At 39.9% G+C, this 134000-nt stretch overlaps 3 protein-coding genes across 3 annotated transcripts; all 3 read left to right on the top strand.

The window, feature by feature from the left end:
- Positions 1-27867: 27867 nt before the first annotated feature.
- On the top strand, positions 27868-88242 carry RGS17 (regulator of G protein signaling 17; the record flags this gene model as incomplete). The annotated part of the gene is made up of 5 exons (XM_083348125.1): positions 27868-27979; positions 59484-59627; positions 80932-81021; positions 86480-86714; positions 88054-88242. Exons 2-5 carry the CDS (start codon positions 59509-59511, stop codon positions 88240-88242), a joined length of 633 nt encoding a protein of 210 aa, XP_083204251.1. The 5' UTR covers positions 27868-27979; positions 59484-59508.
- A 10981-nt stretch (positions 88243-99223) lies between these two features.
- MTRF1L (mitochondrial translation release factor 1 like) lies at positions 99224-112905 on the top strand (the record flags this gene model as incomplete). Its single annotated transcript, XM_083352697.1, has 7 exons — positions 99224-99518; positions 100650-100729; positions 101282-101465; positions 104868-105031; positions 105254-105371; positions 106321-106457; positions 109223-112905. 7 exons carry the CDS (start codon positions 99224-99226, stop codon positions 109436-109438), a joined length of 1194 nt encoding a protein of 397 aa, XP_083208823.1. The 3' UTR covers positions 109439-112905.
- FBXO5 (F-box protein 5) lies at positions 109312-121896 on the top strand. Its single transcript, XM_083352710.1, has 5 exons — positions 109312-109461; positions 117494-118149; positions 118901-118991; positions 119491-119676; positions 121034-121896. The coding sequence occupies exons 2-5, from the start codon at positions 117527-117529 to the stop codon at positions 121283-121285; spliced, it is 1152 nt and encodes a 383-aa protein (XP_083208836.1). The 5' UTR covers positions 109312-109461; positions 117494-117526; the 3' UTR covers positions 121286-121896.
- Positions 121897-134000: the final 12104 nt, after the last annotated feature.

Raw genomic sequence — 134000 nt, 5'->3', positions numbered from 1 at the left:
AACACCAAGTTGTGGGGAATAGCCAACCCTTTAGAAGATAGACTCAAGATACAAAACTTGACAAACTGCGGTTTTGCACGCGCGGTGCTTTTGGATGTACAGGGAGAGCCTCCCTCCCTGCTGTCTGATTCTTCTTCATTGGAGGGTCGAAAGTCACCCTGGAGGGCGACCACTGCAAGGAGACCCTCTCTGTGATCATGGAAGGCGGCAGCCCTCCGCTTGAATCCGGAGCAGCTCCTTTTGGCCCGAAGAAGAGACCGACTATCAACATGGCCGATCACTAAGCTGCTCCTTGCCGAAAGCACCAACTAGCACAACGAAGCAATCTGGAGGACCTGGGTGAGACCTTTCCTTTTCTATCCCTCTAACTGCTTGCCTGTGGGACTTTTTAAAAAATTCTCTCTTCCCTTTTTTTGAGAAAACGGCTTCTCTATACCTGGGGGAGCAACATTTTAAGCCTTAAAGCGTTAAAGAAGAAAAAAAACCCAGCTGATTAAACAAAAAAATTAAATAATCTCATTCATACTTACTAAAAAGCTCCTATTTCTGTGGGGATCTACCACCCTATTTTTTGTTTAAGATGTGAACTAAAGAAAAAAGAATGGACTATTTATATAAAAGCTTTATATTAATTTGGGAGGGGGGGAAAGAACTTTACAACTTATTCTATATGCTACTGATGACATCCTGTGGCTAAACTTGGTTGCAAGTAAACCTTTTGCTTATTTTGAGAGCAGAGAGCTGTCCTTGAAATTATCTTTAAAGACAAGTGTGGGAACACCTGGCATGGAAAACAACTTTTAGAAACATTGAAGGTGGAAAATTACTGACTCTTATTAAAATAGCCTCCATGGAAGACTTAGCTGTAAACACTAATGAAATGGATGATTATATCCCACCACTTAATTACAAATTGATTTTGGATACAATTTTGGCTATAACTGAACAAATTAAAGCCAAATTGCATGATTAACCTGACAACTTAAAGCCACCAAACCAAACTTTAACCTTAAATGATGAACTGCCAACCCAAAAACAAGCAGAAGTGGAAATCAATACTAAAATAGGAGACTTCAAAGAGCAACAAACACAGCCTACAGAGAACTTTGAAGTCCAAACTCCAACTTTAACTACAAAACTTACAACTCAAAAAACAATACCCAAAGAAAGCAACATTAAGAGTGAAGATATCAAAGGCCTCCAAATACAGTATGTTGAGGATTCACCCAATCAAATGATAACATTAGCTACTACTTACTACCTAACCCAGATGGAAATGGAACAAGATAAAGACCAGACTGAATTAGTGACAACCATATTAAAGTAAACATCAAAAACTGAGCTATTAAAGCAATACTTCAGTTATTATAAAGGGGACATTAGCTTGACAAAACTGTCATTTGGATGGTCTCCGTGGATTCAAATAAGAGGTGGAGGAAGAAAGGGAGGCACATTGGAGAACTTAAAAGCTCTAAGATGGAAACCTGATTGGCACAAAAAGAAGGTGAGAGTTAGATTTAAAGACCTAGATTTGTCTCTTTTTTGGGGATATATATATATATATGGGACGCGGTGGCTCAGTGGGTTAGGACGCTGAGCTTGTCAATAAGAAGGTCGGGAGTTTGGCAGGTCAAATCCCAAGTGCCGTGTAACAGAGTGAGCACCTGTTACTCGTCCCAGTTTCTGCCAGCCTAGCAGTTCGAAAGCACGTAAAAATGCAAGTAGAAAAATAGGGACCACTACGGTGGGAAGGTAACAGTGTTCCGTGCACCTTTGGCATCTAGTCATGCTGGCCACATGACCACGGAGACGTCCTCGGACAAGCGCTGGCTCTTCGGCTTTGAAACGGAGATGAGCACTGGCCCCTAGAGTCGTAAACGACTAGCACACATGTGCGGGGGAACCTTTACTTTATATATATATATATATATATATATATATATATATATATATATATATATATATATATATATATATATGTGTGTGTGTGTGTGTGTGTGTGTGTTTTCTGAGGTTTTTCGCGGGTGTTCGTATGTGGATCTTTATTCGGGTTTTTCCCCGCGTAGAACTAAAGGTGTAGGGGCGACGTTTCGACGGAATCCCATCCGTCATCATCAGGCTGGAGGCTTCTGCTTCCTTCTTCTGCCACATGCTTCTCCCAGAAGAAGGAAGCAGAAGCCTCCAGCCTGATGATGACGGATGGGATTCCGTCGAAACGTCGCCCCTACACCTTTAGTTCTACGCGGGGAAAAACCCGAATAACCAAAGATATATATATATATATATATATATATATATATATATATATATATATATATATATATATATGTATATATATATATATATATATATATATATATATATATATATATATATATACTGATTCTATATTTAGGTTTTAGATTTTTAATGGAAAACATAATTAAGCTTTTAGAATAAAACTTTGAATTATACAATAGAATTTAGAATTTTATAATAGAAGATAGTGTTTTATTAAGTGTTGAATGGTTAAGATAAAAATTTTTTTTAATAAATTGGTGATGTGTTAAGATGAAAATTAGATTTTACTGTTAAATCATAAGAATGATATGTAATGAACAACATAAGTTTTGTAGATAAGAGAATTATTCTTTACTGAAATAAGGAATTGTAGGTTACCATTATAGGCTACTTTAGAGTATTTTTATTGCAATTAGGTAAAACTTAAAAACAGGATTTTGATATGTATTAGTCTAACTATATTGAAAACTTTAATTGACTAGCTAATAACTAGAACTGTATTAACTTAATTACTTTGACTATGTGAAAACTAAGGGAATCAGAGAGGGAATTTTTACTGATGCAAGCTGAACTATCTACAAACAAGTTGTTATTTGCTACTTTGGACTACCCAACCACCATATTACTTCACAAATACATGTATATAACCCAACCCCTACCCTTAACCTTTCCTCTACCCTATTCCAAGTCCCCTTTTCCCTACCTTCTTTGTTAACCCTATAAAATCAATAAAAAAAATTCCCCCCCAAAAAAAACTTGACAAACTTGGCCCTATCCAACAAAATGAAATTCAGTGTAAGAAAAGTAAATCAGCTTTTACACTTAGTCAGAAAAAAAAGCAAAAGCACAGGTATAGAATAGGTGGTAAGATGTGTGGACTTCAACTCACAGAATTCCCCAGCCATCATGCAATTATACAATTTTAGGATCTTAAGACACATCTTAAATTTACCAAGGTTGAGAAATCTAGTCTAAGGGGTTGTAAGAATGTCTCTATGTAATAAGTTTCTGCTTTACAATCCTGGGCTTAGAAAATTAAAAAAAATGGTCTGGGGTACATTGCTTGTGTATTTTGCAGCATCGGTCCATTTTGCTGCTTGCTAAGAGTCCCTCCCCCCACCCCCCAAAATTGCCTGGAAGGTACTTTGGCCCCATCACCCTGTTGCAGATTTGAGTTCAGTAGTAGCCTTTATCCCCTGAGCACATGCAAAGGATTGAAAAAGTACTGAGCAACTAGTAGAATATCCCATTCAAAAAAGTCAAGTAAATATAGCTTTTATTTCAAATACCATGAAATGTCTGCTAGCATTCAATGAAAGCTGCATTAAGCCCATTCTTGCATTGGGGTCAATTACATTATAACATTATGTCCTTAATTGGGCATTCTACTACTTGGGTATTATGGGCCCTCTGCATAGCCCTGACAAGGGTTGCTGCTGAATTTAAATCTGCAACATACAGATTTAGAGTTTATTTAACTGAAGTAAAAAAAAATACTCCATTTAAACAGAAAGGCAACAGACTGATCAAGTGACTTACATGCCTTTGATCCAGCTGCTCCCTATTGATGGGCAGTTTCAAGTTCCTATTTTATTTTCTCATGGTTCTTTATCTTCAGTCTGGGTGTGAACCTTTCAAGTTGAAAAATGGCCTTTTATACAGAAATCCTCTTCAGGCCTCCAGCCAACCAGGAAGCCTTATACAGGAGTATGCCATCCCATTTTTCTTCTTCAGTTCTATGGCTGCAAAACATGTTCAGTCTTCACTGGGTGGTCTCTTGAAATTTTATAACCTTCGCTTTGGCTTTTTAAAGATAGCTCTTATACTGCTGGGAGTTCCCTTCCCCCCCCCCCCCAATGTCTAGCACAGGGGTCGGAAACCTTAAACACTCAAAGAGCCACTTGGACCCGTTTCCCAGAGAAAAGAAAACACTGGGAGCCAGAAAACTTGCGTGCGCATGCATGCACACACACAAGGGGGGCAGCTTGATTGAAGAGTTTAATTAAAAAGAAATAGAGGTTGCTGCGCATGAGTTCTCTCTCTCTCTCTCTCTCTCCCTCTCTCTCTGCCTCTCTCCGTTCTTCTGCTCACCTGGCAAGCTGGCTTCACACTGTTCTCCGACAAACTGACACACATTCTTATTGGGCTGGCTCCAGAGCCGTGGGTTGCCAACCCGTGGTCTAGCATTTTATTTATAAATGTGCTAGTTTGACCCTCTAAAGCATTTAATGAGAAAACCATTTAACCAAGAGTGACCTTCCTTCCCATTAACAGAGGGCTTTGAAAACTAGCTTTTTTAGGGGGGGTTACCTGTTCACTTTTTCTTTTAAGTGAATAGATGGTGGGCTGACTTGATAGATTGACAAATGATTTCCACATTGGAGACATCTTATTTTTTTAGTAAATATGGACTGAAAAATAATGACTAGTTGTAGACCTGTTATGCAAGGGAAGGGGGAACGTATCAGTTATTTGAGATAAAATTTTCTTTCAATCAGGGAGGACATTTTATGTTGATTGTTAATGTTAATGGTATATTTGTTATTTGTTTTACACACATTTTTATTAAAGTTTTTGTTTGGTTGTTTTGTTTGTAGTTGATGTCTCCTTTTTTTCCTTTTTATTCTGTATTTTAACCTGGAGATAAATAAAAACATTGTTGCAGGTTCCAATCTAGGACAGTCACCAGGACTAGAGGTTTAGTCTTCTGAGATTTTGGACTCATGCTGGAACCCAACCTCAGGGAACTTCTCTCTACTGAAATGTGTGCTTTGGGTTATTCTATGCATAGTATTTATGTGGGTGTCTGGTTGGATGTGGTTTTATATTGGTTGATTGGGGTGTTGATGGCTAACTATTAAGTCATTGGCTGTTATTTCCATGTGCTATCAAGTACTCAGCTCCTAAATTCCTGATAAGAAGATTTCAATCATTTCCCTGGCTATCTTTGTACCTGCTCAGCCAGCAATCTTAGTATTTGCTAAATTGAATGTATGTCGTTGTTCATTGGAATGTGAGGCTATTAAAAAAATATTTTTAAAAAGTGAGCCTTCCTTCCTCAAATATTCAGGGCCTATTCTGCCAGCAAATCCCCATAATGTTATTTCTCTCTTTTTTACATTTCTGCCAGATTCATCCACATTTCTTTTTCCCCTACTTGCATGTTGCTTTTTTGACTCATTTGCAGCAATCATTGAGGTTCATAAAGGTTTCTTTGTAGGTAAAATGCCCACACACGCATAACTATTTAACATTCAGAATATTTCAGATAAATAAAATTTAGAGAAAAATGGTAACTGGCCTATTTGGTCCATTGGCCCTACCAACTTTAATTAATATAAAATATTTTAATTGATTGTAATATTACATATAAAAAGTAGACTTCTAGATGGATTTCATAATTTTTTATTGAAAAGTTTTTTCAATACATTTTATCTTTAACAAAACAACCCCTCCCCACCCACCCACCCCCCTTCCCAACCCAACCCAACCCTCCCCTCCTCCCTTCCCCCCTCCCTGACTTCCCAGAGCTAAATACAAGGTATAAAAGTAGAAACAAACATAAACTACCATATGCTAACAACAATGAACTATTAGGTCTATCGCACTTTAGCTCTTATAAAATGACTACAAGCAATATAAATATCACATCAATACTTATTCAAATGCTAAATGAAATTTTTTAGTCCCATATTTACTCTGAATGTAATCAATCCATTTTTTCCACTCCACAATATATCGTTGTTGCGAATGGTCTTTCAAATACGCCGAGATCTTTGCCATTTCCGCCAGGTTAGAAAATTTTAAAGTCCATTCTTCTATAGTCGGCAGTTCTTCCTTCTTCCAGTATTGCCCTATTAAAAGTCTTGCTGCCGTAATTAAGTTCAACATCAACTTAGTGTCCACAACAGTAGTATCAGTAATAATACCCAGTAAAAACAATTGCGGACAAAACTTTATCCTTTTCTTAAATATCTTCTGCATATTCCACCAGATTTTAATCCAAAATGCTTTAACCTTTTTACAGGTCCACCATATATGAAAATACATTGCATCTTCACCACCACACCTCCAACATTTAGGCTGGTAGTTCGGATACATGCTTGCTAACTTTTTAGGATCTAAATGCCACCTATAAAACATTTTATAAAAATTCTCTCTTAAATTTTGGGCTTGCGTAAATTTTACATTTCTCACCCAGATCTTTTCCCAAGTATCCATTTTATCATACAATCTTTAACAAGTTCTGTTTCTGAATCAATTTCTATCAATGCAAGATATATCCGTTTGATATGTGCTTGACCCTGATTTCTAATTTGCTTTACCAAATTTTCATCAGTCATTGAAAAACCAATTTTCTGATCTTCTTTCCACCTGGCCTGTAGTTGCCCATACTGAAACCAGGTTTGAACAATCTTTTCTCCTCGTAAAAAGTTATACGGCTTCAAACGCCATACATTCCTCTCCAAACTTAAAATTTCCTTATATGTAGTCACATCATGTTTAAACCCAACATTTATATTCTATTGCGTGTTTCGGTATTGCCCATAAAGGTATCTTATAGTTTAACTTATATCTATACTTTTTCCAAATTCGCAACAGAGCATGTCTTAAAATATGCACCTTAATTTCATAAATTTTTGATTATCTTGATTGCCTTCTCTAGTTTAGCTTCTTATTTATATGACCTGTATTTGATTATATATTTAAGGGGCCATCCAAGCCCAATGACTCTTTATAAATATAAAAAATAGAATACTTTCTGACAACATGAAACATTAAAACTCTAAGATTAAATCTGGGTGAAAAAGGTACAGTTGGGATCCCTCTTAACTTGTAATAAGCAGGACAGCCTCTTCCAAACGGTCTGAGCATGAAGCCAGAGGAGATCCTCAGTTTAGAAAATTCTCCATAATGAATCAAGTAAGATCATTTCTTCAGTTAGAACTGAAGAAGCTTCTTGGATAAGTGAAACATTTTCAAAGAAAAAAAGAAACACTTTTGGGACAACTGTGACCTGGATGATTGAGAATCTCCATAGACCCAAGATCATGATTTCTGTATTCCCCACACTATAGGGAATAGCATGCTATTTGGAATAGAAATAAGAGAGTTCAGACATAGCAAAATAATAATTTCCGCAGCCCAAATTTCATTGGAACTGGATCCCCTCCCCATCAAATTATTCTTGAGGGACTGTGGCCCTTGATAAATAAATAGTTGCATATCCCTGATTTATTTCTGATTTCTTTCATGAATGTTAATATTTATGAAGAAAGAAGATAATTCCTATTTTTGAGCTAAGTGCCTGAAAATGGGCAGGCCCTTGAGAATCCTCAATATTCTCAGCGTGGCAGAGCCCCAAAGCCATAAATCATAAATTCACTGTTAGTTTCTATCAACATCATGGTTTGACATGTTTTTGAAGGCTGGATGCAATCCAACTAGGAGCTAAATCAGCTTCTTGTTTCTCTTTATATATAGCTTTTCTTAGTGTATCAGGGTATGAGCTCATTGCTTTCATCTTAATCTTTACTATTGACCCATGCTTGATTTCTACCAAGTGTAGCAAGTTTCAGTTTTGGTCACAGTATTACAAAAATCAAAATCTACAATCACTACATAATAACCTACAATTGGTCTCAGAAGGACATTTAAGTTCAAGTGAAATCATTTTTTAAAAAAAGAAACAGAAGATAAAAAAAATATTGTTTATTAGCTCACAAAATATCCATTGATCCATATATCCATGAATACACCATTGAAGAATTGTCATTAGAGATCTTCCAAATTAGGCAAGAAAAAAGACAGGCTTTCAGGTTTTATATAGGCTTTTTTTAACCTATTCTTTAAGCAAGTTCACTAACACAAGGAAGAATTGGAGCAATAACTTTCCAGGTTGGGCTGGCCTCAAGAACTCAAGGCTATAGATTAAACTGGGAGTTTAACTAAAACTCTCTTGGCTTACATATAAGGTATTAGGATCTTTTGTACATTAAGTCGACCCTCCTATTCATTCTCCCCATCCCCAAGGCTGTTATCCATTTGACAGCTGCCCACCAAGAGTTCTTCTTTTCCAATCCTGCTACTTCATCTCTTTTACAGAGAATTGCAGTAGATTTAGACTGGGAAAGCCTGTGTTCTACCAACAAGAATATTTTGCCTACAATGTAAAGTGACATCTAATCTAGTCATAAGCATGATTAACACCTAACGTCTCTTGGGCATAATTTGCAGTGCAACATTTGTTTAAGTGGTCTATCCAACATGTAAATTTTTGGAGCGTACGAGTACTGCCCTGAGTCTTAACAGACTTAACAGATAAATGGAGGCTATAATTCATAGTGATTGTTCACCACCAATGCATAGTTACAAGGTTTGCATAAAAAGGAAGACTATATACCATTATTTTTCCTAGAGCTGTAAATTAGTTGGCCAAATACTATGGTCTTATGGCTACTTAAACATAATCAGCCCATCAGACTTCTGAAAAACATCTCATAGGACTGAAAAGTCAATGTTCCAATGTTAAGGGTTCTAAGAGTGAGATTTAAGTTATCTTAAATAAGTATGGTGTTTTTTTTTAAAAAGCAAAATAAAAACAACTGTCAAATTAAAAAAACACTGTAGCTCAAGGTAGAACTGTGCGGTCTTTCATACTTACTGTGTTTGGTTGTTTTTAAGCAAATATTTTATTACCCAGCTAGGTAATATCATAGTGATATTACTACACTGTTATAATTACACTAATGATGTTACCTAGTTGGGTAATGAAATGTCTGATGCAGGTTACTGGAATTCCCTCAGTTCATCCCAGTTATACTGTACACTTAAGGAGGCATCAGATGAGCAACAGTTTCTTAGCCTCTTTTCTGCAATATGTCTGCAAATCCAGCTGCATCACCAGTCTGTCACTGCATAATCCTTCTTGCCTGCCTGCCTGCCAGATTCAATGAGAGAAGATGAATAGCTTAATTTACTATTATGAAGTGCATTTTTTGGAATGCAATTTCACTATAAATCATTTCTTGATAGATCAGATCCTGCTATTGCATGGTAGGTTTTGTTAGATATGTTGCCCAACTCAAAAGAATTTTGGACAAAAAGTATACATGCTTATGAAGATTTGAATTTGGTGATTGTTAATTCATAGCTACATTATTGGTCAATATGACACCCAGGGATAGGGCCTTCTCAGTGGGTGCGCCTGCCCTTTGGAACCAGCTGCCAGTGGAGCTGAGGACTGCCCCCGACCTCCGTTCATTCCGCCGGGACCTGAAGACCTGGCTCTTCGAGCTCTCTGGCCCAGGCTGAGAACTAATCTTAATTTTAACTGGGGTTTTATTTATGCAGGGACAAATATATTTTTTTTTAAATTTGTTTTTAACTTTTGTATCTTATTTTTTTTAATCACCCTGTAAACCACCCTGAGTCCTTCAGGAAAGGGCGGTATATAAATGTAATAAAATAAATAAATAAATAAATAAATAAATAAATAAATAAATAAATAAATAAATAAATATCTTGCATTATATTATACTCCTTTTTTATTAAATTAGTTGGGGTCTTCTGTTTTTGTTTTTGTATTGTAGTTGCCATGGCATTCTGACTAAGACAATAAAAAAATCTATTCTGGTAACTGAACTACAATCTGTTGAATCTGTGCTTTGGTATGAGACAGGAAATGTAATTTTATTATTTGTAGACTGACGCTTCAAAAATTAAAATGGATTTTCCATTGGAAATACCATTTTTTGGATTTTCAGAACAAACTTTGCATAATTAACTGTCTGCCACCCTACCTCATGACAGATTGTAGTTTTCTTTTAGATTGTTGGGGAGGGGGTGTTCCCCAATAATCCAAGGGAGATTTAATAAACAAGTAGGAGACTTGTCAAAATGAGTACAGATCCTTCTGTTTTCCTGCTTTTATGCACAACCCTTTGAAAATGTTTTTTGATGCTTTTCCCTACAATTGGTATGATCTTACACCAGTACTCTTAGGGAACTTCCATTGTCTAAATAAATTTGGACTGAATCATTTCTTAGCAAAATAAGGCTTACAGTAGTCTCTCTTCATGAGATCTTGCCTCTGTAAAACCAACTAGAGGTAAATGAGGATTGCTCTGTTTTTATAGTGGAATTGAAGGAACTTTTCCAAGCCTTATACACACACTATGCATTTGGGCCTAATTGGGGGGGGGGGAGTGGGGTAGTTCTCATAATTCTGCATTTTCTCACACAAGTGCCAAAAACAATATATAGGTACTCTTCAACCTATGTCCATTGGCTCAACAATTGTTCAAAGTTACGGCAGTGCTGACAAAAGTGACTTACAATCAGTCTTTGCACTTACAACCACTGCAGTGTCCCCACGGTCAAGTGAGCAAAATTCAGGTTCTTGGAAACCGGCATGTAGTTAAAACAGTTGCTGCACACCAAAATCACTTGATCCCCCTTTGCAACCTTCCCAGGGGGCTTCTGATAAGCAAAGTCAATGGAAGAAGCCAGATTGGCTAAACTACTGCATGATTTGCTTAATGACCATGATGACTGTGGCAAAAAAGACTGTAAAATTGAGAGTAACTCATTTCACAAAGACATTAACAAGTTCCATTCCCAATTGTGGTCGTAAGTCAAGGATTACCTGCAGATTACTTGGACTCTTTCCTTTCCATTCCCCTCTCCTCCTGTGTTTACAGAAACAGTATGAACACCTTAAACTTCTAGGCAGGGCCTGGAAACATTGCATTAGCTCAAATGCATCTGAATTCAAGAATCCCACCCCTGCATTTCAAGGTATTTATTACCCTTATTTGGCTATTCATGGCTTTTTGCATTTGTTACTCTTCAATGGCTATTGCCAGACATAATTTATTGTAAAATTGTTTCCTGTACTTTGGAATTCTTCACAAATGAGATGTGGGTAAATCATTTTATGTATAACCATACACTGTGTAGGCTGGATACTTACTTTCCTACAGACAGTGCACGCAACTTTTGATTTTGGTGTTATTGTCTGAATTTATCCTAGTTTAAATTTGAATCATAATGGAAAATTATTTTTAAATTCATTATCACAAAAAAGGTAATTCCTTCTGAACTCCCTTTGTCATGGGAATTCCACAAAGAACTGTGCTTTCAATTAATTTCTTTTTGTTTTTATTTATTAATAGAGTTGGATGAAATTTGGAAGCCACGTTAAGAGAATAAAGCTGAAGATCGTCTGAAATGTAAATATGCAGCTGGGTAATAGCCTTTAAGTGTGGATGAAACAATTAACTTTTGGAACAGAACAATTTGCATGTTTGCTGTTTTTTACGGCTATTCTGTCACATTTCTGGCGAATTGGTACTGGGAATTTTGCGTAACGCAACTTTTTATGGTTTGGAGATGAATAAAACTATTTATCTGAAAATAGCCAGTATTGCAGATGTGTCTTATGATCAAAAAATGTTCCAAATAACAGAAACAGATACGTAAGCTTTTTTGCTATGTGCCAGTGAACTTGGTTTGGGCTGAGAAGGATGGCACAAAAAAATTAAATTTTCCCACTTTCAAACTGTAATTATATGAACTGCTAGTTAAAGGCGGCTAGCAAGCTGTTTCAAAGACAGTCACAGCAAAAAAAAAAACATACTGGAATTTAAATTGGAAAGCTATTACAAAGGAAAAAAAATCCCAAGCAGGGTTGTCCACAAACATAAGTTTCATTTATGTCCATTTTTTTAGTTTGGTGAGAGAAAGGAGATAACGTCAAACCTTGTAGCAAGCACCCAAAAAAATATTAAGACACTTAACTAAACATGGACCTTTTCATGAGAATGAAGATAAAGGAAGACTGGCAAACAAAGACAATCTGATGCAAACTTTTGCAAACTGAAACTTTCAAAGCCTAATTTCCCGCTTGCCCAATGTTCAGAACTCAGCATGGGAGTACCACTGAGTATCTCTAAAAAGAACAACTTCAAATTATTGTCTGTCCTTAGTATGAACTATAAATATTCCAGAGTATTCATCAAATTGGTTCATGCATGTGCCAATTACCCGTAGCCTGGGGCCATTCTGCAAGGAAGGGAACTATTTGAAATGAACAACCAGGTAAAGTCACTGAACTTTTCTCCTATCAGTAATTTAATCATGGAAACCACTGTTTTTCCAGCTGTTTTTCTTCTAGATGAGCTGCATCCCCAATAGCTGTATTTGAGGACTACAGGTCAAGAAGTTCAAGATCTGCCTAACTCTCTATTTGTGCCACCTTCTGAATTTCTTAAAGACACCAAATTTTGACTTGTTTGGGGCTGATCATGCATTTTCAAGTTTGCAGCATCCTATTGTATCATCCCACTTAAAACAGGACTTTGTAGTAGTTATTTTATTTATACACAAGCTCAAAGCAGGGTGCATTTAGCATGCTTGCATTCTATTCTTCCCTACAACACAACTCTGTGAAGTATGCTAGGTTGTAAAAGAGCAACAGGGAGCTTCCATGGCTGTGAATGGATTAGAACCTGGGTCTTTCGGGTGTTGGGCCAACTCAACACTAGCTCTAGGACACTGTTTCTCAATCTTGGCAAGTTTAAGATGTGTGAATGTCAATTCCAAGAATTCTTCAGCCAGCATGGAGAGAGACAGAAGGTTGAAATACCAACACTGCATTTCCAAGTGTCTAGGACCTAGACCATTCATAAGCTGATTTTTTTAATTTGTTGGAAGACTTGAAAATTAAACTTAATATTGAACTGCTTTGTGTAGTAAACCTTACTAAAAATATTTTCAAAGATCCCACTAATATTAACTCACAATTTCTTTGTGATACAACACATAGGAAACCTGAAGCAGAATTCAAAGCAGCCTAAATGTAACCAATGGTACGGGATGCTGGGAGATGTGATTCTGCAACATGGAGCTGTCTAGATATCAGTGGTATCCATAGGATCTTGCTGCATTTGGCAGCCATCAGCTTTATCCCTTTAGTGCAGGCTGGTGGGTGATGTTGTGATATACATAGAAAAGGGCATTGTTAGCATCATGGCACTGCTGTGCTGTTTTCACTAGTCTGACACACATGAACACACATCTGCACTGGATGCTATTGCTAGAGATATACCTTGAAAAAGGTAATGGTGTGACACCATTCAGTACCATATGCAGTACAATATTTTTTTGCATGTCTTTCTATTCAAACTGCAAACAAAACTATTTCCATTTACTTTAAGTATTTGTGTTGTCTTTAACTTTTTGTTTGATTGATGTTTTTCAGGATTTCATGTTTTTGAATTGCTGCAACTTGAAGTAGGAACAGGTAAAGAATATGTTTATATTTAGTTAGTTTAGTCACCTGCAAGTAGAAAAGTAGGGAACACTACGGTGGGAAGGTAACAGTGTTCCGTGTGCCTTTGGCATCTAGTCATGCCGGCCACATGACCACGGAGACGTCCTCGGACAAGCGCTGACTCTTTGGCTTTGAAACGGAGATGAGCACCGGCCCCTAGAGTCGGAAACGACTAGCACGCATGTGCGGGGGAACATTTATATATATATATATATATATATATATATATATATATATATATATATATATATATGTGTGTGTGTGTGTGTGTGTGTGTGTGTGTGTGTGTGTGTATGTTAAATGCTTGTTAACTATTTAGATTATCTTGCTAGGCCCCAAACATGGGACAAATCTTTATTTCCTGTTTCAGCATAACCGAAGGCCATCGACAGGCAGTAGTCACAACAGTGACAGCTCATATTTGTGCAATCTAAAAAATTTACACACACACACACACACACATATATATATATATATATATATACTTTTTAAAAATTATTTGTAAGCTACCTAGAGTTATTGAATAGTCAAGCGCTCATGAAATTTGAATCAATAAAATAAATTAGTCTGCACTAACTACACTTACCTGGTAAGTGTAGTGCTGTGCAAATATTAGGGAAACCAGTAACAGCACTGAAGACAAGGGAAGGCATCGCTAGAGAAGGTGTGGATTTCAACAAAATGTGCAAGTGCTAATATCTACATTTATAAATGCAGGTGTAGGAATAATGACTGTAATTTAAAGAGAAACACAACATGTCATAGCACTGTGATGGTGGGGCTGGCTGGAGAAGCTCAATCTGCTTCTATCCAAGATGGGCAGCTTGTAAAGCAGGAATGGAAGAGATTCCATTCTCATGGTTCATTATCCTTAAACTGGCTTTGATTAAACAGTCCTTTCATTCATAAATGGCAACTGACAGACTGCATGTTTCCAACCTCCTTTTCTTTCAGTCCACGGATCTTATTTCATTCTGCACTTTAAAAAAAATGCAGTTAAACTTCACCAAAAACAGATGAAGCAAGCAAGCAAGCAAACTCACAGAGTGGCTGAACAGTCTTCTGAAATCTTCAGATAAGAAATTCACTTCAGTAAAGTAGGACATCTGAATGCCTTACTAACAATGGAAAAAAGGCTTCCTCCTGCATTTTCTGACCATTTATGATCATTTCTTCAGAATAACTGAACTCATTCCAAACGGAGTAGAACTGTGCAGTAGCCCTCTGCCAGTCAGCCCAACTCAATTTAAACTGGAGATTCAAGATTCAATTTTAGTTTATAATTCCAGGTTAAAGACAAATGGGTTTAGATCAAGCTGTTTCAAAATTTGGTTTAAAAATATACTTGTCAATAGGTTATAACATAAAAAACATCAAAAGGTCTTAAGCTAGGCCTTTTTTTTAAGCAGGGTGGTAAGAAGACAGGAGGATATTAGATTTTTTAGATAATATTAACTGTGCCAAATTTCAGCTGGATGCCTTCAAGACTTTTACTGTAATACATGTTTGAAATATTTCCATCCTTTAGGCAGTTATAGTATGGACACTTCTGAGCAAAGGATTCCCAGTATCTGCCAAATTGTCTAAAGTCAAGGACCTATGAAGGAGTTGGCTAAACCAATGAAAATAAAACCCCAAATTTTTAGAAGCTTACTTGTGCAGCCCGCTGAAAAATTAGCCAGTGCAATTTCTTCTTAGAAAGAAAAATATAATGAAGATAGCCTCACATTCTGAAACAGAAACATTTTCTTTTTAAAAACATGCTGGACAAAAACCATTCCATAACTTTAACAGGTTTGATAATTCTCCCTCTAAAAATATTTTGCATTAGTAACTAGGGATTCCTTCTTCCGTAGTTCTCACACCTTTGCTTCCTTTCCTGTTTGACAGCAACAACAAACATTTGGGGCTAATTCATTCATTCATTGATGAGGGTTCCATACCATCATCCAAACAAACTAAACATCTATCTTGCTAATCAATACTTTTTTGTTTTGAAGCAGAGACAATAACATGCATGCAATTGTCCACCAAAGGAATTATTTCACAAATCCTGAGTTAATCTCCTCACCCATGACATTCCCAGCAGTGAACTTTCATGGGCAAGACCACTTTCCCCAGTTAATTAACTTTGAAGATTGGGAGATGGTTTGATGAAGTCTAAACCAAATGGTGTGGTCTAGAATAAAGGTAAAAATGACAAGGTATCTGTTCCAAATGTTAGCCTTTGCGAGAGGGAGCAGGAGAACAGTCTGTTCATGATGGCATGTAAATGCTCTGACTTACATCTTTGTACAAGAACTCAGAATGCTAATAATAATAGTGAAGTTTGTACGAAGACACGACTGCGTGCATTATTTTGGCATCGTCTCAGGTTGCTGCAGACACTGCTGAACTGGAGTGGGATTACTTGCACTGAGAAGATGCAAAACAATCCAAATAAGAACATATAAACATAAAAAGAAACACAGCAACAGGATATAACAAAGAAAGGATGGCACTCATTCTGTTTCCAGGTTTATCCTGGGATACCACAGGAGTTGAGGTTTACTTTCAAAAATACCAGCTGCTTCACCAGTTCAGCTGATGGGCATGTGTCAGCCCTTGGGGTAGTCCAGACAAGAAGCACCAACAGTGATTAGTAACACATTTGTTGTAAGACATCAGTAACAGTCTCACAAGTCTGAAATACCTCTTACTTTTACCCTCCCAAAAACTATGGTGGGTCCCTTTTGAGATGTTTTCTCCATCCCTACCCCTCTTTCAGACTCAGATTTTGTTTATCAGAACATTGCCCAGGTTGACTCTTTCTCCTGTCCTTCAGTGTCATTCCCATCTGCCATTACAGCATGATAGGTGTTTCTGGGCAGTTCCCTCAGCAGATTTAGTACTTTAAGGGAGTTTTCAAGGGGCTTTTGTACTTCTTCTACTAAGTAGGTAGCATGAGACTCTTGGCATTATTCACCTTCCTTGGTTGCATACATTGAACCCCACCAAGGATTACAACCCCTTCTACCTTCAGTAAGGACTCTGGGAAATGAGGTTGTCACCTGCTACTACTAAAGATTTCTACTGTCTTTGGCTGCTACTACCAGTAGGAATCTGCTGAGGACTTGTTATTAGGACTAGATCTGGTAAAAACTGACCCTACCCTTCCACCAACTCTGTATATTCCAGGCTGACCTGATCTGCTCATCCTTCTATTGCCATACAGTACTGTTGCTCCTTATATATTAAATTAACTTATTCCATATGTTAGTCAAACCTTAAATCCATTCTCAGATACAGTCACTTAAATAGAGACAGATCCTGTACAGTATATAGCAGATTTGACTTTTGCTGGGGTGGAGTGGGAAAGAGCTAAAGGAAAGACAAATTGGAAGGAAGGAACAGAAAGAACCGTGATTAGAGTGATATAAGCAAAACCTGGGGATTAGGTCAGAGTGAGATGGGATTTTAATAAGATGTAGATTTGGAAAAAGATACGATCGCACATAAGACAAACCAAGCTGGTAAAAGCTACAGAGAATTATAGTTCTCCTCTGCCCCTTCCGCCACCATCCCAGGCAGCCTGGCTAAGGAATCCTGGGAGTTAAAGTCCACAAGTCATACAAGGGCCAAGTTTGAAGACCCCTCATGTAGGGAAATGAAATCCTAGTAGGTAGAGTGAGGAAAAAATAAAGGAGAAGAGAGTCAAACCAAGGGGGGGGAATCTGATAGGCAGGACCTCAATAAAATGATAAAGCTTATTGGTGAGCTACTCAGGTGAATGATGGAATGCATATTACATCGCTGTTAGCCTTCTCTGTCTGGATACTAGAGCTTCAACACAATATCTTGTCTATCAAAATCTAGCAAGAAGCAGCAGGACAGCCCTGAATCCCCAAAGCACTTCTGAGACACCGGATTGAATTTGTTGCTTTGAATCAGCACTTGCTTTAATTCGGAAAACTAGTTTGAAAGGATAGGTTCATTTAAGCTTTATTAATCCAGATTAATCATATAAGGTTAGCATAGTCCATGTAGGCAGGAAGGAAAAGACGATATGGAGACCTCCTTCATGAGTATTTGAACGTTAAAGAGATGAATTGGGTAACTCATAATCTTGTTCACTTACCATCTTATTTCCAAAGGGAGCATCTTTGTTTATGGTTGAAAGCCAAAGTCATTATACAAATACACATAACAGAATACTATTAAAACTGAGTATTTTATGTAACAGCTCTGATTAAAAAAAATATCTAATCCTGGCACTAGAGCCCACTCTTCCTTATGATAGTTACCACCAAGCAAAAATTAGAAACCTTCTGAGATATTTCAAGAGAGCCACGTGCTTACAAGAAACAAACTTTTTCCTCATTCTGCTAACCCAGTCAGCCAGTCAAAGACTTCCAAATTAGTGTGTCAAAACTACTAATGGAACAATAGGTAAAGGTAAAGGTTCCCCCGCACATGAGTGCTAGTCGTTTCCAACTCTAGGGGCCAGTGCTCATCTCCGTTTCAAAGCTGAAGAGCCAGCGCTTGTCCGAGGACATCTCCGTGGTCATGTGGCCAGCATGACTAGACGCCAAAGGCACACGGAATGCTGTTACCTTCCCACCGTAGTGGTCCCTATTTTTCTACTTGCATTTTTACATGCTTTCGAACCGCTAGGTTGGCAGAAGCTGGGACGAGTAACAGATGCTCACTCTGTTACGCGGCACTTGGGATTCAACCCACCAAACTGCCGACCTTCTGATCGACAAGCTCAGCGTCTTAACCCACTGAGCCACCACGTCCCTAATGGAACAATACCATGAGCCATATGGAAAGAATTCTACTGATCCGTTTAGAATAAGAATGCTTCCTTGCCCAGATGCGGCTTCATTTTGTTTTGACCATATGAAAGACCAGAGCTACAGTGGGACATCCTAAAGTTCACATTGTACTGGAAAGATCAACTTACTGATCAACTTATTTGTGGCTACAAATTTCCTCTCACAGAGTTTGTCTGGATCAACACATCCTGATCTTCTTACCACCTTGGTTTAATTGTTGGTGATTATTGCTGCCACCAACTACCTTTCAGATGGTCCTTCCACTAACAGAGATAGGGCTCCCCTACCTTGTCCTGCCCTTTGGACAAATGAAAGACTATATGAAAGGAATTAAATGAATGGAGATACACAAAATGTCAGCTGAAAATTCCATTATTCCTCCACCGCAATCCGCTTCTCAAATAACCACCAGATGGCATGCGCACACACACACACACACACACACACACACACAGAGAGAGAGAGAGAGAGAGAGAGAGAGAGAGAGAGAGATAAAGAGAGAGAGAGAGAGACCCCCTGCTGGACCTGACAATCGCTCGCTAAAGGATTATTTTTTGTGTGCAAAAAACCAATCTTGAAATATAAAATATATGAAATTTGATATGCAGAAGCAAATGCGGTATTTTTTGGAAGACCACAATATGATGCTGGCCCTCTATAATTAATGATCTAGGCAGGATCTCTGCTTCCAAATTAAATTCTAGAGCACAAGAATTTAATAAAAAACACAATAAAATATCTTTGCCATATCCAAACATTAGTCAGAATATTTTTACCTGTGCAGAGAAAAAAAAACAAAAGAAGGGACAGTAAGATATATTGTAACTAGCACGTGCGCACAAAGAAAGATTACAATTTTCACTGTCCTGGCTAAACATGATTACTTATTTCTTCCTAAAAACCCTTTCTTCTTGTTCTTCTGGATCCTCTTAGGCTTCTTGAGGAAACTCCAGCCATCAGTCACTCACTTTCCCATTTCAGGTACAGCAACGTGCTACTCCATTTCTCTTCAAGTTCTTAAAAGAACACTTTTTTTTAATCCAGGAGAGGGAGTTAGAACGGCATCTAACTAGGCCTACATGCCAGCACCATCTCTCCTGCTTATGATGATGATAACTTTATTGTCACTTTGAATGTATACTAATCGGCATACATCAAAATGAAATTTCGTTGCATACAGCTCTCAAAGGGTCACCACCTCCGATATATACTCCTTGTTCGGGGCCCGTTCAAATTTCACATTGTCCATTTTAGTCTCTAGGGAGTGAACGACGGCAAACAGGACAGATGGAAATGGGGCTCCATGTGGATTAGCCCTCAAATTCACTTGTATTCTGACAACCTCGCCTTCTTTCCTTTTTCTAATCCTGGGACAAGGGACAAATTTCCTTCTTAAATGTGGATTGCAGTTAAAATGCTGGCGGCTGGCCAGCCATCCCATCAATAAAAGTAGGGGTTGCAGCATGTGCATATACTATACTTGCATTACATGTGGTTATTGAACCCACATATAGGTAACAAATTGGTCTTTCTCAAATTTGGCTACTTTAAGATGTAAGCACTTCATTCCCAAAGAGTTGAAGTCCACACGTCTTAGAGTAGCCAAGTTTAAGAAATACTAATTTAAAGAAAGGTGTTTCATTTATTGCCATCTAAGCCTTTCAAATTTAACAGAAATATTTTTTATATTTATATCTTGTTCTTTCTTTTGGCACTCTAGGTGACATGCATGATCTCTGCTAATTTTCTCCATATTGTTCTATGAGGGAATTTAGATGGAGAGAAAGTATCTTCTTGAGCAAAGTTATCCAGTGATGAAGGTGAACTTAGATTTTTTATGTCAAGGTCCAAAACTACAACCACTACTTGATGCTGGTTGTGTATATTAAATACATATTTCCAATTAATTTCAAAGATATGTGAACATTGATGAATGATGTCCTTGCATACAATTAGTTTTCTGCAGCAACTGCATTTGAAAAAATAAGACTAACTTCCAGGGAACAAATGGAAAACTGAATAAGGCTCTGCTAAATTAATGCAGCAGTTTCCAGTGGGTTTAGAGTACTGGAAGATGAGGAGACAGCCATTTTGCTCAAACCATATTTGGCACCTTTGAAGGCCACTGGGTTCATATACTTGTGATTAAAAATGTTGGTCTAGAAAGTTTACAAATGGACTATGAATCCAGATAAATTTGAAATGAGATTTTGGAATTAACTATAAAGAATCCTCCCCATGGGAAAATACTTTTTTTTTAAAATTCTTAATAAGACTTTAAAAATTGAACACTAGAAGGAACTAGAAAGACTCAAAGATTACAATTAAAGAAGAAAATATTCAGTCTTAACTTACAAACACAGAATGAAGGATATGTTTAAACAATGGACCCAGAAGTTAATTTTAAGAATGTCTGCCTCTATAGATATACCATGTTTAAAAGATATTAAGGAAGAGGAACAAGTTTTGCCTGATAAAATTTAGTCTGATTTGAAGGTGGATTTAAAAATAACAGGCTACAAGAATGACATAGAAAAAGATTTTTTACTGGACATACAAAGGAAATTAACTGATGTTTTAATAATTAAAAAGGATATATAAATAACAAGAAAAGAAAATAACCCAGATAATTTTCCTATATTGAATTTACCAAAGCTTACTTATTTAAAACTTTGAAGAATTTTATGAGATGGGATCAAAACAAATGAAAAGAAATCCAATTCTAGAAAATTATAAGATCAAAATTGGAAGAAGTGAAAAGAAAGAATATAAAGTTGGTTTAGTTGATCAAGAATAGATACGTTGTTATCTCTGGTAATCCTTAATGGACTTTTGTTGATGTCAGGACTAATGATGAGGCCTTAAGGATTTGTTTATAAATAAGAGATGGGACATGGGAAAAAAAACATTTATTGTATTTTAAGAGAAGATGCTAAGTTACTAAAATAGTTTCTATTTATTGTGATATTCTTTATATATTTCTTTTTTTCCTTTACTATATTTTTAGTTTTTCTTTCGTTTTTTCTATTATTTTCCTTTTTATCTTTTCTGCACCATTTATTTTTTCTTTGTATTAATTTTTATTGTAGAAATTGCAATTTTTAATAATATTATTACAAAAACAACTCGCCAACATACGATATCTTGGAGGAAATTCCCATTTCAGATTATTAACATTACTTTTTATTCCATCCTTCCTATGAAGATCTCATAGGAATATCTTTAATCAATAAAACTGAATGGATGAGCCCGGATTTGAACTCAAGAGGGAACTAATTTCTTATGTTAACGTTAATAGTTATATTACAGGACTCCGAATTAGTAATCTTCTTAAAATTATTCTACATGAAAAACATTGTAACAAAGTGTTTTTTTTCTGTTTTTTTTTTAAATCTTGAGTCTCAGACGCATTTTAAGGCACATTAGTCAACTGATCTTTGCCCCATTTGAAATGCTCTAAGTAAGTATGATGAAGCTGATGGAGAGTTAAATATTAGAAGGAAAAAGGAAAGCTGGAGAAGCAACTTCAGAAAACAGGACAACAGAATCCAATTACCTTCACTGTTTTGTCCTTCCACTCTGAGAATCAACGATTTGTTTACAGCCATCTTGGATTGCTAAGAAACTGATCCAATCTTTTTTCCAAATGATGTTGTTATTTATAACTCAGAAAATAAGAGGGTAAGCCTGGAAGATTGAATGCTCATTTTGCCACTTAGCAGACTCATCACGTTCTCCTCTTTGGTTCTTTTTTTTTTATTAAAGAGTTTTACAAAAACAAGATTTTACAATATATCCCCAAATCCCCCCCACCCCAAACCCGCCCACTTTCCCCCCCCCACTTCCCAGAGCTAAATACAGGATTATAGTTATAATAATCATATTCTAAATAAAAATTATGCATAATATACAATTAACCAAATTCATAATGTGCTTTAACTCCCCTTTAACATAACTACCTACAAAGTACCAATAACAATATCCCACTAAAATCTACTCATAAGCTAAATGGAACTTTTTAGTCCCATATTTGTTCTGAATATAACCTATCCATCTCCTCCAAACTGAAATATATCTTTCCTGTGAATGATCTTTCAAGTAAGCAGAAATCTTAGACATTTCTGCAAGATTCGAAACTTTAAACACCCATTCTTCTATAGTAGGCAAACTATCCTTCTTCCAATATTGTCCCACCAGTAACTGTGCTGCTGTTATCATATTCAACATCAAATTCCTTCTCCTCTTTGGTTCTGAAATGCCAGTAAACATTCGTTATTCCTTCTTGCTGCATATAGGTCTTTGTGCCACGAATACAACAGCAGGTAAGCACATGACTGATGTATCAGCAGAAATCTCAAGAGTTTATCATGATTCTATGAGATTTTATTTATTTACTTATTCACTGACTTATCGTGTTTCAAGACTGCCCATTTTCCTCAAAAAGAGAGCTCTTCAGTTCCATAAGAATCCTGCTTAGTGGAAGGCACTACATTTGAACCAGTCATAACAAAAGAGCAGTCTGATATTATTAGGGGGAAAAAACCTCTATGATGTTCCTCATATAATAAAGCAACAATATCCAGCCTAGATCTTCCTGATAAAACCACACTACAATCCCCCTCTTATCCAACTACTGTGGTCAACAATGTCTGAGGAAAGGCAATGCTGACCCAAAAATATCATGATGTGTAATCCAAATCTGGAGGGCAACAAGGTTGTTTTTTTCTTAAAGGGGGGAAAAAACATATGTGAACCTAAAAAGCGATATCTTGATCATCATCATCATCATCAACATAAAAGAATCCCATTAGATCAGCTTGCTCACTTTAGGAACTGTGGCTAAACCCATTTGCTGCCTTGTTGTTGTTGTTGTTATGAATTACCAGAAAGAAAGATGAGTGGCTCTTCCTACAGCATCACCAAAGACAACCCTACCCACACTCCCCTGGAGCCACTTTGTAAACGGGTGCTGCAGTTGGGAAGGTTCAGGGCTGGCAGGAATCTCCCCACCAAAATGGTACCTACTTATCTACTCACATAAAACATGCTTTCCAATTGTTAGGTGGACAGACACTGACGTGAATGACAGGAGCTCACCCAGTCACCCAGTGCTAGGACTCAAACTGCTGGACCAGAGACCTTCTCCAGCATTATTAAGCCACTGAGCCACCATGGCTCTTGCTGCTGGCTTAATTAACTGGATTGACATTTGTGCCCCTCCCTCCCTGCCAGCAGGCTATGGGGACCAAAAATTGTGTCCTAGTTACATCACTGCCAATTTTGCAATGAACCCATGTCCCCCTTTCCCCCTCCCCTTTTTCTTGGTTGGGGAATAACTATTGCCAACATTATTCATCTTCAACCATATTGTCTGAGGCTCTGGCTCTAACACCGGAAGGGCTATGCTGGTGATGGTAAACCTTTTAGACACCGAGTGCCCAAACTGCAAACCAAAACTCACTTATTTATCACCAGGTGCCAGGTGGGAAGTGGTCCACTGGTTGAGCATGACTGTGGTGGTCATGGCAGACTGGGTGGGTGTGGCCAAAGTGGGCGTGGTCACCTCGATGTTGCTCGTGGGGAGGGATGCCTGTGGGGGCCAGGCAGGGTTGGGGGAGATCCAGGAGGTCTCTGGCAGGTGGGGTAGTTGGCCAGAGGCTCATCCTGCGGGGTGAGGCAGGGTGGGTATGCCAATTGCTGCGGGGCAAGGCAAGGCGAGGTAGGGGCCAGGGCAGCTACTGCCTGACACCATCAGCCCACACACACAGAGGCCAGTGAGTGCATAGGGGCCGATGGTGTCCGTCAGCAGCCACGGCCTGCCGATTCCTCAACTGGCACACTCTGGACAGCTAGCCGACAGCTGAGGAGGCAATGCAGTGGGTCGTGCCTGGGAAAAGGAGAGCATGTGAGGCCAGGAGGGACGGGACGGGGGGGGAAACCAGCTGTGCCGGGATGCATCCGGCCACATGGGACCTCGGGCAGCTGGTTGAAGAAGGATGGTTGCCATCTCCGGGACATGACACGCGTGCCCATAAAGAGGGGTCTGAGTGCCACTTCTGGCACGTGTGCCATAGGTTCTCCACCACTGCATAGTGGCTATGCATTATCCATTCCTTAACCTGGTCAATATAGGAGGACCACTTGTGCCTAAAATCTGTTTTTGAAAGACTATTGGCAGGATGTCCCCTGATATTTCTGGCCATTTCTGTCAACTAAGAAAAGAAGCAGGCATGATACTGAATTAACTATCAATCCTCCTGACCCCACCTCACAGGCAATCAGCAATGTTCATTCATAGAAAACTTCAGTCTAGGCTTTCAATCTATTCTTCTGTCATGTTGTGTGATGTGCATCAGTTGTCCACACTATGGCCATAGCAGCCTCAGGACTTTGCTGAGGGCAAGAGAAATTAATGGTTTGCTTCTTTTTCTCTTTACAGAAGTTAGATAAGATATTTGCCCCAAATGCCAAGCAATATGGATCCAGTGGAGGCTAAGAATGTATTCCTTCTTGCAAAATGAGACTGCAGGAGTCTGGGATGGGGTTCAAATATTATATTAAACCATTTTAGTTTAGAACTAGTGACCACTATATCAGCACAATGGTTTATAAGCTATAGTTAATATAAGCCAATGGTAATCAAACCATAATTAGCCTAAGTTAATCTTGTCTAGGAAAAAGTAAATGTGCCAACAGAAGGCCAAGCTTCAAGACAAACACAAACAGAATTCTAAAGCCTTCCTTAGTCCCTTTACTTAGCCTGCACACACTCATTGTATTGAGTATTAAATGACATGTGATTATGAAAATGTTATGGTTACAGTTACAGACACATGTAACTAGTTGCTTGACTATGTCACTTTGTGCTTGCAAATAAAGCATCAGAGGGTGTGTTAAATTCATTCCCACACTCAGGTATTTCTAATGTTAAAGCTAATTCACTTGTAAGAACAGTAGATAATTTGAAAGTTCATTCGGTTTCCTGTGCTCATGATAGCCTGGGTCAAAAGGATAATAAAGTTAATTACCTTGGAAACAAAAAATTAAGTCAGTTTTTGGAGAAGTATTCTTAATCTTAATGTGCTACATAATTCTTCCAGAATGTAAGACCACACTACTATTAATATTACATGATTGTTGCGTTCAGAAGTTGTAGGTGCTTCATCACTGGAGATTTTTAAGAAAAGACGGACAGCCATCTGTCTGAAATGGTATAGAGTAGGGCTGTCAAACTTGCAACATGGCAAAGCTTGTTGTGGATCTGTTCTAGGCGGACAGGTATTAGGACAGTCAAGAGCCATTTGCTGTGCTAGTTTATTCTCTCCAAATCTCCCTGGATGGATACCTCTGATTCTAAACAAAACAAAACAAAACAAATCACAACCTACTACTTGATAAGATAGAAAAATGTGGGCTAGATAGCATCACCACCAGATGGATTCGTAGCTGGCTGACAGGCCGTACTCAGCGTGTGGTCCTCAATGGAACTGCATCTACATGAAAGGAAGTGTGTAGTGGGGTGCCCCAGGGCTCTGTTCTGGGCCCAGTGCTCTTCAACATCTTCATCAACGATTTGGATGAGGGGATAGATGGGGAACTCATCAAATTTTCAGACGACACCAAGCTGGCAGGAATAGCCAATACTCCAGAAGACAGGCTTAAAATACAGGAGGATCTGGACAGACTCGAACACTGGGCGCTATCTAACAAAATGAAATTCAATGGTGAAAAAAGTAAGGTTCTACATTTAGGCAGGAAAAATCAAATGCACAGGTATAGTATAGGTGGTACCTTGCTCAATAGTAGTAACTGTGAGAGGGATCTTGGAGTCCTAGTAGACAATCACTTCAATATGAGACAGCAGTGTGCTGCAGCTGCCAAAAAAGCCAACACAGTGCTAGGCTGCATTAACAGAGGAATAGAATCAAGATCAAGTGAAGTACTAATACCACTATACAATGCTTTGGTAAGGCTACACCTGGAATACTGCATCCAGTTTTGGTCACCACGATGTAAAAAAGATGTTGAGAGTCTAGAAAGGGTACAGAGAAGAGCAACAAAGATGATTGGGTGACTGGAAGCTAAAACATAGGGAACGGTTGCTGGAATTGGGTATGTGTAGTTTAAGGAAGAGAAGGGTGAGGGGTGACATGATAGCAGTGTTCCAATATCTCAGGGGCTGCCACAAAGAGGAGGGAGTCAAGCTATTCTCCAAAGCACCTGAAGGCAGGACAAGAAGCAATGGATGGAAACTAATCAAAGAGAAGCAACCTAGAACTAAGGAGAAACTTCCTGACAGTTAGAGCAATTAATCAGTGCAACAACTTGCCTCCAAAAGTGGTGAATGCTCCAACACTGGAAGTTTTTAAGAAGAGACTGGACAGCCATTTGCCTGAAATGGTATAGGTCAGGGGTAGGCAACCTCGGCTCTTTTATGACTCATGGACTTCAACTCCCAGAATTCCTGAGCCAGCATGGCTGGCTCAGGAATTCTGGGAGTTGAAGTCCATGAGTCATAAAAGAGCCAAGGTTGCCTACCCCTGGTATAGGGTTTCCTGCCTGAGCAGGGGGTTGGACTAGATGACCTCCAAGCTCCCTTACAACAACTTCTTCTTCTTCTTCTTCTTCTTCTTCTTTATTATTATTATTATTATTATTATTATTATTATTATTATTATTATTATTATTATTATTATTATTATTATTAAACAAAAAACCACCCGACTGTCGCAAGCATTCGATTAGATCGCGCTCTAATAGTTTTAAATATATATATATATATGTTCGTTTTAATGTTTATTCTGTTAGTGTGGGGCGGCATCACGCTCAGGTTCCCTGCCTCTCCGCTGTCCGACATAAAGTACGGTGGAAACCCTATTCGCTTCTGTGGCAGCGCTGGGTTCCCTTCCAGAGCATCTATCTCCCTGCCGAAGCCGCAGCTCGTCACCCGCCGCTCACCTGTACGCCAGAGCCCGCATCCCACTAAAACACGTGGCCAAGGCGCCCCGCCACGCAGAGGCTTGCTCGAGAGAGCCGCCGCCGGAGATCTTCCCGCTCCTTCCCCCCACCTCTCCTCCCCGCGGATCCTAAGGGCCGGCCGCTCTCTTCGCCCAATCCTGGCTGGGTCGCTCCCGCTTGCCCTCGCCCCCCCTCCCGCTCCCCCTCCTCCTCGGAATCTCCGGGGGGGGGAAGAAGAAGCCGAGGGGGGGGGGCGGAATGAGTCACGCTTGAACGAAGCAGGGAAACTCCAGCTCCTCCGCCGAGGCCAGCGCTATTAAAAAGCGCATGCGCGCCCGGAGCCTCTGCTCCCCACCCTCCCTTCCTCGCTTGCCCCTCTCCCTCCTTTCCTCCCTCCCTCCCTCCCTCCTTCCTTCCCTCCCTCCCTCCTTCCCTCCCTCTCTCTCTTTCTCTCTCTCTCTCTCCGTCTTTCCCTGCCGGCTGGGTGCTGAAGTTGGGCGGATGGCAGCAAACCAGCTCCGCTAGGGACCAGCTGCACCAGCCTTTTCCCCGGGACCGTTCAGTGCCAAGCACACACCACCAGGCGGGGGTGGGTAAGATGGACCGTTTTTTTTTTCCTCTCTGCTTTCAACCCTTCGCCTTGGACAAATCGCTGGCACCAAAATGTCTGCTTTATAGACCGGCGCCTATAGAGATAGACCTCGATCTCGACCAGGCGAACCGGGAGGGAGGCGAAAGGCAGGGAGGAAGGGGTTGCCTGCCTGCCTGTCTGTGCGGAGCGCCGAAGCGAGAAACTGGTGGGGCTGGCGGCGGCCAGAGGTGCGCGTCTGGATTTCTTGGGTGCCTCGGTGTGTGTGTGTGTGTGTGTGTGTGTGTGTGTGTGAGAGAGAGAGAGAGAGAGAGAGAGAGAGGGAGGGAGTGCGCGCGCACGCGCGAGTGTGTTCTCTCTCTCTCTCTCTCTCTCTCTCTCTGTGTGTGTGTGTGTGTGTGTGTATGTCTGTGGTGGGGAAATGTTGTTTCTCTCCAGTGATGCAGAAAGGGGTGGGAGGGAAGGAGACTAGGGAGAGGCTCGGCGTGGTGGCTTCCCTGGACCTGCCCTCCTCACGCTGCCGGCGGGAAGATGCTGAGGGGTTGGAGCGAAGGATTTGAACCTGGCCGAGGCAAGAAGGCAGAAGAGACGGGGAAACGTTGCAGGCGCTTAAAAGAGGACCTTAGGAAAGGAAAGGTTGGGGGAAAGAAAGGTGAGAAGGCAGGGGAGAGGAGGAAGCTTCCGTAGAAGTACAAGCGTCTTTTGGAGATATAAAAAGAGACATTTCCCCCCTTTCTTACCAGGAGATAATACAATGCTGGAACTTGCTTTGCCTTCCCCAGTCTCTTTGGAATATCTATAGAATCCTCTCCTCTCCTCTCCTCTCCTCTCCTCTCCTCTCCTCTCCTCTCCTCTCCTCTCCTCTCCTCTCCCACTTTCTTCCCCCATTCTCCTTTCAACCACTCTCTATAAGGAATTGGCATTCCTTTCGTAAACTATTCCTACAAACATCATAGAATTGATAAGAAGGAAAGGAAAAGAAATGGATTCTAGAGTAGCAGCCTTGATGTAAAGAGGATACCTGCACCCACAGATAACACATACATGCGCGCACACACACTTGTGACTGAGGTGGTGGGGCGCAGAGCTTTTCCTAGTGTCAACCAAAAAATACATTTCCTGCTCTTTCCAGTTCACTGAGTTTCTTCTGCTTGGCTGCGACCTATTTAGCTCCTTCTTCCCAACTGCTCTTCTGAGAATGCATGAAATTGGAGGAAAGACTTGGGTCCACTTAGGGACCCAGAGATATCACTATCACACACACACACCTGGACCTAGTGTGTGTGTGTGTGGGGGGGGGGGAATAGTAGCTTCTATAGAGATAGACAACCAACAGGATGCTTGTTTCTGATTAGACAAGAGCAACAGAAGGGATCTAGCGAGGTTGAGTCAAAATCTGCCACCGCCCTTTCCACCCATTGGAAATGGCATCTGAAATTTCGGCTACTTCACAGATTGTTTTAGCAGATTGTTGCTGACCACCCTGCTGGTATCGAAATGCAAAGAAAGGGAGAAAGGGCCTGATCTTCGATGGGTAGCTTTTGCCTTTCAGAATCTCCATCTTTCCTTCCAAAGTCAGCAAAGTCTGATGAATCAACACACTCTATTCTATTTGTAACTATCTACTCTGCTCCTGTTATTCCTTCTGTAGTTTCAGATTGCTATAATCTGCAGCAGGTTTAGACAGACGGGTGGCTCAAAATATTTTCTTTAAAACTTAACTTTTAGGAAATGGAATCAAAAGCTACTACATGGGCCTTTTGTGTATAGTTTCATTATAATCGGTTGTGTTACAGATCGTTCAAGTGTTGCAGTTATGGTACTATTTTAAATGCATACATTAGGGATCATATTCAGACTAATATGGGTGTGTTTCCCCAAAAAAGTCTTCAATTACAATATATTTGTGCATCACAGAATCTTACTTTCTAATAATGATTCTTGTTATTCTAGTTTTCATAGAGGCACATGGTAGCCCCTAGCAAGTCTCCAACCTGTTCTGAATTTGTTCATTTATTTTAATAGATATTCCTATAAAAACAGAAAGCATTTGAGCCTTCATTCATCATAGATTGGTTATAGTCTGATTTGGTTAATTTAATCTTATCTATGGTATTCATTAATTTGTGGACTTTTACCAGGATGTTTTTTCTTTTGTTTTTTTTCATATGAATCTTTTCTTATTCTTGTGGTAGTTTTGGCACTCAACATGAAGCCCAGCATTGGGTGTTGCAGCACCGTCATCAAGGATGGGTCAGTGTTGATACCCCAGTTTTGGTGTGGCTTTTGGTTTCTACTTTCTGTTTCCATAGCAGTCAGGTTTTTACAGGGTAGGGTTGTTAGCCCTATGCCTAACCCTCCTCCTTTATCTGGGCTTGGGACCAGCAACGGCAGCTTCTGAGTGAGTTACTCGGTCCATCCAGTGGCCACCTCAGGCAGAGTTATTTTCTCTTATTGAGAGTCCTTAGGGATTCAGCAGTCTATAAATGTAAATAATCACCGTAATAATATTCTACCATGTGTTCTGGTAGATAGTTTACTCAGAAATAGTAACTTGGAATTTATTGGGAAATTAATATCAATGTGGTTATTTCATTTCATTTTGTGTTGTCTGAAATTTGCCTTCTTCTTCCTGTCTTCCTTCTCTTGCATATTTATTCAAATGAGCCACACAGAGTTATTTCCAGATGGATGTCCAAAGGATTGCAATTTTAGGTTGGAGTTAGAAAAATAGATTCCTTTGTAATCCTTTTAGGGGAAAAAAAACAGATTAGCTAAGATTAAACATTCATGGAAGGGTTCTCAAACAAATTGTGTTTTATATGAGCGAAAAGTATGAATACATTTCAGTGGGTGGTAGAATTTGATCAGTGTATGATCAGAAATGTTCTATTCATGAGTTCGAGATAGCAAAGCTTCACACAACTGTTCCTCAATTTGGCAGTCTCTTCAGCTTGACTCATTCTCAAGATCTTCCTAGGTTCCACATTTTGTGTTTCTCATCCCTGTGTGATGTGTCACTTTTAACTACTTAGGAAATTTTGTTGAAAGGTAGTAGGTAAAATATTTATTAAAGAAAATGAAGCTATGTGAAGCATATGAATCAGACCTGTTTATGATACACATAGATGACACTCAACAGTGTCAAAAAGGCAAATGTTACATCTGAAACACCAATCAGTTAGATCCCTGACAAAGTTAGGTTTTGCCTAATTGATACTTTAACCCATTCCACTTTTTGCTAAAAGTCGTAGAATCTCCTGAGTTATAATTTCATGAGGTTTACTATAGAAGTGTCATCATTTTCCTTGTAATTCCCATCTCAAAAATGAGAAGTATAGTGGCAGAACATAATGCTTCTTTTAAACATAGACAATGCACAAAGGAAAGCATTAGACATAAAAATATTAGCTTTCTCTGCCTTGCTCAATACATTTGCTCTTAGTTGGAAAAATCCAATACTTTCATTTAATTCCCAATCAGGCCGTTGACTGGGACTCTTAAATTTAAGAGATTATAAGCAAGTAGCTATTGACCCTTTGTACTAATACTCTTCCTAGGATATATTCTACTTTGAGTGTAATCAATAAAGAGAGCTTTTAACTAAGCACTGCTACCTACAAAGGAGACAAATGGACTTATAGACAATTCTTGGTACTGTTCTAGGAATATGAGTGTATTTGAACAAACAGGATACAAGGGGATCCTAGATAGCAATAGCAATAACAGACTTATATTCCACTTCACAGAGCTTTACAGCCTTCTTTAAGCGGTTTACAGAGTCAACATATTGCCTCCAACAGTCTGGGTCCTCATTTTACTGACCTTGGAAGGATGAAAAGCTGAGTCAGTGAGGATTGAACCCCTGGCAGGCAACAGAATTAGCTGGCTATATTGCATTCTAACCACTGTGCCACCATGGTTCCTAGTATAATATCTCCCATACAACAACAGGAAAAAAACATTGATCTTTGGCTTTTCACAGTCATTTTCACGGTCTGCATTTTTGATTGGAGTATTCTAAACCAATAACTCCCAACCTGTATTGTAGAAACTAGAGACAATCCATGAAAATATTGCAAGTGGCCCCTGTAAGGATACAGAGTGTAATTTTATTTTAAAAAACTAAATGGCCAAAATGTCAGAAAATTGCCAAATCTTTTGAGAGGTTGAAGCATTTTGCAAAATTTCAGGTAGGAAAGCTGACATATTTTGAGATCTCATGATATTTCAAGCCTTAAAAAAATAATATGGAGTCTATGGACACTGCTGAGAAGGGTCATTGTGCTATGGTGTCAATAAGCATTATAGTGCAGATTTTTGGGTTATGCCAGAGGTCTTCAAACTTGGCCCTTTTATGACTTGTGGACTTCAACACCTAGAATTCCTCAGCCAGACATACTTGCTGAGGAATTCTGGGAGTTGAAGTCCACAAGTCATAAACGGCCAAGTTTGAAGACCAAGTCACAAGTCCACAAGCACTCCTTCCATTTTTTCCACTTAACGTGTGAGGTAGGTTAGGCTGAAAGAGGATGACCAAGTGGGTTTGTGTAGCTGAGGTGAACTAAACCACAATCCTAATCCTTACCCATGACACTACAATGGTTTTCTTTCACTCCTTCTGTGGGAGGAATTTCTACTGCATAATTATGCTATATAATTACATAATTCTGCTATACAAAAGTGTTCTCCCTAAAAGAGATTAGGAAGGCAGAGCATTAGTGTACTTGAAACATTATGTATAAAATAGAGAAGTTGAAGATGAAATATACATGTGCATGATTTTCTCATAGGATGTCATGTTTTCTCTGAAAAAAAGTGTTCTTATTTTCTGTTGGGGCATTGGCCAGCAGATTCTCAGTCCAGAAACTTCTTTAAACTGGGTGTAGGAAATGTTTTTTTTAAAACTCAACAGGCAAATGGACTATAGGAAATTATTGCAGTTTTTTTTAAACTCAACAGGCAAATGGACTATAGGAAATTATTACAGCCCATTTCTTAAAGGTGCAGTAACAAACATCACATCTGTCTTTTTTCAGTTCTGAAGTGTATCTATTTTTTGACACTATTATCAGTGCAGAGTAGGTAGTTACTAATACTTGACTCTTGGTGAAGCTCAGTCTTTACAGTTGACTCATATCATAGTCTTTACACTTGTTAGGTAATCATATAAACTCATCTTTCCAAGACCATTGCCCACCACAATGGACACATGTAGCAGTTCCTCTTGAGACTTGGATAATAGTGGAGAAAATTGAGTCTCACATCTGATGTTTTCTAAGGATTCTGCTGGACTCTCAGATGTAGCCATAGCAGCAGCCAAATCTCTTCTTGAATAACTTGTTTCTTCCTAGATGAGTTCTATTTGGGATAAATAGGATTCATGATTCATATCTTTGAGATTTACTATCACTGGACACCCTGACTGGGCTGCCTATCTTTTTGTCTTCAAGTGCTGATTATCATCTTGATTATGGCCTCCACCTAGTTCTTTCCCAATTTCACATTACTTTAGTGATGACATGCCCCATGTAACTCACCTCATTGATGATGAACCGTGTTTTGTCTTTGTTGAAACACCCATTGCCAGAGGACTCTCCATCACCTTCTTTAAAAGGTCATCATGCTCTGCTTTGTAGAAGCAGCAGTTATCAAATAGATCATCTTCAATATTTTCAAAACATTCATGGTTCTTTTCTTAGAATATTTCACTGGTTGATTTGATGACAAAAGATAATGTAATTAAACTGTGCTGCCCCAATGGAGAGCTCAGTGTGCACAGCTATGTTCATGTTGCATCTAGGGATATTTATTAATAATAACCTTTCTCATCTGAGATGGTGAAGATGGGGGGTGGGTTTGGCTCCTCTGATATTCTTTTCTGCTGGTATGGGGAACTTTTCTTCTTTGAATGCTTTGTTGCAATCTTTTGGGGCTAGATACATCCAAGAATCACATACTGTTTATCCATGCTAGACACCTTGTCACTCCATACACTTCTATGTTTTTTTCCATGATAGCAAAAGGAATTTTCCTGTATACATTTCTGTATTACATCTGTGGTTGTAATATTTTCCTGGAAAGCAACCAAGTCTTGCACCTGAATTAAATCCTCTTTGTATTCTGGCTTTGGGGTGTCCTATGTGTATCATGTGTATGAGAGCCATGGCAATGTGAATCATGCTGGTTAAGTAGCAGTGGCTGATTGTCAGTAATTGGGAGGAATCTGAGGTCAGTGTCTTTTGACTTCACATGAGATGTCGCAAAGGCAGATAGCAGTGCTTTGATAACCCACCCGTAGTTGCTCAGCAGCCCCCTGTAGCATGATGTTTGCCTTGGAACCAATGAAGTTTTGAGGCTGATCTCCAATTTTGTCTGCATACTATACCTCACTTCACAATGAACAGTTTAGAGAGTTTATATTGTCATTGACCATAACCTGAGTATATTCTTGGTTCAGGTTAAGATCTTTGTACTGCACATTGGGTGAAATGATTTAAACCTTTACACTTCCAGTGCGAAACATTATTAGCTAAGCAAATTCTAGGTTGATGCATTTGTTCACAACGATGTGTGATTTGACTTGTTGCTAGCAGAATATCCTATTCATTTGATAGTTGTCTTAGCAGAAGGATTGACTTTACCCACGTGATAGATAATCCCTTGACATACCTTTCAGCTGAGTCCAAGTTAATGGCATCGGCTCTGCAGATATGCCTGTGAACTTGGGACAATGGCATCCTCAGGTCAGAAGAGAGGGTGACAGACAGGTCAGTCTTAATTAAGACAGCATTGCTCAGTTGTGATGTGAGCATGTCTCTTTTGCTGAAGGCATGTCCAAAATGAGCAGAATTTGCAGTTGATAGTGTGACACTTTCATTGTTTTGAGAAACGCAGCAGGAGCCTGAGGATGGAATTCCCATAATAAAATTTTATAGGAAGGTGGCTCAGCCATTGTTTCTAGTTGAATCTGTATGTTTCCCATAGTATCAAGCTATCTTATGCCTGTTTAGCAGAATCTAGGCTTTGTTGAATGATAGCAGTGATGCATACATTAAGATTCTGGACATTTCTAATGAATCATCCAAGCATCTTGTCTGTGCCACGCAGGCAACATCAATAAGAACAGTGGGAAAAGACATTGCTAAGATTTGCGGTTTCTAATTTTGTTTACACTTTGCCAAAAAGTAAGTTAAGCCTCTTCAGGTTGAACAAATTTCCTGGTACCTTCATGAAGGGACCAAGTAGTTTCCTTGGCAGCAGTACAAAAGTGTTTGCCTTTGGTTATTTTACAACTCTGATGTTCTCCAAAACGGGGGTCCTCAACCTTGGCAACTTTAAGACGTGTGGACTTCAACTCCCAGAATTCTGGGAGTTGAAGTCCACACGTCTTAAAGTTGCCAAGGTTGGAGACCCCTGCCCTAAAGGTAAGCTTTCTCAGCCCAGACAGCATTGGTCGGGTTCTATTACACCAGCACAAACATTTGTGCTAAACGCTGAATTCAACATTTCAGTCTTTTTTTTTTAATAAGAAGAGCATTTTTATCTGTTGCTACTCATTAACATAGGGGAAATCACACAAAGCATCCCAAATAAATACAAAAAGGATGCAGGTTGGAGAAATTTGCTTTTACTGAAATGGCGCCAAAGTTCAAGTTGCAAATGTTTTTTGATATATTATGGAAATCATAAAAGAAAAGTACGTTTTTACATGCAATTGTCTGGTTCCATGGACCTGTCATTGTCCAAATAATGATCAGCAGTATGAAATTGCAGCTGCACCTTCTGTGGAGTGCATTAGCCTCCTTTTTCCACTTTTCTCAATTCCTAGGAGAAAAATAGTGCCCACTTACCTGCCTTTTCTTGTTATGTTTGACTTAAAGCAGGCCTTTCCAGGTTGTGACCTGCCGAGCTAAGGATATTGCACTTAGATTTGGTTTACTTCTTCTTTTTGCTATCTACTTTAGTTAAATGGTAAAATCAGGAGGTTGTCAAGAACGAAAAGCTAGTAACAAGGATGGTTTTTTTTGACCTGAACTTGAAAACCATTAATATTTTCTAGGAAGTGGAACAGAAGCATGTTTCCAAGTCTATATGACAATTAGCAGCTCCTGGTCAGGATACATACTCTTTCTCAGAATCAATGTCAGTGGCTGAAGGACTTAATGAGAAGGATGCTACTGCAGCCATGTCCTGTTTGTAAGTTTCCCTCTGTCACTGGTTGGCCTTTATGGGAAAGAGACTAATGGAATAAATAGGCCTTGCCTGGGCTTTTTATATTTTTACAGCTAATTAAATGGAAAATGTTATTTTTTTCTTTCTTTTTCAATCATCATGCATTGTGCTACAAAGACATTCGGATGTCCCGAATCACAGTTTAGAAATGGTCCTCTAACAGTTTTTAGAGGACACATTCTCGTGATGCAGCCTTTGTCTCCTTTCAGCCCACTCTTAATTGTTAGCTCTATCCAATTTTAAAACACTGTCTTTCCCAACACAATTCTGGGTGTGCCTACAATCTTCAAAATCTTTGGCTACCTACCAATTTCTGTTGAAAGGCTAATGTGAGCGTGGACATGCCTCTTCCATTCTGGCTATTAGCAAAGTCATTCTGGCTACATCCATGATCTTTTGGGTTTGGATTGCACAATAAAATATCACCTACCCATTAGGCTGCAAAGTTCTGTTCAGGTATTATGTGGGCTTCTTATATACTTGTATGTTCTGGAAAATTGTCAGAGCTGATATTAAAACACAGGTTCAGTGGTTGCGGCCTGTGCCCGGGCCAGCATGGCGTACCACCCTAGCACGAACGGCGCGGCAGAACGGGCCAATGCTGCCATTGAGCGTTATTTGAGATGCTATGTGTCTTACCAACAAACCAACTGGGTGGACATTCTGGCGTTTGCAGAAGTGGCATATAATAACGCTGGCTTTCTCTCAGGCCTCGTCCGGAGAGCAGGAAAATCAAGCAACCGAGACAAGTGTCGAGTTCTCAGGAACAGTTTATTGTCAAGAAGCAAACAACCTCCAAAGGAAACAAAGCCAGCATTGGCTGCTACCCGCAGCCAATGCTGTTAAATACATGTTGCATGTACACGCCCACGGCCCACCCGACCGCACCCACATCCGCCCATCCCCTATTTAACAAACGTCCCTCCCAGAAACTTCCTTTCATGTCCTGCCCCGGCACCCGGCACCCTCCACCCCCCAGGTAAGTTTCCCCACACCCCTCTACTCCCCCACCATCAGGATCCACCCACGCACCCCTCCCCAGACCCGGCACCTCCTGGCCCAGCTCCTCGGGCGTCGCCCCACCCCGCCACAGGTCCCTGCTCCGCGCCGCTGCCGCTACTCCAGCCGTGCTGGCCCGGGCACAGGCCGCAACCCCTTGCCTCGCACCCAACAGCTGATGGGGTCCAGGCCAAAGTTCCGGGTCCTCCGGTGCCCCGGCAGTCAGTCCCACGGCTGGCACGGGCCCAGGGCTCCACGAGTCCGCCGCCGTCACCGGGAGGAAACGACCAGGCTGTTGGGCGTGTGCGCGCGCCACCGAGGCCCTCGCCGACGCGGCGTGCGCACGCACGCAGCTCCCAGCTGCATCCCGTTGCTGCCGCTGCTGCCGTTCTGGTGCAGGAGCGGCCCGTCTCTGGCCGAGAACGTTGGAGCGAGGTGCGGCACGGGTAGAGGCGTGGGCATGAAGACGTGGTGCCAGTGAGTGTCGAGCCTGCGGGGCGCGACAAAAAAGGGATTGTTTTAAAAGATCAAGCTATTTACTCTTAAGAAATTGATTTTTAAAAAAAAATCATAGCAATGTGGTCTTGCAATATATATTGTTTTTAATCATTCCTCTTTCATTCCTCTTTTTTTGCTGTATTTTCTCTTGGAATTATATAATAATGGGCTGGAAACCTGCACTTCGAAGTTCTTAATATGGTTCACCAGAGTGTTACATTTTTCAGGGTCTTTATGCATTTGTTTGGATGTATCAATGCTCAGATCCATATCACAAAGGAGAATATAGAAATCATCTCCTCCCGGGGAGCATATGTCATAGCTTTTCTATTGTTTCCCTTAGCCAAATATGTTGCATAACTTAGTCTGGCCTTCCTAAACTGGACTACTTAGTTCTAGCAAGTATTTGGCTGCCAATCCAATTGCTTTTATATGTAGCATACAGTAGATAAAGGCAGCATCTTGCTGAGGCAACCAAATGATGGCCTGGTTTAACTCAGAAATTACAAACCCAAGTTATGATGCTATCCTTAAAACAACCTTCTGCACCTTTCAATGGGAAATCCAAAACCTCAGCCATAAAGTGACAGAATAACAGAGTTGGAAGGGTCCTTGGAGGTCTTCTAGTCCAACCCCCTGCTTAAGCAGGAAACCCTGTACCAGGGGTAGGCAACCTTGGCTCTTTTATGACTCATGGACTTCAACTCCCAGAATTCCTGAGCCAGCCATGCTGGTTGTCCGGTTTCTTCTTTAAAATCTCCATTGTTGGAACACCCACAATTCTGGAGGCAAATTGTTCCATAGATTAATTGTTCTGTCAGGAAATTTCTCCTTAGTTCTAGGTTGGTTCTCTCCTTGATTAATCTCCATCCATTGCTTCTATGCTGGGACAGATTTTCCTTAACATCAGCCTAAGATATAGACTGCATTTAGATTTATTGATACAGTCAGGATAAAATTGACAGAAGAATCCAGAGTGAATGAAAAACTCAGGATTTGAGAGATTTTACAGTAATCATGCCTTTCGGACTCAGGAGCTGTTCATCTAGTGCACATTTTTCTTTGAAGAAAGATGATAAAGGCTTCACACTGCAGACATTGGACTGGTGCTGACCTCCTTCGTTCACTGCATAGTACTGTTCTCCGCTAATTACCATTTGCAAAGTGGTATGTTTAGTTCCATTCATTTAGTTCTCATGTTATATAGTCCCTTTGGGAGGGGTAGAAATCAGTTGTTTGACTTCATTTCAGTAACAGGATAATTTCAGGCAGAAATGATAGAATTCTGTACGAGACGAGAATTGCTTGCAGAGAAAGAATGCATGTTATTTCAAAGCTTCTGTTTAACATGATTCTGATTACCCATTTTGTAAGTGGTTTCCAATCCTGGTAATCATACTTGGTGTGATATAACTGTAGATTGTTCAGAGCAGTTCATATACACAGTATTTGGTAGATATTCAATAGCCACATAAATAGCAGTTTTATATTTTGGGATGTAGAAGAACATACTTGTTCGGGTCACAATGGACATCCCTGTAGGGTTGATAAGCTTAACTGAACCGAACCCCACCACACATATATGTTGTGATTCAGGGTCAGCCTGTGGGTTCAGCACTTGGGTCGGACGACTCAGAGGAGGAGGGGGGTGTTGAAGACCTTGCTGAGGGGGTTGAAGATCTTGCTGATGATAGCCCTCAGCCAGGCCCCTCCCACTTGGTCACCACGGAGACCCAGCTGTGTGAGCCTGACAGTGTGGATGAAGATGACCCACAGCTGGCCCTGTTCAAGGACGCCCGACGCAGGAGGCAGTCAATTAGGAGTAAACAGAGGAAGGCAATGGGGCTTCTCGGAAGGAGGCAGAGAGAAGCCACGCCCTGAACTCTATATAAGGGGAATGTCTGGGAGGGCTGGTTGGCTGAAGGCAACCGCTCGGATGGTTCATGTTTCTTAAAGCTCCTGTTTCTTGGTTCGTGTCTTGTTTGTTTTTGTAGCTATAAATTTGGCAGGCGTAATTCCAGCCTCTTGCCGGTTGTAAAGGGGTTGTCCCTGCCTTTTCTGCAGGGCCGGTAGCAGGCTGGTACAGAACAATATAAGGGAGAAGGAATCCATTGCAAGGATCCTTGGAAAGAGACAGAAAGGTTTAAAAATTAAAGCTACCATTTTTATTGTGAAAGTTTGGAACTGATGTGACTGAAAATTCATCCTTCCCTCCCTCCCTCCCTCCTTTTTGTGGGATAATTATGAACCCAATTCTAAGGTCAGAAATAAAGGCAACCCATCATATTTATTGGGTGTATTACTTTGACGAGCACATTTCTTTAGCCCCGAGTTCAAATCATCAATGCAAATAATGAGCAAACCCAGAATGGGACATTTTCTTCTTGGACATCTCTTAATAATTACTTGATAAGTACTCAATTCATAACTACCCTTTCAAAACAGCTTGTCACCACATTATACACATATCTGGTGATATCTTCCTCCTGCCATAGTATTTTCTTTTCCTTTTGAATCATAAAAGTGCCATACGGAAAGCCAATAGGAATCGATGGTGGGTATCTTAGGCTACCCTCCTGCACATCTTAGGCTACCCTCCTGCACAACCCTCCAACAGAATTAAATAACCCAGCCTTTCCAATCTGATATGTCAGTTTTCAATTTACATAAATATTAGCCAGTACTTTCAACATGTCTGGATGGATGATTTGCAGATGGCTTTCTTTTTTTTCCATTACTCCTTCTTTGAATCCCATCCTCCCCATTTTCCCTTCCTTTCATTGCCTTCAGACAGCTTCCTTCCTCTTTCCTTTAGCTCAGACTTTTTTGGGAATCTCAAGCCTATGTATTTTTTTTTCCTCCTCCACCTTTCTCTCAATTTGGGATCCCCTGACCTTCATAAATTAGGTTGAGGGCCACATGCATAGATTGCCCTGGCTGTCTCGGGTGTGAACTGCAGATCAGTGAGAACATTAGATGTGTTTCATCACATTGCCAGCAACCCTGACCCCTTCTGTATTCAGTGATGTCGTAAGTCTTTTCAATAAATGTACTTACCACTACTTCGGTGCCAGGAAAATAAATTTGGACACCATCCCTATATCCACTTATTACTGAATAGATGTTATTCATACTTTTATAATGATCGTTTTCTCTTTAATTGCATGTTTAGCCCACCTATCCCGTTTCTTTTCATTGTCTTGTCTCTGTCTCACAAAACTCTTTTGTAACACATTTCCTGAATGTAAGTGCTTCTATTCCCCAAATTTCAATCTTAGCTGTTATGTTTTGGCTACATGTTTAAAAATACTTCATTTTCATAATTGCAACTATGAATAATCAACAACTGCTGAGGGGGATATGTGTTTAAAACAAGGATTGTGAGTATTACAAAGTATCCAAATTTAGTTTCTTTTACAATCTTGCCTAAATAACATTAAAAATAAAATCTAGTATTAAAAACAGGTCCAGTGAAACAAGTGACATCTTGCTATATTTGAATGCTTCCCAGGAACACAATCTGCATAGAGACTCACTGACTGGCAATATTCATTTCCTTTTTGATCTTAATCCATAGACTGGAAGGATGTACCAGCATACTTCCTAAGCCCTGGGGCCTCAAGCTTCCTTCTGAAATGTTTATTCTGTGATATTACAGTTATCACCATTCTTTGATGTGTAATTTGTTCCCCCCATGTATGAGTAGGAATGGACAGTTGGCAACAGATTTTGTAAGCCTTGAAAGCTGTTCTGTCGTGTCCTTGATCCTTGCTCTTGTAGACAACTCATCTTCTGAATTGATGGGTTCAGTTGGTATATGTTTGCTTCAATTCCTCCTGGTAATGAATCACCAATGGCCATGGTTCCTTTTTAATTTTCTTACGGGGTACAGCAGTGTTCCTCAACTTCAGCAGTCTGAAGATGGGTGGACTTCAACTCAAAGTTGAAGTCCACCCATCTTAAAGTTGGCAAGGTTGAGAAACACTGGGGCACAGCATCATTCTCTCTGGGATGCCCTAGCGTTCTGCTATCTGTCTTTCTGTTCTGCAGTGCCTATTCTCTGAAAACTCAAAGCCAGTTTGATCTGCAAAGCCTGTCTCTTGAGTTCTAACAATGCAGAATAACTTCTACACCTCCTACGTCTGGTGGTTATTTATTTATTTATAAATAGTATGTGGCCACCCACTCACTTTCAGTGATTCTAGGTGGCTTTCAAATAATAATAAAAAATCACAATATAAAAAGAGTAAAAACAATACCCACCACCACCTGCCAGCGACAACAAGCAATGAAGCCACTTGATCCTACTCGAGGTTCCCCAGGCCCATTGGCAAAATGGAGCCTAGCAAAAGTTTTATCAAAATGGGGGCCAGTCTAATCTCTGCAGGAATGCTTTCCAAAGGGAGGGAGCCACTATGGAGAAGGCCCTTCTTCTGGGTCCCACCTGGTGTACCACCTTAGCGGAGGGGATCCACAACATTCCCTGCCTCCATGCTGTGGTGGGTTGGGTTGATGTAATCGGGAAGAGACAGTCTTTCAGATAACACTGTTCAGCTGAGCCTCTATTTATCTTTCTTATGGAGGGTCACTTCCCTTTCTCTTGTTGAAACTCCTCTTGTTGAATATGCCACCCTTTCTGATCAACTGAAGTGTGGTCCTCTCACTGTTCCAGTCATTTTATATTTATGGAAAGGGCTGCAATGGCAAACCTATTTTGAGCATTGCAGGACACAGGTGTAGATGTCTATCCATTCATGTTTTCTTCTTAGGATGCTACCAACAAAAAAAATATGTTTTTCTTCTCATTGTACTTTCTCAGGATCTTGTGTTAGTCAGCTTTCTGATTATTGACCTGGTGGGGAAATTTGCTAGGGATTCATCCCGAGCAAACTGCTGTTATCTCTCCTTGTTTGCTGGTTCAGTGAACCCAGACCTACTTATATTCCACTTCCCATCTGCGGGCTCATCTTTTTATCCTGTTTACATTAATACAGAGGCATGTTGGTAACTGATTTAAGTGACATATCCTCCATCTCTTCTTCAAATCACTGCAGAAGTAGATTAAAGTTTTCTAAACTGTTTTTGTTTCTTTTCTCCGATTGAAACCTTGCAATTTGACAGTTTATGATGCTTCATTGATGATACGGTCAATGACACAGTCGGACTGAGATCTGCTGCATATCTCATTAGATGCTTTAGTCTGCTGTCTGTTTAGTCCTTCGGGAGAAGGGCGGTATAGAAATTCAATTAAATAAATAAATAAATAAATAAAATAAAAAAAATTGTCTTTTGTGACCATTTGGTTTCCAGGTGCAAAAAAAGACTAGAATCCTAGGTTAGTAAACCTGCTAGAAAGGATGGATGGATGGACAGATGGATGGATACATATAGAGGTGGACATGACAAAGACTATTGATTTCCTAGGAAATCAATGTACCAAAACAGCAAAAGGTTAATTTGATTGGTGAGGTGTAGGAGAAACCTGGGATAAAGCAGAAGACTGACACAACTCCTATCTTGGTTAAGTAAGCTTTCCACTGCAAAGCTATTTGCATGGTAGAGATATGAAGCAGAGAATAAAGGGGAAGACAGAGGGACAACAGGGCTGGGGAGGAGGGAAAAACATTTTCCTAAAGAGAAAAGGTTCTCTCAACTTAAAGATGTGGTTCCAAACTTGCAACATTTGGCACCAATCCTTTACAAGACTATAAGCCCCATGAGACTTGCATCCAAGGAGATGTTGCTAATTTTTTCTTTTAATAAAATTTGTTACTGAGAAGGTGATACCAGATCCCTGCTGATTATCAGTGAACTATTACATTCTGACATAAAGAATTAGAATTGATTCTGATTATTAAGGAAGATGAAAAGGGAGCATTTTTGTTTGAATTTTAATCTCAGGAGATTGGTAGTCCTATGAGAAGGGGGAGGGAAGGGAAGGGGAGAGGAGAGGAGAGGAGAAGAGAAGAGAAGAGAAAAGAAGAGAAGAGAAGAAAAGAGAAGAGAAGAGAAGAGAAGAGACTCACCTGCCTAATCAGTATGGCATACAATGTGCCAAAAAATACCCAGAGTTCCCCAACATTACTCTACATAAATTCTAGAAAATGATTGGTACTTGCTTTTTTCTAACTGTAGTTGTTTGAGAGTTGGTGCAGGAAAGTAGGGAAATATAGTATCCCTGTCCTCAGGTAGTCCCAAATTAAAACTGCCCATCTCCATTCCAACGTTGCCTGTCCTCTTGTGTTTTAGCCATGAGTTAAATCTTTCTTAATTTTTAATTCTTTTGTATTATTCTTTTATTATGCTATAAGCCACCCAGAGTCTCTGTAACAGTAAGATGGGTGGCATATAAATTTAATTAAAAAAAATAAAAACTTCAAGAATGTCATCCTTGACAGGCCTCATTGGTAAGGCACAATAAGGCTCAGTCATGAGGTCAGTGCAAACTGTGTTGGCATACTTTTTTGTTGACTCCAGGACTAACCTGTTCATAGGAAATATCCAGATTATTCAGCAGGAAGCAGTCACCTAATCACACCCAGTGCACAAACAGGAAGTATCCCAAACTAGGTAACATCAGCTTGATGTTAATACCTAAACTAGGTAATGAAACATCTGCAAGAAAACAAGCAAGCTCAGAGAGCACCAAGGGCCCCTCATATCAACCCTGAGCTACAAATATTCCCTTTATTAGTGTCCCTTGTATTAAGCAGCCTTTCTAGAGATTAACTTTTCACCTTTCGCAACTCAGTGCAGAATTCTTCAAAACACAGAACTTTTTCTGTGTATTTTTCTCCTTCTGATCTGTTAGGTTTATTGTTCACGACAATGGGAGAGACAATTGGACAACAGTTCAGAATGTCAAAGACACACATTCTAAGCTCACCTCTCTTTTCCCTCCTGGTCATGTGACCCAGAGCAAAGCACCTGCATCCCACTCTGTGCTTCCCACTTCACTCAAAAACATGCGCGCAGCACAAGGGGAAAGCAATAACACACCCAACACTTTCCTTTGTTCCAAAGAAGATCCTCGCTTTGGCTATTGCTGCGATAAAGCAACTGGGAAGAATTCCAGCAGCTGTATTGTGCCTGCTTTCCTCACGTTGTTTATTCTTTCCAAGCCAACAGAATGTTGAAATTATAAAAAGGTGTGGGGTGGGGTAAATCAGATCTCTGTCAGCACAAAAACACTCTGAAAACTTAACAAATGTGGCATAAGGTGGAAAGGTGGGGAAGAACAATTCAAGTTTTAAAATGGGGGTAACAGAGGAAAAAACAAATCCAGAAATACACCCCCCATGCATTCCAATGGGAAAGGCACTTGGGCAGCACAATAAAATGATACTAATTCCTCCATTCAAAGCCTCCTCTATCCTCCCCATCAAAGCTATTATTAAAGGACTGGAAGTGTGGGACGCGGTGGCTCAGTGGGTTAGGATGCTGAGCTTGTCAATCAGAAGGTCGGCAGTTTGGCGGGCTGAATCTCAAGTGCTGCATAACAGAGTGAGTGCCTATTACTCATCCCAGCTTCTGCCAACCTAGCAGTTCAAAAGCACATAAAAATGCAAGTAGAAAAATAGGGACCACTACGGTGGGAAGGTAACAGCGTTCCGTGAGCCTTTGGCATTTAGTCATGCCGGCCACATGACCACGGAGACATCCTCGGACAAGCGCTGGCTCTTTGGCTTTGAAACGGAGATGAGCACCGGCCCCTAGAGTTGGAAACGACTAGCATGCATGTGCGGGGGAACCTTTACCTTTACCTTAAAGGACTGGAAAGAAGTCCAGAAGCTGTGATCTGCACATGTTGCCTGACTTATTAACTTTCTGTTTCTGTTCAGTAAAGCTGGGCAAAGATGCTGTACAAAGTACCGTATGTTACTGCAGATAATGCCCCTCTCTTAGAAGGGAGAGAGTAGTTGCATGTTTGCTTCAAAAGCCCTTTCATGGCGTTGCACAAGCACTTTATTTTGCTAGCAGTCCAGTGGAAATAGTGTCTCTGCATGCACACTCGTGTAGAGGCACTGCGGACAGCTTTCAGAGCAGCTGGTGAGCCTTGCAAAGGACATTCCTGTTTTAATGCTTCAACAAGAAATGCTTTTTCACCCTGAAGTGCCTTACAAACCATCTCTTTTATATTCTGTGCATAGCCCAACCATTCAGTCTGAGAACGTTCTCAATTAAGTTTGAATGTGAAATAATGGCAAGATAGAATTGCAGTAAATGCTATAATTCATAGCACTGAGTGAGACCTATTTACATCTTATTTTAAAGATAAACAGACACTTTATACTTAAAAAATAAATCTGTAGTATTATGCAATATAGTTATTTCACAGTTTTTACACTTAGTAGTCTACCATCTTTCCCCTGTTTTGTTAAGTTTCTTTGGCCATATTCTGTTGCATATTGTCCATTCTTGCAATGGGCCAGACTAGTCTTCTTAGTTACCACGGTAGAGTTTTTGTAGGAGATCAAAATATGAAAAGCATTCTGCTTATCTAATTATGGATCAACCCTGTTTCAATGACATTTCTTTTTTATAATAGTTGATAGATTGTTGGTTGATAAATGCTGGAGAGAGAGAGAGAGAGAGAGAGAGACAGACAGACAGACAGACAGACAGATAGACAGACAGGAATTGATAATGTGGTACATTGAAAGCCTATCTTTCATTTGTCCTTTGAACATTTTCTAAAGACTACACTTGTACTGGGCATTGAATTTCACTGAACTGAATTTCAGTTCATATAGAAAAAATGCTGGGAAAGCTATTAATAATCAAGTTTGTATATTATTAGATATCCCCTGGGATTTGGTATTATGTTGCAAGTTGTCTGTTGCTTAGGGAGAATATTTAAAGTAACCTAAATTCCAGTAAGATACAATGTCCAATGTTTTTAGTAGCCCAAAGAATGACTTGTATAATTTATGTTTGCTTTTTCGGTCTGAACTTTCCTGGGGGAGATGTTTTTAAAATGATATGCTAATTTTTGTTGACTATCTTGCCTAATCTTACAGACCTACATAGAATACCTCTAGATCAGGGGTCTCAAACTGCCAGCCCGCAGGCTGGTTGCATCATATGGAGGCTGCGCCCACCTCAGCTCCAGCAATGCAAAAAAAGTCACCATACGTCATGACACATCACGGGACGTGGCAAGTTTGACACCCGTGCTCTAGATAATGGAAACATAATTGTTGTGAGCATCTCTGGCACATTGCTATATCATGACTTTCAAAGAGAGACAGAAAACTTAATGTCTATTTTGAAACCCACAGATACAAAAGTAAATTTCCAACGTAACTGTATTTTCAATGGAAGCAAAAATCAAACCACAGTAACAAAATCAAAATTGGAATTTAGGAATCTCTATTCTGGAAACAACCTTCCTTCCTTCCTTCCTTCCTTCCTTCCTTCTTTCCTTCCTTCCTTCCTTCCTTCCTTCCTTCCTGCCTTCCCAAATCTCCCTCCCTTCCATTTTTCCTTGAAAATATGTAATGTTTACTGAAATATTTTCCTTAATTCCATGAAGTAAAAGTGAGAATTCTACAGCTTTAGCTATAGCTAAGAAATAAATCTCAGTTTATTCCTAATACAGTATATCTAAGTTTACCTTTAAGTATTCTAAGAATGCTTGAAAAATGCAAATATTTTTAGCATTTTCTAGTGTGTTTTTAGATGGTTTACTTCTAACATGCCAGATTAATTTTATCCAAACTTGAATATAAATCCTTTAATGAGAATTTCATTGCATTCTTCAATATTAATAGAATTAATTGTACTACCTTAGAAAGAGAAAGGAATATATGCTTGTAAAATTATCTTGAAACATATTATTCAAAACTAGACACCTTTTGAAGTAGGGGGAAATAATTCAGCAACTGCATTCCTTCATGTTGGTAGAAGTGCATATAAGCACATAGATGTGGTCAAAAATGCCAATTATTCATTGTTGTTTTCTTTTCTTGTCTTATGTATCAGATCATTTTCCATTTCTTTAGAGTCAGCTGCACTGTTTGGTGTTTGTGGACACGAAGAAAGTTGCAGCTCATGATTTGTATTATCGGGGGAATGGGTTCTAGTTCTAATCTTCTACAAAGTTAAAAGGTAAAGGTAAAGGTTCCCCCGCACATGCGTGCTTGTCGTTTCCGACTCTAGGGGCCGGTGCTCATCTCCGTTTCAAAGCCGAAGAGCCAGCGCTTGTCCGAGGACGTCTCTGTGGTCATGTAGCTGGCATGACTAGACGCCAAAGGCGCACGGAACGCTGTTACCTTCCCACCGTAGTGGTCCCTATTTTTCTACTTGCATTTTTTACATGCTTTTGAACTGCTAGGTTGGCAGAAGCTGGGACGAGTAACAGGCGCTCACTCTGCTATGCGGCACTCGGGATTTGACCCGCCAAACTGCCGACCTTCTGGTCAACCTAATTCACAAAGGACCATTTTCTTCTTCTTGTGATTATCAACTGACCTTTCTGCAAATGATAATTAAGTCATGAAGACCTGGGACACAGTGTTTTCAGAATCCTAAGCTATGGCTAGGCAAAGAAGGAGGGAACAATGTCTTCCCCTTTACCTTCCCACAAACTCCCTTCCACTCTCCTTGTTTCATGGATTTCCCCCCCCCCCCGCCAAAAAAAAATTGTTTGGAAAAAGCTGTGAAAACTATTTGCACAAGGATGAACTTCAGAGAGGAAAGGAAGTGAACTTTTGTGGTCTTTAGTGTTAGAATGTTGAATCGAGACAGAGTTCCGCTTGGAATGTACACGCCACTGAACAGAATGTAGTGCCAATAGGTAAATGAGAGCTCCATACTGGAGTCTGGATCACGTTTCACAACAGAAATAAGTTATTACTCATCCACAGCACATAACCTTTGTCAGGTACGTAAGCAGATATGCACCCAAATTGACATCCTTGCCTGCCTGGCATGCAGATGATCATGAAGCTTGATTTTAAATAAAAGCAAAATACATTATTTTGGAACCATTGAAAGTGAACACAGCAGAGCAGTGTTTCTCAACCTTAGCAACTTTTAAGATGCGTGGACTTCACCTCCCAGAATTCCCCGGCTAGCCTTGCTGGCCAGGGAATTCTGGGAGGTGAAGTCCAGACATGTTAAAATTGCCATGGTTGAGAAACACTGCATTAAAGAAATGGACAAGACAAGGAACAATAGCTGATTAGACCCAGTTACCTCCCCCATTTTGTTTAATTGAAATGAGGACAATTGTCCCGTGAAATTGTCACCAAGCTAAATTTTCATCATGTCCGAAAAAGATTGAAAAAAGAGAGAGATTGCATAGACAGGTGTGTTTGCATATCACTGTTCTTTCATGTGGATATCAAAATCAGAAAAATTTAGCACTAAATATTTCCAACAGTTAAATTTGGCAATGAAATGTCAACTGTTTTTAAAATATCAGTTATATCAAACTTGGAGATATTACATTTCTGTGATGAATGTTAAAATTGGCTCAGCCTATACAAAACAGGCTGCCAACCTAGCAGTTCGAAAGCACGTAAAAATGCAAGTAGAAAAATGGGGACCACTACGGTGGGAAGGTAACAGCGTTCCGTGCGCCTTTGGCGTCTAGTCATGCTGGCCACATGACCACGGAGACGTCCTTGGATAAGCGCTGGCTCTTCGGCTTTGAAACGGAGATGAGCACCGGCCCCTAGAGTCGGAAACGACTAGCACGCATGTGCGGGGGAACCTTTACCTTTACCTTTACCTTTATACAAAACAGTAGCAAATTAAACAGGAAAAAACTGTACACATAATCTATCACATCATTACCTCTTGGAAATAAGCAATATTATACAAAGTGCAAAAAAAGAGAAGTGGTAATCAAGAGATAAGGGGTAAAAGACTACTTATACTTCTTTCAGAATTTTATTCTATCCTCATTCTTTTATCTCATAGCCATTCTTGAGTCTACCAATTTTTGTCCTAGCACATATATTTTCTATGCAAATTGTCATCACTGCATTCAACCTATTTTTGGGTTTTCATACTGGAGTCACCCTAGATGAGTCTGTACTTACTGACCTACACAGTAAGCAAAATGTTTTGCAGTAAGATGGAGAAAGAAGTAAACTAGCTTACTTTACTACCTTAGCCACAGCAATGTGATATGCAGCATTTCTGTCAAGTGCAGGGGAAATCAGGAGATTCAGGCAGTTCAAATGAGTATAAAGATTTATTGCAAGCTTAAGCTCTCTGCAAGAATCTGACCAACTAACAGTCAAGGGAAATGAGCGGGAGATAAGACAGACATTCAAGGTGGGCTGGACTTAGATCTCTTGCGAGCACCCAGGGGGTCATGACTTTGATGCATTTTAACCCTTCCCTTGAATTCAGCCTGGTTATCTCCTACAATGTCCTGCTGTTGATAACCGGTAGCTTTTGGCACAAGGTGGCCAGTATATCATAAGCACAACCACAGCTTATTTTGCTCCAAGCATGCTCCCATCATCCTACACAAGTTAGGATTTCTAATTTGGAGGGTTTCTTTCCATCATCATTTGGTCATTTGGATTAGCCAACCAGGAAACATATACAGTAACTTGACAAAAAACTCAGAACTGTGGGATAAACCTATGAAATCAGAAGCTATAAGCATACAGATCTACAAGGAGTTCTTTCCTCCCTTCTTCTTGGCTTATTTTGATACCTCTTGTGCCTGTTGTTCTCTGACCATAATCCAAATCCATGCTGTCTGGTGTAATCTCAAGCCACACACTAATGTTCCTCAAGGATGCCTCCTTAAGTAACACCAGCTGCCTGCAATTAGTGCAGGTTCGCATCCCACCAGGCTCAAGGTTGACTCAGCCTTCCATCCTTCTGAGGTAGGTAAAATGAGGACCCAGATTGTTGGGGGCAATTAAGCTGACTTTGTAATAATGCTGCTTGGGGTGTGTGTGAAAGCCCTAATAAGCAGGCATATACATAGAATGAAGGCTACTGCTAAGCTTGTAAGCCGCCCTGAGTCTTCGGAGAAGGGCGGGATATAAATGGAATTAAATAAAAAATAAAAATAAGGATACCTTTTTGTTGGTGGAACTTGCTTGACAATCTACCTTCCCTGAACCCAAACAACAGGAGAGATACACAAACAGGGTACACAGTGGCAGGCAGGACACATTGTACATTTTATCTCTTACAACTAACATTTATGTCAATCCAGAATGCTTTGTTTCCTATCTTCCTTTTTATCTTCTTAAGCTGTCTGTTTTATGAGTAATCTTTCTCTCACTTTAAAGCTTTGCCCCCTTTCTCTTCAGTAACCTTCCTGTACTTTTTTTTAAAAAAAAACCTGACTCTTCTTTGCTAAGCTAGCCTCTTTCTTTACTTTTCCCAGCCAGTCTTCCCGGCTTGGTCAGGCATGGTTGGATCTGTTCTGTACCAGCCTGCTACCGGCCCTGCAGCAAAAGCAGGGACAACCCCTTTACAAACGGCAAGAGGCTGGAATAAAGCCTGCCAAATTTATTAACATAAAACAGAGCAAGACAAGACACCAACCATGAAACAGGAGCTATGAAACAGGAACTATCCAAGCGGTTGCCTTCAGCAAACCAGCCCTCCCACACATTCCCCTTAAATACAGTTCAGGGCGTGGCCTCTCTCTGCCTCCTTCCAAGGTGCCCCATTGCCTTCCTCTGTTTACTCCTGATTGACTGCCTCCTGCGTCGGGCGTCCTTGAACAGGGCCAGCTGTGGGTCATCTTCATCCACGCTGTCAGGCTCACACAGCTGGGTTTCCGTCGTGACCAGGTGGGAGGGGCCCGGCTGAGGGCTCTGCGGAGCCTCAAGGCCATCATCAGCAAGCTCTTCAACACCCCCCTCCTCCTCCTTCTCTGAGTCGTCCGACCCAACTGCCGAACCCACAGGCTGACCCTGAATCACAACAGGATCAGGCCCCTCAATCTATATGCTTTCCATATACCTAGGTCTGCATGCATGCTTTTGCACCTACAACTCCATATCTTTTTGTATCTTCTTAAAACTCTGAAGTTCAACTTTGCTCCTTCCTCGGTTTTCTTCAGTCTCCTGGAACACTGGCCCTCCACTTCCTTAATGATGTGAAGAGGGCTACACAGTCCTCCCTTGTCTAAGTTTCATTGGATCTAGACCTGATCTCCTTTTACCTTGCTCTTCTCTCTTCCTACTCTTTACTATAACACAGACAGTGACAGAAAAAGAAAACTAACCTGGAAAGCAGACTGAAATATTTGTCCCAATCCTAAAGATAGCATTTTCAGAAATTAATTATTATCATTATTTTGGAAATGTCAAGGGTGTAGTTATTGGCAATAACCTTTTTGTGAAACAAAGTGCTTTAAAGAAAAAGCAGGTGCCCTGTCGTTCAAAAAGATCTTGCCCGTCACAAAGACAGGTTGTTTTGTGAAATGTATGTCAAGCAACTAATCAAAGGGTTGGCAACCATGGATGCTTGGGGAAAAAAATGGCCCGAGCTTTGATTGGAAGAAAATTATAGACACGGTAGCTCTGCCTCTTGTCACAATGAAAGGTATGGCCTGTTTATTAGTAAGACAAATAAATTATCAGTCATCTTGCCTCTGTGATTGCAGCAAATTCCTCATTTCTTTCAGAGTGCCAGAATGGTGTTTCCTTTCCCCTTCTTTCTAGCCATTTGCTCCCTTGATATAAGGGTTATTAGATTGCTCCAGCTATCAGGGTTGATTGTAGTTTTATTTGTTGCTGAGCTAGATTTTCTAGGACTTTAAATGTAGGTTAAAAACAAAAGATTCTCTTTCTCGTTGTATTTATGCTCAACCTAGTTGCTCGCAAAGGTGTAACACTGTCAATTTAGTATTAATTCAGCTAGCTCAGCTTGATCTGCCACTTATTACTCAATATTTTATTACTTGATGCTTTATAAGTGGAAACACCAGGGACTGAACCTGAGGCCTTTTCACTGAATTATACTCTCTTTCAAAGCAATGGATTTACACTACTTTCCTTACAATTTAATGTAGCTGCATTTTGGTTGTTGTTGTTATGATCTATCAAGTCAACTCTGATTCCTGATGACTATAGGGACAGGTTCCTGCTGTTTCCTTAGTAAATAGTTCACCAGTAACATACGAAGAATGGCAACGGGACTTGGGTTTGGAGAGTCTAAAGGAAAGAAGAAATAGGGGAGACATGATAGCAGTGTTCCAGTATCTGAGGGGCTGCCACAAGGCAGAGGGGATCATGTTATTCACCAAAGCACCAAATGGAAGGACAAGAAACAATGGTTGGAAACTGATCAAAGAGAGAAGCAACCTGGAATTAAGGAAAAACTTCCTGACAGTGAGGACAATCAACCAGTGGAACAGCTTGTTCCCAGAAATCGTGGGCACTCCATCACTGGAGATTTTTAAGAGGAGACTAGACATTCACCTGTCTGTGATGGTATAGGTTCTTCTGCTTGAGCAGGGGGCTGGACTAGAAGACCTCCAAGGTCCCTTCCAGCTCTATTCTATTCTATTCTATTCTATTCTATTCTATTCTATTCTATTCTATTCTATTCTATTCTATTCTATTCTATTCTATTCTATTCTATTCTATTCTATTATCTTCTTAGGGCATAGAGAGAGACTGGCATATATTCACCCAGCTGGCTTTTATGCCAAAGGCAGAACTAAAATTAACAATCTCCCAGATTCTAATCCAGCAGTTTAACCACTAGATCAAATCGGCTTCCTCCAATTCTACAGCTATTCTTACTGTTATTCTTTACGTTAATCCTTAACGGGCTTCTGCTTAGGTCTGGGGGAAAAAAGTTATTGGATATTCTAGTACACTGTCCAGAGAAAGACAGTGTTGATGCATCCTGAAGCATTTGCCAAAAATTGGAAAGAATTATAAAAGACATATTGTAATTTCTAGGAATCATCAGAGTATCTAGATGTAAAAGGAATTTGGAAGCTGAGCACTGAGGTGTAGTGAGGACAATCCTAGCAATCATAAACCCAAGTTGATGGCTACTGAAACAAACCTGTGACTGCTTGCTTCTACCTGCTTGTACTGTATGGCTTTGAGTCACTATGGCTTTGGGAGCTATTTACTATGTATTTATCTTACTATGTTTTCTTGACTTGAAAAATCTTTCTGCCTTGTGTCTTTTGATGAATATAAATCACTGAGGCTAGATGTTGATTTTAAGATGCTGATTCTGAATCATTTGTTCAGAGTGAACCCCAATGAACTCACAAAAATGTTTATGTAGATGTGGGTAGGCATTGGGCTGGCTTTAGCCAAAGGGTGCATGCCACTAGCTTGGAGTGCCGAAGCTTATAGGCCACCCCTTCTTTAGAAATGCTAAAAATGCATATTTTTAGATTCACAGGTGGTCCATCAATCATTGTGGCTAGGGACACCATGTACCCTCCTTACCTTACTAAATTATACACACACAATTATACATTATCTCACTAAATTATACACACACACACACACAAAGCATCTATTTATCTATCTAATATAGATAGATAGATGATAGAGAGAGAGAGAGAGAGAGAGAGAGAGAGAGAGAGAGAGAGAGAGAGAGAGAGAGAGAGAGAGATCTATATCTATATATCTATATCTATCTATCTATCTATCTATCTATCTATCTATCTATTGAGAGAGATACTGTGGGATAAGGGGAAATTATTCTGGTAAATTGTTGTTTTGAAATAAGTATATCAATGTGCATATAGGAGTTCATACTCTTCAATCACAAAAAATGGTTCACAATAAAATAAAAACCTTTTTTGAAGTGGGGAAAATAAGGAGAGCAGACATCAGCTTCATTTTCTTGTATCATGCCTGTAAGGTTGCTCTTATTCCCTAACTTAAGAAAATCTCTTTTTTTTGTACTTATTCCAGTTTGGTGCAGCATGACATCTGGGTAGCATATTCTTTTTTGATGGTGTTAAAAGTAAGCTGAGATCAATCACAGTAACAAGTATGTAACTTGCTCAGAGCCATCTATGATGCTTTCTTTTGACATATTGTTTTCTGAAAACTTTGTACTGAAAAGATCATAGATCTTTAGTCTGTGAACAGTTATACAAATCCTATTCTCCTTCACATACATTAGTTCAAAAGATGATGAAATCAGAGTCCTTTCTTGTTTGCAGCACTCATCTCAATGTTTATTTTCCAAATAAGAAAAAGAGCAAATAAATGTACACTGGAATGTGTCAATTAATTTAAGTTAAAGACTCCATAAATAATAAGAATGATTATTTTATTCTAATGTGCACTTGCCCATGAATGTATATTTATATTATATCTGTCTGCAAGCAATATAAATCCTTCCACTCTCCACCATCTAGTCAGAGCTGAAGAAGCTTCTTGGATGAGAAGCGAAACGTCTTCAAAAGAAACAGAAGAAGTCCAGTTGCCTCCTGAAAAAAGTACCTTTGGGTTAAATGAAACATAAAAGAAATATAAAGAAAGAAATATAAAAAGAGAAGGAAGCAGAAGCAAAAACTGAAAACCCAACAGATTTTAAAGGTTATTCTGTCAAGGAAAAGTTTCCAAAATGAATTGGATAGTTGATCTGAATAATCCAATAAAATTCCTTTGAATCAATTCAGATAATTTTGTATATGCAACAACAATGCCTTTTTCTAATTAGTTTGGAAATCTGAATTAAATCAACCTAAGCTGACGGTTTGGTATGAACATCTGAATCAAATCAGATTTATTTTTCAAATCAAATCAATATTCAAGCTGAATTTTCTCTGGGTTTTTTGCCTTCATTTGTGTTTTTTTTCCTGTTTCCATGGGTGTAATTGATGCTGTTTCTGGTATGAAGATGTTATAATCAAAATACAGGTCAGGCCATATCATAGTTTTCTGTAAAAGGAATTATGGGCCCTGGCTGTAAGAAATGGAAGTGTATAGACCAGGATGTTTTAGATGCCACTTGCATAGTTCCTGACTATTGGAATTTATAAGAGTTGTAATTTAAATTACCTGAAATAGGTTGTCTATCCTGACTCAGAAAGTCATAGAATCATAGGATTTATGAAGGGGATCGTATATGTCATTTAGGCATATACCATATACCAAGAGCTGTGGTAGTGATGCAGTGGTTAGAATGTAGTACTACAGGCTAACTCACTGCTCACAGCCAGAGTTCAAGCCTTACCAGCTCAAGCCTTACCAGCCTTCCATCCTTCCGAAGTCAGTAAAATGAGGACCCAGACTGTTGGGGGCAATATGCTGACTCTGCAAACCACTTTGAGAGAGCTGTAAAGCACTGTGAAGTGGTATTTAAGTCTACTACTATTTAATCCAATACCTGCTCAATAGAGGAATTGAGGGATAAGCCACAACTCTTCTTATCTGCTTTGTTAGGAAATACATCCTAATATCCATTCTGAATTGCCTTGCTTTCAATTTTAACCTGTTGACCATTGTTCTGTTTTCAGTTTTAATAAAGAATTTAATCAATAAGGCGGCAGAACCAGATTTTTTCAGCCAAAATCATGATCATCTCAAGACATTTTGCTGCTTGTGTCAGAGAAATAAGCAGGATTATGATCTAATCCTAATTCAGCTTTAGTAATAAAAGGCATCTCCCTTGCCCCCAAGACAACAATTCATTTGTATAATGGAATGGACAGGACAGACTTTGTGGCGTGCACAATTTTGTCTTCGGGGAGAAAGGGTTTATTGCTTCTCAGCAAGTGTTATCTGAGACAATTGCCATACTCTGTCTAATTGTAGAACTGGTCCTGGCTACATTCTTTACACTTTGCCTAGTCATGGAATTGTGAGTGTTAATGAGGAGGGTGGAGCGTATGTGAATATATAGGTTAACTGTGCTGGTGGCAGTCTTATATCTGTCAAGATTCTATTTCATGACATTGTTTCAAGGCCACAGGGATCGTTCCATGCTAATTACTTTTAGGGCAGAATGCGGTATGTGGAAATTAATTATTCCTAAATATGGCAGCAGGCTTCTGGGCAGCTTCTATGCAGTTTAGAGTGAACTGTGCTTCATAGGGCAGCTTGCTGTTTAATTATAAAGGACCACAGAACAATCTTGGACTATAAATGAAATTAATAATAACATTTCTCTAACTTGCTTCTGCTTAATGGTGTCCATCAGTGGCTGAGCTGATTGATTGCTTCTCTAAGTAGAAATGACAATACCAATATTAGTGGCAACTAATGGAGGATATTGCTGGAATAAATGATATGTGCAATTGTGCTTCTCTGAGAAATAGAAATATTTGGTTGTTTCACTATCAATACATTGCCCATAAATACTTGATCTATTCTTTGGACTCTATGCATCTAAAATAGAACTCATATAAAGACTTAGACTACTGAAATCAATAGGATATATTTTGGGGCATAAGCACATATGGATACAAACTATAGGAAATTGTTTTATCAATTCATCCATCTATCCTTGATGGGTTTTTAAAATCATCATTAAATTTGCTTAGGCTCCAAACACCAAGTAACACATTTGGTCTTCTAAATATGGTCTTCCTGTTTCTTTAAATATTGAAGACATATATGTAGGACCAGACAGGAAGAAAGGAAAAGCATAGCATGATATATTGAGTACAGTTATTGACAGATTTCTACTGAAACCAATTAAGAGAACACTAGTTTTAACTCAGTTTAACTATTATGGATATCTCTAAATCAGGGGTGTCAAACTCAATTTCATTGAGGGCCGCATCAGCATTGCGGTTGCCCTCAGGGGGCCGGGTGGGTGTGGCCTGGGTGGGTGTGGCCTACTGGGTGGGCGTGGTCAGCTCTACATCGTTCGCATGAAGGGTGCCTATGGGGGCCTGGGCAGGAGTGGGACAGATCTGAGGGTCTCTGGCAGAAGGAGGGTCTCTGGGCCAGGGCCAAGGCAGTGGGGGCCGTTCCCTCACTGTTTCCAGGATGGCTTCGCGGGCCGCATGAAACCACTTCATGAGCCGGATCTGGCCCCCGGGCCTTGTGTTTGACATGTCTGCTCTAAAGGATACTGAAAAATTGCAGAGTTTTTTCTTTCAGACTGGAGAATCTTGCTCCCATAATTTGGTAATGGGGGAGGCAGCAGGGATCCTTAACATTAAACAATGTTACCTTCATTATACAGACCTGTGCATCATCCAGCTGCTACATATACAGACCACCAGAATCTGAACAAAGATCATATTCTGCCTGTAATAATAGTAACAATGACATAGCCAAGGATCTGGCAGAATAGAGTTCCTAGATGGTAGCATGCATCTCATTACGTATGGTATAAAGCTGAATTGTATAATACTATAATCTGTAGAAGCACACTAAAAAGCAGAGACATCACCCTGCTAACAAAAGTGCATATAGTCAAGGCTATGGTCTTCCCAATTGCAATGTATGGCTGTGAAAGTTGGACCATTAGAAAGGCTGAGCACCAAAGAATTGAGGCCTTTGAACTATGGTGCTGGAGAAGACTCCTGCGAGTCCCTTGGACTGCAAGGCGATCAAACCGGTCAGTCCTAGAGGAGATCAACCCTGACTGCTCTTTAGAAGGCCAGATCCTGAAGTTGAAACACAAATACTTTGGCCATCTAATGAGAAGGAAGGACTCACTGGAGAAGAGCCTAATGCTAGGAAAGGTTGAGAGCAAGAGAAGAAGGGGACGACAGAGAATGAGGTGGCTGGATGGAGTCACTGAAGCAATAGGCGTGAGCTTAAATGGACTCCAGAAGATGGTAGAGGACAGGAAGGCCTGGAGGAACATTGTCCATGGGGTCGTGATGGGTCAGACACAACTTTGCAACTAACAACAACAAAATAATCTGTATTACCTAGATATTATAGTTTTCTGTTGCTCTTTGTCAGATTTCATGTAAACAATACCTACATCTGAGTGTCTCCACGACAATTCTTTTTCTGAACAGAAAATGCAAAATGCTACAATAGTTTTATCACTTTGTCTTAAATGTTACCTAGTGTTACATAAACTGTGAGATGCACTTTGGAGATTATGAATAAGAAAAAGAGCTCCTGAAGCTAAATGAATATTGAATAATAAGAAAGGACCTGGGAAAGATTTTAGTTAAGTTCTGCAGTTTGAATCTCAAAGCCTAATCTCACTGCCTCTGGGCCAACAAGAGGCAGTTGGGTCTTTCTGTTCTCACAACTCCTTGCCTTTGGGTGGGCTGATTAGAGCTGAAGTCCATGATCTCTGTGAAGAACCACCTTGCCTATCCCAGCCCTGCTCTTCAGAAACATCTGGGCAGGCAAGAAAGTTTATCATGTCATCCCTTTGCTTCTCCATCCAACACCCACACAAAGTAATTATTTTGGTGAGGAAGGAACCATCTTCCAAGCACTTCATAGGTGGAGTAGAATGTCCTTAAACCTGAATTTTTGCTCTCTTGGTCTGGAGGGGAAAAATTTTAATTGGGAAGGAGGTAAAACTGTCCAGTGGGTAGATGAATGCTGCCAGGTCTTATTTCCCCATAGACACAAAACCATTTGAAGAGAAAGGAAAGTCTTTTGGTTACCTGAACATTTCCTGAAAGAACAGAGGTTCCTCATGATTACTACCCTGCCATTTCCCCTCCTGTTTTTTGCCAAAGGAAATGCTACTTTATTAATTAAGCACAGCAAAACTACCGAGATTAAATTGGGCTCCTGTTAAGTTTCTTAAATTCTGTTGTGGTTGATGGTGTCTGTAGTTTTGATCTTGAAGGTGGGTCTGAGCTGTTGTGATGTGTTTAGCTGCATTCCCTTGATGTTCTGTTATGTCTACATTCTTGTAGCCACAGGGGTGCTGAAGTAGCTGAAATGAGAAAAAGGCAACAGTCCCAAAATGAAGGAACGTCGGCTGTGTCTCAAGCTCCTGGAAACCAAAGGGCCAACAACACGTGTTGCTTCTGCTGGTGCTGTTGTTGCAGCTGTTCATGGTATGTCATGCACATCTCTTGAGTACCATTTCTATAGGTATATGACGTCTCCAAACCATCAGTTGCCTGATGCAGAAGCTAATTGTGGGGAGGGGACAGGGATGTTCTGCAGATAAAGACATTGCACAACAAGTGTTCATTTGGTGCTGATTTGTTGTGAAAAATGCCCATGTTTCCCTTAGGTTTTTGTTCCTTGTGACCTTTGTGTGATTTCAAAAATGCATTTAGCTGGCAGTCCAGGTAATAACATTGCTACCTCCAAGAATACATTCATACCTGAGAAAAGGAGGCTTCGTTTGGGTGTTTTCACACTTTGTATATAACCTGGCTTTATCAATTGTTATTGTGTCAAAAATTAGATTGCTTATGAGGTGCCTTAAAACCTGGGGTATTTGATCAGTCTTCCTTCCATGATCTTCTTAATAGTGCCAAGTCTTCATTAAAATAATTATCTGATAACTCCCACTGAGTTCTCACAAAGAAGGGGAGAAACTTTGGATCTAGCTTGGGAAACGTATGCTAAGTTTTCTGATTTTTGAGATGATTCCAATTCTTGGGGTGCAGGTGGGGTTGGGTGAGGGAATGAGGAGGAACAGAGCAAAAGCCAGTGTGTGTTGAATGAAAGGCAAATATGAGCAGGATTGTCCTGTTTATTATTTAATAATTTGATGAATAACCTACAGAATATATTTATAGTCTGGAAACATTCAAATTCCACTGAGAGCCTTCAACTGGCAAAAAGCCATCATTTTAATGGGGATGGGGCCAGGAAAATTGTTGCTACTCAGCTCTTCCTAAAAGAATCACCAGCTCTGGATATCTGAGGCTGAAATCAGTGTTTATTTTCTGTTTTTAAAATAACCTCAGATAATCATGTGATATTTCCAGTATGTCCAGGGTGCCTGTCACTAAAGCATATAAAACTTTAATGTAACAAGATTTATATGCGTGTGAAAGAGTCCAGCGACATCAACAAGGCTGTATGAATTTATACAGCTTCTTCACTTGCCGAGAGGTTCCATACAGCTGACATAACCTTCTCTCTGTGAAATTCCATTTTCAAAATGTCTTTGCGCTGTAGCACTGGGACTGGTAGGCTGCAGCTTCCAGCCTAATTTTATACAGCTCTCAGCCCAGTTTTGAAAGAGCTCTGCCAAAAATCAGCTCAGAGCCCTGGCAGGAGCAGTTTGTTCCTTCTCCGGCAGTCTCTTGGTTTGGGAGGGAAGGGAGCGAAGGGATTGTCAGAGAAAGGAAAAGGGAGTAAAAACTGAAGTTGGTAAATGAGAGAACGAGAGCCAGTGCTATAGAGTAACGGTTAAGTCACCAGGCTGGAAATTGTGTGAATTCTAGTCTTTCCTTAGGCATGAAGCTAACTTGGGTGACCTTGGGCCAGCCATTCTCCCTCATTTCCAGGAAGGAGGCAATGGCAAACCGCTTCGGAAAAGTCTGGCCAAGAAAACTGCAAGGACAGTCACGAGGGAGAGAGAGAGAGAGAGAGAAAAGGGGACCCCAATCATTTCTAGTTCTTTGCTATAAAAGAAACAAAACACTGAAGGAGATGTGTGCCTAACTGAAAGAGCAGGACCGTGTAAATAGGTTTCTTTCTCCGTGACTGAGGTCATCAGGTTCCCAAAGTATCCCAAGTTCAGCCTTCTGCTTTCTCCTAACTAAATGGGAATGGAATATTTTCCTCATGGGGAACTATGACAGTCTTCCCTAATCTGGTGCCATCTAGATGCCAGAACCTTTCCCCCCCCCCCACACACACTGTTTGGCCTTCAGCTCCCAGAACCCCCAAGGAAGAGATTTGAGACAGGAGCAGCCCGAGCTTGTCGATCAGAAGGTCGGCAGTTTGGTGGGTCGAATCCCGAGTGCCGCGTAACAGAGTGAGCGCCTGTTACTCGTCCCAGCTTCTGCCAACCTAGCAGTTCGAAAGCACGTAGAAATGCAAGTAGAAAAATAGGGACCACTCCGGTGGGAAGGTAACAGCGTTCCGTGCGCCTTTGGCGTCTAGTCATGCCAGCCACATGACCACGGAGACGTCCTCAGACAAGCGCTGGCTCTTCGGCTTTGAAACGGAGATGAGCACCGGCCCCTAGAGTCGGAAACGACTAGCACGCATGTGCAGGGGAACCTTTACCTTTACCTTTAATATTCCTTTAGCTTGTTTCTTCCCTCTTGCTGGCTTGTTCTTCATTTGAAAGGTACTAATTAATAGACAGACATAGGGTGAGGTAGGATGGCAGTTTTAAGTTGCACAGTTTTTTCCCCCCCTTTGGATTCAGAGGGTATCAAATTCATTCTCCACATTCACATTCAGATAGTAGCGAATCTGTGTACAATCTATGAAGATTAGGGTGTCACTCTTCTGCTTAATGAAATCCCAGGTGTGAGCTGAAACACAAGACTTTGCCATCAGAGCTGAACTTTGGTGCACCAGCCGTACTCTCTGATTGCATAGGCATGACCTGATTACAGTTTATCAGCATAGGCTGTTCTCGGAACATCCCACTCCTGATCAGCATTCACCAATACGACTCCCTCCCACAAGTCTTTGGATGGGAATGGACATATTTCTTGCAGATGATAAATGGGGATGTAGTGCCTGATAATTGTCATGCACATGTTTTACGCAGTCCCTTCCCCAGATTTGCTTGTTCAACAATGGACTAGCTTTCTGGACTTCCTATCCGACCACATTTGAGAGGCTTCCCTAAGTGTGTGAATTAAGCCATAAGCCCTTTCATCACAAAGCCAAACCTGATCTGTGCACCTTCTCCAATACTTCAACACATTGCATAACACTTATCCAAGATCATATCAATTGTTTCTCAGCTGTTCTGGAAATGGAATCAGAGCACAAATCATTCTGAGCTTCTTTATCCTCATCACCTTTAAATGACAGCGAGTGAATAAAAAAATAATAATTGCAAGGCAAATTGGGAATACAGGTAATCCTGGACTTAACCATCGTAATTAGCCCAAAATTTATGCTGCTAAGTGAGACATTTGTTAAGTGAGTTTTGCCCAGTTTTATGGACCTTTCTTGCCACAAGTGTGCAGCAAGTAGAACTCCAAACCAGCGAATAAATATTAACCAGATAATCTGGTCTGATTTAACTCTAAACTTTTAAAAGCAGACGGTAATCAGAGACAGAATGCCACGGTCAGGTTTCTGAATTAAATGCTAAGTTATTACAGGTAGTCCTCGACTTACGACTGAGCCCAAAATTTCCATTGCTTAGCAAGGCAGTGGTTAAGAGAGCTTTGCCCCTTTTATGACCTTTCTTACCACAGTTGTTAAGTGAATCACTGCAGTTGTTAAGTTAGTGATACAATTGTTAAGTGAATCTGGCTTCCCCCTTTGACTTTGCTTGTCAGAAGGTTGCAAAAGATGATCACGTGACCCTGCAACCGTCATAAATGTGAACCAATTGCCAAGCATCCAATTTTTGATCACGTGACCCTGGGAATGCTACAATGGTTGTAAGTATGAAAAATGGTCATAAGTCACTTTTTTCAGTGCCATTGTAACTTCGAACAGTCACTCAATAAACTGCTGTAAATCGAAGATTACTTGTATATGCTCTTTATATATGATATAAGAACTGCCAGAGACTAATGGCTTAATTAAATTATATTTCCACTACTCTTTAAAAGCAGACTTAATTTATTTACATTAATAGTTCTTGACTGGAAATTTTGAAGCACAGAGTTCTCATGTGCTCCTAAAAAGCTGTATTGGCAAGTTTCCAAAATACCACGTGTGTATACTAGCTAGCTTGCAAATATTCAGAGCTTATATATAATCATTCTTTATTTTTCTAATGCTCCAGGGTTGCTGTTGTTTTTTGTCAACATAAATACTGTGTACATTTGTGCAAAATTCTTTTTAGGATTGGGATAAGTCTCTGAGAGAAGTTCCATGCTTTAAATAGGGTAGATTCAAGATTGTGGTAGAAATACCACTGCTGCCAATTCTTGGAACTAAACTGGCCAAAACTGTAAAAAAAAGAAAGAAAGAAAAGAAGGAAAGAATTTAAGGAGAAATAGCTTGGATAACTTAATAATGTTATCTTTCATCCCTAATGTTTGAGATGAAACTTTTTTTTTAACAAAAGGATAAAGTAGACCGAGAATGATACAACACAGACCTCTAAGTCCAAACATGAAAAGTCTGGTTCTATAGGCTGCTATAATTATTATGACATATACATGGCAAATTGGAAGACTAATGAAACTGTAGAAATGTACAGATCTAACCCGGTTAACATTTACCAGATTGGGGAAGGCTGATCTGATCTGTTTTAACTCTCCAACTCTGGCTGTTCAGCTCCAGCAAAATGGCCGTTGCCCAGCTTATTTCTGATTGGTGCAGGTACCTACAGACCTAGAGGAAAGAAAGCCAAGTTTCTGAAGCACGTTTGGTGCTCTTGATGTACTAGAAGGACAAGTAGTCTGCAGAGTGTTGTTAAAAAAGAGAGAGAGTTTCAACATGGATTAAAAATCAGATGAAGGTTTGATTATACCACCCTAGCCGCCACCTTTGCTTTTTGGGCCCCAACCCATGGACACCTGTGTAGAGATGGCAATTGCACAAGTAAAGTTTGTCACTGACATCAGGCCTAATACCTTGTCATTTAAATCTCTAGAATCCTAGCATGGTTAGATCTAAAGCTGGTTTCTGGATCTGTTGTTTTAAAACCAGAAATGCCTATACTTTGTTTTTACTTCATGTTCTTTCAGATGGAGGGCTAGGGATGTGATGATGCCAACTGGAGACCATGCTTTAGGTCGTTCTAAGTTGGGGACTGAAGGATTAAAATAAAGGAATTCCTTTTCCTTGGTAAAGGAATTCAGGAGAGCCAATTTGGTGGAAGCTAGAAAATGGGAGACTGGGAATTCTAGTTCTGCCTTCGACGTGAAGCCAGCTGGGTCTGAGGGGGAAGGAGAGATGGGGAAGGGGGTAAAATCATGGTGATGTAAAGGAAATGAGGCAGTTTCTTCACCCCCTTACTCTGTATTTTCAGTAAAGTTGGATAGGGCTCTCTGGGCTGCAAAAATCCAGGTACCAACCAAAATGGCAGCAGAATTTTTGTTTTGTTTTTTCATCTCTGTTGCCATCCAATGGGCATCCAGATATTTGTATCCTCATCAGGGTGTGGAATTCAGCGCCAGATCTGTCCTGCCATTGGGAGGGGTTATCTGTGCATCCAAAAGAAAGCCACTCTGGATGATTTAAGGATGTTCATGAAAGGTAGTTCTGATGGATTAAGACACATAGATTTGATTACCAAGAAAGCAAGAAAAGGAAAAAAAACCAACTTGTTTGGAGCAAAATTCAGATCACCTTTCTCTATCTGGATATCCCATTAAACCCAGTTAATTGGCACAACAGCTTTAATACATCTGGAAAGTGCCAGCTTGGAGAAAGGCTTGCTCAGAAGCTATTTCTTGGGAGCACCTCCGTCTCTCTTAATCAGTGGCAGTGGTAATTTTCAAGTTCATATTTATTAAGGAATTGGAAAACACATTGCTAATCAGATGGCAGACTTTAATAGCTACATTTTGGGGAAGAAAGTCATACAAATGAGCTAAGGGTATGCTGACTGCTTGAGGGATATTATTGATTCAGCCTAAGGCTATATCTCTGCAGTAAACCTTTGACTTGAGATTTGGGGTGGCAGAATAGAAACGGATGTTCACTCTAGCCACAGTTTCAGTCAGAATGAGAATGAACTCTTCTGTCTTTATAGTTAAATAAGTCATATCCGCACAAACAAGCAAAGCCCCATCCGTGGGATGCAGGCAGCACACAAAACCGTGCACTCTCCGGTCCGTGGAAAAACCTTTCTCCATGGAACCAGTCCCTGATGCCAAAAGGTTGGGAACCTCTGGTTTAATGTACTATACAGTATTTATTCATTTAAAATGCAATGGTCAATGAATTTAGTTCTTGGAGAAGATTTGAACAAACATCTAATATATACATCCAATGGTACCCAGTAAAGATCATATACAGTATCTACTGCCTCTTGGAGGTCAACATAACTCTTTATAACAAATATAAAGAATTGGCAGCCCTACTATGAAAGAAAAAAGTGCCCCATAAAACTGTAACTGGATATTTAACTTTTTAACTTTTATATATTGTATTTTTATTGCATTTTATTGCCCTGTACACCGCCCTGAGTCCTTCGGGAGAAGGGTGGTATAGAAATTAAAATAATAATAATAATAATAATAATAATAATAATAATAATAATAATAATAATAATAATAATAATAATAATAATAATATCTTCTTTAGTGGATGGTACATTTAGGCCATCAACAGAAATATTAGATATGGGTGGACAGAGCTTTGTCATATAAGGAAGACTCTGTTTTATTCTATTTTTAAAAAAATTGCCACAAAGAAGAAGGGGTCAACCTATTCTCCAAAGCACCAAGGAGGACAAGAAACAATGGATGAAACTAATCAAAGAGAGAAGCAACCTGGAACTAAGGAGAAATTTCCTGACAGAACAATTAACCAGTGGAACAACCTAACTCCAGAGGTGGTGAATGCTCCAACACTGGAAGTTTTTAAGAAGAGACTGGACAGCCATTTGCCTGAAATTGTATAGGGTTTCCTGCCTGAGCAGAGGGTTGGACTAGAAGACCTCCAAGGTCTCTTCCAACTCTATTATTATTATTATTATTATTATTATTATTATTATTATTATTATTATTATTATTATTATTATTATTTTGCTTTGATATTAGGAAACTACTAGACTACTTATACAGTAAGGTACACTGAGTCATGAAACTAAGAAAAAAGCAAAAAGATTATTTCATTTTTTAAAAAAAAGACAGATAACCCTTTTTATTCATTTTCTATTGGTTGAAAATAATTCATTATTGAATCAAGGTTCTTCAGCATTTTTGTGGACTTTCCCAGCAAAGGAAGTACTGAGTCTTTTGTATTTGTATTCTGTCTAAAAGTCATCTACATATTACCTGCACCCTCCCAACTACCAATTCACTTTGTACAATTACCTTAGAGTTTTGAGGCTGAAAGTGAGAGAATGTTATGATCGAGCACTTCTATGCTTGTCTAACATTTCCTGACTCTGGAAAGGCAGTATGTGTAAAATGAACAATGTAATCGGCTCTTTTTCTTCCTCTGCTGATTTGTGTGTTTGACATGGTTCAATTATTCAGTCACTAAACTAGATGATGAAGTCATATCTTCATATCCTTGCCAGCTACTAACATATACTTTCCATATGGAGAGGTCTATCCCTACAGTGAGGCAGAAATAATAAACATGTAAGAATCCAGTAATACAATTTGCAGCACAGTAGTAAAGATTTGAAAGGAAAGCAAGAAAGCAGACATGCAAAGAAGGTGGTGTACTCATTTTTTAATTTAATTTTATTGATTTTAGCTGTAAGGTAATAAATCAAATCGTACTCATCCAGTTCATATTCCATGGCTTATAGAAAGATAATAGATGCTTCTTTCCCATTCAGTTAGCATGACAGCTTTAGTAGCACATTTTTTTCCTCAAGGGAAGCAAGAACCTCCGTTCCTAAAGTTGCAGCCATCCAATCAGCAACAGTAGGTGGGAATAGCCTTGGGAGACAGGAGAAAGAAGTACAGCCTAGACTACAGTTGGATAAACAATATCTGAGATGGAAAGAGGAATGTGGGTAGAGAAGGGACCCCCCCTGGTTTGGGACCCCCCCTGGTTTGGGACCCCCCCTGGTTTGGGACCCCCCCCCTGGTTTGGGATAGTAAACTCAAGGGTGGGGGAGGAGTACTTTCAGATTGCAAGCTTCTGTTACTGTAACCTTACAGAAAAAGTAGTGTTCACCAACTCATGCTTGACGCTTCTTGTCTTGACTACCTCAAAGGTCTGACATAAGTTTTGCAAGTCGGAAAATACCCGACCCTTCCTTTGCCTTTGTTCTCCCCAACACTACGAAGGGTCCCTTCTGAGATGATTTCTCCAACTCACCCCTCCTTTGAACTCAGATTTTGTTAATCGCACCATTGCTGCAGTGCTTCCTCCTGGTCATTCCCACGTAGTTACATGATCTGTCATTCTGTCTTGCAACACTGCACTAATCTCTAGCTGGGAGTGATGCTTAAAATCAAGAGGGAGCCAGTGGGGATATGTTTGTCTTCCCCTTTCTTCCTGACATCAAACTAAAAGGTACAGAACAAAATGATTCAGCCCATACATTATAGGTAGCCACAGCCATTAGTTGCATCATCGTTGTAACAATTGCACTGAAGTTTCCCCAATGATAGCTAACTTTAGCCTAAAGAGCCTTGTTGGAGCAGTGGGCTAATGCCTCCTTAAGTAACACCAGCTGCCTACAATTAGTGCAGGTTCGCATCCCACCAGGCTCAAGGTTGACTCAGCCTTCCATCCTTCCGAGGTAGGTAAAATGAGGACCCAGATTGTTGGGGGCAATTAAGCTGACTTTGTAATAATGCCGCTGGGGTGTGTGTGAAAGCCCTAATAAGCAGGCATATACATAGAATGAAGGCTACTGCTAAGCTTGTAAGCCACCCTGAGTCTTCGGAGAAGGGCGGGATATAAATGGAATTAAAATAAAAAAAATAAAGAAGGAACAGGCCATTTTCATCTCACCTTGGATAGAAGGAATCAGCTTCTTTTCCTACTGTGTAAGAAGATAGACGGCACTCCCTGTTTATCTAATGGCAAACAGCTTAAGCTTAAGAACCAACCAATGAGAGAATGAAAAAAAAAAGACCATGTTTTTCAAAAGGTGGAAAATGTCTTCTTGTATTTATGGCTAATGGCTGGGCCTCCTTCCTTGGCCGATGCATTTCCTTAAGTATTCATATTGCGCTGGCCTTCCTGAAGCCATGCCAACATTTAAGAACTGTTTTGCCTGTTCCAGGAAGAAATGTTACCAGGAAAAATGACTGTATTTCTTTGAGTGAAATATGGGTAGCAAATAGGAGTATTTGCATAATGGTTTTGCATAGATTTTTTCACACATGTAAAGCTTTGCTATGATCAAAACAAATTATTATTCAAAATCCTGAAAGGGACAAAATGATAGGAAAGAGGTTGACACTTAGCTGTACAATGTGAAATTGCAGTTTTTCTAAATTGGTTGAGGATCCCTTGCCTTCCAAATGACTCATAGATTATTTTTAAGTTTCAGGGGGTTTTTTTTAAAAAAAAAAAGAGGAAGGGAGGAAATTGAGGCTTCCTCACTATTCCTCACTATTTTCTTGTATTTAAATTTCACTATCTACACTAATTTTCAGGCTCCTGTATTTAGTTATACTGCAAGTGTATGTAACATTATCATTCAGATCTTTTTTCTGATACCGTGTTTCTCCAAAAATAAGACCCAACTGGAAAATAAGCCCTAGCATGATTTTTCAGGATTCTCGTAATATAAGCCCTACGCCCAAAATAAGCCCCAGTTAAGATTGTTAGCCAAAGAGACACATTTAGTACTGTATTTCCCTGAATATAAGCCCTAACCAGAAAATAAGCCCTAATGTGTCTCTAGGTAAAGGTTCCCCTGCACATGCGTGCTAGTCGTTTCCAACTCTAGGGGCCGGTGTTCATCTCCGTTTCAAAGAGCCAGTGCATGTCCGAGGACGTCTCCGTGGTCATGTGGCCAGCATGACTAGACATCAAAGGCACACGGAACGCTGTTACCTTCCCACCGTAGTGGTCCCTATTTTTATACTTGCATTTTTACGTGCTTTCGAACTGCTAGGTTGGCAGAAGCTGGGACGAGTAACAGGCGCTCACTCTGTTATGCAGCACTTGGGATTCAACCCGCAAAACCGCCGACCTTCTGATCGACAAGCTCAGCATCCTAACCCACTGAGCCACCACGTCCCTATAGCAAAAGCTAATATAAGGCCCGGTCTTCTTGTCGGGAAAACATGGTAGTGGATTAAAAGCAAGGATCCTTGTTTACACATTTATTTTACTGATTTAGAATGGAGGGTGTAGCACATAAAAATCATACTTCTTTTACTTGTAACACTCTTAAAAACTATTGGCTATTGTCTGCCCATTACTTCAAATGGGATGCATTTATAAAAGCCAGAAGCAAACTAACCCAGCTTGTGTCTGAATGCAACCCACTGATTGTGTATAGCAAAGCCACAAGGACTTTGTTGGTCAATCTCTTCTAGCAAAGCTTCTTTAAATGCTTAAGCAGTTTCATTCATATGAATTATTTTAACTTTGACTATTTATATATAAGCACTTCTTTATTTCCAGTAATTCTGGACTCAAACTGAAGAAGCTTTACAGAAATTTCAAAACTTGCTCTTCTCCTGCTGAAATCTTTGAATTCCTTCCGTACAGTTTTCATTATGATAATTTTTTTATCAAGTAAACAATTTTTCCCCCAAAGTAACATAATTCAGTTGATGCTGGTTTTCCTCAAAAACTCAGTGTTTGTACCGCCTTGATAATGTGGGTTTGCACAGATAGCCATTATTATACAATGTGATCAGGCATTACATTTTATTTTGGTTGAGATATATGCAGAGGTGTCACTGATATGTCTATACATAGAGTTCCAATACTGATGATGTCATGATGCATGTGATATTACTTACTTTCTCAGTTTTCCATTTGGAACCCTCCCAAGTTTTCTCACTGCTTCTTTTAATCCTATCTGTCTCAAAGCATCCAATGATTTAAGCCTCTTCCTGTGGCAAGAGCACAGAGTGGTGCAAATCATAAAGCAGCAAACCTCACTGGCAATTCAATGTAGAAGATGAGAAAATGCTGCTGGGATGTTAGCTGAAGTTTTATGACTGAACATGGTGAACTGACTGCTTAGTACCTTGATATAGTATCCTTGGATTTCACTCAGCAAAGTTGTTAAATGTTACTGGTTACAAAATGAGGATATGAATCAGAATTTGCAGCATATGTGTTTACTATTCTGCAGAGATGCCTGAGGTGCAAACACACTGTAAATTCTCTCTCTCTCTCTCTCTCTCTCTCTCTCTCTCTCTCTCTCTCACACACACACACACACACACACACACACACACACACAGAAGGGGGGTGGGCAGGCTTGCCACACCCATTAGATCTAAGAACCCTACCTACTGACCATAAGCCTACTTTGTGTGAAGCAAGATTTTAGGAGAATTGAAGGAGCAATGCTTATTAATCCATTGTCAGGTGTTCACTGAATAATCATGTCCAAGGAAATTTGTCTGGTGGTAGGAGAATCACATTGTTGGCCTCACTTTTAAAAAAACAGGGCAAGCAGCTATAAGATATGGTAGTGAACATGTTTCCTGCCTATAAAAAACAAAAGCGAAGCAGAGCTCCTTAACAATTCTTTTGGTACATTTCCCTCTATGGCTTCTTTAAAGATAGAATATATTTCCAGAAACAGTTGCTACTTTTCAATTATTTTCATTTGTGCGGCATTCCTAGAATCAATCAACTTAATTGTGACCAAGATATTTATTTACGCTTTCATAATAAATTAAACCCATCAAACATACTGGTAATGTTTTCTTAGGCATGAATCAGAATGATTACATTCAGAGCCAAATTTGATCTTTCTATGGAGAGGCTCTCAGCAACCTGGGTGCGGTGCCCAGGTTGATGGCCTATAAGTCACTCCACCTGTCAAATATTTACTCTGCAAATATACAATAAGTCCAGATTGAGGAACTGTTTTCTGGGAGGCATTTTTAAAATAGAAAAATCGGGCTTAGTGATCATGATTAAATTGTTTATCACTTTTGTCTGATGTGAATGATTTTTTTTTTTCGTCTTCCATGGGCACTTTGCAAAATAAGACTGAACAAATTTCATGCTGTGGTTTAAGGTCAACGGATATTTTGCATGCATTTTTTTAAGACCAGCTATTCAAAAACATTTTGTTAGGAATCCCCAAGCAGGCAACTATATTTGTGCTTTGTAAGCACTGTGATCTACCTCAATTTGGAGACGCAATCCGAAGACCCATTAGGTGCCAATTTTGTTGAAGAGCTATGATTCTTGATTGTCACTGTAATGGGTGGCTGTGTGGGAATTCTATGTGTAATTGGTTAAATTCTGCAGGGAATGTTTCAATAATTTATTAATTAAATGTTATGTCTTTTTGGATAATATTACTAGATCATTTTTGCAAATCATTTATTGACTGTATCTCTATTTCATCTATATTCATCTATTTCATCTATTGCTAAGCACATTGGTTTGTGCTTAAATTGTAAGCCGCCCTGAGTCTTCGGAGAAGGGCGGGATATAAATGGGATTAAAAAAATAAAATAAAAATAAAAATATATTGTTTCCAATGCCCAGAACACCTGGAAGTTTTCTATAGAATCATAAAGCTGGAAGGAACCTTGGAGGTCCTCTAGTCCAATCCTCCTGTTCAAAGCAGGAGACCTTATACCTTCCTGGTCAAATAGATATCCAGTCTATTTTAGAAAACCTCCAGTGATAGAGCACCCACAGCCCCAGGAGGCAAGCTATTCCATTGATTAATTGCTCTTACTGTCAGAAAATTTCTCTTTATTTTAATTTTTATTTTTTTAAGAATAAATTAAGTTTTTAGATTTAGTTTTTAAAAACTAATTAAAATGTAGTAACATAACACTCTCAACATTAAAAACCTAATGTAGACATCTTTAAAATAAGAAACAGAGGGATACACTCACAAAGCATGTGTGAGTAGCGTAAACCAGCCCTAATTCTTAGGATGTTAGCTGCTAATAGCAAAGCCTTAGATTCTGGTTTGTAGTTTCAGAAAGACAGACAGTGCAATTGTTTCAGCACCAGGTTCCTAACTACAGGTAGTCCTCAACCTACCACCATTCATTTGGTGACCATTTGAAGTTACAACAGTACTGAAACAGGTGACTTATAACCATTTTTCACACTGATGACCATTACAGCAGCCATTACACACAGTGGTCAGGTGATCAAAACTGGAATGCTTGATAAGTGGCATGTATTTATTTATTATTATTTATTTATTTTTATTTATTATATTTGTATACCGCCCTTCTCCCGAAGGACTCAGGGCGGTGAACAGGCCACATATAAAAATACAGAATACAAAAATTAAAAAAGAATTAAATAAGAGCCCGAGCTAAAACAATAGAATAATATAAAAATCCACAATAAAACCCCAGCACATCCCCCATCAAGCCAGGCCGGCTTGTTCAAATAGATAGGTCTTCAGACCGCGTCGGAAGGAGCGAAGGTCAGGTGCCATCCGGAGCTCAACCGGCAGCTGATTCCATAAAGCCGGGGCGCCCACAGAGAAGGCCCTCCCCCTGGGGGCCACCAGCCGACATTCTTTGACCGGTGGCACCCTGAGGAGGCCCTCTCTGTGGGAGCGCATAGGGCGGAGGGAAGTGGACGCCGGCAGCAGGTGATGATTGCCATGTCCCAGAGCCATGTGCTCACCTTTCGGGATCATCTTTTGCAGCCTTCTGACAAGCAAAGTCAAGGGGGAAGCCAGATTCACTTAACAACCATTACTAACTTGATAACTGCAGTGATTCACTTAACAACTGTGGCAAGAAAGGTCATAAAAGGGGACAAAACTCTCTTAACCACTGTCTTGTTAAGCAATGGAAATTTTGGGCTCAGTCGTAAGTCGAGGACTACCTGCAATAACTTAGCATTTAATTCAGAAACCTGACCGTGGCATTCTGTCTCTGATTACCGGCTGCTTTTAAAAGTTTAGAGTTAAATCAGAGCAGTTTATCTGGTTAATATTTATTCGCTGGTTTGGAGTTCTGCTTATGGCACTTTTTCTCAAAATTGCTGATAAAGCAGTATAAATAACAATTCAATATTGGAACTAGGGCACTAAATATCTGGAAGCAGGGAAGCTGGAAATCACTACTTAATAAAATAAAAGCCTTGAGTTTCATAGGGATGCACATCTGGTTTTATTGAATGGCTGAGCAGAATTTTGTGCTTAGTGCAGTTATGGCCAGATAAAGAAAAGTTAACATCCAGCCTCCTGCATCGAAAGGTGAAATATGAAATACTCTTGGTTAATTTATTATCTCACAGCCCAATTTCCTACTGCAGAGGGTTTATTGTCTAACCACATATCATTCCAAATCAGCTTAATATGTCAGTTACAGCAGGAATAATAGTCTTGAATTTTGGAACTAAAGTACTGTTTTTAGAAACAGTAGAATTAAGCAAGTCTTTCAAGACTGCCTCTTTTCTTATAAACCAAGAAACGTATGAAATCTCTCATTTGAAAAGAAGCATTGTTATCAGCTTTTGCCCTTCTTAGAAATCTGACAGAAAATAAATAGCTCCTTCCTCATTGCACACTCAACCAGTCGGCCTAAAGAAACTTTCATAGTGTCTCACATACTGTAATGTATGTTTATTTTCATTTAAGCCCAGTGGCCTGCTTTTTTTCCCCTTTTCTTTCTTTTTTTCCCCTTCATGGTGTGCATTTGTTTCATTCAGTTGAATGGGTGTTGGGAAGAAATTATGTAATAGAGCCTATCTCTCAGTAGGAGACAATTGCAACCAGCTCAAAGAAACATTTACTTCAACCTGTACTTTACACCCCTACAATAAGCACTTTCCTCAGATGATGGATAGGGAAGGACAATGGGACTCCTCGTTACTTCCCTTACTACCCGAGTACTTTCCTCATGGCCAAGTAGCCCATCCTCAGACCAACAACCTGCCAGGTTTCACAGCAGTTCCATCCCTTTCCCTTCGGGCTATGTGAGGAGCCATCCTGCTCCAAGCTTTCAGGGCTGATGAAATTCAACAATTAAAGTAAACTTAATTTCACAACACATGGACAGACTTAGACATAGTTTCATCTGGGGAACTGTGACCATCTTAGACCAAGCCAAATCCAAAAATGCTACAGAAGCCTGGTACTCTGACGAATTGGCCATCAATAGACACAGAGACATAAACTACATCTACATACCATTCAAAAGAGACAATAAGCTGAAAAAGGAGGAGAAAAGAGCAAAACAGCCCTCCACTAGTAATCAACACCCAGATGAGCAGAGATTAATACCAAGATTAATAGCAAGATTACACTGGCAGGGCAAGCCACTAGAACAGACATGTCAAACTCACAAGTTCATGTGACGTCACGTAATGTATCGGGACAGTTTTGCCATTGCCGGCAATGGGGTGGGCACGGCTTTCGGATAACACATCTGGCCTGCAGGCCAACAGTTTGACACCCCTACACTAGAACATAAAATGAGAGCAACCCCACTGTCTTCCAGCACTGATGACATTATCTAGTTTGGGTAATGAAACATTTGCAAGAAAACAATATAGGCAATGGTATTTAAGGCTCAGTGGTTGGAACTGAAACTCAGGAGGCTGGCCAGCCAAAATTGATCACAGTTCTTGTTTCCTTTAAACAGACCGTGACTCGTCTATTACACTCTGGAAATATGTCTATTTGCCAGTCTCCTGGGAGAAGTTCAGCTGGCCCCTGTCCTGTTCGGTTGTGAAAGAACAGCTTAAGATCCTGTTCAACTAGGCAGGATAACAACTGCTCCCAGACCCATCTGCTTTTTAATTGGATTTTGTTTTAAATATTTAAACAGCTAAACAGCATACTTTTTTACTGTAGATTATTTTATTGAATTGTTTTATGGTTTCTGCTTTTGTATACTGTTTCTGGGATGTTCCCTATTCTTCATGGGAGAAAGAGCCAACAGTAATAAAATCAACAAAAGTATTTGCCTAAGATATTACCTTTTGACAAGAAAAACATGGCAAAATACACATGCATACACAAAGTGTTAACATTTAGTGTACCTGTGCATTACTGCTCAATATCTTAATCCCCTAGCAAGCAATTTTCTCAGGGAATGCCAGTAGTCCCAGGGCAAAAGCTTCACCAGGAAGCACAATTTCTTTACTTACATTTCAACATCCGTTTACAAAACAAACATATTCAGTCCTTTCTCTAAGTACTTTATTTTTTCTGCCTGTCTCCTGTTGTTCTCAATCCACCACTGCTACTTTTCACATCATCTTAGAATTTTTAAAACTCAGCCGCAATGATAGTAGCATAATCCAGACCATGAAAAATGACAATAACCTCAAAAGGTTGCAAACAGTGCTCAATATATTGCCAGTTATGAAGTCAATTATCTGCGCTGCTTATTGTAGTTTTATTGAAGTCCACAAATTTAGGTTTTTATTCTTTCTCTTGTAATACACAGGGTGTATTATATTATTGTACTTAGAAGTTTTCAAAGGTGTCAAATCAAAAAGCAAGTGCTAAAAGAAAATGATAACCAATTTGAGCATTTAATGTAACATTTATAACACAGTCTACAGGGTCTTATATGTGTATGTATATATATATATAAAAGAATAAAGGGAACACTTAAAGAACACGATGTACTGTATTTAATAGTAGGATGTCTTATCTTGTGTTCTCTTTATTTTTTTGAGCAGTGTACATACACACACACACATATATGTGTGTGTGTGTGTGTGTGTGTGTAAATTACTAACAAAGAATTAAGGGAGACTGAAATGCATTTCTAACTTATTAGTTTTCATCAGTCAGCCATACCCTTCTGAGATTCGAACCTGGGCTGATTGCACATTAGGCAGTGTTTTTACCTCTTGAGCCACAGGATCTCTCTCGCTTTTGTTAGCTTCTGCAAGGGGAGATATGTGTCAAATGTTAACTATTTAGATTACCTTGCTAGGCCCCAAACATGGGGCAAATCTTTATTTCCTGTTTTCAGCCTATCTTAGGCTTAGGATGCTGAGCTTGTCGATCAGAAGGTCAGCAGTTTGGCGGGTCGAATCCCGAGTGCCGCGTTACAGAGTGAGCGCCTGTTACTCGTCCCAGCTTCTGCCAACCTAGCAGTTCTAAAGCACGTAAAAATGCAAGTAGAAAAATAGGGACCACTACGGTGGGAAGGTAACAGCATTCCGTGCGCCTTTGGCGTCTAGTCATGCCGGCCACATGACCACGGAGACGTCGGAAATGACTAGCACGCATGTGCGGGGGAACCTTTACCTTTACCTTATATATGAAGGTATCAGCATTCAATAAGTACTTTTCATATCGTTTCTCTTATGATTTGGGCTCCAGGATATTGCCATGCCAGCTATTTATTAATATTACATGTTCTAAAAACAGCCTTTTAATTTGTTCATTCAAAATCACTCTAAATGAATAAAACCAATTGCAATGTGTGCATTTTCCCACAGTCAAATGCATATTAACTAATATGAATGGTTGATTTCTTCAATTTGCATTATTAATTGCAGAACATTCTAGACATGGAGGAAAAAGATCCATTGTGATCATCAGTTCTAAACCTCTATCCAGCATAAGAATTCAACTTAAAGCATTCCTATTGGTGGAGCTGTCCAACCTGCCTGAACACATCTAATAATGTTTTCATCTCACAGTTCAAGCATCCAGTATCTATGGTCTGACTTACTCTTAAATTGAAATTGTCACTATTTCTACATTTTAGCTACTGCCAAGCTACACTGGTTTTCTGAAACTGTTATGCCACTACTTTCTTTACCACATAATCCCAAAAAGGGAAGGTTAGTTTACTGGATGAAAATTGTCTAGTATGGTGGGAGCCAAGGATGGCTTCTTAAGAAGGGGTGAACCAAGGCCTCCTTTAGAGAGAAAGGAAAAATCCCCTCATTCAAAGAATTGATCACAGTAGAATCCATTCACACAACACCCCCATGACACTTTAACAAGCCAAGAGGGACATGGATCTAGAGCAGACATGTTAAACACAAGGCCCGGGGGCCGGATCCAGCCCGCGAAGTGGTTTCATGTGGCCCGCCAAGCCATCCTGGAAACAGTGAGAGAATGGCCCCCTCTGCCTTGGCCCTGGCCCAGAGAACCTCCTTCTGCCAGAGACCCTCAGATCTGTCCCACTCCTGCCCAGGCCCCCATAGGCACCCTTGATGCGAACAATGTAGAGCTGGCCATGCCCACCCAGTAGGCCATACGCACTCTAGCCACACCCACCCAGTAGGCCACGCCCACCCTGGCCATACCCACCCGGCTCCCTGAGGGCAACCGCAATGCTGATGCAGCCCTCAATGAAACTGAGTTTGACACCCCTGATCTAGAGAACAGGTAACTGAGCTCACAGTCCTAAGTTTACTGCTGAATTACTGCTAAATCTCCATTACTGTCCAAAGACAATGGCACTATGGTGTACCAACATTATGGTGCCTGCAAGGAAAAGAACATGTTCAGAAAATAAATATTTTGGAAAAGTAGATTCTAGCACAAACAGTTCAATCACAGCATAGCACCGGTTAAAGAAAAATAAAGAATCTTGAAATTACAGTCTGCTGTACTATAATTATAATCTGTGTGCACATAATTATAATCCTTTCCAATGCAAAACCTCCTCATTGGGGAATAAGTCAGTGTCAGAGGAGGAGTAATAAATCCTTCACTCAATGTGCAAAACAACACAGGTGGCAACAAAATAAAAAAATAGTCAAAGACCCCTCAAAAAAATAATAATAACTAGTCATTTCCTGCCTCTTCGTGTTTGCCTACATGAGCCAGCAGTTTTCTAAATGTTTTTCTCCTCACTCTTAAAAAGTGATGTTCATTTGCAGGTTTTTTTTTAAATCCCATTTATATCCCGCCCTTCTCCGAAGACTCAGGGCACCTTACAATCTAAGAAGCACAAATCAATGTGCTTAGCAATAGCCTTCATTCTATGTATATGCCTGCTTATATTAGGGCTTTCGGGGGGGCCCAAGCGGCATTATTACAAAGTCAGCTTAATTGCCCCCAACAATCTGGGTCCTCATTTTACCTACCTCGGAAGGATGGAAGGCTGAGTCAACCTTGAGCCTGGTGGGATGCGAACCTGCACTAATTGCAGGCAGCTGGTGTTACTTAAGGAGGCATTAGCCCACTGCTCCACCAAGGCTCTAAAGGTATTAGAATGTCATTCATGTGCCTTAGTTGATTGTGATTTTATCCATTTATGGAAGGCAAAGTTTCCTTTGAGCTGAACTCAACTCTTTGTAACTCAAAAAATGTTTCACACGGCCTGTCATAAAAACTGTCAGTTTTTATTAGAAACCACTCAAATTTCTAATAAAGAATTAGGCTTTTGGACAATGTTTTGTGAATAATATGCCCCCATAGATACGGACCACACCACTTCCACGTTAAGCCTCTGAGAAATAAATACCTTGCTCTGGTAGAGAACATTGTGGAGATATTAAGTTTGGGGTCTGTTCCTGTTGGATGGTAACATTAGGTTTTATTGTTTTCATGCTTATTTTTGCTCAGATCTGTTTGGAGTGAAATGGTATAGAAATATCAATAATCAAAATATAAATATATTCATATTCTCAAGATCTAACAATGGGAAGTAGTTTATTATTAAAATAAAGAAATTTATATTGGCAAAGTTTCTGGATCAAAATGCTATTCATCATTTTCATTGTATATATTGAGTACATTCTGCCAAGGAATCCTCTCACCTGCAGGCACCTAGATGCATATGTTTTATTCATTTAAAATGATATATACAACTTGATTAATTCTCAGGGCAATGTCATCAGTCATTCTATGACAAGCTCCTTACACTGCTGAGGAAATGCTATTGTGCTTTCTGCCCTTGTTCTTACCTTTTTGGAGAGTAATTTAACCCCTTACAGATACATATTGAACAGAACTTTTGCATTTGACGCAGAGGGATAAGACAGTTTAGGCTGAGAATGGTTTTTCTTATCCTCTGGTCTTAGTAGCTGGACCTCAACACTTGTTTTACATTATGTGTGGATGGCATTCTTTGACCTCAGCTGGTTTGTTCTTTACTTTATTCTTCTGCAATGTAAGTTTTCTGCTCTAGTCTTGGCATATTATGGGAAAGCCAAACATGGCATTTGTGCCAGTAAGGGATCTTTTCAGCAAATTTTCAACACAGAAACAGTTGACTTCCAGATATACCATAGCCGTGGTGGCGAGCTTATGGCACGAGTGCCACTGGTGGCACGCAGAGCCCTCTCTGTGGGCACGCGTGCTATTGCCCTAGTCCTAGGCCTTCAGCTGGGTTTTATAAAACCTTTTCGCTTTAGGCCTCCGCCGCCATGTGCAAAAAAAAAAAAGTTCAATCAATCAATCATTTTCAACTTCTTGTGCGGAAAAAGTAGATCTTGCAAAGTTGGAATTGATTGATTGAACTTTTTAGTCCCACCTAGTCTGCCATTACCACCGCAGCCATGCCGACCCAATGGGCCATGCTGACCCAATGAGCCACACCCACCCAATGGGCCATGCCCACCCAATGGGCCACGCCCACCCAGCACATGAAGGCACATAAATGGGTTTTGGGTTGCAGTTTGGGCACTTGGTTTCTAAAAGGTTCGCCATCACTGCACCATAGCATACACTGAAGAGAATTTTTCAGGATTAATACTACAACTCTGAAGCAGCTAGTTTCCTATCCTGCCTCCAGGATCCTCATCTCTCCCCTCTTCCCTGGATTATGGGGTTCCCAGAATGTGTAAGAGAATTAATGGTACAACACAGGAACAAATGAATCGTGTCTTAAATGGTGTTTGTCATTTCCTTATGTTAGATATGCCTGCCATATAAAAATACAAATTAGGAAATGTAAGGTGTGTAAAGTATGGGAATTAAGCAGAGGCTCAGATCAGCTCTAATTAAAAAAAAATCCAAGTCCCTTTCATAAAAAAGGAAAGGAAAATGTTATGACTTCAATTTTTGGAAATTAACAACCAGTGCCACCGCAATGGAGGAGCTATGAACTGACTAATAGCACTGCTAAAATAGAGCTATTAAAATATGCAAAAAATAAATGCCTCAGTTAGAATTTATGTAATGGTTTTTAATTCTTCTACCCAGTCTTGAATTAGAGCATAATAAAATGCCTATAATTTTTTTTTCTCAACATGTTTCTATGCATGTGATTTTACTTAATACAGCTAGAAAGATGTATTGGAGTGATTTAATTACCGTATTGAATGAAATGTTATGGAAATGTACTTATTTTTTTTTATAAAAAGGCATATTCTTCTTCTCTTGACGTTATGTCAGTTGAGGACATACTCTGAATGGGAGTCTTGCAAAACCAGGCAACCCCTCTTATGGAATAGTCAACCCTTGGCTTGTACTTGCTAACAGGAAAGTCTCACCTTAATTCTGCCATTTCTCTTAAAGCTCAGGCTTGCTCTATATGTTTTACATTCATTACTTTACATTAATTTTCTCTAGACAAAATAAAGTGTTGTACTACATTGCAGCCTCACTGTTAGGAATGAAGATAGAGGGGACAGCACAGGAAGACCGACACACAGTAGCAAACTGGAGAGCATCCAGGTCATTGAAGAGTGGTAAGTTTTTCATTTGTATTGTCTGAGAAAATTGCTGAGGTTCATTCTTATACACTCTCCCCTTGTTTAGCGACTATTCAGTTTTTAAGTGAAATGGTGAACACATGACAGGGAGAGAGGGAGAGAAAAGAGAGAGAGGGAGAAAGAGAAAGGGAGAGGGAGGGAGGGAGAGAGAAAGGGAGGAGAGAGAAAGGGAGAGGGGGAGAAAGAGGGAGAGGGAGAGAGAAAAAGAAAGAGAGAGAAAGAGGGAGAGAGAAAGAGAGAGGGAGGGAGAGAAAGGGAGGAAAGAGAAAGGGAGAGGGAGAGAAAGAGGGAGAGGGAGAGAGAAAGAGAGAGAAAGAGGGAGAGAAAGGGGGAGAGAGAGGGAGAGAGGGAGGGAGGGAGAAAGAGAAAGGGAGAGAGGGAGAGGGAGAGGGAGAGGGAGGGAGGGAGAGAAAGGGAGGAGAGAGAAAAAAAGAGGGAGAGGGAGAGAGAAAGAGAAAGAAAGAGGGAGGGAGAAAGGGAGGGAGGGAGAAAGAGAAAGGGAGAAGGAGAGAGAGAGGGGGAGAGAGAAAGAGAAAGAGGGAGAGAGAAAGGGAGAGGGAGGGAGGGAGAAAGAGAAAGGGAGAAGGAGAGGGAGAGAGAGAAAGAGGGAGAGGGAGAGAGAAAGAGAGAAAGGGAGAGGGAGGGAGAAAGAGAAAAGGAGAAGGACAGAGAGAGAAAGAGGGAGAGAGAGGGAGAGAGAAAGAGAGAGAGAAAGGGAGAGAGAAAGGGAGAGAGGGAGGGAAAGGGAGGGAGAAAGAGAGGGGGAGGGAGGGAGGGAGAGGGAGAGAGAAAGAGGGAGAGGGAGAAAGAAATTGAGAGAAGGAGAGAGAGAAAGAGGGAGAGGGAGAGGGAGGGAGGGAGAGGGAGAGAGAAAGGGAGAGGGAGAGAGAAATTGAGAGAGGGAGAGGGAGAAGGAGAGAAAAAGAGGGAGAGAGGGAGAGGGAGGGAGAAAGAGAGAGAGAGAGAAAGTTTTCTCCTCTCACAAGGAGGAGAGCTTGCTTACATCAACTACAGTCTCTCTTCCGAGCTGCTTTTCTCCAGAGCGAAGTGCTTTCCTTAGAAATGGTAATGGTTAAATGGTTAAACTGAGCTCTCTGACCTTCATTAGTTGATTAGAACATTACATTCCTGCCTCCCACTGCTGCCTGAAACAGATCAGTTTCACACTTAAGGCTCTTGCTGTCATTAATGCACAACAGGTTAAAAATGATTTTTTTTATTACTGTGTAGATGGTAATGTAGTATATCTGTTTGCAAATGGTCACTACCTGAAGTAGTTGCTAAATTTCCTATGCATATACATAGATAAGAAAACGTTATATCAAACTGCAGCCAGGAATCTAGCTTTTTCATTTGCTTGCCTTGTTCTTTAAAGATACATTTTAAAATACACTCTAAAATACACTTTAAAGTATAAAGTTATATATTTTTAAAAATGGGAGGGGTAATAATAAATTACCTTATGTAGCTAAAATGCACCAAACCAGAATAAGCTTTTCTTCCACAACAATAAAACAGCGATTAAGGCATAGAAGAGGACATATGTCCTGTACATACTACTTTTGTTAAATAGTTTACTTTAAAACATGCCAGTAAGAATGGAGGCAATGTTTAAAATTCACAGAGATTTTATTTAATGGAACCTCTGAGTTTTTCGGGTGGGATTTTTGGAAGGCAGGAAGCCCTTATATCACTCTTGTAGCAAAAAAAAAAATCTCAACATTATCTTCTCAGACAATTACTTATCATTTCCTCCATTAAATCATAACAATTCTCATTTTGGTGCATTCACTTCTAATTTGTGTTCATTGTCATAATTCTGCCATATTTAGCAATATTAATATTCCTGTGATATATTTTCAGCGGTAGGTGCTTTTTCAAAGGCACTCTTCTTAAAGTGAAATTGTTCCGTTTTTTACAGTTTTCATTCCTAGTTTTCTCAGATTTTGCACTTCATCACAGTGCCATCCTGTGGCCAAAGTATGTTTCTGCAATACAGTATCTACTTTCAAAGCAGTTTCCTGTTATCTACTGCCAAGGCTTCACTTTTTGATCCTTTATTTATACTATTTGGATAATGTATTTCTCCACACAAATAGATGGTAATATACATTTTAAAATTCATACACACACACAAATACATATACATATATACATAATCAAATATATTCATAAATCAAGCTTGACTGTAAAGGCACATCCTTGCTAATTTCTTGACAGCAATAAGAAAGTGATTCTCCCATGCCTTATTTTAGGTTATTCTTTTTTAAAATGCTCAGTTTAAGTTACATGCCTAGAATTCCATTGTAATGTACCATCCAAGTATGAACCAGAGTCAACCCTGTTTACTTTCTAAATCCAAACAAAAGCTGGGCAATTATTGCCACCTACTACTGTGAGACAGTTTTCTGGGCTGCATACTACAGCATAAATTGCTAACTAAAGAAGAAGTGGGTGTCAGAAGAAGAGATAGTTAGATACTATCATCAATGTAACAAACATGAATTTGGGCAAACTTTGGGAGACAGTGGAGGACAAAGGGGGCCTGATGCGCTATGGTCCATGGGGTTGCAAGGAGTTAGACATGATTTTATGACTGAACAACAAGAATTCTGTCTTCTTTATTGTCAGTTTATCAGGAGAATATTTGAGCTTCAGGTTTTTTTTTCTTAGAATGTTTTTAGTGTGAAAAAAATCATTTGCATCTTCTTATATACGTATTTTGCACACATTTTTTCTAATTTATACAAATTAGAAGAAATGTTCATTTAAAAAAAAAGTCCTGCTTGTCCTTTGACACTTAAATTCTTCAAAGTTTGGCTTTTAAAATATAAATACCCTCCAATTTAAACTATATAAAAGGTATATCTGCAGCTGTTTGTACACAGTATCAATTAGCATACTTTTTAAAAGATGTTTTTGGATAGATTTTTTGATCTGGGAACCATGAAGCCAATAGACTATACAACAGCAAAGTCTAATTCATAAAAGTGTCCAAATTCAGAAACTCATCAGGGAATAATTAATAATAGTGTGCTTTGATGTCATTTTGCCATTATAAAGTCTGATAAGAACAAAGCATACAAATTTGCTTCCTGTGGAATAAATAAGGATTGTTTTTATATATCTTTAAGGTCACCTGTCCCTATCAATTGATCTGTGATTTTTTTAAATTCCCTAGATAATTCCACTGCTAACCAATGATAGCAATAATTGGCCAGTAGGTGCCAATAATCAAAACAAAGATTAAAGTGCCAAAGTAACCATAATTATTTATTTAAAGATTTGCACTCCGTATTTGGATTATAAAATTGATTAAAAAACATGAACATCCATGTCTTTATAAATATATATGGTGAATGTTATATCAAACACACATAGAATAAATCTATTGCACACGATCAATCTTTCCACTTCTTTTAATTATAAAAGATATATTTTCTTCCTAAATAAAAAGATGTTTTATTTTTTATTAAAAGCCAAGATTAAAAGATATTTGTTACAGAAACAGTGATTGAAGCATTTGGCACTAAGGAATTTCTTATCATTCCAGCATGAATTCAATTGGGAATTAATCCAGGACTTTCTTGGTAGCAGGCCCATAGTAGATCTCTCTCAGGACAAAGGGTAGCCAGAAAGGATCAGTGACTCTATAAACCACACAACACAGTATGAACTAAGCCATGTTGCATAGTTGCATAGATATGATTTATAGACTGGGTACAACTTTTCAAGTACTCTTGAAGCACACATCGGTCCATTCTCACTGTTTCCATTATGAATGTTAAAGCTAATCTGAATAGGGTTTCAGGTATCTGTTCCACAATAATGTTTTCAGTTAGTATTCCAATCATAGTCCAAATTGAAGGAAGTGTGCTTAATTTGAGGATGAAGTGGTGGCTCTCTTCCCGTTTCCTCCTCTGCGTTCTGGAAACATCTACAATTGTTCATTTCAAAAGAAGTATATGCTAATTGAGTATCATTCAAGCCAGTAGGTCGAAATAAAAGAGAACCATGAGGATACTGAGAAAAATATAAAAAAGAAACAGGTGCATGTTAAATACTCATTGTGTAACAAATGTTTTTGGTTGCTCACTGGGATTTCTCTTTCTCTATATAAGTCTAAATATTATTGCTATTGCTACTTACTTACTTACTTACTTACTTACTTACTTCCCTTACTTCCTTTTTTTCTTTCTTTCTCTGCCAACTACCACATATTCTTGCTGAAAAGAAGTAAAAACCAATCCATGAGGCCAAAAGTTACCCATTCCAAGCAGCCTTATAATATTTGATTAGTGCCAATCTTGAAAGAGAATTTGTGATTAGATTTGAGCATTGCTACTGATGCAGTAGCAATTTCACTGATTAGATGCAAATTTATTTTGGTGGGCACCTTTCCTGCACAGACTATTAATTTTTAATCCAATTGGAAGAAAGAGAAATCACTTTCAGAGCCTCTTCAAAGGAAAGTTAGAAGGTGGTTCAGGTATGAGTTCATTTCCTGCATTTCGACATAAAATCTTCCAGTGCTGTTTTCCTGACCTCCCGCGTCCATTAAATCCCAAAGAAACACATTAGCAGGCAGTAATGTCTTGGATTTTTAAAAGTCAGGCAAGTTGAGAAGTGATGGAATGCTAACTAATAAAGGATAAAAAATTTAAAGAACAGTACCAACATACTCTATGTTGCCTCACAACCATAAAGTAAACTCAAAATTCCAGTTAAAAGAAATTGAATTTGAAAGGATAGTGAGATATAGTGGTAAAGATGTTAGATTGGCAATAGGGAGTTGTAGAGCTTAGTGCATCCTCAGCCTCAGAAATTTTCTTGAGTGCCTTTGGGCCAGCCCAATCTACCTCTCACAGGGTGATTCTTGTGTATGTGTGTGTGTGGGGGGGAAATAGGAAGAAGGAGTGCTTGGAAGGCCTGAACTCCTGAACAAGAGAGAGCAGGATGCTTCACCAATAAATGTTTAGAGACAAATACTTAGGGGAAAATGGAAGACATTTCAGCCTATATTATTGTTAAACAAAGTCCAATGGAAAATAAACAGCATTCAGTGAGGTTATAGACTGCACCACGGGTCTTCAAACTTGGCCCTTTTATGACTTGTGGACTTCAACTCCCAGCGTGCCTGGTTGAGGAATTCTGGGAGTTGACGTCCACAAGTCATAAAAGGACCATGTTTGAAGACCCCTGGACTACACAGGGTGGCCCAGGAGATATGAATTCTAGAGAAACAAGTTAGTTGTAACTGGCTTAAACAATGTGGCCTTCTTCAGGACTTAGGTTTCAAAACTATATCTATTTCATTGAGATAAATCCCATTAAACAATATAAGACCAATTGCAAATCAAACCACTGTATGATAATATTTGTATTAGTCTGACACTTTGGGATATTGTCTACATTGATGGTTATTTTTTTGCAGCCAAAATCCCAACGCTGATGAAATTCTGTCTTGGTCTCAGAATTTTGACAAGATGATGAAAACACCAGCCGGTAGGAATATATTCAGAGAATTTCTTCGAACAGAGTATAGCGAAGAGAACCTCCTATTCTGGTTAGCATGTGAAGACCTGAAAAAAGAACAGAACAAGGATGCTATTGAAGAAAAAGCCAGACTTATATACGAAGACTACATCTCTATACTATCGCCAAAAGAGGTAGTCTTTAAAAATCCACCAAAGAATATTGGATGTACACAATAGTCTGTTTGCATGTACAGTGTGATAAATTTAGAACATTCTTGCCACCAGAAAACCGTGGAAAAAATATGACCCATATGATGGATAATAGGATGGTATATGAATAAACTGTTGGGATAATCCTAGATGTTAAACTAAAGTTCTAATCTACCTTCAACTATGGAAGTGTGTGGGTGTGTATTTATATTTCATATGTCTATGGTAGGATCTTTGCAATGGATCCAGATTCTCCATGAGCAAAAGTATAACGATAAGCAATTTTCAAGTAGTCCTTCCCCCATCTGCCTTTATATACCCAGAAAACATGATTTCTCATCCTTCCATTTCTTCCCACAGGAGGCACTGTTGATTTTTTTTCTACTCATGACAGGAACCTCTGGATCCAAACAATTTAGATGAATTTATTCTATAGTAAAAGTGTTTAGGAATGCAGGCTTACATTTTTAATATAATTTCTTCTAGCATCCATTAAGAAATTACTTTGTTCTTTGTTTACTGTAGCATAGCATTAATTACCTACATTGATGTCTTTATAGATTCCCAATTATCCAGGCTATTGTTATCACAAAGGTGTTTTTCCAAAAGGCAACTGGATCGGGGGTTTTTCTTTGAAAAGATTTCACTTCTCATCCATGAAACCTCTAGTTAGAACTGAAGAAGCTTCTTGAATGATAAGCAAAATGCTTTCAAAGAAAAAAAACCAAGAAAGTCCTGTTCCCTTTGGAAAAAGCACGTTTGGGACTACTTATGCTGACAATATGTAGCAGATTTAACTCACTTAGTAGAGATTGTATAAAATGACCTAGCATTATTTTAACTTTCACATTTCAAAATCATTGCTTCATTGTCTTCAAATGAATATTAGGGTTTTTTTTTGTTTCATTTATATTTCACTGAAATTTTTAGAACCTAAAATATGGTATTTGGTACCAAGGCAAATATAAACACTTTCCCAGTTAAAGACTCAAGAGTGATTTGATTTTGATGCCAATATGTTTTCTACATGTGTCCTGGACCTAAAGAATATTATATTTAACATCAGTTTGTAATGACATTACACTAAGGCAAATATCTCTCTAAATCAGGCAAGCTAAATTTGTAGACTTAATTTTGGTTTCATTGATTTGAAAACACCCTGGAGAATACACATGGCATCCCAGTTGTAATTGGTTTATGAAGATAATTCTTTATAGGTAAAGTCCAGTAAGTCCAGTTGTACTTAATCTGAAAATATGCTGATTAATCCGCATAAGTTCTTCAAGGTGAAAAAATCACTCTCTTTTCTTCTTCTCCTTAGGTTAGCTTAGATTCACGGGTGCGAGAAGTGATCAACAGAAATTTGTTGGACCCCAGCCCTCAAATGTATGAAGATGCTCAACTTCAAATCTACACATTAATGCACAGAGACTCTTTCCCTAGGTTTTTGAACTCTCAGTTCTATAAATCTCTTCTCGAAAGTACAAGGAGCTCTACTTCTGAGACTTAAAAATAATTGGGGGGGTTTGAAATCTTGATTTAGCTTTCGGGGGAAATGGGCGGGGTAAGGACTATTAGGATGAAGACAGACGTAACATTTTTAAAGTGACAGGGCTGCTCTGGAAGCACCTTCACCGCATTTAGTCCAAAATGTACCCTTTTCCCCTCCAGAGTCAAGCTCTGGAAAAACCAGTCCTGCTCCTTGAGGCAGAAGCCGGCTGTGCATGGTGCTGATTTGTGGAGCCCGACCCCACCCCCCCATGACGTCACCAAGAAACCTCCCCTGCAATAGCTGGAACAATTTTGCACTTTAAGAAGAGTTTCCTTTTTAAATGAAGAAAGCAGGAAATGAACAGATAGCGTTCATCCGTCCTTTTGTTTTGGGTGGACAGGGGCAGGGAGAGTGACAAGACTGGAAAGCGTGCCAGTTTTTCAATTCATTGTTCTTCATGGCTGCCATTTCAGCTGCCGATTCTGATGGGAAGATGGGCTCGTCCAGAGCTGAGGGATGAACTGAGAGTTCTCTTTTTATATTACATCTGTCTTCACCTTAGTAGTTCGATAACATCTGGAACTGAGTTCCTGGAGAACTACAGTTTGGCACTACTCTGGCTACTGTGAAGCAACAAATACACGCAAAGGTCTTTGTCTACATTTATCAAGGTCTATCATTCTTGATTTTGGAAGGGAGGGAAAGTAGATTTGCCAAATCAGACTTAGCCACACACTTTTACACCTGCAGTTAAGATTGCAATGATGTTCTTGTCATTTTAATGAAGAGTTTCCTTGTATATCCTCACACTGCATGTGCAAAGCAAAACTGCTTCACTTTATCACTTAGTTGTTGCAATATTTAATCCAACGACATAAATTATATCTATATTTAAGAACATTGTTTGCAATATGGTCTTATGGTACACACGCATAGGGATTATTGGAGTGAACCAAAGAACAATCTGACTTGGGTTTAGCAATGTTATTCCCCATGTTCTGTGGTGAAAGATCTGTTGCTATATAAGACAGACAACATTTCTATATAAGAAAAACAGCAGGAAGTGAATGTTATTTATCATCATTTATTTAAAATTCAAAACAGAGGATTCCTCTGGTTATTAACTGCCAGAATTGTGGTACTTTCATTACAGAAATGTCAAAACTAACAACAAACATCAAAGCACAAGCTATATGAAAGAAATCAAATGGAGAGACACAGTCTATAAACTGACATTCTTTATAATTGTTATAAAAACAGATAATCAATGTACATTTCAGATGTCAGATACTGTAATGGATTTATTAAAGACTGGCCATCCAGTTATCTAAAATTGTTGTGTAATGTTATGTAATTCACAAAAGAAAAGAAACAAAAAAAAATCTTCCATTCCATTCTAGAATCAACTCTAGAAAAAATATATGTTTTTAATTTAAAAAATAATTTTTAACAAATGTATAAATGTAGCATTTTGGTCAGCATTGGAGACTAGCATTTGTCTATACATTTGCTTTTCTTAAAAGTTCTGTCCTGTGGAAAGGAAAATTTATGTTTTTTTAAAGGAAAAGCTAAGGAAGAATATCTTCTGGCGTTCCTAATTTTAAAAGGTTCATTTATGGGCCAGTGCTGTGGAGATTTAATAAATGTTAAATTCAAATCTACTGGCCGAAAAATAGTGGCAAGAGTTGTTCTTTTTTTTTTAAATAAACATCTTTCTAAGCACTAGTAAAAATGAAGACAGTATGGGGTCCTCTGTTTACTTTGAATTTAATTTGCCAGGGTCAGTCTTTTGCACAAGCCATCCTATAATGAATGTGGATTTAACCAAGAGCTGTTTTTCTCTTGTGAAACTCCCATTTACTACAAATGTGCAATTGAAAAGTCTCTTGGGGATCCTTTCCTTTGCTGCTAGTTCACTTTTGTAAGTAGTTACCTGACTTTAAAAAAAAAAACAACAAATCCAATTTCCATAAGTGCTTGCATCTTTAAAAAGAAATAGCAAATTTCTAAACAAAACAACCAAAAAAACCCCTGTCTTAGAACCTGTTCATTTTAATATTCAGTTCTTTGAAGAATTGTTAAGGTGCCACAAAACAGATACATATTGAAGGTATTATTACGAACTCCAGATTTGATGCTTGGAGACATTCTATAAACTTATTCTTCTCCCTGAAGTTAACTTCTTGTTGCTGTCAATGATGAAGATATGGTGTTAAACAAATAGAATCAAGTTATTTAATGTTAGCTGCTTGTCTGCAAATTATTCCCGAGTTCATCTACATCCTAACATGGATGTATTCACTAAGCATGCCGAGTCTCATTCATTGAAGGGGAATTTTTGCTGGAGCAAAGTTGTGAATTTTGGCCTCTGAGGTTGCAGTGGCCAAAAGAAACTAATATATAGATGACATTAAGCACTGGATTGTTCATTTTCGTCCTAAACATCTGTGCTAGCTGTGCCCCTCCCCCCACATGCTTGCATAATACTGGAATCTCTTGGTCATCTAGTGTCCTTGAGTGCTATATTTCCCCAGTAAAACTCCTTTGTTGCTAGTAATTATGCCATTCATTTATTTTGGAAGGGATTCATTTTTTTTCTCTTTCACTACCTCTTCATATTTAATTTATTGAACATGTGTCAAAGGGCAGAAGTATGTTTGGGAATATACTTATTACTTTACATACAATACTTGAAATCTGTAAGCTTAATAGGCATGGTGGGAGATGTGGACAATTTAGCTAACCATTTCTTAAGATCTTTTGGTTTTGTAATTTATACAGAATTCAGGAGACAAGACTTTTGTAAACAAAAAAGGGCTATTCTTTATTCCCTATGCAACTCTTTTAACTGTTGTAGTGTTTGACAAAATGGGATTTTAAAAAAAAGGCAAAAAAGAAAGAGAAAATTCTGCAAAGCAGGAAAAATAAAAGGTCTGTTTACACTGGCGTTTGCTGACTATCCTACCATACTCAGCACTTTTAAATATTGTTGTGTATGAAAATGTAGTTTAAAATGCAAGACAAATTATTTATAAAGGACATTCTTTTAATAAATATCTGTTTTATCTGAAAAGTGTTATTGTGTTATGATATACTTTATTCATGTTGGTTATTAATTTACCATTATGAATAAATTTTAAAGGTATATTGATAGAATCATATATTTGGAGATGTTTACAAAAACAACCTTTTTTTCTAAAGGAGAAGGTAGCAAGAAAAGAAAAAAAAGCAAACAACTGCCTCCTCCTACTGTGAATTTCTCATAATGAAATAATTTAAAGCTCATTATCTGAAATAACTGTGGTATTACATATTTATAACACCACAGTAAAAGTTACATTTCCTATGGTACTCTGCATATATATCTCTGTCTGTACATATTTATATGATGTGGATTTTGGTTTGTTATGGTGTTTGAGACACAACTATCTCTGGTGCACACTAGGTCTATGTAATTAGAGAATATCGCATGTATTCAACTTTCATTATTGAGACTTCATATTTTCAATGTTACTATTTGATGGTGACCTGTTAACCAGAAGCTATCTTTATAAGATACTTTTACTATAGTAAGGGGGATGTCAGTTTGACAGGACACCTTTCCTGGGGAACTTTAACCAAATATAAATGTGAGGGTCTGCCAATAGCACTTAGAATTATGGTACTAGACTTCCTTTTATGAGTATTTGATCATGATATGGGAAGGGAAATGTTACATTTAAACTGTTTCTGAAATTACTAAGTGTGTTGTTGCAGTGAGACTATGTTACCATAAGAGCCTAAATACTGAATTTTACTGGATTTATAGGTTAGCCTATTGAGCACTCTGTATTTTAAATGTTCTTCCTAGGAATGAATGTATATTTTAAATCCATCATGGAGATATACATACACACCCACACCACATAACCCTTGTGTCATTTAAAGAGATACGAAAACAAAGGTAGTTGTTGATGTCAACTTTCTGCAACTAAGAGGAATAGCCAAATATATCTCATTCCACTTTTGCATACCTCAGTTTTCAGTTCTCTGAAAGTAAGGGTTTAAAATGACAACATAATCTCATTGCTCTCAGTCAATTTGCAACATATGAGCAGCCAATGATTACACTTCTAAAATGATTATTGTGCATGTACTATACAATACTTTAAAATAAATGAATTGCTTAATTATACTTACCACAGGCAGAAATAGACTGAAGATGTATTTACTTCCTGTTTTGGGATTTTAATGAGATCACAAATATATAAAATAAATATAATGCTTTTGATTAACAGATCATTGTGGCTAAGTTATATGTACAAGTGGTCATGACAATGTCATTCAAGTCTCTCAGTCATCCAAGTGCAGTTGGTGTTTCTACAAGCTATAACAACATGGCCTTTTCCTATGTCTTTCTGGTGGGCCCTCAACCCACCAGACAAGGTTTTTCATGGAGATCATGGGGAAGGGAAACTTCTCGTCAGTAAAATTGGGGTCTAAGTTGTAATTGCTCCCTCCCTCCATACTGATACACTTCATATCATATGTCTTCTCTTACAAAATAATCATTCTGTTGTTACTAGATAAATAAATTTTCCATCAACTTTCCTGTGGGTGTGGAACAGACATTGTTTTGTTTATTAATATCAATTAATTGAAGGTTTCCAATCTATCTCAATTATAAAAGAAGGAAAATGAAATGCCCAGTGTATGATTCCAACACGATATAATTGCCATATGACAGCAATAAGCCTACTTGTTGCTTATACAACAGTTACGGTATAGATGTTAATCCTTTAATGAATTCATGCTGTCAGGAAAGTTTTCAGTTAAGGGGAAAAATATGAACCTTCGCAAGAATTAAAGAAGGGTACAGTTTTAATATGAACTGGAATGATGTGTGACTGACTGATCGTTAAGCAAATAGGTTCTGTATTGTTATTATGAAAAATTCATGGATATGTCCATGAAGTTACCAGGGATCGTATTCCAACTGGGTTCTGAAAATGAATGAAATCCTTTTAGAATGCATTCTTTCTTTGAACCACAATCTTTATAGCAGTGAGGTGGTATTGCAAGATAAGAGGTTGTACTGTTTCTGGAATATGCAATTTCTTGAGAGTAGGAAGTGAGTGACTTTTCTTAGTTTTGTGTGTCATCTGCACTCTCGTAGAAGAGCTGCCACTGGGGAGGGCTGCCCAGTCATAAGGCCAGTCACAAAAGTCTTTAAAACAGGGGTAATCCTTGGAAACTTCTAAGGCCTGTGGGCTTCAATTCACGCTTCATGCTAACTAGGGAATTCTGGGAATTGAAGTCCACAGTCTTAAAGTTGCCAAGGTTGGACACCCTGCTTTAGAAGGCAAACTAATGAAGCTGCTCCCTGCCACCTCTTCTTATATAGCTTTAATCTTTTTTTCTGGTCAAATGTATACTTCCAAATAATGCACTGGGCTGTAGCACCCAACATTTTTTTATCTTTTAAGATATAACAGGCCTCCCATATGCCAGGTGCTTTGCTGTGCCCATCCCAGATTTCCGACCCTTCCTTCCTTTTTTTAATTTAACAAAATCTTATAACAATGAAATTGGGTGGATGAGGGAGTCTGAGGAATGACAATACAAATCTTTGCTGGCACCCTGCTGTCCCCTTCTGTCCTAGAGCTAGGCTCATACACTGCAGAATGAGCTATTTGAGCCAATGTGTTCCCAAGACCAAATGTGGCTACTTCAATTTGATTTAATGGGACAGAAGCAGGAAAATGCTGAATGCAACGTCAAGTGCCTTTTGAGACAAGCTCCACTCCTGGTTACTTCACAGCCCAACCAAGATAGTTTTTTTGGCTGGAATACAGAAGGGGTTTGTCCTCTTTTCTTTCTGGGACAGTTCTCACTGCCCATATTATCCTCTCACACTAAAACTCCTAGGTCGTCTCTCATCCATGTACTAATTGGAGTCCACCCTGTTTAGTTTCCAACCACAAACTAAATCGTCTATATATTATCTATCTATCTATCTATCTATCTATCTATCTATCTATCTATCTATCTATCTATCATCTAGTTTATTTGCTGACCATCTCATAGCTGAAGGTGAATCTTTAGGTCAAACTTAGTTTTTATTTATGGAATATATATCCTGCCTTTTGTACATGAGCTTATGATGGCATAGGTAGTGCCCATTCCTCCTGTTTGTCCCCACAATAATCCTAGCAGATGGGCTGGGTTGAGAGAGATGTCTGGCCCAATGTCACCTAGTGATCTTCTGTGGCTGAGGATACGAATTCTGTCCATTTAGGCAGCAGCCTTTCTGGCATCCAAGAGACCTATCCGAAGGACCACAAACCCAAACAGAGTTCTTTGTGACTGGAGACACAACTCCAGTCTTGGGTATCAGAAACTATCCCTATTCTTCTAGCCCTCCACAGCCCCTTAAATAATAATTGGGAGATAGAAAGATTAAGAAGCTTAAGCAGTTGACTGGCATGTTGCGGTGATTCCTTCCTTTTGAAAAAATCTTTTCAAGTTCATCCCTAGTTTCTTTCGCCTGGGCCTCTCCATTCAAGGAAAATTCTAAACAAGCTAGCGAGAGGGCATAAATTATCTCCCATGATTCTATTTCTTGCAATTATCACTTGGGGGGTGGGGAATGACTTCCCAGGAGAGAATAAGAAATGCCTCTCCATAGAGACTTTCACCTGCTGGTCTGTAAACAGCAGAGCTCTTGTTTCCTCAGGAGCTCTTGATACTGAGCCTTTCCTGAAATTATTCTGTAAATGTTTACTGACCGAATTAGAAATCCAAATTACTTTATACAAATCACGTAATCTGCTCCCGTGGGGATTAAACAAGCTCAGAGTTCTCAATAATGCATCAGAAATAAATGGTTATTAAAACTAATCTTCTCTAAATTTGGGAGGTAACCAATCTAAATTCATACATGAAGTTTGTTTAAATTGCTAATATAAAAGGGAGTGATAAAATTAATTGTTCCAAATGATTATAGTTTGAGATTTATTTATTTATTTAGATTTATATACCGCCCTTTCCCGAAGGACTCAGGGCGGTTTACAGGGCATTTAAAAGAAAATCAATACAAACGTTAAAACAAATTAAAAAAGATTAAATAAAACCCTGAGAAAAATAAAAAAAACCCAGTTAAAATTAAAATTAAAAAATTTTCAGCCTGGGCCAGAGAGCTCGAAGAGCCAGGTCTTCAAGTCCCGGCGGAATGAACAGAGGTCGGGGGCAGTCCTAAGCTCCGCAGGCAGCTGCGGAGATTGCCTAGCACAGACTTACAGATAACAAGTATATAAACCAGTTTTAATCTTCACATTTAGGTTAAATACACTGCACTCTTATCACACTTCCTCCAAAGTAAATAGGTCCTGAACTGCACAATTTGCTTAAGTCCATCAGACTTTTTGCAAGAGGCAAAGAAAAAGCCTTGAAGTTGGAAGAACTATGCAGGAAAAAAAAACTTGCATCCTAAGTTGTTTTTTTTATTCCATTTATATCCCGCCCTTCTCCGAAGACTCAGGGCGGCTTACAAGCTTAGCAGTAGCCTTCATTCTATGTATATGCCTGCTTATTAGGGCTTTCACCCCCCCCGCAAGCGGCATTATTACAAAGTCAGCTTAATTGCCCCCAACAATCTGGGTCCTCATTTTACCTACCTCAGAAGGATGGAAGGCTGAGTCAACCTTGAGCCTGGTGGGATGCGAACCTGCACTAATTATATACGGATATCTGCTGTCAGCTGCCTTCTATGATCTACAAGTAAGCCTTGTCATATAGCTATATTTTCTCCACTTCTTGAAACATAAATACGTAAGTGGTTGCAAGTTCTGTAAACTTCCGTTTCATACTAAACAGGATGAACAATGCAAGGCTCTCGTGTTATCCCTGAACTCAGCAACAGAGTTCCAAACAATTCCTATTTGATTTCCCTCAGATTTTCAGCAGGACATGAAAAAAAGTGTCACCTTAAAGATGTAAGGGTCTTCCTCATATCCTGGTAAGGATGCCCTGCTCCCACTCTTGAGACAGGAGGAAAGTAGAAAATGGTTGTAGTTCTTTTGCCAGACCTGGAAAACATGCTCAGCAAACTTGCTGCCCTCATGTGAAGACCATTGGTTTCTGCAGCAGCTGTTGGGAAAGTGGGTAGAAAAGGGGACAGTTAAATCTAGTAGTAGTAGTAGTAGTAGTGCTGACCTTGTGAAATATCTTCCATGAGGCCGGTAGTCATAAAAAGGAAAGAAAATATTGACTGCTGGACAAGGCTGTCTTCTCTGATAGTGTTGTGATTCAGGGTCAGCCTGTGGGTTCGGCATTTGGGTCGGACGACTCAGAGGAGGTGGGGGGTGTTGGAGAGCTTGCTGAAGGTGTTGGAGAGCTTGCTGATGAGAGCCCTCAGCCAGGCCCCTCCCACCTGGTCATGACGCAGACCCAGCTGTGTGAGCCTGACAGCGTGGATGAAGATGACCCACAGCTGGCCCTGTTCAAGGACGCCCTACACAGGAGGCAGTCAATCAGGAGTAAACAGAGGAAGGCAATGGGGCACCTAGGAAGGAGGCAGAGAGAAGCCACACCCTGAACTGTATAAAAGGGGAATGCGTGGGAGGGCTGGTTTGCTGAAGGCAACCGTTTGAATAGTTCCTGTTTCATGGTTCGTGTTTGCTCTCTTTGCTCTGTTTATGTTTTTATGTTAATAAATTTGGCAGGCTTAGTTCCAGCCTCTTGCCTTCTTGTAAAAGGGGTTGTCCCTGCCTTATCTGCAAGGCCGGTAGCAGGCTGGTACAGAACAGATAGATGGGGAAGAAAAGCTCACAGAGCTTCATGGTTGGATGAGAGGAGGCAGGCCTGTGGCAGGCCTAGTAGAGCCATGTAGGTGCTTGATCTTCATTATGCTCTGTTCCCTGCAAATCAGAATGTTTGCAGAAAGGAAGGCATGTTCCATTCAGTTGGAAAGCACTAGTTCCCTAACAGATCGGTCTGATCCAGCTTCCTAACCAGAAGAAGTAGAAGCTCCAATGTGAGAACATGTCCTCAATAACAGGTAAGCTGACCACTTTGGAACCCTGCAGGCGAGACCTTAATTTACACAAACACTTTTGTGAGTACCAGTACACTTTATCAGACACACAGAATAGAGAACTGAGAAATAAACTATCATTGAGAGGGGTGGAGAAGCACAAGATCGGCCCTTGGAGACCACTGAAGACCATTAGGAAACTTCAACTTCAGAATGGGGCTGCACAAGTAGTAATTGGTGCTAGATATATGGCACAGGTAACACAACTCCTGCATGAGATGCACTGGTTACTAGTGGGTTGCCGAGTGCAATTCAGAGTGCTGGTGGTCACCTACAAAGCCCTATGTGGCTGGGGACCAGGATACCCGAGGGATCACCTTTATTCCAGTTTCTACCCTCCAACGAGATCAAATAGGATGAGCATTCTGTCAGCCACAGAACATCTGCTGGGGGGGGGAACTAGAAGAGAAACTCTTTCTGCAGCAGCCCCTGCTCTGTCGATTATTAGAATAGCCCCAACCATGTTAGACTTCTGTAAAGCTTTAAAGGGCTGGCTATGCTCCCATGGGCCAAGGGTCCCGCCTCCTGGCTATATTGTTAATAGGCCAAATGTCTTACTTCGTATGTACTTGAATTAGACATTTTAATGTTTTTGTTTTAACTGTTTTTATTGATTTAAAACGTTTTTAAGATTTTAATTGTACTATATGATTTTGAATTGTGAGCTGTCCAGAGTCATTTACTGAGATGGGTAGCTATGGAAATCAAAGAAATACATCTCTAACAAGCATTAAAAATGTAAGAGCACATGAAGTTTCCCTTCCCTCCAGTATTAAAGCCTTCTAACAGAGACCACATATTTTAAATTTATTCCTCTACTTGTGTCACTGTTTCAGTTTGATTTAGAAAAGGTTATTTTAAGGACAGCTGTAACATTTCTCTGTGGTTGTACTTGGGAGAGATTTAAAGACAAACTCCATATGCCTTTGACCTCTTGAGATCACCGAGTAATTTAATTAGGCAGTCCACCGTACCAGCTGTTTCTCAATAGGAGATGATCATAACTTACTAATTAAAAGATATTTTTATGTCTCTGGCATCAATGCAGACTTCCCACGGCTTTCGTAGAACCAACAAAAGTTGAAACATCCATGATAAGATTATCACAACCACTACAACAATATGAAAATGAAAACCATGACATATAAGCCCAGATAAGATCTCTAGAAGTAGAGTTGGCAGAAGCAGTCCCATCAGGGAAAGTTCTCTGAAAGTGTTTCTGAAAAACCAGCAATCAGGGATGCCTACGTGCAATTGTGGAAAAGTCTAATTCAAGCTCTAGTCCAGGGGTAGGCAACCTCGGCTCTTTTATGACTCATGGACTTCAACTCCCAGAATTCCTGAGCCAGCCAAGCTGGCTCAGGAATTCTGGGAATTGAAGTCCATGAGTCATAAAAGAGCCGAGGTTGCCTACCCCTGCTCTAGTCCAAAAGTCCCCACGCCACGTAGCTTCAGCATTTATCCCGGTACGACCCCGGCTAAAGCCAGCGCATTTCCAATTATTGCCGAGCTAACCATAGGAGGATAGTCAAGCTTCGGCAATTTCCGGCCTTAGCCGCAGTGCTTCGAGCCGGGATTACGAGCGTAAACGAGGATCAATTAGCCCGACTCTTAGCTTGTTTTTTTTACTGGATTTTTAAATGAATTGGAATAATAAAGCGATGGTGATGACGCCAAACATTATACTTCATGTTCACAAGCGAGCAAATCATCACCTTAAGAAGGGGCCAATGCTCCCTCTTTTGTGGTAGAAAAGTGCCCCGCATAGAAACGCGAACTAGAACCCGAACTAACTCTTGCCCTTATCTATTTGGCATTTGTTGGCATTTATCAGAGAGAGGGGAGGAAAGAGCGGCCACTTCCGGAAGGCATTGCTCTAGCGACGGGGACGGGAAGCGGAATCTTGGCGCTGAGTTGACCCCCGGCATGTGGTGGTGCTTCGGCCGGAGTCGGCCGGCCTGGCGGAAGTTCGCCGTTTCTTTTCCCTGGGTGTCCGCCGCCCGGTCGCGATGCCGCGGGCAAGCCCAGCCGCGACGCTGGCTCAGCAGCCAGCCGGATTTGCGCGAGTTGTTCGCGAGACCGGCGCTTCAGCGCTTCCTAGACCAGCATTCCCGGCCAGAAGAGCAACCTGGCGGCTTCCGCTCGGCGTTGGCAGAGCGGATTCGCCTCTTGAGAGACAAGGAAGAGGAGCTGCGTGAGACGGAGCGCTTGGCCCGAGAAGGTGAGACGTCTCCACCTGACGGACTGCCGCCTGATGGCGAATTGGAAGAGGACTGTGCGCGCCAGGTGACAGCACCCAGCCCGCCTTGCAGAGACGCGTGTAAAGGGCTGGGCTTAATACTTTTCAAGTCCACTCAGTGTGAATTGTTCACGTGCTATCAAGTTGGTGCCGTTTCAGTCCCCACATAAAAAGATTTTCTCCCTGAGGATCTTTTCCTTAACCTGATCTCCATATTTCATCTTTCGCTGCAGGGGCTGGAAATAGGGTCCTAAGTCACTTTTTTCAATGCCGTTGTAACTTTGAACTGGCACTAAATGAGTCGAGGACTAGCTGTGTACCTACCATACTTGTGGTTGATATTGTTGTGATTCAGGGTCAGCCTGTGGGTTCGGCAGTTGGGTCGGATGACTCAGAGGAGGAGGAGGGGGGTGTTGAAGAGCTTGCTGATGGTGGCCTTGAGCAGGGGTCTTCAAACTTGGCCCTTTTATGACTTGTGGACTTCAATTCCCAGAATTCCTCAGCCAGCATGCCTGGCTGAGGAATTCTGGGAGTTGAAGTCCACAAGTCATAAAAGGGCCAAGTTTGAAGATCCCTGGCCTTGAGGCTCCGCAGAGCCCTCAGCCGGGCCCCTCCCACCTGGTCACGACAGAGACCCAGCTGTGTGAGCCTGACAGCGTGGATGAAGATGACCCACAGCTGGCCCTGTTCAAGGACGCCCGACGCAGGAGGCAGTCAATCAGGAGTAAACAGAGGAAGGCAATGGGGCACCTCAGAAGGAGGCAGAGAGAGGCCACGCCCTGAACTGTATTTAAGGGGAATGTGTGGGAGGGCTGGTTTGCTGAAGGCAACCGCTTGATTAGTTCCTGTTTCATAGCTCCTGTTTTCATGGTTGGTGTCTTGTCTTGCTCTGTTTTATGTTAATAAATTTGGCAGGCTTTATTCCAGCCTCTTGCCGTTTGTAAAGGGGTTGTCCCTGCCTTTTCTGCAAGGCCGGTAGCAGGCTGGTACAGAACAGTTATCTGGGTGGGGGAAGAGTTAGAAATTCTAAATAGCCAAGAAAGCAGAAAGGAACTGTGAGCCAGAGAGAAAAGATTAATAGTATTATGATAATAGTGTGCTGTCTTATTCTAGATGAAAACGAAGATTTGCGGAAGCTTGCAGAAAGGGAAGTTATTTCCTGTCAGGAAGAGATAGAAGAACTGAGACATCAGGTACATCACTCATTGAAGCATATTTAAGACTAACTTGATAAGAGATTGTCAAATGTTATTATTTTGCAGTCTTCCTCTGCTGCCCCACTTCATTTCATGCCCCCCCCATACTGCTAATTTCGGTTATTTTCAGGATTTAATTTCCAGGGGGGGGGAAAATCCCATGAATCTGGATTTTTGTGTGTGTTATGAATAGAAGAGAATATGTATGGTTTAAGAGTGAACTATTGACTTATTGATGCTTTCTGAGCTTAGTTGGTTTCTTGAAGATGTTTCATTACCAGGCTTCATTACAGTTTCAATGAGTTGGTAACTATTTGATATTGAAACTTATGTTATGCTGATCTAAATCAATTCGTCAACTAACACTAAGCAACTGTACCATAGGTGTATCCGTTGGATTTAGGGAAAAAGTATTGAACATTTGTAATACATTACATAATTTTTAAAATATAGGTACTGGTACTTTTTTTTATTTCAGCCCATTCCAGGAAGCATTCCTTGCTGAGGGAAATTTTACTTAAATAAAAAAGGCATTTTTATGTATTTCAGATAGTATCACTTTTGATTCCTTCAGAGAAAACTGACAAAAATGATCTTGTCATAGAGGTGACTGCTGGAGTTGGAGGGCTGGAAGCAATGTTGTTCACTGCTGAGATGTTTGATATGTATGCACAGTATGCAGCATATAAAAATTGGACTTTTGATATTCTGACATATGCTTCCAGTGTTATAGGCAAGTAATCTTTTGAAATTCTGGCATGTACTTCCACTATTAAGAGCAAGTTGTCTTGGATTAACAAAAGAAATTCCTTAACTCTATAGTACAGACAAGTCAAACTCGCGACGTCGCGCAATGTATCGGAGCTTTTTCTCCATTGCTGGCAATGGGGTGGGCACGGTTTCCTGATGAGACGTCTGGCCCGCAGGCCGGCAGTTTGACACCCCTGCTATAGTATGAAACAGTGAAGATTCCTATCTTCAGTATTATTTCAGGGGTGGGCAATCTTGTTATTTCAGTGTAGCTGTTTTAGAGACACTTAAGAGTATCTTTAAAGACACTCAAGACACTCACTTAAGAATGAGTGCTAGAGGTATATCATGCAGTGGCATATATTTTAATTTGATGTTGCCTTTCTCTGGGTAGCTCACAATATAAGCAACACAATAAATAAAAATACAATAAGGAAAATAAACAAAATGGCAAATCCAAATGCACCCTACCACAAGACTTGGGAAAACAGTGCTTGTATTTCTTCTCTTTGTCAGTGAATGAGCCCCTACCATTTGCCATGTTTAATTATCCAGCTATCTTTCTGCTAACCTTTATTGATTGCTGATAAATGGAATTATTCCTGATGTAATAACATCAATGTTATCAATGCTAATACATAAATATTTTGTCTTTAAACGTGTGACACTTTAATCAGTTCATTATAATATACTAGGACTTGTTCATTTTCTAATCTGTGTGTTTTGTTTGCAGGTTACAGTTCCAAGAAAAAGTATGTGAACCCTTTGGGAATACGTGGTTTTGCATGAATTGGCCATAAAATGCGCTCTAAACGTCATGTAAGTCACAACAATAGAAAAACACAGTCTGCTTAAAATAATACTACACAAATATTAGCTGTTGTCATGTTTTAATTGAACATAACATGTAAACATTCACAGTGCAGGGTGGAAAAAGTATGTGAACCCCTAGCCCAGACATGTCAAACACAAGGCCCGGGGGCCAGATCCGGCCCGCGAAGTGGTTTCATGCGGCCCGCGAAGCCATCCTGGAAACAGGGAGGGAACGGCCCCCACTGCCTTGGCCCTGGCCCAGAGACCCTCCTCCTGCCAGAGACCCTCAGATCTGTCCCACTCCTGCCCAGGACCCCATAGGCACCCTTGATGCGAACGATGTAGAGCTGGCCACGCCCACCCAGTAGGCCATACGCACTCTAGCCACACCCACCCAGGCTACACCCACCCGGCCCCCTGAGGGCAACCACAATGCTGATGCGGCCCTCAATGAAATTGAGTTTGACACCTCTGCCCTAGCCTAATGACTTCTCCAAGAGCTAATTGGAGCCAGGAGTGAGCCAACCTTGACTCCAATCAGTGTGATGATATTGGATGTGTTGCTGACAGCTGTCCTGCCCTTTAAAAACACACACCTGTTTTGGGTTTACTGGTCTCAAGAAGCACTGTCTGATGTGAACCATGCCTCGCAGAAAAGAGCTCTCAGAAGACCTACGATCAAGAATTGTTGACTTGCATGAAGCTGGAAAGGGTTACAAAAGTATCTCCAAAAGCCTTGATGTTCATGTGTCCATGGTAAGACAGACTGTCTACAAATGGAGAAAGTTTAGCAGTGTTGCTACTCTCCCTAGGGGTGGTCATCCTGTAAAAATGACTGCAAGAGCACAGTGCATAATGCTTAATGAGGTAAAGAAGAATCCTAGAGTGTCAGCTAAAGACCTACAGAAATCTCTGGCACATGCTAACATTTTTGTTGACACATCTACAATAAGGAAAACATTAAACAAGAATGGAGTACATGGGAGGATACTAGGGAGGAAGCCATTGCTGTCCAAAAAAAATATTGCAGCACATTTGAAGTTTGCAAAAGAGCACCTGGAAGTTCCACAGCACTACTGGCAAAATATACTGTGGACAGATTAAACCAAAATTGAGTTGTTTGGGAAAAACACACAACACTATGTGTGGAGAAAAAAAGGCACAGCACACCAACATCAAAACCTCACCCCCACTGTAAAACATGGCAGAGGGAGCATCATGGTTTGGGGCTGCTTTGCTGCCTCAGGGCCTGGACGGATTGTTGTCAATGATGGGAAAATGAATTCCAGAGTTTATCAGGACATTTTGCAGGAGCTGAAGCTCCGCAGAGGATGGGTGATGCAACAGCACAATGACCCAAAGCATACAAGTAATTCAACAAAACAGTGGCTTCAACAGAACAGAATACGCCTTCTGGAGTGGCCCAGTCAGAGTCCTGACCTCAACCCGATTGAAATGCTATGGCATGACCTTAAGAGAGCGATTCACACCAGACAGCCCAAGAATATTGCTACACTGAAACAGTTTTGTGAAGAGGAATGGTCCAAAATTACTCCAGATCGTTGTGCAGGTCTGATCTGCAACTACAGGAAACGTTTGGTTGAGGTTATTGCTGCCACAGGAGGGTCAACCAGTTATTAAGTCCAAAGGTTCACATACTTTTTCCACCCTGCACTGTGAATGTTTCCATCTTATGTTCAATTAAAACATGACAACAGCTAATGTTTGTGTAGTATTATTTTAAGCAGACTGTGTTTTTCTATTGTTGTGACTTACATGACGCTTAGAGCGCATTTTATGGCCAATTCATGCAAAACTCCACGTACACATACTTTTTCTTGCAACTGTATATTAAGGTAGAAATATAATATTTCATAAAAAGGAGCTTTAACAAGGCTAAGCAGAATTATTTACTGAAAAAAGGATTAATTGGATATGTTGTTTATTACTCAATGTTTTTTGTTCTTTTAATCGTTTTTATATTTTAATTATATTGCTTTTTCTGCAAGTGTCTGACTGATTTAGGATGTTTCAATATAAATGTCATCTTTGATGCGAAACATATTTTTTTCTCAATCCTCCATCTAGGGCAGGGGTAGGCAACCTTGGCTCTTTTATGACTCATGGACTTCAACTCCCAGAATTCCTGAGCCAGCCATGCTGAGGGGAAGGGGAGAGGTTTCCAAGCTGAGCCATGCTGGCTCAGGAATTCTGGGAGTTGAAGTCCACCAGTCATAAAAGAGCCAAGGTTGCCTACCCCTGATCTAGGGCAGTATATGTCAGAAGGCAGGAAAATGGGAGACATGTAAATGGGATACATAACCTACATGAAAGTACAACTATTCTTTCTTCATGAATGCCTACATCTGCATGCCCTGCCCACCAGTGTAAGATATAGACCTTGAACAAACTGCAACTGGGTAGATCATAGCTCAACAACAGATACTCATGAACACACACGATAGGTAGACACAGACAGACACTCTTTTGTGCTTCTGAATAGTGCTTTTAAATAACCTTTTTCTGGAGACATACTTTTGTGATTGCTTTTACTGTTTTTTTTAAAAATAAGGTGGTTTAAGACATGCATCTGCCAGTATAAAAGGCCTTGAAGCATATGGACAATTGAAGTTTGAAGGAGGAGTACATCGTGTTCAGCGCGTGCCAAAGACTGAGAAGCAAGGCCGCATTCATACCAGCACAATGACTGTAGCAATATTACCACAACCGAGTGAGGTATGCGGTTACTATAAGTATTTGGCCCAATCATTCTGCATTCAGATAAGAGGATTCCATTCAATTACACTTTTTTCCTACTTGTTTAGAACCTGAAGACTAAATTAGCATTAATAAAGTCGTCAGATCTTACAGCATAAATAATTTATAACGTTTGTTGAGTTTGGGACAATTTGTAAATTGCCGTTAGAGAATGAGTGAAGTGTTTCTTTCCTGTTCCAGATAACTCTGACAATTAATCCTAAAGACTTATGTATTGAGACTAAAAGAGCCAGTGGAGCTGGTGGCCAGCATGTGAATACTACTGATAGTGCTGTGCGGATTGTCCATATTCCCTCAGGTATTAGACCATGACTTTCAAATGAGTTCCTTGTTGTTGTTGTTTTGAAATATGCTCCCATGTTTTATATGATGATGCTCAGTAACAAGATACACGCTTCATAGAAAATCTTAGCCATCAGTGTTGTCTACCATTTGGAGTGATGAAGTTATTGACTATAGGACATTCATTACTGCAGCATAAGATCAGGAAGCTAACCAACCAAGATAAGCTCTGGTGAATACTTATTCTGAAGATGTGGAAGGACATGGCCCGGAGTCTGTTTCAGTGTTCCAGTTAAGAGAGAAATACTAGAGAGAGAAATACTAGAGAGAAAAAAATCTATGAAAAATGTTCTTGCTTTGGAAAGGATGAGATAATATATAATATTAGAGAGTGCTAATTTGAACACAAACTGTACATATGCTATGTAAAATGAGATTGTACGTTGCTAACAGCGCAGTCCAGTACATCTTTATGCAGGAATGTGTGTGTATATTCTCTCTTCTCATTTATAAGGCAGACAGACTTTTATTTGCAGCCTTCCATCAACAATCTCTTTCCAACTTTCTCTTTACTTGTACCTATAATAGTGTATTCATTTTCTTAGAACTAACAACGTATCATAGATTATATTTTCCACTGCATTCAAACTTCTTACAAAAAAGCCATAGAAAAGATCCTTGGCTTCTGGTGGAATATATAGCACATATATAAAAATATATAATAAAATTTGTCATCCTAGTCAATGCCTGTTCTGATTTTGCTACAGCTTCAATAGGCTATTTGTTTTGAAATACTGGCATCCTGTTCTTAATTTTTAAAAACTACTATAATAATTCAGTTGTATCATTTAACTAAAAATTGCAAAGTAGTCTTCTTGTTATAACTTAACATACAAAATACATTCTTGTTCTTGACATACTTCACATTTTGGGGAGGCCTAACTTCTACATTTCCTTTGTTGTAGGTGTAGTATCTGAATGTCAACAAGAAAGATCTCAAATTAGAAATAAAGAAAAAGCTATGGAGCTTCTTCATGCTAAATTATATAGCATCAAACTTGAAGAACAAACAGCAAAGATACATACTGCAAGAAAGATTCAGGTAAAATATACTGCATTGTTTTTTGGATCTAAGGATGTTCTGCTGTAATAACAATAGTTGAATTTGCAGCTGAGGTTTGAGATGGAGTTAAAAGACTGGCTAGCTTGGAGTCCTTGCAGAAGAGGAAGCAATGGAATCTTGACTCTTCCCCCCCCCCCCAACAAAAACCCTTGAAGCGCTTATCTGGTTGTTCTCAAGAGAGTGCAGTTAGTCTAGTGAGATTCTTGTAAATAGGTGAGTAGCAATAAAGAAACATCTCAGATCAGCTCATGGTGTCATTCTGCTTTCTTGCACCTGACAATACCTGAAGGCAAATCAGTAGTGCACTGATGCACACTGTTTCACTCAAGCCTCAGTTACAAAGAAAAACCAGAACTGGACAGAGAAATTCTTTTGGTAACATCATAAACCGTTTAGACTACTGCAACGCTCTCTACATGGGGCTGCCCTTGAGGACCACTCAGAGGCTTCAGCTGGTGCAGAATGCGGCCACGCGAGTTGTGATGGGGGTTTCCCGATACTCCCATGTAACACCTCTACTCCGCGAGCTGCATTGGCTTCCGGTTGCCCTCCGGGTAAGATTCAAGGTGCTGGTGATGACCTATAAAGCCCTAAATGGCTTGGGTCCGGGATATCTGAGGGAACACCTGCTGTCGGCATCAAGCTCCCTTCGTCCAGTGCGCTCCCACAGGAAGGGACTTCTCAGGGTGCCGTCAGTAAAAGATTGCCGGCGGGTAACACCCAGGGGGAAGGCCTTCTCAGTGGGTGCGCCTGTCCTCTGGAACCAGCTGCCCGTGGAGCTTAGGACTGCCCCCGACCTCCGTTCATTCCGCCGGGACCTGAAGACCTGGCTCTTCAAGCTCTCTGGCCCAGGCTGAGAATTTTAATTTTAATTTTAATTGGGTTTTTTTACTTTTTCAGGGACTGTTGTAATTATTTTTAATTGTTTTTAACTTTTGTATTTCCTGTTTTAAATACCCTGTAAACCGCCCTGAGTCCTGCGGGAAAGGGCGGTATATAAATCCAAATAAATAAATAAATAAATAAATAAATAAATAAATAAATAAATAAATAAATAAATAAATAAATAAATGATAATACTATCCATAATTTATTTGCTGTACCTAGTCATAGAGAAGATCAGTGAGCATGATCTGAAAAGCAGACATCCAAAGACTGCTTTGTTGTGGTGTTGGCTATATTTTGTGGTGTTGGCTAAATCAGCTCATATTGAAAAGACATGGATTGTAATTTAGATAGATGTGGTTGAAACACAAATGATGCACAATGAACCCTGAAATGTTAATTAGCATTGGTGGGTGGGTGGGAGGGAAGGAAAGAAAGAAAGAAAGAATTGATTAAATTTATATGCCGCCCTTCTCCCTAAGGACTCAGGGCGGCTCACAACAATAAAAAGTTAAAAATATAAAATACAAAACATAAAATACAAGGTCAGGGGCCATCCTCAGCTCCGGGGGCAGTTCATTCCAGAGGGTTGGTGCACCCACAGAGATGGCTCTCCCCCTGGGGGATGCCAGCTGGCATTGCTTAGCTGACTCTCTGGGAGCGAACCGGGCAATGGGAGGTTGATAATGGCAGCAGGTGGTCTTGCAAGTACCCCGGGCCTAAGCCATGTAGGGCTTTAAAAGTGATTACCAGCACCTTGAATCGCACCCGGTGGACAACCGGAAGCCAGTACAGCTCGCGCAGGAGTGGTGTATGTAACATGGGAGTATCGAGAAACTCCCATAAGCACCTGCGCAGCCGCATTTTGCAACAGCTGAAGCCTCCGGGTGCACTTCAAGGGCAGCCCCATGTAGAGAGCATTGCAGTAATCCAGGCGAGAAGTGACAAGGGCGTGGGTGACCGTGCATAGGGCATCTCGGTCCAAAAAGGGGCACAACTGGTGCACCAGGCAAACCTGTGCGAAGGCCCCCCTGATAACAGCAGTTAGATGATCCTCCAAGTTAAGCCGTGAATCCAGGAGGACACCCAAGTTGCGAGCCCTTTCAGAGGGGGGCAATACCTCCCCCCATCAAAAGAGGTGGAACATGTTGGACAATACGAGATGCCGGTATCCACAGCCACTCGGTCTTGGAGGGGTTCAGCCTGAGCCTGTTCCTTCCCATCCAGACCTGCACCGCCTGGAAAGGAAGGAAGGAAGGAAGGAAGGAAGGAAGGAAGGAAGGAAGGAAGGAAGGAAGGAAGGAAGGAAGGAAGGAAGGAAGGAAGGAAGGAAGGATGGATTGTGTAGAACAGCATTCTACCAAATTGGTGCCCTCCATATATTGTCTTTAAAAATTCCTAGCCAACTAGCTGGCTAATCATGAAAATTGTAGCTCAAGACATTTTGAGGGAATTTGGGATAGGTCAATTATTTAAACTGTTTAATCTCTATTTCTTTACATTTCTTCTCCTATCCACTTTATTCAAAATTTCTCCCTGACTGAGAAAAAGCATATTTAAAGGGAGATATGTAAAAGAGGTGTTATGCATACCTCTTACAATAATTGCCTTTTATGAGTAAATGTAACAAAAGTTCACTAACTCCTCCAAATTTCCTGCCCTTGAGCAATTTAGACTGGAAGCTCTTCAGCTCTTGTGTGGTTTTTATTTATATTGACTGTATATTGATGCTTTACTTTTTTCATAGATACACACACACACACACACACACATTCACATTTTGTTGGATTGGGGACGTTTCCTAAATACTAAACTATTAGGATGTGTAAAAACCTTACTGATTTTTTTTCCCTGTTTAGATTGGGACTAAAGGAAGATCAGAGAAAATCAGAACTTACAATTTTCCCCAGGATCGGGTTACTGACCATAGAATAGGCAAGTCAGTACATCACATCGAAAGATTCATGCTGGGGGAAGAACTGTTAGATGAAATGATACAGTCATTAAGAGAATACAGTGAATATGAAGTACTAATGGAAGTTATTTCAGAAAACGATGCAAGCAGACCAAAATGATCATCACATCCTAGAGACCATAGGTATGAAAGTGCTTTCCAAATTAATTCACTGCATATCTGTTTGCTTGCACAGAATTGATTTACAATCCCATACATACTGTTATGTCAATTTATTTTGGTACTGCTCAACACCCAAACATATATTGATTACCTCTAATAGGTTGAATGCACCTTACCCCGTGTCCTGGGAGAAAAGCCAGGTATTTAAAGCCTTCCTAAATGCCATCATGATACAAGCTGTCCATAGCTTAGGGGAACTTCATTCCACAGGACAGGTGCCACAACATGCTTCCTGGGTCCTGAAAAATAATACTGATCAAAGGGACCTGGAGCATGCCCACTTGTTGGCTCTCACTGGGCAGAAACTACAGGAAATAGGCAGTTCCTCAAATAACCAGGCCCCATGCCATGTAGGGTTTTATAGGTGATAAGTATTACTTTGAATTGCATCCAGAAGCATACTGGCAGCTGGTGCAACAAAAGGAAGTGTGCATGGCAAGGGTAAAAAGCATGCTGAAACTAAATGGCTAAGCTGTCATGTTTTCTAATTTGCTTTTGAAGGATTTTTATGTGTTATTAAATTTATATGCTGCGCAGCTTCCAGTGACTCTGAGTGGCATGAAAGCATACTGCTGTTGTAAAAAAAAGCATTCATGCTTCAGATAGCAACTGTTAAAATATATTTATTTAACTTATACAGTTGCCTATCTCAATGAGTAACTATCGACTATAATTCTGGTGAACAGAATTATAATAGAATAAAAACAATAGTGAACATTATAAAAATTAAAAATGCAGGCAGCCAAGAAACGATGATCCAAATCACTAATACAACCAAGAAGCCATATTCTAAAAACTGAGTTATTATAACCTTCCATACTTGGATAGACAATGGTGAGAAATTGGAAAACTGAGAATATGCTGGTTTTCAAGTCCTCATTCAGTCAACAGAAGTGTTCATGTATTTAGTTTTATTTTTAGCCAACCCATTCTAAATGGCTCTGGGCAAATAACAGTCAGAAACATCAGCAAGCTCCAAATCTATCCTTCAAAAATAGTAAACTAAATATAGTATCAAAATTGTACAAAAAATGAACACAAACCTTGTCTGCCAAATTAACATTTTCAAACACAGCATACCCACTTGTGCTTGATGGAAATAACCAGGTCTTTAAAATAACCAGGTCTTGACATAATTGTGTCATTTGCAATGTTGCATCAGTACATAAATGACAATGGTGGAAACTGATGGATATAAATGAATTATCCAGACTAGTTTGGGTACATCAGACATAGTTCAAAACATTACTTTTGTCCACTTTCAAATTTAGTCTATTACATCCGAAATCCTTTAAATAGGGACTGATAAATCAACATTTCTCAATATAAGAAAATGTACCGTATTTTTCGGACCATAAGACGCACCTGACCATAAGACGTACCCAGTTTTTAGAGCAGGCAAACAAGAAAAAAAAAATTCTGAACCAAATAGTACCGGTATACTAAAACAGGGCTTTTCAACCTTTTCATCCATTGTACCACTTTTAGGACAAGGCAATGTCCGAGTACCACCAGTCGCCCAGCAAGGTGTCAAAAACTTGACCCCCCCAAAAGGAAAAAAAATTGATAAAGTACAGGTAGTCCTCGACTTACAACAATTCACTCAGTGATTGTTCAAAGTTACAACGGCACTGAAAAAAGTGACTTATGACCATTTTTCACACTTATGACCGTTGCAGCATCCCCAGGGTCATGTGATTTACATTCGGATGCTTGGCAATCGATTCATATTTATGATGGTCACATTGTTCCAGGGTCATGTGATTGCCTTTTGCAACCTTCTGAGAAGCAAAGTTAGTGGGGAAACCAGATTCACTTAACAATCATGTTACTCCTTCTCTTTCTCTCCCTCTCCCCCTCCCTCTTTCTTTCTCTCTCCTCTCTCTCTCTTTCTCTCCATCTCCCTCTTTCTCTCCCTATTTTTCTCTTTCCCTCTATCTCTCCCTTTCTCTCTCTCCCTCTATTTCCCTCCCTTTCTCCTTCACTCTCTCTCTTTCTCTCTCTAATTTTCTCTCCCTTCTCTCTCTCCCTCTATTTCCCTCCCTCTTTCTTTCTCCTTCTCTCTCTCCCTTTCTCTCTTTCTTTCTCTCCCTCTTTTCCTCTCCCTCTTTCTCTATTTCTCTCCCTCTTTCTCCTCTCTCCCTTTCTCTTCCTCCCTATTTCTTTCTCCTTCTCTCTCTCCCTCTTTCTCTCTCTCTCTCTCCCTCCCTCTCCCATTGTCCCTTCCTTCCTTCCTTCCTTCCCTCCCTCTTTGTCCTTCCCTCTCTGCATTAGAGCAGTACCCGCAGAGGCGGCCCGGCTTTCTCTCTTGCGGAAAGCAAGCTGAAACGGAGCGAGGGAGATTGCCAGAAATGCGAATCGGCCGATCTCGCGCTCCTGCAAACTCCCTCGCTCGGTTTCAGCTTCCTTTGCTACAAGAGAAAGCAGGCTGAAACAAGGGAGATAGCAGCAGAGCGAGATCAGCCGATTCGCATTCCTGGCAATCTCCCTCACTCCGTTTCAGCCTGCTTTCTCTTGTAGCAAGGGAAGCTGAAACCGAGCGAGGCAGATTGCAGGAGCGTGAGATCGGCATTTCTCAGCATGTGCCGATTCATGCTCCTGGCGATCTCCCTTGCTTTCCACTTGCAGAGGTTGGGGCTGGCCATACGGATCACCTTCTGACCATAAGACGCACCCTCGTTTCCCCCCCCCCCACTTTTGGGGGGAAAAGTGCGTCTTATGGTCCGAAAAATACGGTAATTTCTATGTAAAAGCTAAAATGAATATTTTTCTTTATTCTGTTGTATTTTTAGATTTGCAAGGTGTTTGGGATTTTCCAAATAAATTATTTCCTTTAATTAAGGATTACTCTTTGCTAATAATTATAGGTGGGATTCCTTATCTTACATACAATAGTTTTTGTCAGCATTGCATCAAACATGGGAGAATCTAGGACTTAATGATCTAGCGGCTTTCTTTTCTTTTACCTTTTAAAAGTCTGTTCCTGAATTACAGCAACATTTTTCCAAATTCTTCAGGAAAAAAAAGAATTCCCAAGTTCCCTTTCCATTTTAAAGGAAAGCTTTCTAATATGCTCTGAGTTTGTTTGCAGAGGTTTCCGTACCCCAAAGCAGGTAACATCATCAGAGGAGTTTGCTCTCAGTTTTCCTCTTCCATTTAGGTAATCGTATAAACTTGTAAAAGGCATGTCGGAGCAATTATCTGTGTTAAGAAGAGGCGTCTCTGTATAAATGATAAGGAATTTATTTATATTTTATAACAACTTTTACTTGAAATAAATTTTAATGAGAATTGTCTTTAAGAATCAGATTTTTCTAAATACTAATACACAGAAAAATTTCCTTGACAATTCAGCCTTCATTCAGGTTCTCTTATTTTGTCTCCTGTTTTTTTACAAAAAATAAACATGGCAATATAGTTGTAAAAGATGAAAACACTCCTTTTCCCAGCAATTATCTCCCATTAGATAGTTATCTGTAGAACTAAACTACCAAAAATAAAGGGAGTTGTATCCCTTTACATATGCATTAGCTTTCAGTTTAAAAATTGAAATAACACGAATATGAAAAGTAGCTGCAACCCAGGACTGAAAAGGTCCCCAAATTTCTTACATAAGATAAATAATAGGGAATATATGGTTTTATTCTAAACAGTCTAGAAAGCATGTAACGGAAAGACAGGTAAATAATGGCAAAAGTAAAAATTCAGATTTTAATTCTTAATATTTGATGAGAATGGGCTGTCCCAAGAAAGAAATCTGATTATTATATACACATAGATTTTAAACACAATACAGAGTTTGATACAATACAAAGACTTAAATAGATGTCCTGGTTCCGGAACTTATCCTGGAAGGAATAGAGCTACACACTTAGTTCCAGCGTTAATGCAGAATACCATATTTCAGTGTTTCTCAACCTTAGCCACTAAGTAAAACTACCAGAATTTCTCACCCAGTATCCTGCCACAATGGAAGGTTTCAGAAGTTGCTTAAAGAATTCCAAATGTTATCCCTCTTCCATTCAATAACTGAAGCCATTTGGATAAATATCTCTGAAGGGCACCTATCCTTGGTCATGCTTCCTGCATGCTACTTTTAATAGTGTTATCTTTATAGATAAAAGAATGGAGTAGATGTATTATTTAGGTTTTTAAATACTATCAGATAGTTATGTACACCTTGTAAGGGACGCGGTGGCTCAGTGGGTTAGGACACTGAGCTTGTCGACCAGAAGGTCAACAGTTTGGCGGCTCGAATCCTGAGTGCCGCATAACAGAGTGAGCGCCTGTTACTCGTCCCAGCTTCTGCCAACCTAGCAGTTCGAAAGCACGTAAAAATGCAAGTAGAAAAATAGGGACCACTCCGGTGGGAAGGTAACAGCGTTCCGTGCGCCTTTGGCGTCTAGTCATGCTGGCCACATGACCACAGAGACGTCCTCTGACAAGCGCTGGCTCTTCGGCTTTGAAACGGAGATGAGCACCGGCCCCTAGAGTTGGAAACGACTAGCACACTTGTGCGGGGGAACCTTTACCTATGTACACCTTCTGGAGAATATTCACTTTGATGGTATGAAAATAAGTTGGATTATAAGCCCCTTTTCCTTCCACCTAAACCTCTTGATTTTATATTGGTTTTATTGGGAAAGCGTATGCTATGTTGTCATCTGAAATATACGGCTTTAATTCATCTGATTCTAGTGTTTAATGATAATATGCCAGGTCATCTCTAAAGAGATTTTAGTGAAAAACTGAAGTTTATAGTAAACTTTACTAAATGTGATAGGATTTTTTTCTTCTAAATAACAGATGTAGTCTATATGGACTTTTTAAATAAATACCCTTGGATTTTAAAAATACGTATAAACAAAGGGAACAAAATAAAGCAGTACTAGCCAAAATCCTATTCTGAAGCTTTCTACATATGGAAGGGCAAGCTAATCTTTCCATTTCTGACAAATATCTTTACTGTGAAGGATGTAAATAATTGGGAGAAATAAGGGCATCATTCCAAAGTCACATAGAGCCTACATAATTCAATGAGAAAAGCATGGTTCCCCAAATAACAGGCAAGGCTCAAGCAGTAAGGTAAGGCAAGGTCATTCTGGGGGAAGTTGGGTGGGTGGGTGGAGGGATCGAGGAACTTTTAATCGGTCCAATGCAGCATAACTAATAATAAAAGAGTTCAATGCAGCGTATATGGATGGCCATATCTTGCCTACTTACGCACTGAAATAAAAAGCCTCATTAATTTTCTTGGATGTTTTAGCGTCAGATATACAGGACGGGGTCCTCGAATATTATAGGGCAGGGGTAGGCAACCTCGGCTCTTTTATGACTCATGGACTTCAACTCCCAGAATTCCTGAGCCAGCATAGCTGGCTCAGGAATTCTGGGAGTTGAAGTCCATGAGTCATAAAAGAGCCGAGGTTGCCTACCCCTGTTATAGGGAACAATTTCCAAGTCAGGTGCTATTCGGCAGAGACAACAGCTCCATCTTATCAAATTAAAAAAAAAAAAGCACCGACTTCCATCCAAGTTGAGTCACTTTAGAAAACGTGCTGTAAGCATCGCGGCGGCCCAGATAAACGAGGTTCCCTTACGACCGTGCAGTAAAAGGAGCAGGACGGAAGCGAGATGGAATCGGCGCCTTCATCCGGCTACGGGGTGTCTCTCTCTCTCTCTCTCTCTCTCCCCTTCGCGCCCTGTAGCCACACATCCTGTCCCCGCGCTCCTCGCCTCAGCGGGCAGGAACCCGGGGGATGGGCACGACGAGACGTCCGAAGGGCCACGTCCAATAGAACGTCCCGAACAAGAGAGAGCGCGAGCCTTGCCGCCCTCCTGGACATGCGCCGCAGCGTCTCCCGCGCTCTGGCACGACTAACCTGTCCATCCCCTGCCCGCCTGCCCGCCCGCAAGAGACGGCAGAAGCGCGCGCTAGCCGGCCTCTTTTCTCCACCCTTCCCTGCGCGCGCGCGCGCGCTCGCTCACTCTTTAAACCCCTTGGCTGGGGCTGAGGGCTGGCGGGCAGAATGGGAGGGGGGAAGGGAAGAGTCCCTTCAACGGCAAGGCAGACCTCGCGAGCAGGCATTGGCCGCCGCCACTCGCTTCTTAGTGATTGGCTGCCGGCTAGGTAGAGCTCCTCCTAATTGGCTCTTCGGGTTTTGGATACCAGATTTAAACCTTTTAAAAGTGCCCGGAAAAGGGATTCCACCCAGAGCAGAGGGAGGCTGGTCAAGAGACTGACTTTGAAAAAGAAAGCGCGAAAGGAGGCAGCGCTTGCCAGCTAGAAAAGCAGCCGCTTCAGGTACCGGGGCTTGTTGGTGGGAGACTATTTTGCGGGAGAACCGTGGTCCTGGTGCGGCCCTAAGCTGATTGCGGATAAACCGAGGCTCCGATCCCCACGACCGAGAGATTCGAACGAATGGGCTGAGGCATAAGTGGTATTCAGTTCTAGTGAAGGTGGGGGGGGGGGAGGAAAGGCGCGAATGCGGGACTGCAGCGGTGCAAAGCCCCTCTGCCCCCCAAAGGATTGAGAAACTGACGCTGGCAGAAAGTCCCGCCAGCGGAAAAAAGCCCATCGGTTTCTTCCCGCGTCGTGGCCGGGATGCCTGTAGGAAAACCTGCCTCGTTTCCCAACATGTCCTTGATCTACTTACTGTACGGGTAGAAGATTCTGGGGGCGATCATTTTTCCCACCCAATCTTCCATTTGGCCTACTTTTCCAAGAATGCAGTCTTGGCAAACGTGTGTCCCTTTGTGACGGGAGGGGGAGGGGGACGACGGTTCCCCCTTTCTCTCCCCAAATCTCTTGTCTTCTTGGAGGCCGCCTCGCGTAGTTAGCGCGCCCGGCGGACTCCATTTCTAAAGAGCGCGGGCGGGTTCAGAGCTCCCTCGCTTTTTGCTGGAGCGCGCCAGTAAGCCAGATTGGATGGCAAGGGCAGTTGCGTGGCTTCTGCGGCCACTGAGCTCCCGACCTTGATTTAGCACTAAAGAAATGAAAAAATGTGCATTTAAAAAAAAAACCTGAGAAAGAAATTAGCACAGGCAGAACTCCCGCGCTCCTGTTTGTCCTCTGCCTTTTAAAGGGATCCTTTCTGTCAAGCTGGCAGCTTTAAATTTTGGGAGAAAGAAATGAGCTGGAGTAATCCCATCAGGCCTGAATAACTATATATATGGTTATTCATGCCTAGTTGGAGTCTGCCTAATCAAGCTATATGGAAAAAGCTCTCTACTATACTACTAAATTACATTGCTAGCTTCCTACTTAGGAGTATTTGGGGTAAAAAAAAGTTGTCTACTAATCTTTACTCAAACAGAATTTACTGCACAAGAACATCTGGAAAAGGTTAGACAAAGCTAGTGCCATGTGTTCTGATTTTAAAAAGTAGATCAAAGACTATTAATTCAGTCTTGCCCATACAGGAAAACCACTGTTACAGAGTCTGAAAAATGGCTGACCGAATTCTGAGTCCTTAAATAGATGTAGATTTGCTAAAACCTTGCCAGTGCAGGAAAACCACTGCTATAGAATGGCCAGAAAAACTCACAATCCTTAAGTAGACATGATTTATTAACTACTTAATAGGTTATTGTATACCAACAATGTGTGTCTTATGGTAGGTTCCTCTAATCCAATTTGTGATAAACATGCCATATTTACTGCCATCTTTAATTCTGTTGTCATACAGAATTCAGTCTGTATGGAAATCTTACTGGGTTGCATATATGCAGAATAAAACAGTATTATTTTCTTTTGTCTGAAGTTTAGATGCCCTGCCACTTGTATTTTGTAAATGTTTTAACCCTTTCTTTAGAATACCACATATCCACAGGGCTTTTAGAATTATGTACAATTGGCAACAAAATAATCAGGAATTATCAAAACAAAGGCAAGAATTTGTTGATTTTGGGTTTTTTTTTAATCTACGCTTTCAACCGTTCTCTAGTTTAATATAATGATTTGGACTAATATATATATATTTCTTAATTTCAGGGAACATTTGAAAAGCTACCCTAACCACTGAAAATGAAACGTGATTTTAACTACAGCCATGTTTACTATGGATCTTCACCATTAAAACTAACTGGGACAGAAGCAACATCAGAAGAGCCTTGCCCTGAGAGTTACAATGAAAATTTCAAAGGCTGTACCAAAGAAAAGCTCTTCTATGGTGATCTGCATCATGGAAGTTCCAAAAGTGGAGAAAAGCTTATGCACAATAAAGAAAACCAACAAGTATGGAGACATATTGAGAGTGCCAGTGAAACTGACAATGAAAAAGAAGACAGTGGATACTCCTCTTTATTGGGTATTCAGCACAAACCCAATGATAATGATGACAGTGTGCTATTAGCAGGGAATATCAACAATATACCAAATCATAGTTTCAGTCCAAGAAAGAATTTACTACCAGTCCTCCATTTTGAAGAACTTGTCTGCTCAACTTTGAGAAAAACTAGCAAACGGAATCCAAAGTCGTGGGCCCTTGTCTTAGATAAAATGGCTTCAGGGAAAATGGAATTTGTGAATCTAATTGGCAAAAAAATGGGTTTAGATAAGATAGATATTCTTGGAGAATTATTTCATGGGAAATTCAGACATCTGTTAGCAAACATCTTAATACATCTTAATGATAAAGACTTGATGAAGTAAGTTCTCAATGTTGTGTTTTCCCTTGGCAAAATAAATATAGGTTAAGTTATAGTGTACTAAATTTAAAGACTTTCTTAAAGCCCATGATATGTTTTCCTGGGCAAAATGCTACTTTTCATCATGTGAAAATATTTCGCATGGAGAATGAAGCTATATTAAAAATGTGTTTCATAAATGGAACCGGATTTGCATATACCTTACAGCATCGGCTGTATGCTCATGTAAAAAATAATTATGTAAGCATTTTTTCTAGTTATAGAATTAGTGCCTGCTTATATTAGGGCTTTCAGGGGCCCCCAAGCGGCATTATTACAAAGTCAGCTTATTGCCCCCAACAATCTGGGTCCTCATTTTACCTACCTCGGAAGGATGGAAGGCTGAGTCAACCTTGAGCCTGGTGGGACTCGAACCTGCACTAATTGCAGGCAGCTGGTGTTACTTAGCAAGGCATTAGCCCACTGCTCCACCAAGGCTCTTTATTTATTCCTAAAGGTTAAGCAATGAAACATTTATGAAATAGAGACTCTTTCAGAAAAGGATAGGGGTGTTTCCAGTGTCTACATTGCAGTCTAGCTGATACTATTCTATGCCTTTAAGAAGGCAAGTCCTCTGAAAACAGTAAACAGGACTCTTTTTAAAAAAATAAAGCTTATACTTGTATTATATGTGTATTGAAAGTTTCTATGGTTTCTGTTAAGTAATAAGACTGCTCTCTGATTTTAACCATGGGTTTTCTTTCCACAACAGCATGGCCAAAGTTAGCATTACTTGGAAGAAAATTCTTCTTAGTGACAAGTGGGCTTTCCAGATGTATAACAAAGCGCTAAAACTCAGTTTGGTAAGTCTAGTGTTTCTCTATCTTTATCACAGTCTTGAATTTTATAAACCATATCCCTGTAAATCATACAGCAGGATGTAGGAGTTTAAAATTTCAGTTTCTGTTTGCAAACAGTAGAAGTGGTTCAAATAATATAAACATACAAAAATTTAATATGTAACAGGTGGTCCCAAACTGACTGGTTTGAGGTCGAGTGATGGGCTTTGGGTAAAAAGGTAAAAAATAAACCAGTTTAAATTCTATAAAATAGGTTAATTTTATGACAAACAGAAAACAGACCTCTCCAGAGGGAATCAAGTTGGGGATTGTAAGGAAAAAAAATGCTAGTTAAATGTTCAATTCCCCAATCATTTCTGAAAAGCTTATTTTACTGTGGTATATGAAGAGATGAAAATGTGTTATGTACAAGTATAGTAATGAATTCTTGTATTTTCAGACAGAAGCAAATCATTGTTTAATGATTTATTAATTGTTTAATCAAAATTTCTTTTCTCCACAGAATAGCAACACAGTAGCTGCCAAACACTCTGATACAAGGGAGTATGCTCTCCATCGTGAACCATTAACTTATATTCAGAAAGTGGCACCTACACAAATTAACTTTTCTAAAAAAACATCCCGAGTGAAAGCAAACACCCAGAGTAATCAGAGCTCTTCTTTCAGCCGCCATTCACAATTTTCTGAGGTAATCTACAAATGCCTTAATCTTGATTTAATATACTGAAAGTAAAGTACACCACTTATTAAGATCTCAGACTGAGCAGAAGCAAACTCAAAGGCAGGAGAAGAATTTGCCTCTGGGCAAGCTTGTAGCAAGGAGTTTATCACAAAGTTTGCAAACCTTTGATATCCACTGATTAACATGTAATCAAAAGTGATGAACTTAGTTTGAATGATTCAATCGAATCATTAGCAACATGGGCAAGAAGTTGCACCAATTCTTAATATTAATGTTTTTAATCATTTGTAAATTGCCCAGAGTCAATGGGAGTCGAGCAGCATATACATTTAATAAATAATTTACATTTTACAGTGCTAATTTATTGGTACAATACTCCACTTTTAGGGACTACCATAGCTACCAAATAAGACTAATAAAAAAACATTTCCATAGCAATAGCATTTAGACTTATATATACACACACACCCCAGTGCTTTACAGCAGAGGTCCTCAACTTTTTGGGCACTAGGGACCGGTTACGTGAAGAGAGGTTTTTCCGCGGACCAGAGAGGGCACGTTTGTGCTGCTTGCATCCTGCAGATGGGGCTTTGCTTATTTGTGTGGACCAGTTGCTGGCATGCCGCGGTCTGGAGGTTGGGGACCCCTGCTTTACAGCACTCTGGGCAGTTTACGATGTAGAAGCATTGCATACTGTCACCAACAATCTGAGTCCTCATTTTATTAACCTCGGAAGGATGGAAAGCTGAGTCAATCAAGCTCTGTCAGGACTGAACTCAGAATGGGGACAGAGTTTTGCCTGCAATACTGCATTTTAACTACTACACCTCCAGGGCTCAATTGGGTATTTACAGCCAAATTTCATATTCCTGACAACAGAAACTTTCAATTTGAAACCGATTATGCTCTGGTCAGTTTGAAGCAGTAGTGCCAGCTGGCTAGAGACTTCTAATCACCTAATTTAAGATCACAGAACTGAGTTTATTAACTTGAAGTTAGGGCTTTTTTAAGAAAGTGCTGTGCTACAGAGAAAAGCAACTCGGGAACCTGTAGCCTGTTTAGACAATCTGTCTTGTGATGGGGGGAAAATAAATCGGGCACAAGGCGTACAAGAGAACCTCATCTGGATGAGATGGCAACAACCAGTGATCTTTACAGCATCTCTTTCTCTCAGTCACATGTTAGGAATCATTTTACCTATTGAGAAAGTCACCAACAGATTGATCACTAAACAAGGAAAGAATATATTGTGAGCCTATCTCTTAGAATGTTTCTAAACATGTTCCATATGGTTATTCCAGAAAACTAGTAAAAAAAACCACCTTCAAAATACATGCTGGATTATGTTTTGTTTTTGTTTTAGGTTGCAAAGACTTTGAAAAATACTGAAAGTCTGAAAGTTTGCCATCGCTGTGGTTCCCCTGCAAAATACGATTCCCATCTGCAAAGGGCAACGTGTGTCCGAGAAAGCTGTGGTTTTGACTTTTGCACAAAGTGTTTGTGCAAGTACCATAGTGCCAAGGATTGCATCATTGGAAAGCCTATAAAAACGTCTTTCAGACTAGGACCTCTTCCTTGTAGCAAAAAAAGCAAACAAAATTTACGGAGACTATAATTTCCCCGACACAAATTCTAACTAGAGTATCGTATTTTGCTTGTAAGTTCAGAAGAGAAGCGAATGTGAAAGTTGTGGTTGTCTAATTTAAAAAAATGCAGCGATTTTTAAAAAAATCAATTTTAAAGGTTTTTTTTTCAGATGTCTCCCCTTTTTAGAAGGATGTTCAGCTGAATTTTTAAACTACTTCTAGGTTTACATGGGAATTGTACATGGCAACCTTGACTTAACAAATACAATAACAGTGGATTTTTATTAAGTTGGGGGCAGTAAAGGTAGCATTTGTTTTTAAAAGTTGCTTGTTTTATGGCCTCTAACTTGATGCCTTATAAAAAGCCTTTCAGAGTTTTTACAATATAATCTGTAATAAGCAAATCATATTTAATGTATTTGCAATGCCAAATTTTTATTAAAACTGAATTTCATCTGAACAAAACGTTAAACGTGTAAATAGGATTAGTTTTTATAACGTGTTCTGATAGCTGCTGAAACATAGTGTTGTCCTGTCCCATTTCATCTTCATTACTGAGTAAAGATGCCTAGAAATGTATATAGTTGTAAATACTTAAATATTTGTCTGTCTACATGAAAAATAAAAATTATCTTTATAAATAAAACCATCTCTGCTATTTGAGTGTTATAGGTTTAAAGATTAATGATACCTCCATGTTGTCCCATTAATCACTTCAGTACAATACTCACTAGGTTGTCCAATGACATACCTACATTGTACATGAATTCATGCATTCACTTAGCATGAAGTGTTTAGCATGAGCACAAACTTGCTCGTGACGTGTACATAGGTCTTTTCTAATTACTATGCTATATGAATAGGTGTGAGCTTAAATGGACTCCAGAAGATGGTAGAGGACAGGAAGGCCTGGAGGAATGTTGTCCATGGGGTTGTGATGGGTCGGACACAACTTCGCAACTAAACAATATTTATTTTATTTTATTTATTTTAAATAAACAATATGAATAGGAAGAAATAAATGGAATTTCCCTGATAGGTCCCTTGCAGAGAATTGTTCATAAAAAGATAGAGATGTTAAAGCTATAATTCACTAGAGGTTGAGGGATAAAGTTGTCAACTTATTTTACCATTGACAATCATCTGAGGCTGTTGTGAGTTGCCTTAGCTTTTTACTCTTGTTAGAGAACAGATCTTTTCCCCCATCCTATTTAGGGCAGGACAGTACATTATTCCCCTCTGCCCTGAGATCTGGCATATTCCATTTTGGCTGGCCTTTACTTCACAGAACAACACAAAACGTTTCACGGCAATAGAAAACAACCAAAACGGCATCGCCCCTCTTATTTTTTGTCCCAAAGCTTTAAAAACATGGGTAGTAGTTCATACTGACAAACTGCTACTTTACCACCCAATATACAGATTAAAAACTTGCCAAGGGGAGGAGTTCTTTAAAGTGTCTCAGTGTCAACTGTCTTGATTAGCGAACTCAAATTGAGGAATCTTCAAGGTTTTGAAGTGCCATAAAAGATAAGCTTTATTGAATACACATCTGAACTGAACTGAAGAAGCAAATCCAGCTCTGGTTTTTCCCCCGTGTGGAAATATGCTTAATTAAACAAAGGCTACCCTCCCCCCCGGGTGCTCCCATTGTCCAATCATAGAACTCAGGCTTATGGGAATGGTCCACTTCTCCCGTCAAGTACCTGCGTTGGTGACCTTGGCATTCCTGCAGGCTCTCATGGTCTGTAAATGGCTTCTTGGAATGCCGATTCCTCCCTGTGCTTTCTACCCCTCCCCCCCTTTTTATGGCAAGTTGATTAGCAATAAATGTTAGCAGGTCTCATAGCGATTCAATCTTGACATTCAGCCTAACAACCTTACAGGATTGTTGCGGATAAAATAGGAAGAGGAAGGATTATTAGATAATATATTTGCCGCCTTTGAGTTATTTATAGCAGCAGCCCCCAACCTTTTGGGCACTAGGGACAGGTTTTGTGGAGAGAGCTTTTTCTATGGACCTGAGGGACAGTGGTTTCATGTGCTGCCTCACCCATGGATGAGGCTTCGCTTGTTTGCACTGCCCAGTTTCTGGCATGCCGCAGACTGCTGCCAGTCCACAGACCGGGGGTTGGGGACCCCTGATATATAGAACAAATAAAGGTGGGATAAAAGAAAAATTGTCTTTCCGAACAATGAAAGCAACCAAACAAGTGTAGATCTTCGTGGTTTTTTTTATTAAAGAAAATGCATCCTGAAGCTCAGCCAAGCCCTTGGATCACATTTAAAAGACAACCCTTTATTTGTTGAACTTCATCTTCTGCTTTGTGTAAAGCAACACCTTGGGTTTGGCTCTAGAAGGATGGAAGTTCCATCAGTCACTATAGGAGTAGCTTCATGTCATCGGTATATAGACAATACCTGAATTCATTCTCCCAATAACCTAGCACAGACCTTTGAGGCAGAAGAGAAATATATATTATTAACGGTGAGTTGATGAGCACGATGTCTGAAACAGCAGGCTGTTTTGAAACAATTTTCAAGTTCCATCATAAAAGAAAGGCAACTAGTCTGATATGACACAGGCGAGGAGAAAGAAAAATGGGACTTAAATGCTTCAGGATGCACACATAAAGAAAATGACATCTCTCCCCCACCACCACCACCACCTTCAGTTGTATCTGATTCTTTCAGAAGACTGCCTAGACAAGTCCCTGCAGTTTTCTTCACAATATTTTTCAGAAGTGTCATTGTCTCCTTCCTAGGGCTGAGAGAAAGTGACTGGTCCAAGGTCACCCAACTGGTTTTGCCCAAGGTGGGTCTAAAATTCAGGGTCTCCCAGTTCCTAGCCTGGTGCCTTAACAACTACACCAAAATGACTCTCTAATGAGATCCTTAAGTTTGTGTAAACCTTCTTTGATCTTTGTGATTATTGCGGCTAATTGTATCTGCAATAAATTTTATTATACTGATGCCTTGTCCTTGGCTTCCTGTGAAAGTTCTAGAGAAGGGGTTAGAATACTTAAGAGGCATTTTGCAGTGATCTGGATGGAAGCCTAATACATTTTAAACTAAAATTTAGCCAATTAAGCAAACAAACTGGAATTCTGAGGGGTTACCTTAAGTAGCTACCCAAATATTCATCAGGGAAGCAGCAGTAACAGTGCAAACACATGACGCAAAAGAACCTGCCAATCTCAGCGCTTTGGGATGGTTTTAACACTTGAAACAACAACACTGAAATGTTTGGTGTTCGTTCTGAATAGAGAATAAAACTGGTATCTTTTGGGGTGCGCACCAAATGGAAGTCTGACTAAACTATGTGTGTTGTTTTCAATTGGAAACACTCAGGATGACCACCTCAAGCTCCAAACATTTTGTACACCCTTAGTTTAGAAACCATGAGAATCTAATTTCATTTCAGTTTGGAATCAAACTTGGGCCAATCCATTCTCTCTTAGCCCTAGGAAGCGAGTAAGGAAAAACTATTTCCAAAACCTTGTCAAGAAAACTTGTAGGCCTTAACAGAATAACAGAATTGGAAGAGACCGTGGAAGTCACTTCTCTAGTCCAAGCCCTGCTCAAGCAGGAGACCCTATATCATTCCACACAAATGGCTGTCCAATCTCTTCTTAAAAACCTCCAGTGTTGGTGCTCCTACAATTTCTGAAGGCAACCTTTACACTGATTATTTTTTTTATTCCATTTATATCCCGCCCTTCTCCGAAGACTCAGGGCGGCTTACAATCTAAGAAGCACAAATCAATGTGCTTAGCAATAGCCTTCATTCTATGTATATGCCTGCTTATTAGGGCTTTCGCCGCCCCCCCCCCCAAAGCGGCATTTTTACAAAGTCAACTTATTGCCCCCAACATCCTCATTTCACCTACCTCGGAAGGATGGAAGGCTGAGTCAACCTTGAGCCTGGTGGGATGCGAACCTGCACTAATTGCAGGCAGCTGGTGTTACTTAAGGAGGCATTAGCCCACTGCTCCACCAAGGCTCTTGTGTTCTCACTGTCAGGAAATTTCTTTTTAGTTCAAGACTGAATCTCTCTTTGGTAAGTTTCCATCCATGACTTCTTGTCTTGCCATCAGGTGCTTTGGAGAATAGCTTGATTCCCTCTTCCTTGTGGCAACCCCTCAAATACTGGAAGGCTGCTATCATGTCACCCTTAGTCCTTTGTTAGACTAGATATATCATATACTTTAGCTTCTAACCCTCTAATCATCTTTGTTGCTCTTCTCCGTACACTTTCTAGAGTCTCTATGTCTTTTTCATATTGCAGTGACCAAAATTGGATGCAATCTTCCGGGTATGGCCTCAGTAAAGCAGTATAAAGCAGTACTAACACTTCACATGATTGTACTAAAAGGTAAAGGTAAAAATTCCCCTGCATATGCGTCCTAGTCGTTTCCGACTCTAGGGGCCGGTGCTCATCTCCGTTTCAAAGCCGAAGAGCCAGCGCTTGTCTGAGGACATCTCCGTGGTCATGTGGCCGGCATGACTAGATGCCAAAGGCACACGGAGTGCTGTTACCTTCCCACCGTAGTGGTCCCTATTTTTCTACTTGCATTTTTACGTGCTTTCGAACTGCTAGGTTGGCAGAAGCTGGGACGAGTAACAGGCGCTCACTCTGCTACACGGCACTCGGGATTTGACCCGCCAAACTGCCAACCTTCTGATCGACAAGCTCAGCGTCCTAACCCACTGAGCCACCGCATCCCTTTTATGATTGTAATACTGTCCCTCTGTTGATTCAGCCTAGGGTTATGTCAGCTTTTATTGTAGCTGCAGCAACACTGCTAGCTCATACTTAAGTTGTGGTCCACTAGGACTCCTAGGCCCCTCTCACAGTTACAGCTGAGCCAGGTGCCACCTATTCTATAACCCACCTCAGCTTACCACCCAAGAAAGCAGAAGTCTAGAAACAGGCATTGTCTCAAAAGAAAACTTTGATCAGGGGTTAGTGACAGTAAGGAAGTCAAGGCAAGATCTGGCGAAAACCCCACTAAAACGGTATAGTTAAGCCAGCAATATTCCTCCTCTCAGATTCATAGCGTCCATTTGAAATCGAGCCAATCCATAGGTGGTACGACGTGTGGGTAACTGGCACAGTTGGCACGGATCTCAAGGTCTTCTCCAGTTTAGTTTCTCTGCAAATGTCTCCCTGATAAGGGAGACAAATTCATTTCTCAAGTGGAAAGAGGGGGGAGAGGAAAAGTAGAAAGCGAAAGCTATCCCAAGCAAAAGCAAAGTTCCCCCCCCCTCCCCGCCAGCAGAATTTAATTTAATTTAATTTAATTTTAGAATGGCAGGTTCCAAAACAAGAGCATATATGCAGGGAAAACAATAAGGATTTGGGGAAATGATGGTATCCCTCTGGACCTTCATTCCAAAAACCAATATAGGAAGTCCTCAACTTATGACCATTTATTTATTGACCATTGAAATTAGCAACAGCTCTGAAAAAAAGTGGCTTATGACCGTTTTTCACACCTACAACCTTGTAGCATACACTACAGTTACATGATCAAAATTCAGGCACTTGACAACTAGCATTTATTTACCAAGGCTGGACTGTCCCAGGGTCATGTGATCACCATTTGAAACCTTCCTAGCTGACTTCCACCAAGCAAAGTCAATAGGAAAAGATAGATTCGCTTAATGACCACATGATTCATTTTACAATTGTGGAAAAAAGGTCGTAAGATGGGGCAAAACTCACTTAGCAACTGCCTTGCTTAGCAGTGGAAATTTTGGGCTCATTGGTGGTCGTAAGTCGAGGCCTATCTGTAGTCATTATAGCAAGCCAGCATATTCCCACTATCTCCACATTTTTCAAGATACTTATTTATAACTAGATGTGTTGTAACCTTTTCAACTTGTTTATTTTTAACTAGATGTATTGCAATTTTCTTTTACAATTGTTACCTGGGCCATTAGGTTTCATTGTGTTTTTTGAACTGGAAGAATTGCTTAATCTTAAACCGGGGTGTCAAACTGCCGGATGTATCATAGTGAAACCGCGCCCACCCCATTGCCCGCAATGGCAAAAAAAGTCACGATATGTTGCGACACGACATGTGACATTGCGAGTTTGACACCCCTGTCTTAAGCAGTGTTAAATTTTCCTGAAGTTTTACATTCTTAGCTTCCCCCTAGTTTGAAAAGAAAAGAACCACAGGATGGTGCTATTGCATATTTTATGACCAAAGATGACTTGAGGGAAGCAATTTCTATAATCTCAGGTGAATATTGGGAAATCAGAAAAGGCCTTATTCCTTGTTTTCTTTATGCTGCTATTTTGTGCTAGTGCAGAGCCATCACCACCCACAAAAAGATTATAGAAGACCAGAAACGAAAGGAGGTGTTGCAACGAAGGGGGGGGGGAGAGGTGTACATACAGTATTTTTAAGATTCTGAAACTTCACAATCTTCTAACCATGGTTTTATTAAAAATACATTTGATGAGTGTGTGATCTTAGCTTCTGACAATGTCTTCTGATTTCTACTCCCTCTTTCAATAAATAATGAAATCACTTGCCCCTGATCCCAGGATCAGTCTAATTCTTTTCTCAGCCTTTCTTCCAATTCTTCTTGCCTTCTCAAGCTTTTTCCTGCACAGCCTCTCATATGTTACCCAAATCACTTGCAATCACAGAAAAGTTCGTTTCTTTGGCTTCCACATTCATCCTATCCTCCTAGGGTCACCCTGAGATCTAAACTTACGTCATTTAACATTTCATTTTTTTCCAGAAGTTTAACTCTTTACTGCTTTGTTAGTTGTACAGCAACTAACAATAAATAAACGGTCTTGTTTCTTTGTTCCAAAAATGCCAGAACATGTCATGGAAATCTGTGGGCCAGATGAGATGGGGAAATGAAAAATCATGAAGATAGCTGGTGAAGAATCACATTTGAAGTTCTGCCCATTTTTTTTAATGTATCTACAACCTCAGTAGCTTGAGCGATGCTCACATGCTGAAACAAAAAGAGATGGGGAAAAATGAAGTGTGAATGCTGCAAATGTCCCTGTTGCTTTTAGATGAAAAATTGAAAGGAAGACATATCTATACCGAAACTGGTTTGATTGTATGTTTCCCCAGGAAGGAGTTAACAACCTTAATAGCGCTAGTTCCCATAATCAATCTAGAGAGGAGTTTAAGAATCTTTCAGTAACCAATTCGGAGCACAGTTGGAAACTGATCAAAGAGAGAAGCAACCTAGAATTAAGAAGAAATTGTCCTCCTGATAGTGAGGACAATTAAACAGTGGAACAGCTTGCCTTCAGAAATTGTGGACTGGAGATTTTTAAGAAGAGGCTAGACAGTCACTTGTCTTAGATGGTATAGGTTCTCCTGCTTGAGCAGGGGGCTGGACTAGAAGATCTCCAAGGTCCCTTCCAGCTCTATTCTATTCATTGGTATATTGATGAAAATAAAAGAAATGAATGCTTTGTCTCAACAACCCCCCCCCAAAAGAAAACTAGACAGCATATATTAATAGGGTGATATTAAATTGTGGTAGGGAACTGAACAAGATCTTTTAAAGAAACAAGTATGGGACTCTACATGATCTTTTTACAGTCCATGAAGTTGGAACTTAACTAGGCCCTCTTTCTATCACTACTGTAAAATCTTTTTCCTTTTCTTTTTCCACTAGAGGGCCTCCTGTATTTTTCACTTGTCAAGAAGCAAAATCAGTTAAAGATGTGTCCAAGATAATTATATTCATGGTTCATCAGGCATGAATCATAATATGATCTAAGTACCATGTTATAATTATTTTATAAGGACTTGCCTGAGTCTTACTGAATCATAAATATTGCCTCCCAATATCAAGCAACAACAATATAGTCAGTCACACCTTGCAAATATATATTTATGCATCAACATGTTTAGCATTGTGTGCAGAATACATCTCAGGCTGAAATACCATAATCATTTGGATTAAGCCATGGAAGCATTCTTTGCAATATATGCCAGGATCCTTAATTATATCTTTAAAATAACAAAAGGTAAAAGGTAAAGGTTCCCCCACACATGCGTGCTAGTCGTTTCCGACTCTAGGGGCCGGTGCTCATCTCCATTTCAAAGCCAAAGAGCCAGCGCTTGTCCGAGGACGTCTCCGTGGTCACGTGGCCGGCATGACTAGACGACAAAGGTGCACGGAACGCTGTTACCTTCCCACTGTAGTGGTCCCTATTTTTCTACTTGCATTTTTACGTGCTTTCGAACTGCTAGGTTGGCAGAAGCTGGGATGAGTAACAGGCGCTCACTTTGCTACGCGGCACTCGGGATTCGACCCAACAAACTCCCGACCTTCTGATCGACAAGCTCAGCGTCCTAACCCGCAAAAGAAAAGGTTAAATTCTGTGATCAGTCTAAATAAATGCATGTTTACATATTTATTCATCCAGCTCTCCATCCATTTTGAGCATTTCTATCCTGCTCAATAAAAAAAGACCTCCAGAGTGGCTTGAAATATAAAGTAAGTCCAAGCATAAGCGTTAGAAGGAAGAAGGAACAAAGGCAAACTTAGGGAACAGATAGATAAAGAGCTACGGAACTTAAGAGGGGGTCAGCTCTAGAACCTCTTGAGGCTACACAAGGACTTGAGGCTAATTCTGTATTTTAAGGCCTCCCCCCTGCCTAGCTGGGTGTTTACCAAAAGGTTCTTTGTTCTATACATTTTGGGGTGACCTCCCCCCCACCCTTAGTTTTCAGCGCCTGGACTGCTTCCAACCCCTCCCTTGCTACAATTCAATAGAAAGGAAGGGGGAACCCTGATCAAATTGGGTTTTCAGCAGAGTCAGTAAAGGGCTTCTGCTTTTATTTTCTCCCTTTTTTGTAGCCAAATAAAACATCTCTCCCAGGATCATGTCTGAAGGACAGGACGGAAAAATCTGGATTGCTCTGGCTTTTCTGCCAAGGTTGACAAAGTTGCAGCTTCATTTATCTTTTTGTTTTGTAAAACCATGTCTGGGTGTGGAACTTGGTAGATTGCTTGGTAGATTGCTTCACTTTCAGAAATTTCGTTGAGTGTGCACCTCCAAGGAGGACATGGCGAGCTAAATGTCCCTGAAGGAACAGGACAGCAAAGATCGGCAGCTGGATGCTGGATCACGGCTAGCAAAATCTTTCTGCAGAAAGGAAAGATTGTGAGTTAGCCCACGTGTGTTCTGGACAGCTGTTCCTCATAAGAATCAAGGTTTTTGCAGTCAGCTTATGAGACGAGCAACTGGAAGCGAAAAGATTCCAAAATAAAATAAAATAAAAATAAATCCATGCTCACAATCGTAACAGCCTATATGGACATAAAGCTCGACTAAGACTCATTTCTTAATCATTTTGTATTATATGTATTAACGAAATTATTTTGATACAAAATGCAATTTGTCCTTCTCATACTAATAGCTAAACATTTTACTTTCTTCTCAAACATAAAACCAGTTTTTCCATCAGTTCTATTTGATCATCCAATTTCATATTTTAGATATTTGTGCACAATATTTTTTTTAAAAAAATCTCTATCATCAGGAGCCATGGTGGCACAGTGGTAGAATGCAATATTGCAGGTTAACTCAGCTCATTGCCAGGAGTTCGATTCTGACCAGCTCAAGGTTGATTCATCCTTCCAAGGTCATTAAAGTGAGGACCCAGATCGTTGGGGGCAATATGCTGACTCTGTAAACCACTTAGAGAGGATTGTAAAGCACTGTGAAGCGGTATATAAGTCTAAGTGCTATTGCTATTGCTATCATAGATAAATGGTGAGCAAATAAGAGGAACAGAAGAGGAACAAGTTCTACCTTACCAACTAGTGGAGGGATTGGATAACTTTTCCTACATTGGATTTACAAAAGAGACTTGTTAAAGTTTTGAAAGATTTCCCTGAGAAGGGACAAAGAAAAAATTAAAAGAAGTCCAGTTGTGGGACACTATTTGAAGGAATTAAAAAACAGTCCCAAAAATGTTCCTAAGAAAACTGCAAGAATTTGTCCAGGTAGTCTCCAGGACTAACTCAAACACAGAAAAAGAAATATATATAAAACACAATGCTATTTTGAAGATAATATCAGACAGGAAAGCTTTTATCTTAACATTTTTTCATGAACTCATCTTCTGACAGAATCTGCTTTATACTACTAAGGCTTGTGGGAGGCTTAGTGTAATGAATTATTCTGTAGTGTCAACTGCCTTTCCTTACTGAGCTCAGGAACTTTCCAGCACACAAATATGTCCTTATGACTAAATAGGTGACACTAGTTTAAAGAATGGTGCTCCGATACTTCCTTCTATTATTTTCAAATGTTATGGTAAAGAGGATTTTATTTGTATGGCTGATCATTTCACCAAAAAAGTGATTTTGGACTAAATACATTTTTTAAAAAAAACCCAAACCATAATTATATATAAAAATGCATTATTTAAAAAGCTAAGCTCACTTCTGTAGGGAAAAGATTCCATAAGGTGGAAATATTGATGAAATCTTCCTTCTGATAAATTAACACGAGCATGTGATCATTCCGCTGTGCCCCAAAAGGACACAGTCATAGTGGAGTTTATTGTCAGGGGATTACCTAAATTAAAGAAATAGGAGGGTGTTTTTTTGTTTTTGTTTTTTTAAAAAGGAGTTTAAGTTCTTCTGGCTTGGTATGGAGACATAGGGAGGCACTTAATGTACTTTTATTTCCATATATTCTATTTAGAAATCCTAATAAAATTGTGGGGGTTTTGTAATGTCCACTTTAGATTTTGTTTTTTTTTTAAAAATGATTGATTTCTGCCTTTTTTCTCCTTTTAATTTTTTCTTATTTGTTGAATTTTGAGTGGTGTTTCAGTTTTTCATGTCACCTGTTTTTGTTTGATTTGCTTATTTTATGAAAAAACTATAAATAGGTAAAGATGTCATCATTTTGATAAATAATTGCTCAAAATGTGTGACAAAAACAAGAAATATGTGAACCAATTTTTAAAAATATTGTGATTCTTGTAATATATTTACAGTATTACCAAATTATTTATTATGGTCATAATAAGGATAATGGCTTTATGGTCACACTAAGGTTTTTCCAGATATATTACTCAGAAATTTGAAACTTTTTTTTATCTTTGGTTATGGATTAAATAATTATGTCTTGATAATTTAATCAAGTTTTAGATCTCCTATTAGACCTGAGTACTTTCCCATTAAATCTGATACATGGAAATTATTGCAAGTATTTATGTTAGTATTCAACTTGGCCTATACAGGGTATCTTTGAAATGCTTTGCAAGAAGAATATACTTTTTTAAAAATTCAAAAGTTATTAGTTGTTCTTAGCTAGATTAATTTTTGGTATCTTTATTTTTACCTGAAAGAATTAATAAGTATCATTATACCTGTTCATGCCCCAGTAATATTATTATTATGAGAAAGAAAAAGATTCTTTCTTAAGATGGTGATTGGTATGTCATGATTAAAGGATCTAATTTTTATAGAACACCTAGGGCACGGGTAGGCAACCTTGGCTCCTTTATGACTCGTGGACTTCAACTCCCAGAATTCCTGAGCCAGCTCTGGGAGTTGAAATCCACGAGTCATAAAAGAGCCAAGCTTGCCTACCCCTGACCTAGGCCCAGAAACATAAGTCTGGAGCATTCCTACAGAAACTTTTTATTCTGCATTAGTAAACATGGAAGAGATCAAAAGAAGCAAGCCTATTTTCTCAGATTTCTGTTTCTATTTCTCATAAGGAAATTTGAGATTACAAATTTGATTAAAACTGGCTCAAGGAATTAAATTGGGTCAGCTCAAAATCTAATAAGAGCTTTAGATTTAAACTTGAGGCACATGATGGTATTTAAAATCTCTTTCCAGTCAAACCTGATTCTTGCTTAAGATGTGGACTTAGAGGAGAAGGCTGTAAAAAATGTTGATAATCATCATCACATGATTAAAGTCCTACTCCTTTTAATCTAAATTGTATTATCACTACCTCCATTTTGACTTCTGGTCCCCTGCAGATAACTCTACCCTGTCAACCTACCCAGATAATTTATCCATGTAATTTTCCTTGCAACAATTCACTGTCACCTTCTTCTTCTAGCCTAGGGCCTTGGCATTTCCCACCAGGTTTTATTTAAGAATTAACCAGGGCCAATCCTGCTTTCCAAGTCCAGGCAAGCAAACCTGTCTCCTTGGTGTGCCACAATCTTCTCTGTAATGTCTAGAATGGCTCTGCTGAAGTCTCTTCCCAATGCACTACATTCTATGAGGGTTATCCTCGTTAAGACAAAATAGACTAATTGTTTGAAAGAATTGCATTTGTGATGTGAACTTTGAATTTAAAAAGCTAGATCCTCCATGCACTGGCCTCGTGAAGAGTCAGCACTGCCTTGGTTAGATATTTCTCTTCAATAATGGGAGGTACTGCTGTCACTAAATGGTGGGGGTCACATGATGTTCTGCCTAATGACTACTTCACTTAGTGATGAGAATTCTGGTCCTGATTAAGGTAATTACATCAGAAAACAGCCAGTTTGGTCTAGCCAGGCTAGAGAGCGGAAAAACTAGCTATAATCCCACTTTAGCCATGAAAGCCAGCTGGATGATCTTGGGCCAGTGACTTTCTCTCAGCCCAACTCACCTCACAGGATTGTTGTTATGGGGAAAAATAGAAGGAGGAAGGTAGTTTGGATATGTTCGTTGCCTTGAGTTATTTGTGAAAATAAAGGTGTGATACAAATAAATAAAATA

Source organism: Vipera ursinii, assembly GCF_947247035.1.
Source record: "Vipera ursinii genome assembly, chromosome: 1".
In the NCBI taxonomy this organism is placed as follows: Eukaryota; Metazoa; Chordata; class Lepidosauria; order Squamata; family Viperidae; genus Vipera; species Vipera ursinii.
Note: the sequence above shows the minus strand (reverse complement) of the source record. Positions and strands in the feature narration are given on the sequence as shown.

Bases quoted from the DNA above. Each gene is read 5' to 3' on its own strand.
- FBXO5 (XM_083352710.1), top strand. From the start codon at position 117,527: ATGAAACGTGATTTTAACTACAGCCATGTTTACTATGGATCTTCACCA. The intron at 118,992-119,490 runs GTAAGTCTAGTG...TTTTCTCCACAG, and splicing joins AAGCGCTAAAACTCAGTTTG to AATAGCAACACAGTAGCTGC. The intron at 119,677-121,033 runs GTAATCTACAAA...TTTTTGTTTTAG, and splicing joins GCCATTCACAATTTTCTGAG to GTTGCAAAGACTTTGAAAAA.